The sequence below is a fragment of the Schistocerca serialis genome, chromosome 6 (genome assembly GCF_023864345.2).
Source record: "Schistocerca serialis cubense isolate TAMUIC-IGC-003099 chromosome 6, iqSchSeri2.2, whole genome shotgun sequence".
In the NCBI taxonomy this organism is placed as follows: domain Eukaryota; kingdom Metazoa; phylum Arthropoda; class Insecta; order Orthoptera; family Acrididae; genus Schistocerca; species Schistocerca serialis.
The window spans coordinates 62,418,263-62,562,441 of NC_064643.1; the positions used below are offsets into that span (position 1 = coordinate 62,418,263).

At 43.5% G+C, this 144,179-nt stretch overlaps 1 protein-coding gene across 1 annotated transcript; it reads left to right on the forward strand.

The window, feature by feature from the left end:
* The first annotated feature begins 59,778 nt into the window (after positions 1–59,778).
* LOC126484507 (uncharacterized) lies at positions 59,779–113,927 on the forward strand. The gene is made up of 4 exons (XM_050108043.1): positions 59,779–59,871; positions 83,107–83,253; positions 92,687–92,836; positions 113,740–113,927. Exons 1-4 carry the CDS (start codon positions 59,788–59,790, stop codon positions 113,902–113,904), a joined length of 546 nt encoding a protein of 181 aa, XP_049964000.1. The 5' UTR covers positions 59,779–59,787; the 3' UTR covers positions 113,905–113,927.
* Positions 113,928–144,179: the final 30,252 nt, after the last annotated feature.

The following is a 144,179-nucleotide window of genomic DNA, read 5'->3' on the forward strand; positions in this document are numbered from 1 at the left end:
TTCATACAGTGATATTCTCTTTTGATTCTGGCAGAAACACGACGAATGTCGTGTTCTGCAAAACTGTTTCTCAGATACGTCTTGTTAAATGTGTGTGTCCTCCATCGTAATTCAGAGTTATTAGTAAATCAAATCATAGGCATATGTAGCTGAAATTTGAAAACGTGTAACCGTGGAATATCGCCTGAGTGACGATTAGTCTCATTTCGCGCATTCTCGACATTGCGCTAGAGACTCCAAGGTGAATAGGGAAGAATAGTTTAAGAGCTCGAAGACATAGTTTTGGCGTCATTTAGGATCCACAGCGACCGTAAATTGCAGTGCCAACCAAAAAGCAGTCCAGATCGCAATATAGTATTTGTTTCTGGTACTGGTAAGCGGTTTCAGCTCATATGACTATCCTCAGACGTGTGCGTGTATAGCAGCGTACCATGTAAGAAGGAACTTATTCATGTTAACTAATCAGTACTGCTAACCACATAGGAAAGGCTACGCGTTATACAGGAGATGCTGCGCCCACCGGTCACCATGTTAATCGTGATGAAAACATTTGAAATTGACGAATGGCGTGCGTAGATAGTATATGAAAACTCAACGTAAAATTGCCTAAAACACTGAAATGCATTTAGAAAAACATTTGAAAACGTTCAACATATTTCTGGAGGCCGATAGTAGCATCTCGGTATACTGGCTCATCTAGCAACTTGTCACTTTACTTTTTAACTGTCTTGCTCTTATGTCACTTATTAAGCTGAATAAGTCTTGTTATACATAACGCATTATGGTACATATTTCAGAGTCTGTTTGGTCTGACGATGCTGATGTAGGCTGAGGCCAATTACCAGGATTAAAAATAAAGAAAACTCTGTTAAGTGGTCAGCAATGGAGATTTCCCTCCATTTATAGATGAAGGTAATATAAAGTCGGCACACATAGAGTTTAGACCCTTACGCAACTGCGACCAGCCTTAATTATTCGCAAATGTGCACTACCAAAATTACAGCTCTGCATTGTAGTTTCTCCGCCATACGTATTTCATTTAGGTCTGCCAACTTGGGAAATGAAAATGCGCCGACCGAAAAGCGAGTCGTGTAACGACAAACACGGAACTGTTAGCCGAGAACACGGAACGCGTTTTAAACAATTTCAGGCGGGAGGGAGGGAAGGAAGCCACTGCTGCGCTGCCAGAGAGTTCTGCGTCGCCATGTTGCTGTCCGGCAGAGTCGCCATGACGCAAGAAGAAGCGCCGGCGGGTCTTCGGAGAGCAAACTTGTACGTCGGCTCACAGCGGTTTGCATACATTTTCCAACTCTGTTCTCGGCCTGTCAAACAAAATGCTAATTACTTCCCTATAGGACAGAAAACGAAGTAGCAACTTTTTGTTTTCATATAAGGAGACGAGGCCATTTTTCTTTTTCAAAGGAACCAATGTGGCATTTGGCTAAGTAGCTTCAGAAAAAGAACAGAACTCTTACATCTGAATTTTCGAAAGAAAATGAAACTCCTAACTTCGCAAATAGGAGCATTAAATCTTAACCACCACGTCGAAATGCTAACTGTACCGTCTAAGAAAATGATTTGTCCTTGTTAGGCTATACATTACCACTGCGTTGCGTCAGAAACTTTCAGACTGGGAGACAAAGAGAGATGGATAAATAGACTTTGCGCATTGTAGCGAACATCACTCGTAGAAGCCGATCTGGGGGAGATGAGTTTGGATGTAGGAACACGCGAGGCAATACTGACCCTACGCCCTCTCTTAGAAGGTAGGGTGAAGGAAATGCAAATCTATGTTTATATCATTTGTAGACAGAAACCAGGCCAGTGATTGAGAAGGGAATGAGACAGGGTTGTAGCTTATCTCCGATGTTGTTCAATCTCTACACTGAGCAAGCATTAATGGAAACCAGAGAAAAATATGGAGAAATAATTAAAGTTAAAGGAGAAGAAAAAATCTTTGAGGTTTGCAATGACACCGTAATTCTGTCAGAGACAGCAAACGACTTGCAAGAGCATTGCAACTGAATAGTCAGTGACTTGAAAGTTAGGTATAAAACGAACATCAGTAAGCAAAACAAGGATAATGGAATGAAGTCTAATTAGATCAGGTGATGCTAAGGAAATCAGATTAGGAAGCGAGACGCTTAAAGCAACAGATGAGTTTTGCTGTTTAGGCAGCAAAATAACTGATGATGGCCGACGTAAAGAGGATATAAAATGCAGTGGCAAGAAAAGTCGAAGAACAGAATTTTCTTAACTTAAAAACAGATTCTAGCGCGAGTAAGTCTTTTATGAATGTGTTTCTTTAGATTTTAGCCACATATGGAACTGAAACATTGATGATAAACAGTTTAGACTAGAACAGAATAGAGACTTTTGACATGTTGTGTTACGGACGAATGCTGAAGACTCGATGGGTAGATCGCGTAACTAATCCTCAGGTGCTAAGTAGAATTGGGGAAAAAAGGAATTTGTGACAAAAGATGAGGAAAACAATGGATTGGGTGGTAGGGACATACTGAGACATCAAGGGATCACGAATTTAGTAATGGAGGAATTTGTGAGGGTTAAAAACCGTAGAGGGAGACCAAGCCATGAATACAGTAAGCTGATTCAGATGGCTGCTGGTTGTAGTAGTTATTCGGTGATGAAAGCGCTTGCGTAAGATAGAATAGGATGGAGAGCTGCGTCAAACCAGTCTTCGGACTGAAGACGACCACAACAACGGACATCAATATGTAGAAACCTCTTCTCTCATGTATAAACTGCAATTATATTAACTGTTGTCCATAAATATGTATCTCGTCCATTGTTTTCAGACTGCAAAAACTGTTTCTAAATTCCTTTTATTCTTCCATCGGGGTTAATTCAGAAATGAACGAACAACAGAAAATTTAACGCCACACTTGCTAATTGGTGCTTTAATTCATTTTAATCGACAGAGATGATTAGGATATATCGCTCGAACCAATAAGAGGTTCTTCATTACTGCAGTAGACTCAATTTTAGTCATTATAGGACTGTCGGAAGGACAGGCTCAGCATATAGAAAGGCCAAAACATCATTCGGTAAAATTAAAAGCAGGGGTGGCAACATTATGAGAGGAATGGTAATTCCACTGCTGAAAGCAGAGGAAAGAGCAGATATGTGAAAAGAGTACGATGAAGGCCTCTTTTATGGGGAGAACTTGTTTGATGACTTGACACAGGAAGAAACTGGAGTCGATACGGAAGATATTGTGGATCCAGTAATAGAGTCGAAGTATGGAAGAAGGTGTGGACAACACTCCATTGAAATTTTTAAAATCATAGGGGGAACGCAAACGACTACTCGTGTTGGTGTGTAGTATCTATGAGACTGGCAACGTACCATGAATAATTCGAAAAAATGTCACCACACAAATCCGAAGACGAGAATAAGAATAATATACAGAAGAATGAGAAAAAAATGGAGAATCTGTTAGATGACGATCAGTTTGGCTATGGGAAAGACAGAAGAAACAGAGAGACAGTTGTGACTTTATGCCTGACAATGGATGCGAGACTGAAGATAAATCAAAATATGGTCGTAGGATTTGTCGAGCTGGAAAAAGCGTTCGGCAATTTGACATGGTGCTAGATATTCGAAATTATGGAAAAAAATATGAGTAATCAACAGGGTAAGACGGGTGCATACAATATGAAAATCAACCACGACCAAATAATAATACTGGAGCAACGAAGTGCTTAGATTAATAAGAGTGTACGACATGGATTTAGTTTTTCGCCTCTACTGTTCAATCTATACGTCGAAGAAGCAATGACGAAAAAAGAAGAAAGGTTCAACAGTAAGATTAAAATTCAAGGTGGAGGTCTATCAATGATAAGATTCGCTTATGACATTGCTCAGTGAAAGTGAAGAAGAATTGCAGGAGCTGGTGAATGGATTAAAGAGTCTAATGAGAATAGAATATAAATCGAGGGGAAACCGGAAAAAGACGAAAGTAATGAGAAGTAGCAGAAATGCAAATAGTCAGAAAGTTAACATCAGTACTGATGGTGACGAAGCAGAAACAGTTAAGGAATTCTGCTATCTTGGAAGCAAGATAACCCCTGATGGATGAAGTTAGGAGGACATAAAAAGCAGACTAGGACAGGTAAAGAGGGCATTCCTAGCCAAGGGAAGTGTACTGGTGTAAAACGTAGTCTTTAATATGAGGAAGAAATTATTGACAAGGTACGTCTGGTGCACAGCGTTCTATGGTAGTGGATCATGGACAGTGGGGAAACTGGAACAGAGGAGAATCTAAGCGTCTGAGATGTGGTGCTACAAAATAATAATGTTGAAAATAACGTGGCTGATAAGGACTGAGGAAGTTCTCCGCAGAATAGGCTATGAGAGGAACATATGGGAAAACTGACAAGAAGAAGGAACAGGATGATAGGACATGAGTCAAGGAATCAGGGAATGACCTCCACGGCCTGGAGGGAACTGTGTAGGGTAAAAGCTATAGGGGGAGACAGCAAGCGGATGATTGAGAACATAGGCTGCAAGTGCTGCTTTCAAATGAAGAGGCTGGTATAGGAGAGGAATTCGTGGCAGGCTGCATCAGGCCAATTAGAAGACTGGTGATAAAAAAAGAAATTAATAAGTAACTTAAATATACAGACTGTCATCAGTACTTTGACAGATGATGTACATAGACCTCATTGTGTTCTTATATTATAGTGAATATTCAAAGGACCATATTGTTTATGATTGTATTCTAAACTATGTCACTCTACATGCACTTGTACAAGGTATTGTACTTAGTATTAAAATTGGTCAAGAGATGATAGATGTTTGTTTAACCTTTTCTTTCAGTTCGTCAAGAATTACAAAAACTCTAGTGATCCTCCTCCGTGGCTAATGTCGCTAAGGCACGCTTGTGGAGTGGGGGTAAGTCGGTTCGAATCCTGGTAGTGGAAAAAATTCTCACCGGCAGTATTTGGTCGGCAACGGGAGGAGAGATTGTGGTTTATAGTTCCTGATCACCAAACGTTGTGCCAATGTCCCGGTTTTAATACAAAACCTCTCTACAGTGTGTCATGAAGTGAGGGCATGTGACACTGTTGGTGATCTGTCCATCATATAGGGACGTTAATCCTGACGGCTCTCTTCATGCTATTCGCCAGAATTAGGTTACGTGCTGGCATGGGTTTTACCCCTTCCCTCCACTCATCACCATCATTATACAACACAAATATTACATACCACGCCACATACACAGTACATACATGTAGTATTACAAAAATGTGTCATACAGCATGTTGCAAATAAAAATATATTGGGGAACCTTCATGACATGCTGACATATTTGGCTAAATGGAGTATCATTTGTCAGCTTGACAGCCACATTCATTACGGTAACACCGCTGACGAAGTGCTCATGCTCGGTTCTCCTGCAATAAGTTTGGGCAAAAGCCCACTTAAATACGGAGATGGGAGTTTCCTCTAGCGGGCCACGACCTGGTATGGAGGCTCGTCATAGTAATGCTGGTAGCGGCAAATGTTTCTCTGTAGAAACAACATCAATCAAATCTACATGTTGCAACAAGAGCAATGTGCTGTATTTTTAAGTGAAATTGCTATTAGTGACACAGTTTGTCCAGAGTCGCTTCTCTCCTTCTATCTGCAGGAATAATTACTTAAAAGTAACGTAACTAATGCAGGACTTGTGATCCATCCCTAATGACCTTGCTGTCTATAGAACAATTTATTTTCCTTTTCAATTACCCTCATCTTTTCATGGTTAATTTGTTCCGAAATTATGCCTGCAATTTCAATAATAATTAAAGAGCTGTAGTATGTGTCACAAATATTTAACTAGAAAGGAATAAGGCAATAATCATGAAGACCGATACAGGCAACATAGTTTTGATTATGACTGAGAATGAGTATGACAGGAAAATTAATGAGTTCTTTGAGAAGTCTGAACAAAGACATAAACGCCATACTGAAAGAGTATTGTACTAATCAAACAAAATGTATCATTTGCAGTATGCAAGAGGTAGTTAACAAAATTACAGGCATTCACATACCAATAAATGGTAAATTCATATCATATGGTATCTCCAATTTCTATATAAACATTTCAGTTAGAGAAATTATGGACACTGTAAAGAAGAATTTAATGAAAGATAGGAAATTAAGCAAGTGTAAAACATACTAGTAGATAGAAATGTTGGAACTTATCGTAAAATCAATCAGTATACATTATAAAATTAAGTGTACAACGTGTGTGCTGCTAAAACTCAAAAACGAGTTCCGGTACGATCAGGAGAGTTACATGATGTGGTAGCCTTCTCTCAGCCATCGATGAAGAAGGTTCTTGTTTTTACCTAAAGGGTATGAGGACTAGGAATTTTCGGCCTTAGAAATTTCTACAACATTCGAGAGCATTCCAGAATATTCGAGAATGTTTTAGGATTCTGGAATCTTCGGGAATAGTCTGGAACATTCGGGAAGATTTCTCTCGAAAATTCCGGAACATAGCAGATCATTGTGGAACATTCCATAACATTCTCGAATGTTTCGGAATGTTCTGGAACATTGTGGACCATTCGAAGCCTTTTTGGTATGTTCTGAAATTCGTCACGGGTTGAGGCAACCCATTGATAGGGGTATATAAGGCAAGACCCGTCGTGGGTTCAGACGTCTTCTTATCAGTGACGAAGGGAGGAACCGAAAAAATAGTGCAGTGAGTGAACAGTCAAAGTGATACAGTGACTAAATATTCAGGTATTAATCAACTGTACAGACCAGTTTAAAGTTTCATCACCTGTACTGTAGGAGGATGAACGTATCCCGCGAACTATCCTGTAAGTCGCAAGAGACGCTCCCTTTGACGCGGTCTCGTTGTTTGAAACATTGTTTTTTTTTTCTGCTCTAACACGCTTTGTACACTGCCAGAAATTTTGTTCTTCCACCACGACTTTGAGGTCTGTGTCAGGTTCTAAACTGACATTAACATGCTCTGATCCATGGCCTCTGGCAGAAAGCTAGACATCGCACGCTGTAAATCATGTTACTACTGCTGCTACCGTAGCACACCACACACAATGAATTATTGTAAATAAAAGTCAGCATTAGAGACTAAAAGACCCCCTCACACTGTCATTGACCAACCCGCCCTGTATAACCGTACCGATTTAATCTGCAACCGACCAGAAGTAGACCGCTACATTCCACGTCGCGTGAATTAATGAAGCTTGCCGAGTCCTCGCCCATCCAAGTGTACAAGATTTCTCGAGATGCGCCCATGTTGAGGAAGTTAGCACTCCTTATCGATGTATAGTAACAGATTTGAAAGTGTTGTGATGTGATAGCAGACGGTTAAGAAGAACAAGAAGCGGGTGCCTTTTTTGCGATGGGGCTCCAGACGGACAGACGGATGGAGTTTGAAACATTTTTAAGTAAATCAACCAAGCAATCAATTTTAAAGTATTATTCCAGAGTCTATGATCAGTACCTGGAAGGTATTGGTAAGAGAGAACATAAACACAGGCACTCCTAAGGCTACAACGTTCCGCACTTAAAACAGGTTATAATGTTAGATCGCTCGAATTTCAGACCTATAAGTCTAATGGTATGTAGCGCTGCTATATTCCAATGTAACAGACATATTTCAAGAATATGACATACATCCCTCTTCCCAGTTTCTCAAAGATAAACTATGTTATCGATCGTAAAACGAAAAAACTACTTCCCTAAAACATTGGCTCTGTGTGATACGAGCACAATAGAGCTTTCCAGAGATGAAAGCGTCCACTGTTCACTTCCGATCATGTTCAGAAATTATTCTATGCCTGCATGAGTCCTATATAAAATTGTCGTTAGTAATGGAGAATACCTCTTACAAGGAAACAGATAAACGCATAGCAGCAGTGCACGACAAGTGAAAATTATAAGTCAGTCCACCACTAACTATGTAAACAGCACATATGTCAGACAAATTTATACACGGGGATTGCAGTGCTTCACAAGCACCTATCTCTAACTTAATTATGAAGCTGACGTCTCGATTTTACACGCAAGATGCGTTTAGAGGAATGTGTCACGTTTTATCGCACATAAGATGGAAGTCCTCTGATGACTGATAGGTTTACCATTAACGATCGCAAGTAGACAGTGCTTTAAATCACATATACAACACGGGGCTGTATACAAGTCGAACACAGGCTATGTCAAGCGACTGATGCTCCTGATGGAACAGTGGAAAAATTGACTTGCAGCAACTTCTATCTCTCTAGAATATATCACCAGACTTCCATTAAATCGTACCTCTTTACAGCTCCATCTCAATCGATCACCGCGTCCACTCTCTGTTATCCTATAATGCAGATGCATGTAAGTTTAGATGTAAATGGTTCTCTATCTTCATGAAAATTGTCAAATACAGTAGTCAACTCGCATGTATCACTGCTACCTCAATAGACATACAGTATAACGCTGCCTTGACTGAAAAGTATTGAATGCTTCCCTGATTCCTTCGCTGCCATGCCGACGTTTTCTAGGATTCCTCTTGCTGCCACATACTTTCTGCCGTGTACAAATTGTTGTTCGTCAACCAGAGGATACGCGAGTACTTGATAAATTTCCCCAAATTTCGGGGTACATTCGGTCAATTTATACCTATTCCCCATCATTTTTCACAGTTCTATCGATTTTATTTCAGTTCTACCCATGAGATCATGACATATCCTCTCGTTCCGTGTTCTGAAATTACTTGTAAATGTATTACATCTGCCAACACCTAGCCCAAATTCACTGATTGGAAGGTGTAGTATAACACTGTATTCGATTATGTCCAGTCACCTCTACACTTGGAGAGCGTTTGTTTTATTTTCTGCATGTCTGTGTATATGCATGTGCTGTGGATGGCTCCCAGGATCCAGTCCCCCGCTGGTGGACCAAACTTGGACACAGAACACATGTCCGGACATAACACGTGATCAGTACACCTGTGAGCCCTATCCCAGATGTGGCATGTGGTGCATCCGCCTCCGAACATGGTCCGGATATATATAGTGCGCAGCACGTCCACACTCAGACGCTAACTCGGGTCTACTGTGGATCCTTGGAACCATCCGTGTCACATGCATCTACAAAGATATACAGAAAACAGAGCAAATGCTTTCCAAATGTGCAGGTGGCTGGATACAGTCGAGTACAGTGCGTACTGCGCCTGCCGATCAGTGCACTTGGGCTAGGTGTTGGCAGCTGTACTTCATTTAAAAGCAGTTTTAGAACACAGAACGAGAGGTTATGTCATCATCGCATGGATAGGACATAAAATCGATAGAATTGCGAAAAATAACGAGGAATAGGTATAAATTGACCGAATGTACACCGAAATCCGTGGAAATTCAGCAAGTAACTGCTTATCTTCTGGTTGGCGAAGAACAATTTGTACCTGGGAGCAAATATGCAGCAGCAGAGGAATCCAAGAAAACGTAGGCATGGAAGCGAAAGGAATCAGGAAAGCAGTCAATTTCTTTCTGTCGATGCAGTGATATACTGTATGTCCATTGAGGTAACAGTGCTACATGCGAGTTGGCTACTATATTTGACACTTCAGGAAGACAGAGAACCATCCACCTCTAAACTCACTTGCATCTGCATTAAAGGATAACAGAGAGTGGATGGGGCGATGGGTTGAGATGGAGCTGTAACGAGGTACGATTTAATGGTTGACTGATGTTGCTTTCTAGAGATGGAAAAGTTGCTGCAGGTCAGTTTTTCCACGGTTCTGTCACGTGACATAGCCAGCGTTCTACTTGTACACAGCCACGTGTTGTGTATGTGATTTAAAGCACTGTATACTTGCGATCGTTGACGGTAAACCTGTCGGCCATCAGACGACTGTCTTCTCATGTGTGATGAAATGTGACGCATTCCTCTAAAAGAACCCACTGTCGCATCTTGGGTGGAAAACCGAGACTTCACCTTTGTAACTTAGTTAGCGATAGGTGCATGTGAGGCACTAAAATCCCCATGCATACATTTGGAATCTGCTACATCGTCAACATCTGTATTCGCAAGTGGAAATACCAGTTTCCTCTATTTTCTTTTTTGAGTTTCCACGTAACTGTCTTTACAGGCATGACAGGATTATCAGTCGAACGTGAAAAAGCTGCACCGATTTTGCTCATAAAACTAAATCAAACTGGACTTTGTCTATTTTTGTGGAAAGAGGACATTTATTATGGTCGGGAATGTTTTTAATAGTTGCTTTATTATAGGAGTCATGTTAACGTTAAATAAATAATCGAGCGTAAAACGGTGGGTAAGTTGGTTACGATATTGTGGCTCTCGCTCAATCCCTGCTTGAGCATACTACGTGGCGTCAAACAAAGTGGTTTCCATCTCAGAACGAGAGGCGTTGAGACCTGTGAGAGCGGCGCCTCGTAGCCATTAGGGACAGCTGTGTCACTATACTTTTAGGTGAACAAGATGCACTTGGTGGAAAGCCATCCTGTTATCTCTATGCTTGCTATCGTATTGAGGAAGCGTATGATCGTATAGATGCAGGCGGCGGCCAGCCTGGACTTTCGCTTTGGTGGCAGCCAGCACTGCTGCAAGGCATTTTGGCTAGGTTTTCATTTGGGGCGCCAGCCAGCACGGGGCCCCAGGGCCGCGAGACTGTCAGAGTAGCAGCCCCATCCCGTAGTTTGTGATTCTGTATGGATGAGAACCCTGTCTTTTAGGACGACGGTTTCCCCCACTATTGTGATGCTTTTTTCCCATCAGCTGTGTATTGGCTTCTGTTAGAGCGACTATTAGTAGGCGTGTGTAGTGAACTCTGACGTCAAATAGGGATAGATTCCATATGCTTGTCGGTAATAAACTTTTTTAAAACTCATCTCTGTGCAACACCACGATCTAGTCATTTGAACGTTTTTCCCCCTAGGTGTAGAGTAAAGTTTGAGTGTTTCTGTCGCTGGTTACGAGTGGTATAACTTTTTCCCCAGCGGGATAAGACCAGTTGTCATTTTTTTCGGGGTATTGCCGCTCTTTGCAGTGCTATACATATAGTTGTGTAATTAGGGCGGACCTTTGTGATGAATTACGTAATTAGGATGAATATTTGCGTAAGTGTGGAGTGGTAATGCGAATATTTTTTTTCCCCAGCAGGATAACACGAGTTGTATGGTATAGCTAGTTTTTGCAATTTTAAGCCATCCTTGTGCAGCGCTATACATATAGTTGTTCAAAAAGTCCGATCTTTGTGATTAATTATGTATGGATGGATATTTGCGTCATTTTCGAGTGGTATTGGGAATTTTTTTTTACAAGCAGGATAAGACCGTTTTTATGATATAGTTAATGTTTGCGAGTTTAAGCCTTTCTTGTGCAGCGCTATGCATATAGTTGTGACAGTAGGACTGATATTTGTTCGTGTTTTGTATCAGCATAATAAATAAACTAGGTGGCATCAGTCCCTAAATAAATTGTTAAAGAAATAAATAAAGTACACTCATTCCTGTCTCCAGCAGCCCAGAACAGATTGATTCCTTTTCCTGGCAGTTTTCCCCCTCTTGACCGCTAGGGAGATAAGGAGGCTGGGGAAGACTTGCAGCTGAGAAAAACACGTGATGTCATCATGCTCCTATCGACTGAACTGCACTATCACGTGACCAATCAAGGCGTCCTGTAGCCGTGAACTCATGAACTAGGTCAGTTCTTTGGTCTGGTGGATTGGAGTTAGTTGTCTTTTGTGTGGTGGGAGCTTATACATAGATTTTACAAATGACAGACAATTCCAGCAGAGAAAGATATTTTCATGCATTGTGTAATGCATCGTTAATGCAAAGCATTTATTTGAAGGACCATATACTTCCTCTTGACATGTTCAAGCATTAATGCTCGTTTCACTTCTCCATGCAGTGAGCTGAGGATGCACTCCTTGGCTGAATAAGTCCGTGTAATACAGCCATTAACCCCCCCCCCCCACCCGTCTGGCACCAACATCTTGCTAATTGAACACCGACAGCTCAACAAGCACTGATATCTCAGCCTCTTGTGGTGGTAACACCGAGCTAATGCTGTAGGTAGACGATATAATTTAAACAAATTTATACAAATTTAAACAAATTCGCACAAATTTAAACAACTTATGTTCGAACTAAATCACGTCATGAGTAGCCTCTAGTGGGGCAGCACCATACTAACTCCACACAGCTGCAGGAGTAAGCTCTTAGAGCAAACTTCGAAATTCAAAGAGGATGACGCGCCAGAAGCCCATGGCTAACACACTTGATAATGGTACTGCCTATGATCATTTAAATAAAGACTTATGTCCAGCACATGCCGAGTCCTTTTCCCCCAGTTTCTTTCCCGCCATTTTCTTAGGTTAGTAGAGATAGCCCAATTGATCTATCTTTCTTCCAAAATTCAGACTTCCTGCCAAGGGGGCGTGGCAAGGGGGGCGTGGCACTTCCCCGCCAAAAGCCGCCATCATGGATGGCTATACTCGCTTCTTCTGCTGACGTCACAGCAGCCATCTTGAATGATGTCAATGGCGTCATCAGTTGACGTCACGTGACGACGCGAACTTGCGTCATCAGCCGACGTCACGTCCGCCATCTTGGGTAACGGTACTTTGGGGTGGCACCGTCCTAGTACTGTGCTGTAAATGGTTAAAATATATTTTCGATAATTTTTTTTTACTTCTTATACTTTAAAGTTTATCCTTTTATTCCAACGACCACACAATCTGTCAAGCAGAATACACCAGTTAGTTCAAATATAGAGACGAAATAGATTTCTAAAGAAAGAAGTTTGCTGTGGCGAACTGTATAGTGGGCACGCACCCAGTTGTATTGATAAACTACCTATAGAGTTGTAAGAAATATAAGCTGGCAGCTGGAACACAGAATGATGTTATCAACATACACTCCCAACTTAATACTTTACACAATTGTATGAAACTTACAATGGGAAGTGGGACACACAAAGGTATAAATTTCCTAGTTGTTAAGATCACAATTGTTAGGCATAAGAGCGTAAGTTTGAAATTGATCCTAAAAATAACACAACAGGTGCCATAATCCTTCAGAAGTTGTGCCATTCAATACAACAGGTATATTTTCACACGATGATGCATCAGGTGATTAGCATTTCATTGTAAAGACATGAGGCAGATAAGAATATGGGACGTTGCAACAGATTCCACACCGCAAATAATAGAGACAAAGTGCAAAAGGGCATTAAGAAAAGCAGAGCGGCCGCTAATACATAAATAGCCCTGGCGAGAGAATATAAAGTTGTGGGGAAACCAAATACACCACGGCATCATACATTGCTAGAATCTCGGACCGAATAGTTGAGTTCAAAAAGAAAAGGAAATATCAGGTTCTGTACAGAGTATGTATCCGATAGGTTAATGTGTCACACAAACAACAAGGTAAAGCCTTTTTCAAGGTCTGGGTTCAACAAAATTAACAGTGCCAGATTCCAGAAATCTATAGATCAAATAAATGGGAGATAATTTCGAGAACAGATTTTAAAAGGACACACAGTTGACTGTGGACAATGAGTCCACAATGGCAACGCATTTGGAAGAGCCACCCACACTATTTCAGACGCCTTCAAAGCTCTGCAGATAGCACATTAGAGTAACAAGGGAATAGTTATGGATGTGCACGAGGAAATGGAAATACGCACACATGCTGAAAAGGGGTGGGACAATATATTAAACGAACACAAAGATAATGTTTTTACATATTTGTAATTGAGTATTTACCGAAATGGAATGATGCAAATATTTCAGGGAAACACCTGGATAGTCTACAATTACATAAGTGTTATATGTCTACTTACAGTCTCATCAGGCATGTTACAGTGTAAATATGAATTTTACAGAATGTTTGGTTTTAATATTTTTATTCATTTTATAGAATATTTGACATGATGTTAGTATGAAAACATATGTGTATTTGGGAGGTGGAATACTTACATGATAATTATTTTAATTATGTCGATAAAATATATATAATAGTGAGGCACCATGAGAGGTATGGCAACATGTGATATCAAATTAATTATGCAAATTAATTAAATTGATGAATTAATTACTCTATCTACTGATGACATCATGGTTTCTCCCAGCTGACATGTATCCTCTCCACCTCCCTCCCCTTTCCCATCCACACCCCTGAAACGGTGGGAAATGGAAATTATTGCAGGAAACTGGTTGGAAATTCAAATTTATTGGGGGGATATCAAATTGTGCATGTAATACAGCCATAAACCCCCCCCCCCCCTGTCTGGCACCAACATCTTGCTAATTGAACACTGACAGCTCAACAAGCACTGATATCTCAGCCTCTTGTGGTGGTAACACCGAGCTAATGCTGTAGGTAGACAATATAATTTAAACAAATTTATACAAATTTAAACAAATTCGCACAAATTTCAACAACTTGAGGTTCAGAGATCAACTGACATAGTTCACAGCACTACCATCAGAAATACATTATTGGCCCTCCCCTTCTCCCTCACTCCCCTCATCTCCCATCCCCACCACTCCACTCCCCTTCCCTAGTTTTCCTCACCATCCCTCCCCAACCATCCTCTCCCCATCCCCCTACCTTTCCTTCCGCTCCTCCTCCCCTCCCCGTCACCTCCCTCCTCCATACCCCCCCTTCTCCTCCACTCCCCTCCCCTCCGCTCCCCCCCCCCCAGAAAATGGTGGGAAAAGGACTCCACCTCATCTGTGCTTCTGAGTAGGATGGACTTTATTATTTTGTACACAGTTCAATATATTACTTATTTAAACAATCTGAGTGGCTCCATCCATTTCGTCAATAGTTATTGGATGTGTAGGTGACATTTTTGTTTTTAGTGTAACACTGAAGAATTGATCCAGCCAGTCTATCCAGTAGCCCTAAAAAGGGTGTTGGTAATGGTTGTAGTAGTAGCAGTAGCAATAATAATAATAATAGGACAGCAAACTATCACAGAAGTACAGGGGAGTAGCCTCCTGATGATCTACAAGTGAATAACTGCTGGATGTGCGGAGGATATTTTCGCTGTTAGTCTAACACTAGACAGTTGGTGCAGCCAGTCTAGCTAGTAGCCCTATATGGAAAGGATGGGTAATAATGACAGGACAGAAATCTGTCACTGAAGTTCAGGAGACGAGCAGTCTGTTGATCTACAAGTCAATAGCTCCTGCGAGGAGGATCATACGGATGTTTAATAATAACAACATTAGAACAATGACCCACTGTCTCACTACACTTGTTATTTTTCTTTATTGTTATTCATACCCCTACCCCATGTGGGCAGGGATGAGCTGGTAGTTGCACAATTCACCGCTCTTCAGACAAGAGACTGTATAAAATATCATAGGAGAAACGTTAAATACGTAAAATGTGGAGATAAAAGATGAAGTTGAGACAAGAGAATGGAATACAGTGGGAGTTTATAGATACAAAAAGGGAATATTTTGATGAAGCACAGTTACATAAAACCCACATATAAATAAAATGACACTCAGTGAGGATGTAGTACAAAAACACTGGCGGCACAGAGAGCACTATTAACACAGCTTTCACAGTATGAAAGCCACATGGGACAATGACACTTAAAACACATTGCAGTTATGTAACACACATGGTGAGCACCAAAACATGATGGATAGTAACTGGATTAAAGCTCAAAGGACATGACAACGGAGGGGAGGCAAGGAGGAAGGGAAGAGGAGGGAAAGGAGAGGGATCGATGGAGGATGGGAGCTGGAAAAAAGGAGGAGATGGTTGCACATCAAAAGACAGGAGATGTGGTTGGTGAGGATGAGAGCAACCCAGGAAGGAGTGCAAGGTCTGGGAAAGGAGAAGCGAGAAGGATAGGGAGGAGAATAGGGGAACGTCAAGGGGGGAGAGAAAGGATAGAGAGCACCAGGGAGAAGCGAAGAGGAAGAGGAGGGTTCAGAGTTGGAAGGAAGGATAAATATTAGCCCAAATCACATTATCTTGGATGAAGAGACGCTGAAAGTTTCTTTGGGACAGATGATGGAGGGAGTGGAGATGCGGAGAGAATGGGACACATTGACAGAGGCGTGGCAGCAGACGGGAAATGAAGAGGAAAGGAGAACACCAGGGGGTGAGGGTCATCAAGGTTGCGGTTGGTTAGAGGATGTGTTCAAGCAAATGGAGGAGATGTGGGAAAGGGGTGAGGTCACAGAGGATCCTCATGAGCGTGGGAAATGGATAATGAAAGCGAGGCAGAACACATTGTATTCAAGGATTTGGAGGGCTTTTAGAATTTAGGAGGGACTGACATCCAGTTGACACTGGTGTAAGAAAGGATGAGATAGACCAAGGATTTGTATGTATGAAGGATGGTGGAAGGATGCAATCACCATGTCCAGCTAGACAGGCATTTCAGGAAGTGGAGTCTACTGGGGGCTTTGCTTTAGATGGTATGGAGGTGGGAAGTCCAAGTGAGGTGATGGTCAAAAATGACACCAAGGTATTTGAAAGTGGGAGTAAGCTGGATAGGATGGTCGTAGATGGTGAGATAGAAATCATGGATCCTGAAGAAAGAGGTGGTACAACCTATAATGACAGCATGGATCTCTGAAGGATCGATTCAAATTAGCCATTGGTTGCACCAAGCAGTAAACTGGTCTACATGGGTTTCGAGGGAGCACTGGGATTGTTTAATGGTAGGTTAGAGGGCAAGGAAGGTTGTGTATCAGTATACTGAAGGAGATGGACAGGTGATTTGGGCGTATCAGCAGTGTACAGGAGATAAATGAGAGGAGAAAGCCTTGAGGCAGGGTGTGATGGCTATCAGTAAGGCAGTGGAAGGCTGACCAGTATTTGGAGGAGTTGATGGGGAGATTGTCATTGAATCGTGTGCATGTATCGCGTCAGACCTGTCGTTTCTTTGCTGTCAGATTTCTAATGCGTCACTGTAATTTCCAGAGGCAGAGGAGAGTGTCCCAGTCACGATTGCGAAGGAAGAAATGATGGAGCTGGCGGGATTCACGGAGAGTGAGTACAGCCTGTGAAGGAAAGGTACTATCGTGAGAGTGGTTAGTTTTTTTGGAGGGGGGGGGGGGACATGGGGCGTCACTCAGCATCAGAGATGGTCTTCTGGAGGAAGGACGAGGCATGAGTGATGTCATCAGCGTGGTGAAGGGGAGGAGGTGGCTTCCAACCTGGTTTCAATGGATTAAAAAAATGTGAAATTAAATTATGGGACTTAACTGCTAAGGTCATCAGTCCCTAAGCTTACACACTACTTAACCTAAATTCTACTAAGGACAAACACACACACCCATGCCCGAGGGAGGACTTGACCCTCTGCCAGGACCAGCCACACAGTCCATGACCGCAGCACCTTAGACCACTCGGCTAATCCCGCGCGGCTTCAACGGATTCCTAGCAGGCATACAAGTCAGCACAGCAGTACTCATGAACGACCATGAGAGTTGCAACAGAGCAGGGAAACGGGAGGAGAGTCAAAAGAGATGTTGGGAAGGACTAGGAGGTGTCCCTACTAATGGGATCTAAGAAATTCAAGGTTATACACCCAAGGAGGTTGGGGAAAGTCAGGGAAAAGGCCAAGGTCACCTTGGAAGGTGGAAAGGAACTGATGCACCACCAAAGGATGGTAGTGTCATGGCTACGGATGTTAAGGTCTGTGGAAATCACGTAGTTGGAGAAGGTGCCGTCAATATGGGAAAGAAAGTCATAGGGGATGCGAGCAGCATGATGTGGATATTTGGTGGCACAGGTGAAGATGAGGGTTCGTAAAAAGACGCTGAGGGTAAGGTGTTCGGTACAGCTATTGAACAGGGGTTCTGGCTGGACAGGGATATGCTTAATGTAGCCAATAGCGACTCCACCTTGTGCTAAGAGGGGGGGGGAGATTATCATTACAGTGAAGTACATAGGGAGAGCTATGTACAGCTCAGTGAAGTTGGAAGAAGGTCGCATTGGGGATAAAGGTGTGAACGTGGTGGTGGGACAGGGTATGCATGAATAGAGGCTTATTGGAAGGGAAGGGATGAATGTTTTGATAAAGGACGTCATACTGTAGTCACGACAGGACAGAGAGTGAGGAAGGGCAAAGAGTGAGGAGAGAGAGGCTTAAACTATGGTGTAAAGGTGCATAAAGACGAAGTGGGCTTGGTTGTGGGAGTACGTGGCATAGGTGTTCAGGTGAAGACTGGAACAGGTGGTGAGAGAGATCTGTTGAAAGGTGTGTGGGCGTTGGAAGGGGTGGATGTTCTGAAGGAAGATTGTAAGGAGCTGTATGATGTCTTCAGCAGTGGCAGTAGGCAGAGGGAACTGTTGGATTTGAGGGGTTGATCAGAGGCACAAACAGGGATGGTGAGCTACGGTATGATGGGAGGGCATTTTGTCTTAGGGAGGAATAATAGGTGTGGTGCGTTTCATTACATGTATTACATGAATGAGGGGAGGTGAGGTTGGGCCACTACATGAGGAAATGAGAAGCTTTGCAGTGGGAGATGTATGGTGATCTTAGCAGACCAGCACCTTTGGCACCATTGGGACCGCAGGGGGAGGAGGGAGGGGAGCAAGAATGGTCAACAGGGTGGTGACGGTTATAGATAAGTGCTTCCTGGGTGAATAGGTGGTATATGGAGGAAAAGAACTCTGTTCCTGCAATGCCTCCACCTCTGTGATCACAGGGCTGAGCTTTGTGATTATGGTGTTGAGAGTTGGTGTTTCGGCAGGCATGGAGAGAAGAGGATAAGCAATGGTGTGAGGGTGGCATAGGGCCTAGGGACGTGTGAGATTCGGTAAGGACAAAGTTCTTGCAGGGAATGATTTGGGAAATAGGGGAATTGGGAATGTATTTCTGGCACAGACATCAAGGAAGTTTGGGTCAGGGCAACAGAGGAGGAAGGCATGCATGGTGGGATGTGGGAATGCAGATGGTATCCATAGGCTTGGGCATTTGGTTTTTTGTGGAGGGGTAGAATGGGGGGTCAACACTAGGACATTTAGGGAGTTTTGGTGAGGACGCTCTGTGAGGAAGGGGGGAGGAGGATAGAGAACGAACTTCTTGAAGTGATGGTAGAGGCAGGGCAAGTGACATGTAAATAATGGTGGTGATTGGCATGTCGATGTTTAAATGGAGATGAGCCTACCAGCGACAGATGTCGCCAAGGTAGGAAACAAAAATAATGAGTGAGAAGACAACACAGCAGATGAAAATGAAGAAATAGCACTGCAACGGCGACGGAAACAGCGATGGTGACACGACAGCCCAAGTGGCGGGGAGCAGTGGTGAGCAGTCAGCAGCAGACCCAAAGTATAAAGCAGCTGGTGGCAGGTGGCAGGTGGTTGGTGGGGAGTGATGGGTGGCGGGTGGCAGGTGGTGACAGTGGTGGTGGGCCATGGGCAGCAGACCCTAAAGCAGTGCGTGGAAGGTGGTGGATGGTGGATGGCGGTGGGTGGCAGTTGGTGGTGTCTGCGGACAGCAGGCAGTGGACCTAACAACATCGAGCAGTGGGAAGTGGGTGGCGAGATGGGTCAGATATGGGACACTGGGATTGTCCAACCGGCGAATATGTGCTAGGACTAGCCCACTCGACAAATTCTTCCATGTGGAAGCTGGGATTCCATCCCTCCTCAAGCCCACTGAACCTGTATCTTTTTTTTTTCTTTATTGTATTTCAATTCCCTATCCAGAGCAGGCTGGCAGAAGCATAGGCGCTGCCCCTCAGCTGATAGACATTAAGTATGTAACAGGAAGACATTTAAAACAGCATATAGGAGAAAACATGGTGGAACATAGATATGAAAATGGGGAACATACTGGAAGAAAGCATACAAAAGGGGGTGACTGTAAAAATGGAGATAAAAATCTAAAAAAGTATTTTACAGAAGAAACCACACACTGTAGAAATTAAAAGAACACTAGACGAAGTACAGGCAGAGCATAAAAGCTGCAGAATGATTAAAACAGCCATGTGATGGGTGGCATAGCACAGGACAATAATGGACAGCAAAACTACATACATGCCAAGCACATGATTAAAGCCACAGCACTTGACATCACTAGAACTTCACCAAACACGACACTGGCGCAGCGCATTGATGATGAAGAACAAACTGGGAAGTTCTGGCAGAGGTACAGACATGAGGGAAAAAGGAAGAAAGGGGGGGGGGTGATTCTAGAGGGAGAGTGAAAAGGGGGATGGGGTGGGGGCACCTGAAGGGGACTGGGGAGGGGAGGACAGGAGAGGAGGGGGGAAGGAAGTAGGGGGAAGGAGGTAGGGGCAAGATGGAAAATCTGCTCTGGGGAGGGGAGGAGAGGAAAGGGGTCCTGGGGAGGTGGGGGACCAAGGCTGGGCTACAGTTGGCAGGATGGGCAGACATCATGGCAAACTTCATCATCTGGGAGGGGGAGGTGCTGGAAATTGCCCTGATGAAGGATATTGAGGGTGTGGAGGTAGAGAGAGGGGGGATACAGCCATAGAGGCGGTGTGTGGAGAGGAAGGAGGACACCAGGGGGTAGGGGATCAAGTCTGCAGACAGTGTAAGGAATGCAGATATGTTGGAGGAAAAAGAGGAGGTGGGGGAGGCGGATACAGAAGGTAAGATGGAGCCTTTATAAAAGCGAGGTGGAGAGGGCGGATATCCAGGCAGCGCTGGCATAACAGAGGACAGGATGGATGAGGGATATGTAGGTGTTGAGGACGGTGGAAGGATGCAATCCCCATGTCCACCTGAACAGGAGTTTCAGGAGGCAGAGGCAGGTTTGGGCTTTCTGCTGGATGCTCAGGAGATCAGGGGTCCAGGTGAGGTTACAGTCGAGGTGAGGTCAAGGTATCTCAGGGTGGGGGTGAGCTGGATGGGACAACCATAAATGGTGAGGTAGAAATCATGGAGACTGAAGGTGTGGGTGGTGTAGCCTGTGATGATTGCCTGGGTCTTGGAGGGGTTGATATGAAGGAATCACTGGTGGCACCAAGTGGTGAACTGGTCAAAGTGGGTTTGGAGGGTGAGTTGGGACCATTGAAGGGTAGCATAGAGATCTAGGAAGGCGTGTCATCAGCGTATTGAAGGAGGTGTGAAAGTGGGAGTGGCTTGGGCATATCGGCAGTGTGCAGAAGGTAGAGGAGAGGGTACAGAGGCTGGAGCCTTGGGGGACGCCTGATTACTGCCACAGTCCCGGAATCATATCTGCAGTACTCTCACCCTCGGTTCCACCTACCCAGTGGCACATCAGTGATATCTAATTGATAGGCTAATTAATTAAACTGGTCATCACCTTTTATGGTCAAATGTATGGGTCCTGCACCTAACCTTTATCTATAGGAATACCTTTATCAAACTCGGGTTTCCATTCCAATATTACACTTTGAAATGTGTGTGTGATACTGAACATCAAGACATCTCAATATGTAAGTCGGCGTCAACGAAATATTTTCGTTAAATGTAAAGCCAAGCGACCCGACAACGTGAACGGAGAAGACGAGAACCGACTCCCAGCGTCTTGGCTGCCAGCATTGACAGCATTGTGGAAGGACAGCAACAGGCGTCAGCGGCGGAGGGGACACTAGGGGGTGGGGGATCAAGCCTGCAGGCAGTGTAAAGAATGTTGATGTGTTGGAGGAAAAAGAGGAGGTGGGGGAAGGCGGATACGGAAGGCGAGGCAGAGCGTGTGGTGTTCAACGAGTTGGATGCCCTTATAAAAGCGAGGGGGCGGGGGAAGGGGTGCGGAGATCCAGTCAACGCTGGCATAACAGAGTGCCCTAGCCGATACTAGGCAGTTAGTAAACAGCGGTACACTGCAGTCGCTGCTCAGTTTCCGATTCGCCGATTTCCACCAGTGGCAAGAAATAAAGGAAACTCCACTGGGAAACGTCTATTTCCACAAATGACAAGACGCAATACAAAGACCAATAAAAGAACACCTAGTATCCTTGCTCGTGACACCTATATCGAATGACAGCACTCCTTCTTAGCATATAAATAATTACAATAGCGCCCATTCAGCAGTTAGCAATACACCCTGAGGAATGCGTCTTGCGATAGTCGCCAAAACGTCGGAATTTTATAGCTGAAATGCGGTCACAAACCCAGAGTATGGGCCCAATAGAACCACGCGAGGCACAAACAATCTTTGCCACTTTTGATGGTTGCCCTTCCTTTGTGCCCAAATGTTTCATCTCTTCAGAATTAAATCTATTTGTTTCATCAGACAACGGTGTTCCAGTTCGTTTTATAACTTCCCTCTGACCAACTTTCCAATCAAATATCTTTTGTCTGAAAGCTTTTCCATCTGTAAAGTCTGCCTGAGTTATACCGGTTCTCCTTAATTGCAGCGATCCATTTAATTGACTCAGCTTTAGCCTTACTTCTGTTTCCATAGAATTCTACTATCTGTTTTTTTTTCAGCCTAGTGGGTGGCATTCTTTTAATGAGCCCATAAAATTTCAGTCTTCGTTTTCTCATTTCACCATGCATGTCTGTGCATTCTTCTATTTCCTTATAGCTTCTGAGCCTATAAGTTTCTCCATCACTAACTTTGGTATTTTCCTAATACTTTTTCTTTATTTCTTTTGAATTTCTTCAATATCCCTCGTTAGATTTAAAATTAAAGTTTCTGCTCCATAAAAACATTCAAGTTTGATTACAGTGCAGTAATGCCTAAGTTTACCGAATTTAGAAAGTGAGTTTTTATTACAAATATTTTGTGTTAATCCGAATGCATTTGCCATTTTTTGACAGCGAACTCCGTTTGCAGCTTTTTCCAGACCGTTTCCTTCTATTATTGCCCCCAAGTATTTGACTGAAATACCATTTTTATGTTTCCGTATTTCATGTTAAAAAAACTTTTTTTCGAATGGTATTTCAGTGCTCCTTTTTGAAGAATTTATATTTGTTTTTGAGCTGTGATAATATCCATAGTCAAAATTGCCAGATCATCTACAAGGGCGGGGCAGTCGACTCTAATATTACTTTTACCTAACCTGATTGCTTGATCTTTATTTTGAATCGACTTTTGCTCTCGCCATTCAGTAATTACCTTTTCCAAAACACAGTTAAACAGCAATGGGGAGGGTTCATATCAGTCTTCATACCATTCAGTAATTTCCCCCATGAATTTAACTTCAGAGCTGGTGTCGGTAAACGTTTCGTTAATCAGCGTTAGACTTTGCTCCTTTAAAATTTGGAAAAGAGATTCAGGATCAACTGAGTCGTAGGCCATTTTACAAAACACAAATGTGCATACGACATTGTTACTAGAAATCTTTTGGTGCCTAAGGATTAGTTTTAAATTAAGAATTTGTTCTGGACAGGTATTCACCAATTTCAGATTCTAACTGTTGTTGCGATCGATCAAGTAGACATTGCGAGAGAATTTTGTATGTGACCGGGAGAAGGGAAACTCCTCGATAACTATTAACATCGGTTCTATCCCCTTTTTTATGCAGTGGATGAGTTAGAGCAGTTTTCAGTCCTCAGGTATTTTCTTAGTTTGCCAGATATGTCGTATTAGTTGAATGATCTCTTTTATAGCGTTAGGGTCGGCTGATCTTCTCCGGATGCTTTATTGTCTTTAAGTTTCTTAATTTGTTTAGTTATTTCGATTAGGTCAGGTTCGTTAGAGTTAGGGTTGGTGTTATTAGTTTGCTATGGTTGGAATTTATTCAGTATTTCTGGACAATTTAATAGTTTTTCAAAATAATTAGCAATTACCTTCCAATTTTCCTCGTTGTTAAGAGCCAAACTGTCATTTTTCATTTTTGAAGCAAAGACTTTGAGGTTGGTAACCGGTTAGATTTGTTTCGAATAACTTACAAAAGTTTCTTGTATCGCTCTTGTGGAAGTCTTTTTCCATTTCTAAAACTTCGGTTTCTCGTAGTTTCTTTTAGTCTGTCGGGTCAATTTAGATGTTTTTTTTTTTTTTTTTCTTAGCCCCTTCCCTGACTTGGATATTTCAAATTTCTTTGTGGTTGGGGTATGAAATTCCTACATGAGCGATTTGAAATTGCCAATAAATGAATTATGTACCTGCCAAGTTTTTCTTTAGAAGGGTTATTTTTAAAATGTGTTGAAATGATTTTAAGGTTAAAATTTTTGCGCGTTTCAAGAAGTCTTTGGCTATTTTGGTTTGCCCATCAGTGCACAGGAAAACCATCCACCGTTTACTTATATTTTTTTTGCCTAACTGAGCATTAAAATTACCCATCAAAATTTTAACACGTTTGAGGGAATTACCGAGATGATGATTGCTAAAATTTCCCAAGTTTGATTATATTCTTCAGTTTTTTACGGTAATCCACATTGATTGTCATATGGTCACTAAAGTGTACGCTTTATTTGCACATTTAAGAGAAATTGTCGTTGTTTTATTATTAATGGGTTTTACCTCCTTTATTATTATTATTCACGTTTGGGCCCTACTGGACCACGCGAAGTACAAATACTCCTTTATTGATATTTAAAGTATTTTTAGAGACTGCAACAGCAACTCTCAGAAGTAGTTTATTATTAAGCATTCTTTTATCAGCTTTACTTTTAAAAAGACGACAATTGCCGAAATCCAGGATGTTATTGTCCATCATTCGTGTTTCTTGAAGGGTCAAAATTTGATTCTTCTGTTCATTTAATGTATATCCAAATTTATGAAGTTTACTTGGTTCGAAAAGGTTTTGTATGTTAGGTGTTGCAAAAAACATATTTGTTTTGGTTTTAAGTTGACCAGAGGACTCCGACTTCCCCTGTTTAATCACACTGCATTTTAACCTGGCCACCCCAAAAAGCGGAAGACCACTCGCAGCTGCAATAGTGGCACTGAACTGACCATCTGCGGTAATACTATTATCATCAAAATGCTCCATGATTATTGTACCTGGAATTATGTGAGATTGAGTAGACTTATTGAGTGAACTTAGACTGTTAAGACTGGAAGGGTTGGTTCCAAAATGTAAATTTCAGCCACACCACTGGTGAACAGACGCTGACCACAGTGCCGGTTGCTACAAGACAGACACAAAGTGGATTTGGTTTTGTACTGCGTTGGTTCGGGACCACTTATTCTGAATTCGCAGCTGTCCACCATACCTCATCGAACATTAACTATCCACCAACTCTGACCTGTCTGATACCCAAGGCAAGGTCGGCTACTTAGACTTTTAGTTACAAACTCTTGAAACCTCGAGAAACAGTTAATATTATTAAGGCAGAATATATAAATTCACGGGGTTTTAAAGACAGGTGTTGGAGAGACTCAATTGCTCATTTTTAGTAACTCACTATGGGTTTGAAAGCGTTAAGTATTAAAAAGAATGTGTGAGGTCGGGAATGATATATTCTGTTTCTTTTAAAGGAAGAAAGACACTCTGTGGAAGACCGTTTCAACAATGTAGATTTTCCATTGAAAATTCCTAACCTCACTGAGATTTTTTAGAAACTAAATATTCTTAAGACTTCAAAATAATCAGGCAACTATACTAACTTGGAATAAAAATGTGAAGTCGTTCATAAAGAAATCAGAGCTGTGGCAAAACCGAATGGAGTGTGACGTGCCAGAAACGTTCCCTGCACAAGAGTCACTGTAAGAGGACACAGGTAGTCCGACAGATCCAATGGAAATAAAAGCCTGCCGTTTTCATCATTTAGCAACACTTTGAAAAATATCAGCGAAGATTTGGAAGTATTTAATTAGAATAAAAATCCAGTCAAAATTGTCGAAATGTGATAGAGTAAGAACAACTTGTTAATCTCACTCGTCATAATTCACCGGAGAGTAAATTTAACGAAGCGTTTTTGTTGGAGTTTCGGATACGTATTGGCAGTTAATTCCTAACAGTTAGCCTAAATGCAGTAAGGATCCTGATTGATTTTGCAAAAACATACTTTTGTGAGACTTTTTCTTCAGATTTTGCAGCTATGAAGTCGGACTACCGTTCAAAACTAGACGTAGTCAAAGACCTCCGATGGCTGTTTCTAGTATTACACAACGTCTTGAGAATCTTTCTTCTCGAAAGCAAGCTCATCCAACATACCGCACATTGTAATTTATATTTTCAATGGTCTTGTGATCCTTGTTTGCTGAATTGTAAATATTTTTTATTTCGTAGTGTCTAAATAAATGAAAACACGGCAAAGATGAACTGTTATTCCATAGTTTAGTTACAATAGTTCATGTTGTTTTGATATCTGTTGCGTAGACTCATTCTAAACTGAATTTCGAAAACAGAGAATAGGCAAAGACAGTATTTTAAACGTGACTGTTTTTGCTAATGAAACAAGCTTGTGGGGAGGGCGGGTGGTACCATGAGCTCAGAGGAAAAGGATGTTTGTTATTCGCTGTCGGGAGATAATGTGAACAGCTCTATTACGTTTTCTGCAGATGTTTCTGTTATTTCCGACTCTTAAAGTCATCTAAATATCAAAACCAATTGCACAGTCACTTAGGTAAGATATCTATAGGGTGCGAAAATAGGCAATTGACCCTGTACAATGAAACGTTTGCGATCATCCAAATGAGTATGAAAAGGTGTTCGTTAAGATTCTGTTACACGATAAATGGACAGATCTAAAGGCTGTCAATTCATCTGAATATCTAGATACTACAATTAACAACTTAAACTGGAACGATCTCAAAGAAAATGTTGCCTGCAGTACACTTGTTCGTTTTGTGCTAGAGTATTGCTGCGCGTTGTTGGATCCTCACAGGATCTTTTCACAAAATTTCAATCACCAACTTTCTCTTCCAAATGCGAGAATATTCTGTTGATGCCCACCACGATTGAGTAAAGATCATCGTAATACAATAACAGAATCAGAACTCGTAAGTAAAGATTTAAATTTTCTATTCGTCAGGATAGATGTCAGGAGCGGAAAATTGTGGGCGTTGCAATAATTAAAAGTAATTAAGCTCTAATGGACCCTATTTACTCATGTAAAGATGGTACACGGGTGCCTACGTAGGGCTGAGCAGCCCCAAGAGGAGTTGTCGTCTGTTCGTCAGGAGGTTTGAGGAGAGAGGCAGAGGCTAGAGGAGCGACTACTCGGGGCCGACGTCTGAAGTTAAGACGGCGGAGCTGTTTCCGAGCCGCCCTCATCGCTCCCGGCCGCGTCCCCACGTGATACGCAACTAGTCTCTGATTGGAGGGTCGATTCCGCCAACGCGCCTCGCTCGTAGCGTACCCTCGTCTGGGCAACCGACCCGTGGGACTCGAGCCTGACCGAGGAGCACGTGGCACGAATGTGCCGACCACGGTCTTCTGGCCAGCACCTTCCACCACAGTATGCCCAAGCCGGCTACGGCCGTACATTAAGAATGGAAATAATTATTTAATAAAATTTTATCGGCAATGATCCCTCTTGGGGGGTCTCCTCCATGCACATTTCATTCTCGCCTCACTATGTTCGAGTGTCGAATAATGTGAACCGTCTGCCAGGCACTGGTCATCTTGATGCTGATGTAGAAAACACAAATAGAGAACAGAATTGAGGAAAAAGAAATTACATTTATGAGAACAGTAATAGATTAATTTATGAACGAACTGAATATTTACATATTGGGAAATAAAATCGATGGTCGGCGACCATACCGGTAATGGAATTAGCATACTAACAAGGTGAGCAGCCAAAGATTACTCTCAGAATAACGAGACAGAAACCTAAAAGACGAAAACGTAAAGGAATCAGCGGAAATTAGGGCTGGCGCAACAGGTGACTGACTCATGCTTCAAGCGTAGAGGAAGAACACCAAAAGCGTCGCTCTGACATAACGACTTTGACCTTCGCCTCTCCTTAACTAGCCACAGACTGCGAACACCGAGCATGGTGGTGCAGTGGTTAGCACACTGGACTCGCATTCGGGAGGACGAAGGTTCAATCCCGAGTCCGGCCATCTTGATTTAAGTTTGCCGTGATTTCCCTAAAATCCCTCCAGGCAAATGCCGGGATGTTTCCTTTGAAAGGGTAAGGCCGACTTCCTTCCCCGTCCTTCCCTAATCCGATGAGACCGATAGCCTTGCAATTCGGCCTCTTCCCCCAAACGACGCAACGCAACTGCGAACACCCTGAGCGCGGCGGACAAGGTGGCGCGCCAGCGGCCAGAACAGCACCGCTACATGGGTCGGTGCCGCCCGCTGGCGTGCGCCTAATCCTCGGCTCATCAACTAATGGCGGCTGCTCGTTAGACGCCGGTAGCGACGCTGTCCGGGAAATTACGCGAGCACCATCAGCCGTCCAGGCGCCAAGTAGCGAAGCCGCGTCACCTGGCCTGTGATACAGTTGAGGCGTGAGCTCAAAACGAAGTCCGTGCAACCACTAGAAAGGCTACGCCCAGCATAAAGCAAACGGACAGAGGGTTGCCTCAGTGGCCGCGGTCGCTGGCGCCAGCGAGGCCGGTCCTGAAGTGTCCAGGTTGGATCCCGGCAGCCGACGTACGTTTCGTCAGCGTCAAGTGAATCTAAACTCAATTCTCACAACACTGTCTCTGTCTGCTGTTGTCGTTCGACAGTAAGGGAATTATTTTGATCCGGTAAGAGGTCAAAGTTGTACTAAATGCCTGATAGGAAGAGCGCCAACTGTTCCCTAATGGCCGGTGGTAGTAGCCGAGCGGTTCTAGGCGCTACAGTCTGGAACCGCGCGACCACTACGGTCGCAGGTTCGAATCCTGCCTCGGGCATGGATATGTGTGATGTCCTTAGGTTAGCTTGGTTTAAGTAGTTCTAAGTTCTAGGGGACTGATACCCTCAGAAGTCACATAGTGCTCAGAGCCATTTGAACCATTTGTTCCCTAATGTAGAGAAATGTAAATTGTACACCGAGAAATCACACTACCACTTGAATACAAGATCACTGACTTGAAACTGGCATCAGTTAGAAATACAAGTACTTGGAGGAAGCCATTTATCGACACATAAAATAGAATAGAAATAAGTGGTTGAATTCGATTTATTTATAAGTAGTGCATTAGTTGAGAGAGAATGGGTGGAGCCTCCTTCCCAGAAAGGCACAGACGCGTAAAAATCGCAACACCAAAAAGTTATTAATGTAGATTATTGGAATTTCTGGAATACACTTCTATAGATAAAATATGTCAGTAACATTGCAAGATCACAGGTGAATGTAAGCGCGAGATAAGCCACTGCAAATGTGAAATTCTGGGACACTAATAAGCGGTGTAACCTCCAAAATGTTGATGCAAGCATGTAAACGTGTATGTATTGTGTTGATCAGGTGCCGGATGCAGCCCCGGATCTACGATATTACTGAACTGGGGCAAAAGCTTGATATTGGTCCTCCCCCCCCCCCCCCCCCTTCCCGAGCGTTTGAGATAGTACGTAAAAAATTTAAAAAAATATCGTTTCTTCCAATAATATATTCATTTCGTAGCACACGTGTTTCTGAAGAGTTTGGTGTACAAAACATAGATGTTCGAGAAAATGTTATGTGCACTTAAATGTGTATAAGTGCAGTGCCACGGCTCTTCACATAGCATTCTTCTATCGCACGTCACTGTACTTTGCTCTGTGGAATTCAAACCTTTATATTTTGTAACGAAAGCCATCAGACCTATATTCAGGGCAGTGGAAATTTAAATACCGTGTGGTGCCTCTCCTGTTCCCAGTCGGCCGCTCTCACATCCCACCTGCTTAAAAAAAATCTCACAAGTGGTACCCGTTGGGGTTATTTGCGACCGGGAGATCAAGAACTCTTCAGAAAATTTGCGCTCTTTATTGCTTATTAGCTAATAACTTTCTCTTTAGGGTGACATAAAATTCAATATAGGAAACATAAAACCAGTAAACACAAGAGACAAGCAAGACGGTACACATTTCTTCAATCCTTAGGTCTCAGCATTTTTTCTCCCTAATCTTGCAACACCTTTACAAGGCGCGCTTTCCTTTCTGCGAAAGAATCTGTTACCCCATCAAAGTTCGTCAAACGTTTTGTTACATGAAAAATCCAAATGTCTTTTTCTAATACTGAAAAAGCTGTTAATACGAATACTTGAAACTATCTCTTTAATTACTTTTTTAAACGCTTACCTACAGAATTTCCCTGACAAAGGAAACTCAAACTTAAGCTATCCATTTATTACCAACAATATACAAGCCCAACGCAATCTGGCTGCTACACATTGACAACATGACTTCCAATAATTAACATAAAAGAATTCCCCTGAATTGCAAGAAATCCTAATAACGAAACATATCCAAAAAATATGAAATTAAAGAAATGTGAAACTGCCTCCAATCTGGTAATTGCCTTAACTCATTTCAATCACGAATCCCAACAGTGCAAGCCCCATTCTTTTTCATAAGTCACTTTGACAGAAAATCTTCATAATACGAACTACAGCAATTACAGCAAGTAGCAACTACAGCCAGCTAAATAAAAAGATTCTACTATAGATTCAAACTACTAGGAGGCATATGGTTAGCAAAAGAGAGATTTTGTTGAAGAGCAAACAATGTATTTAGAAAATTTTACCTTATTCATGTGACATCCAGCTCCAAAAATTATCAGCCACACACTATCAACCGAACATCCATCATAATACATTTCCTTGCGTATTTTCTAATAAACACATCACTTCATCTCATTTTAGAGACATGTCCTACCACCACAGAGCCTCCACTAAGAATATCATGCCCACGCACTTCCCTATACACTTGCTAACTGCCACTCCGTCCAACCACAGACTCTCTTGCCGAGGGCGCAGAGCGCTGTCAGCGATATTAACACAGTCTATAGCGCTGCCAACATACAAACAGGCTACTTATGTAGTAGCCTACCCAAGACTGGCGTGGTTTCTCCATTTGATTACGTCTATTTTGTTACTGTATGCCAGATAACGGTTGGTAGGACATGTTCTGAGGCATCAAGGGATCACCAATTTAGTATTGGAGGGCAGCGTGGAGGGTAAAAATCGTAGAGGGAGACCAAGAGATGAATACACTAAGCAGATTCAGAAGGATGTAGGTTGCAGTAGGTACTGGGAGATGAAAAAGCTTGCACAGGATAGAGTAGCATGGAGAGCTGCATCAAACCAGTCTCACGACTGAAGACCACAACAACAACATGCCAGATAAAACGAAATGGGCCTTTCTAATACTGCAGCAATTGTAACACACGCCAAATAAGCGAAACTGTTTTGGCACAAATGGTCATTATCATCTACCTCATTTACATAAGTAACATGACAAAAATAATTCAGGAGGTACCAATATCAAATGTCTACTAGGACTACAACGGGCAAAAAGTTTTATTTTAGGAAGTAGTTTCAAATTTTATTCATATGCTACAGTTTCTCAAGCATAACCTTGTGAAACTGGAGCATATGAATGAAAGGAAGAGCTACGACATTTTTATATATCAGGAATCGACATATTCTTCTACATAATTTGCGTAATGTCCCCGTTTCTTCTCCTTCCTCGTTCTTACAAACAATCTTGTCATCACTAATTTTGTAACGGTTCCTGCCACTGTCAAAAGTTATTCTTCACTTAAGTTCACTAACCCCGCCAGAATCACAGGTTTAGTTATCCCGCGTTTACTTTTCGATTAGGCGCTATTAAGTGTTCGTACAACGCGTTTTCCGCTCTGTTCCGAGAGCAGAACTTAAAAGGCCTCTGGCTGCGTCCGCACAGCTGGCCCTTAGGCTGCGGTCGCAGTGGATCCCGCCGACATCCGGCATCCGCCGGAGACGGCCGCTCTTTACGAATCAGTGCGGCACTACGTGCTCGTTCACACTGTGGCCCATCTCATCTCCCGAGTGTACAGACTCCGAATGACAATCGGGGAAATCCAGATCAGTTTGTTTCCTTCAGTCAAGCCGACCGACATTCTCGCACACGAGCGTGAGAATCTGGTAAGTTTAGTACCAGAAAGAGTGAGTTTGTGTCATCCTGAGGATGAAAATATTGTAACTGGATTATAGTTCAGAATCTATGGACTGAAATGAGAGGTTTACTTGAAACCTCAAATACGCAAAATGTTATTGGAAATTTTAGGCATAGATTATAACCTTAAATAATAATTTCATCAACTGAAAAGAGTGGGGTATCTTATGTCCTGTCTGGATCTGTACTGGCTCTTTTTAGTAGTAGGTTGTTATTAGTTGTCTACAAATTATTATTAGTGCTTACTGGCGTTATAAGTCAGCGGGGCAGTGATCCTGTTAGTATGATGTGGTTTACAAATGTGGTGTACGGTATGTACTCCCACTTTCAAGTGCTTTAGGTTTTCAGAGTACCTTGCGCTACACTTTATGCTTGTCTTTCTGTCATTCAAGTGCACTCGGCGCCTCTCGTCTCCCTGCCGGCAGAAGCCGCCGCTATGCGGCACTCGTATCCAAGCACAGACGCACAGCCTTTCTGGTGTAGCGATGGGGCAAAAATTTTATGTCAATTTCATCTTCTTGGCTGTACCGACACGAAACTAAAACTAACTTAACGCTAATGACAACACACACACACACACACACCCACGTCCAAGGGAGTACTAGAAACTCGGACGGGGTGAGACATGCGAACCATGACAAGACGCCCCAGACCGCACGGTTACCCCGCGCGGCCCACTCACCTCTCAGATGTAAACAAGAAGCGCACCCGTTTCCTCCTACACCACCAGCACCGACGTTCAGAGGTCGGTGAAAGCTACAACCATGGCCGCAGCCGCAGTTGTGGACGCATGTATGCCGGAGGGCATACGGGGATGACTGGAGTGGTAGGAATTCCGATGTCATACACTACTGGCCATTAAAATTGCTACACCAAGAAGAAATGCAGATGATAAACGGGTATTCATTGGACAAATATATTATACTAGAAATGACATGTGATTACATTTTCACGCAATTTGGGTGCATAGATCCTGAGAAATCAGTACCCAGAACAACCGCCTCTGGCCGTAATAACAGCCTTGATGCGACCGGGCATTGAGTCCAACAGAGCTTGGATGGCGTGTACAGGTTCAGCGGCCCATGCAACTTCAACACGATACCACAGTTCATCAAGGGTAGTGACTGGCGTATTGTGACGAGCCAGTTGCTCGTCCACCATTGACCAGACGTTTTCAGTTGGTGAGAGATCTGGAGAATGTGCTGGCCAGGGCAGCAGTCGAACATTTTTTGTATCCGAAAAGGCCCGTACAGGACCTGCAACATGCGGTCGTGCATTATCCTGCTGAAATGTAGGCTTTCGCAGGGATCGAATGAAGTTTAGAGCCACGGATCGTAACACATCTGAAATGTAACGTCCACTGTTCAAACAGCCATCAATGCGAACAAGAGGTGACCTAGGCGTGTAACCAATGGCACCCCATACCATCACGCCGGGTGATACGCCAGTATGGCGATGACGAATACGCGCTTCCAATGTGCGTTCACCGCGATGTCACCAAACACGGATGCGACCATCATGATGCTATAAACAGAATCTGGATTCATCTGAAAAAATGACGTTTTGCCATTCGTGCACCCAGGTTCGTCGTTGAGTACACCATCGCAGGCGCTCCTGTCTGTGATGCAGCGTCAAGGGTAACTGGAGCCATGGTCACCGAGCTGATAGTCCATGCTGTTGCAAACGTCGTCGAACTGTTCGTGCAGCTGGGTGTTGTCTTGCGAACGTCCGCATCTGTTGACTCAGGGATCGAGACGTGGCTGCACGATCCGTTACAGCCATGTGGGTAAGATGCCTGTCAGCTCGACTGCTAGTGATACGAGGCCGTTGGGATCCAGCGTGGCGTTCTGTATTAGCCTCCTGAACTCACCGATTCCATATTCTGATAACAGTCATTGGATCACGACCAACACGAGTAGCAATGTCGCGATACGATAAACCGCAATAGCGATAGGCTACAATCCGACCTTTGTCAAAGTCGGAAACGTGATGGTACGCATTTCTCCTCCTTACACGACGCATCATATCAACGTTTCACCAGGCAACGCCGGTCGACTGCTGTTTATGTATGAGAAATCGGTTGGAAACTTTCCTCGTGTCAGCACGTTGTAGGTGTCGCCACCGGCACCAACCTTGTGTGAATGCTCTGAAAAGCTAATCATTTGCATATCACAGCATCTGCTTACTGTTGGTTAAATTTCATGTCTGTAGCACGTCATCTTCGTGGTGTAGCAATTTTAATGGCCAGTAGTGCAAATATGCCCAGCGCAAACACTCATCATTTCAATCTTCTCTCCCACAACACACACACTCGTCCGCTCCGGTCGCACTCACACAGCACACTGGTCACTTGGCCAGCCCTCGTTGTTGTGGTTAAGATCACACAGGTCAGCACATACTTTGCACCCATTACAGGCTGAGCTAATCCTTTACTTCGGGTTGCCGAATCCTAGTGACTGCCAGCCGCGGTGCATTGTAAAACAAGCAGCTGCAGCTTGAACGTGTACAGCAGTTCAGTAGTTCCACCACAACATAGACCCACAAGTTTAAAAATTCGATTTTATACAATTCGACGCAGTGATGTTGAAAATACAACCCGATTTCTCGCGTGAAATGTAGATTTCCTCCCTTTCACACAAGTCATTTTCGAAGACAGAAGCAATGGAGACATACACGCTTCTTCACATGCCACAAGTATCGTTACTTGTGAAAATCCTGTTGCAGTATGGCATAGGCTACATTTCTTCAAGTACTTTCTCATCAGGTAGGAAAAATCTTTACCTATCTATTACGTCATGCATCACAGGACTAGAATATTTAACTCATTTTTGGCCCATGACAGAGTGCTAAGACCTGCCACTGCTAAGGACACCTCCTCAGTTTCGAACTATGTCTTAAGGTAACCAAATGTCTCGTAACGTATTTTATAAAGTTTTAGTCTTCAGTTACTTATTTTAAAGTATATTTGTGTTAATATTTGCAGTAAAAGTAACTTATTAGTGGATTTTCATTAATCTCAGGCCGGCCGAAGTGGCCGTGCGGTTAAAGGCGCTGCAGTCTGGAACCGCAAGACCGCTACGGTCGCAGGTTCGAATCCTGCCTCGGGCATGGATGTTTGTGATGTCCTTAGGTTAGTTAGGTTTAACTAGTTCTAAGTTCTAGGGGACTAATGACCTCAGCAGTTGAGTCCCATAGTGCTCAGAGCCATTTGAACCATTTGAACCATTAATCTCAGTCTTTCTTCCTGTGTTATTGACTCGAATGGTCTGTTATTCGTGACTGTGCTTACGTCGTTCGTCTAAGCCTCACGCCTCAGTAGCGTGTTTACATTTTGCGGCGTGCAATGCAACTGTAGCGATTATAAAGCTAAGTACTGACAAACTTATTTGTGCACTGTTATACAGTTATTACATTATTAGTTTTCAGCGGTGTTTCGTGCCGTTTGTGGCGAAATAACGATTTAATAAAATTTTTGGAAACGTTCTATCGCTGTCGTTTTTAGAGTTTTCTGTGCGTTGAAGTCGTTTAGTAAATTTCGTACTTTAGTTTTCAGCTGACGTCTCATGGTGTGTCTATTGAAATATTTCAGTAAAACTTTCATACGGTGTTTTTACTTCCTTGAGTGTTCCAGAGGCTGTTAGAATTTTTTGTTTTAGCTAATAACTTTGTGAAGATTTGTTAGTATTGGTTTTAGCTGTGGTGAAGTAGTATTAGTACAAATAGTTGCCTTCTTAGAGAATTTCGAGACCGCTCTTATTAGTTCGATAAATAGTTCTACTGGTGTAACTGAACTTAAGTAAAGTATATGTATAGTTTTCTTTCAGTAACTGTAAAATTTTACAATTAGTGAGAAGTCTGGGCTCTGTCGTAGGTTTGTGAGTGGTGGGTTACGGTGTGGGATTTGTTCAAAGTATTTTCATTGGGGGGGGGGAATGTAGTGGGGAAGCCAGTGGGCATTCTAGTGAGACACTCTCCTGGGAATGCAGAATCTGTAGTAGAAATAAGTCGATAGAGGAGCAGGAGCTTAAGGACTGTGCCCTTCAGGTGCAGTTACAATGCGCAAAGGAGGAACTAGATAGGTTGAGGAGGGTGAAGGGTGGTGGGGAATGTAGTGGGTTGGCAGGAGAGCCAACACCCTATTAATAGAGGAAGCCGAAAGGCACGCGTTTTAGCTCACACAGGCTGGCGTGAGGTCTGGAACAGGACATGGAAATTAGAATTTAGAAAAGCGGACGTAGCTGGTGGAATACTTAACTTTAATCCATTAATGGTGAACGTCGGTCTGACGGTACATGAATCACAAGATCAATAGTAACTGATACTGGCGCCTTGCTAGGTCGTAGCAAATGACGTAGCTGAAGGCTATGCTAACTATCGTCTCGGCAAATGAGAGCGTATTTTGTCAGTGAACCATCGCTAGCAAAGTCGGTTGTACAACTGGGGCGAGTGCTAGGGAGTCTCTCTATACTAGACCTGCCGTGTGGCGGCGCTCGGTCTGCAATCACTGATAGTGGCGACACGCGGGTCCGACGTATACTAACGGACCGCGGCCGATTTAAAGGCTACCACCTAGCAAGTGTGGTGTCTAGTGGTGACACCACAGGGAATGTGAGCAGGCAGTTGGCAAGAAGGCAGCTAGCAAGAGGAGGTGTTCAGACGCTTATACTTTGCGGATGTGCAATAGTTTTGACCAACTGTCAGAGTTGAATGGAGAGAATTCTCGTGTAGCTGTAGATGTAGGTAACATGCAGCAGTCCTTAGAAGTTAGGATGCCTAGGTCAGTCGCAAAGCCTCATAGAAAGAAAAAGGTTCTGCTGCTAGGTAGTTCTGAAGGTAGAGGTGTGGGCCAGCAGTTGCAGGAAGTGTTGGGGAGTGAGTACCAGGTCACCAGCATTGTGAAGCCTAGTGCAGGGTTGGCTCAGGTGACCGACAGCATAGGTAGTTACGTAGGAATTTTATGAAGGAGGCTCAGGTAGTGATAGTGGATGCACCAGGGAACAGTCTTGATAGGGGCGGGGAATATGATGCAGGTCGTGACCTGGTAGAGATAGCTAATCAAACTGGTGGCACTAATGTGCATTTCGTGCAACTGCTTCAGTGTCATGATCGGCGTCATCTTAATGCGGCTGTTAGGCGCGTTAACATGGGGCTAGGGATGGCGCTGATGACAGAGGGCATGGTTCACATCTCAGTGGTACCAGTTCGGTTTATCAGTAGATCGGGTTTCACTAGGCATGGCCTGCACCTCAATAGGTATGGGAAGGAGAGGCTGGCAAAGCTTATAGGTGACAGTGTAGTGGGTGGTGGTGGTGGGATCACTCATGGAAAAATTACTGTTGTAGTTGGTGTAAGAGCTGCACCTTTTTTAGATTGAAGTCAGCTGATAGATACACCTGCTTAAAGGAAGTCCCTCTAACTATGAGCTCACCTTCCGAGGATGCAATATTTCCAAGTAGAAAAGGAATTAGCATATTTCATCAAGATATAAGAGGTATTAGAGGTAAAGTTAGTGAACTGCTTTTAGATGCTGACTCTGAAATTATTGGTATATCAGAGCACCACTTAAATAATTTGACAATGCAGAGGATTCCTTTACCGGGATACAGATTACCCGGCTGTTTTCCAAGGAGTTCCCTGTGATGTAGGGTAGTGACCATGTACATAAAAAACAGTATTCCGCTTGAGTCCATAGACATATCACAGCACTGCGTTGAACAGATATTTGAATGTTGTGCAGGGACATTTGAATTTAGTGAAACTAAACTTCTAATTGTCGTTTTTTATAGGACCCCTAACTCTGACTTCACAGCATTTCTGTTCAAGCTAGAGAGGGTTCTTAATTCTCTTTGTAGGAAGTACCAGAAATTAGTTACATGTGATGACTTCAATATAAATTTTGTATATGATGGTGCAAGAAAAAGGATGTTGGTAGATTTCCTAAATTCATATGACCTGATGCAGACAGTGCTTTTTCCATCTAGGGTGCAGGGTAACAGTAGCACAGCCATATATTATATTTTTATTCATTCTTCATTACTAGATGAGCATTCTGTTAGTAAAAGGGTGAATGGTCTTTTAGACCATGATGCACAAATTTTATCACTAAAAGGCTTTAGTACTCAAACAAATCTCACATTTAATTACAAACTATGTAGGAAAGTTAATCCAACAGCAATAGGGAGTTTTCTAAACCATCTCAAGGAACAAGAGCGCAGGATGTTTATAGTGCTGATAATATGGATGACAAATATAATGCTTTCCTTAAGACATTTCTCATGCTCCTTGAGAGTTTCTTTCCATTAGAACGTTCTAAACAAGGTACTAGCAGTAATAAGCAGCCTGGGTGGCTGACTAGAGGGATAGGGATATCATGTAGAACAAAGCTAGAATTATATCAAAATGTTAGAAGTAGTCACAATCAAGCTACAGTAGCCCATTACAAACAGTATTGTAAGATGCTTAAAAATGTTATTAGGAAGGCAAAGAATATGTTGTTGTTGTTGTTGTGGTCTTCAGTCTAGTTTGATACAGCTCTCCATGCTACTCTATCCTGTGCAAGCATCTTCATCTCCCAGTACTTGCTGCATCCCACATCCTTCTGAATCTGCTTAGTGTGTTCATCTCTTGGTCTCCCCCTACGATTTTTACCCTCCACGCTGCCCTCCAATGCAAAATTTGTGATCCCTTGATGCCTCAGAACATGTCCTACCAACCGATCCCTTCTTCTAGTCAAGTTGTGCCACAAACTCGTATTCTCCCCAATTCTATTCAATACCTCCTCATTAGTTATGTGATCTACCCATCTAATCTTCAGCATTCTTCTGTAGCACCACATTTCGAAAGCTTCTATCCTCTTCTTGTGCAAACTGTTTATCGTCCATGTTTCACTTCCATACATGGCTACACTCCATGCAAATACTTTCAGAAACGACTTCCTGACACTTAAATCTATACTCGATGTTAACAAATTTCTCTTCTTCAGAAACGCTTTCCTTTCCATTGCCAGTCTACATTTTATATCCTCACTACTTCGAACATCCTCAGTTATTTTGCTCCCCAAATAGCAAAACTCCTTTACTACTCTAAGTGACTCATTTCCTAATCTAATTCCCTCAGCATCATGCGACTTAATTCAACTACATTCCATTATCATCGATTTGCTTTTGTTGATGTTAATCTTATACCCTCCTTTCAAGACACTGTCCATTCCGTTCAACTGCTCTTTCAAGTCCGTTGCTGTCTCTGACAGAATTACAATGTCATCGGCGAACCTCAAAGCTTTTATTTCTTCTCCATGGATTTTAATACCTACTCCGAATTTTTCTTTTGTTTTCCATTACTGCTTGCTCAGTATACAGATTGAATAACATCGGGGAGAGGCTACAAACCTGTCTCACTCCATTCCCAACCACTGCTTCCCTTTCATGCCCCTCGACTCTTATAACTGCCATCTGGTTTCTGTACAAATTGTAAATAGCCTTTCGCTCCCTGTATTTCACCGCTGCCACCTTTAGAATTTCATAGAGAGTATTCCAGTCAACATCGTCAAAAGCTTTCTCTAAGTTTACAAATGCTAGAAACGTAGGTTTGCCTTTCCTTAATCTTTCTTCTAAGATAAGTCGTAGAGTCAGTATTGCCTCACGTGTTCCAACATTTCAACGGAATCCAAACTGATCTTCCCCGAAGTCGGCTTCTACTAGTTTTTCCATGCGTCTGTAAAGAATTGGCGTTAGTATTTTGCAGCTGTGACTTATTAAATGGATTGTTTGGCAATTCTCACACCTGTCAACAATTGCTTTCTTTGGGATTGGAATTATTATATTCTTCTTGAAGTCTGATGGTATTTCGCCTGTCTCATACATCTTGCTCACCAGATGGTAAAGTTTTGTCAGGACTGGCTCTCCCAAGGCCGTCAGTAGTTCTAATGGAATGTTGTCTACTCCCGGGCCTTCTTTCGACTCAGGTCTTTCAGTGCTTTGTCAAACTCTTCACGCAGTATCATATCTCCCATTTCACCTTCATCTACCCGCTCTTCCATTTCCATAATATTGTCCTCAAGTACATAACCCTTGTATAGACCCTCTATATACTCCATCCACGTTTCTGCTTTCCCTTGTTTGCTTAGAACTGGGTTTCCATCTGAGCTCTTGATGTTCATACAAGTGGCTCTCTTTTCTCCAAAGGTCTCTTTAATTTTTCTGTAGGCAGTATCTGTCTTACCCCTAGTGAGATAAGCCTCTACAGCCTTATATTTGTGCTCTAGCCATCCCTGCTTAGCCATTTTGCACTTCCTGTCGATCTCATTTATGATACGTTTGTATTCCTTTTTGCCTGCTTCATTTACTGCACTTTTATATTTTCTCCTTTCGTCAATTAAATTCAATATTTTCTCTATTACCCAATGATTTCTACTAGCCCTCGTCTTTTTACCTACTTGATCCTCTGGGCCTTCACTACTTCATCCCTCAAAACTACCCATTCTTCTTCTACTGTATCTCTTTCCCCCATTCGTGACAATTGTTACCTTATGCTCTCCCTGAAACTCTGTACAACCTCTGGTTTAGTCAGTTTATCCAGGTCCCATTTCCTTAAATTCCCACCTTTTTGCAGTTTCTTCAGTTTTAATTTCCAGTTCATAACCAATAGATTGTGATCAGAGTACACATCTGCCCCTGGAAATGTCTTACAATTTAAAACCTGATTCCTAAATCCCTGTCTTACCATTATATAATCTAATTGATACCTTCCTAGCATCTCCAGGATTCTTCCATGAATACAACCTTCTGTTATGATTCTTGAACGAAGTGTTAGCTATGATTAAGTTATGCTCTGTGCAAAATTCTACCAGAAGGCTTCCTCTTTCATTTCTTACCCCCAATCCATATTCACCTACTATGTTTCCTTCTCTTCCTTTTCCTACTCTCGAATTCCAGTCACCCATGACTATTAAATTTTCGTCTCCCTTCACTACCTGAATAATTTCTTTTATCTCATCATACATTTCATCAATTTCTTCATCATCTGCAGAGCTAGTTGGCATATAATCTTGTACTACTGTTTTAGGCGTGGGCTTCGTGTCTATCTTGGCCACAATAATGCGTTCACTAAGCTGTTTGTAGTAGCTTACCCGCAGTCCTATTTTTTTTATTCATTATTAAACCTACTCCTGCATGACCCCTATTTGATTTTATACTTATAACCCTGTATTCACCTGATCAAAAGTCTTGTTCCTCCTGCCACCGAACTTCGCTAATTCCCACTACATCTAACTTTAACCTATCAATTTCCCTTTTAAAATTTTCTAACCTACCTGCCCGATTAAGGGATCTGACATTCCACGCTCCGATCCGTAGAACGCCAGTTTTCTTTTTCCTGATAACGACGTCCTCTTGAGTAGTCCCCGCCCGGATATCCGAATGGGGGACTATTTTACCTCTGGAATATTTTACCCAAGAGGACACCATCATCATTTAACCATACAGTAAAGCTGCATGCTCTAACAAACCTACCACAAGAAAGGCCAAAAATTAATTATGATTGTAGTGTTGCTCACGCTACTAAATATTGCATTTTCGGGCAACGACAACGTTATATTATGTGGCAGGCGTCATTGGGGCACAGTTAATAAAGTCATTTCATGAAATAATGGATAAACTAGGCACTTATCTTTTCGTGTTTTCCACGCTGGTCTCGTTGTGAACTCATGGCTCAATCGTCGAAAATCTAGGTAGTGATGATTCCAAGCTCGGATGCAAAGAGGCCTAGGTGTTGTTATGCGATATTCAAAAGTTTTATAGATGTGTTTCATAAACCATTCTTGAAGATTAAACTTTTGCAAGTTAACACAATGGTGATGTAAAAGAAGTAATCAGCACTCGGAATTTAAGTTACAGTTATTTTTATTACTTTGGTTGCAATATCACGTAACTCAGAAAACATCACTTCACAATATAAAACATACTTGAAAATATCTTCGTCACTGTTAAAGTTCACCTTTTATAAACTGACTACAATTTGCGTCTTTTCAACATGACGACCAAGACTTGACTCTCTAATAACCGCTTACGTGCCCAAAAATCGGAGTTACAAGTACGACAAAAATCATAGTGACAAAAGAAAGAATACACATAAGAATAATATCGTTGCAATATAAATATATAGATGTATCAAAAGTACCTCTACATTAATGAAATCAAATCTGAATATTGTCACAGAAATATGTTAACTATTCTACAGAAACACAGTAGAATATTGCTGGTATCGAGAGGTTGAGGTAAGGTGCCGTAATGGTTACGTAATTCACGTACCATTACAATGCCCTCTGGAAAAATTACGGCTGTAGTTTCCCCTAACGTTCAGCCGTTCGCAGTACCAGCACAGTGAGGACGTTTTGGTTAGTGTTACAAGGACAGATCACTCAATCATCCAGACTGTTGCCCCTGCAACTACTGAAAAGGCTGCTGCCCCTCTTCAGGAACCACACGTTTGTCTGGCCTCTCAACAGATACCCCTCCGTTGTGGTTGCACCTACGGTACGGCTATCTGTATCGCTGAGGCACGCAAGCCTCGTCACCAACAGCAAGGTCCATGGTTCACAGAGGGTGGGGGTGGGGGGAATATGTGGTATGCAAAAAGAATAGATAATCTACAGGATAAAATTAAAACCATATGCTATGTTGTGAAGGAAGAGTCTCATAAGCAGCACAAGGACGACGATATAAAGTTAGTTCTCAGTAAAAATATTTCTGTTACTGATAAATCAGATATATATACGAGCATTGCTGGTGAATTAAATAAAAATCATATAACTTTCTTGCCAAATGGCTTTCCGAGATTGATGTCTGAAATACTCCTCTGTGATACAGACAAGAAGGAGATTGAGGCAATAATTAAATCACTGAAGACTAAGGACTCTCATGGTTATGATGGATTGCCTAGCAGAATATTAAAGTACTGTGCTGTACATGTTAGCCCTGTATTCAGCCATATTTGTAATTTTTCCTTTAGGAATGGTTAGTTTCCTGAGCGATTAAGGTATTCAACAGTAAAGGCGTTTTATAAAAAGGGATAATGTAGATAATTTTAGACCCATTTTTAAACCATCAGTGTTAGCAAAACTTTTTGAAAAGGCTGTGTATGTAAGGGAAATTGATAATTTTGTATCACACGATTTGCTATGAAATGCGCAATTTGGCTTTAGAAGTCGTTTAGCAACTGAAAATACTATATTCTCTTTTTTGTGAGGTTTAAACAAAATGTTTCAAACGCTAGGTATATGTTTTGATTTAACAAAGGCATATGATTGTGTTGACCACAAAATATTGCTCCAGAAGTTGGACCATTGTGGAATATGGGGAGTAGCTCACAATTGGTTCACCTCTTACTTTAGCTACAGGCTACAAAAAGTCATTATTCACAATGTAGATAACGGCTGTGATGTGGGATCTGAGTGGGGTATTGTCAAGTGGGGGTGCCCCAGCGATCAGTGTTGGGGCCACTTCTGTTCCTTACTTATGTAAATGACATGCCCTCTAATATTAAGGGTAACTCTAAAATATTTCTGTTTGCTGATGACACTAGCTTGGTAGTAAAGGATGTTGTGTGCAACGTTGGCTCGGTTTCAAATAGTGCAGTTCAAGACTTAAGTCCATGGCTTGTAGAAAATAAACTAGCATTAAACCACAATAAGACTCAGTTTTTACAGTTTCTAACACACAATTCAACAATACCTGATGTTTTAATTTCACAGAATTGGCATACGATTAGTGAAACTGAACAGTTAAAATTTCTAGGTTCTCAGACAGATAGTAAGCTGTCATGGAAAGCCCACATTCAGGATCTTGTTCAAAGACTTAAAACTGCCATTTTTACCCTTCGAACGAAATCTGAAGTTAGTGATCGTTCGACACGAAAATTGGTCTACTTTGCTTATTTTCATTCGCTTAAGTCGTGCGGTATTATATTTTGGGGTAACTCTTCCTATTCTAGAAGGATATTTTTGGCTCAGAAGCGGGCGGATTGGGCAATAAGTGGTGTAAGTTCACAAACATCTTGTCGACCCCTGTTCACGAATCTGGGTATTTTGACGTTGGCCTCTCAATATATATATTCTCTACTTAGCAATAATCCACGCGCTTTCAAATCGAAACTGAAGAGTTTCCTCGTGGGTCACTCCTTCTATTTTGTTGAGAGGTTCCTTGAAATATTAAGCTGATTCTTCTTGTATTGTTGATTGTGTTTACTTAAAACTTATGGACTGACTTTTTTCGGGTCATAAACATTTATTTTTATCTGTTTGTTATTTTTATGATGTAATTTCATGTACTGACACGTTCCATGACCTTGGAGATTTGGTCCTATGGAACTTGACGTGTAAATAAATAAATAAATAAACATACGAAATCTCTGAGAGTAACAGCACAGGGTAGTTCTAAATATCAGGTTTATACTATGCATCACTTTATAAATTCGGTAATGCATCTGATTTTATTAGGATTATTGTGTCTCCCTGTGTAGGTGGGAGGTTGAAAAATCATTGGAAGATATCGCCACAACGATAAAAACGAACAATTACCGCACCCGTTCTTCTGAATCGTTTCCATCATGCCTTAGCTATCGTTTCCACCCACCAGCTGATACATCACTGATATCAAATTGAAAGGCTAATTAATTAAATACACCATGAGAGTCACTTTTCATGGCGAGTAATTTTTATTTTCCAGCTAATGGGTTACACTCACCAAGTAGCTCAGACGGAGATCCCTTCAGAGAAGACAATGTTCTCTTCAAAGAACACTATTGAAAATTGACATTTGAAGTTGACCTCAGAAGGATTCTAGTGCTGGCAACATACATTTTGCGTAAGGACTGCGCTGTTAAAAACATGATCACGATGACTTTGTTACCATCACCCAGCATAAAAAGCTTTCTTGATTCTACAGGCACACACAAGAGACGCTAATAGCGTTATGCCTTCTAGAAGAAATGCTGTCTGTGATTTGGAATCAAGTCTATCCATTCAACCACATACTTGCGTCGGATCCTCTGGAGATGTCTTTTAATGATTGTAGCCACTGGTAGACAATATTCGTACCACTTTCATATTTCGAGATGGTCACCCTTCTGGAACCTATCTACTACAGCAAAAACTCTAGTACGGATCTTTACACACTCCCTCTGGATCTTGTAACTCTTCCTCATTCTCTACCCCGCCCTCCCTGCAGCTTTGTCCATGTGACCGTCCCTTTTGAAGTCGTAACTGAACAAATGTCGGAGAGTGCTATATCTGCCACCTTCACATGGAGAAACAGGGTGAGCTGAGTTGCTCCGAAAGGATCGTCTTTACTGACCACTCGGTGGAAATGGGAACATGTTGTCATAGCTCTACCAACCTTGTATGATCTGTAAGGCGAATACGAAACGAAACTTTCTTCTGCAACACGAGGTAGTAGTAAAAAGACAGTACAAGCAGTTACAGCGGTATTTCTTATCAGGAAACTTAGGAAGACTGCACATCATACAGGAACTGGAAAAAGGAGGACGGTTTCGCCACTGAGGTGCAGTTCACTTCCAAACTACATACAGGTACTACAATCTGAATGAGTTCTGCGTAACTCAGGGTGAATTCCCATCTGTCACCCAAAATTCTCTCTAACATCGTTATTTTATACGATCCAATAGAGGAAAACTACTTACTATAAGAACTCAGCTAATGTCACGCTGTAGAGAGCTCAATAAGTAATTACCATGTAACACAGAGGCTGTGTTTCTTTTGACAAAAAAATGTGCAACACATTGTGACATATGGAAACTGGGAGAGTTTTGTGGAATTGTGGAACGTTTCCAAATAGCTGTTCGAAGATGACTGCTGACCTCTACATTTAAAGTCATCTTTAAAAGTGATGTGCAGATTCCTAGGTGTTCCATTTCAATTGATTCTTCATATTGCAATATTGCAGTCATGTACGCAGCCACTGTTTCAGTGCTTGCCATCCCCAGTGGGTGTTACCCCCCCCCCCCCGCCACGACTGTCTCCCCATCTCAAAAATGTTATGTCAGTCAATCGTGATGTGGTAATCAACAGCGTACCAGCGGATCAATGGGATGGAAAAAATACTGTTGACATACTGTAATAATCACCACAGTTGATACTGCGATCAATTTTAGCAATTTTACCAGTTTTCAATGCCCACCGATGACATGATAGCACACTTCCAAATTTCTGTATCATTGCTAAACCACCCCTTCACTACTTTGCGCGTACCATATACTAGATTGCGAATGTAGACAGATGACTGTGCAGTATAAGGACATCACACACACACCCATGCCCGAGGCAGGATTCGAACCTGCGACCGTAGCGGTCCCGCGGTTCCGGACTGCAGCGCCAGAACCGCACGGCTGCAGAATATCAATACATTATTAATTCTCGGACACATATGTATATACCAAAATACTCCAGACAGCAGTCTACATATTTCTAGCACTTCTATCATGGTGCGTAATTTATTATTACGACTGCCCATCTTCCCCTATGTGAATGGGAGTCACAGAGCATTCTCAGCATAAAGCTAGAGACTGAAAGATCTCCTCGCATTGTCTTTGACCAACTCTCCCTGAAACGCTGTCACCGATTTAACTTGCAGCTGACCAGAAATGGGAGGCTACATTCCACATCTCAAGCAGGAACAGAGTAAGCCAAGTCCACAACTGCTGTTCCACAGCAGTTTTACACACGGCACCCACCCAGGTTCGTGAAATCTCTCCAGATGCGCGCATGTCGAGGAGGCTGGCACCCCTTATCGGTATATAGTACATATGGGACTATTGTGATGATGTAACTGGCGGTTACGAAGAAGAAATGGTGTGGTTTTATGCATGACGAAGTCCCAGATGGACAGAGTTTGAAACACTTTACGTAAATCAACTGTGCCACCATTTCAGTGGAACTGTTCTAGTTGCTGAGGTCATTACCAAGAAGGAAGAAATTAAATTGAATTTACAGTGAAATCCTGACCCTTAGCTGCTCACAGGGGTTGATAAATATCAACTGGGGCAGTTCATATAGATAACGCTTACCGGCCAATGATCTTCTTCAGTGTAGATGCACTCACATTGCTCAAACGTTTGCGGGAATCGGTAGATTGTCTGCTGCTAGTAATGAGTATAGTGGGCTCGGGCACTACAACTGTAGTGCGTGGACAGCAAGTCGGAAATGTGTGTCTCACGGGGAGCATGCTAGAGATAGTTCCCTGCAGTCCCACTATCCTCTGTGTCCCCGATGGCTCATTCAGAAGAGCGTCTGTCATGTAAGCAGGAGATCCCGGGTTCGCCTCCCAGTCGGAGCACACATCTTCAACTGTCCTCGTTGATATTTATCAATGCCTGTAAGCAACTAATGGTCTGGATTTCATTGCAGTTTCATTCTTCGAGAGCTGCAAGATCAGCAATGGTATCCATTCTTTCTGACATGTCCGGAAGAACAGACACCATCTTCATACATTACCAAGAAGGTATTGGTAAGAGAGAAATGATCATGGAACATAAACAGATGCATTCCTAAGGGAAAGGCACTTAAAACAAGCTATAAGATTAGTGCAGTGCGACTTCCGACCTTTAGTCATGACGAATGGAATGCTGTTAATATTCCAATGTAAGAAATATACTCCCAGAGCATGACATACATTCTCCCTGGAAGTTTCTCCACGATAAACTATGGTGATAAACTGTAAAGTAATAAAACTACTACCTTGCACACCGAAGAAAACATAAACACTACATGGGTTTCCAGAGGTGTATGACGCCTGCTGTTTACGAAGTTAAGGCCTGATTACTGTTTGGAAATTGTGGTATGTTGATAACAGCCCTATAATGATAGTCGACAGCCGAAAATGCATACAAAGGAACAGTGGCATCTTACGATGAAATAAACACCACAGTCAGTAGCATGAGATGTACAGTCTTATCACAGTTTACCACTGCCTCCCTTAACCTCCCTCTTACACACAGTAGTCATGGCCCAATGGCTAAATTGGTGATGTGTGGCATAATATTTCCGTTTCGCATTGACGTCACGTGTCTATAATGCCTCCTCTCTCACTATTAATATGTGTATACGTAGCATCAGTCTACTCTCCTCCTCCAGAACACACAAAGTTATTGATTTTGCTCAATACTCTTTTTACAGTATTTGTCTGTAATTTTATGTATTCTCAGTCAATTTCCGCAATTTTACTAGGCTTTCCTCGAATTTTATCGATTTTATGTCATTTTCCATATTTTTTCACAGTTTTTCATATGTATATGGTCAAATTGCTGACATACCCATTTTCTGCGTGATTTTATACGAGAATATTTGCCCTCTCCTAATGGTCCACTTGCATGCATTTTGAATAGGACGAACGTGAAAAGTATACTAACAGTCATTTCATGTCTATATGGAACAGAAGACTCGATTTACATCCAAGATGTGGCAGACAAAAGGACCACTCCACATACATCTTTATTCGTCTAGAGGAGGGTACTGAAACTCGTTTTTCATCGATGGACGTGTTTCATCACACGAAAGGTAGAAGTCCTCTTCTGACCGTCGTTAGGAGGCGATTGCTGTTAGCGGTGGGAACTGGATACTGCTCTGAGTCCCACACAGAACACACGGTAATACACGATTCGATCACAGGCCTTACCATACAACATATATATCCCAAGAGAACAAGGGGAAAGAATGGTTAAATGCGTGAGAAATGGCCTGCAAAAACATCTCTCTCTCTTCCTCTCAACCGATCACCCCATCTACTTTCTACAGTTCTTTAACGCAGATCCATGTCAGTTTGGAGGCAGATAGCTGTCTTTTCCAGGAAAGCATCAAAGACAGCAGTCAGCTTGCATGTATCATTATTACTTCAACAGGCATACAGTAGACTGTTGTTATGAAAACCATACAGCAACTGTTTGTTTAGCCGACACCGCAAGGTTGTGATTGAGGGTGAGTACAGAGAAGCACTGTGTAAATACTGTTTGTTAGGGTTTAAAGCACAAAAACATCCGTTCACAAGGTCAAACACGCGATCCATTCTGTAGTTGTATATTGCAGTCATCCCAGCTGGTAATTCAACGGTCTTTAGCTAAGGACACTTTATAAAAATCTATAACGTGGTTGCCGATAGCTTTGGGGTCACACCTGGGCTTGTGATCCACACATATTATTCTACGTTCGATGGTCAACCACGTTAAACATACTATTACAATCGTCCCATTGCTGTCGCCGAAAAAAATAACCGTTTCCCTGGTTCTCGGTGCTTCCATGCGAACTACAATCAGGCAGCAGTAGCTGACCAAGACACAAGTAGCAACAGGGAAGTAACCGATATTGTGACTTTTACGAGTTCCCAATCAGGAGCGAATTTTATAATATCATCTGTGTGCTTTAATAGTTTAGTTTTTTCAGTTTCTGCATGTTAATTTAATATCTAATAGCCATAGTTCCCACGTTTTCGTTTACGTCGGAAAGTAAACCGATTTTGCGACATATTACAAGTTTCCAAACAGGGGCGAATTATTTAGTTTCACCTGAGTGCTTCTGTAGTTTGGTTTTTGAATCTCTGCGTATTAATCTAGTTTATTAGACACAGTTCCTGCGTTTTCGTCAGAGTCTGCAGTAGATTTCCGTAGCACGAGTCTATAGTCAGTTTATCAGCATAGTTTAGTTTTCCACGGTCTGTAGTATGGACAAGGACTGCGATTGTTGTGTACCGATGCGAGCCGAGTTGGTGACGCTTCACACTAATCTTCAGGCTGTGATGGCTTCGGTTACACAGCTTGAGGCTGCAGTGGATGGGCACCACTGTTGTGGGCCGGCCATGGGGATCAAACGGACGTCCAGCACGTCAGAGTCCTCCGATCGGTCCTCACCGGTGGCCAACCCAGTTACTGCTCGCACTGAGGCTGACCCTCACCTGTGGTCGAGTGGGAGATCGCCCTGGTGCGTAGCCGACGGCGAAAGACTTCCCACGCGGCCGCACGTAATGCCTCCCCGGTTTCTTTGACAAACAGGTTCCTGGTGCTGTATGTGGCTGACACTGTCGCTGAGCCAGATACTGTTCATGTCCTGTCTCAGAGGAAACCTCTCAGCCTGCAAGATCTGGGCAATCACAGAGGGTGGGATTATTGGTAGTTGGGAGCTCCAACGTCAGGCGCGCTATGGGGCCCCTTAGGGACATGGCTGCCAAGAAGGGAAATAAACCAATGTGCACTCTGAGTGCATACCGGGTGGAGTCATTCCAGATGTGGAACGGGTCCTCTCAGATGCCATGAGGAGCACAGGGTGCAGCCAACTGCAGGTGGTTGCTCACGTGGGGACCACTGATGTGTGTCACTTTGGGTTCTCTCTGATTTCGAGCGGCTAATAGAAGTGGTAAAGGCTGCCAGTCTTGCTTGCAAGTTGAAAGAATAGCAGGTCATATGCAGCATAGTCTACAGGACAGATTTCGGACCTCTGGTACATAGTAGAGTGGAGGATCTGTATCAAGGGCTCAGACGGTTCTGCGACCGTGTAGGCTGCAGATTCCGTGACTTGAGCCAAAGGGTGGTTGGGTTTCGGGTTCCGTTGAATAGATCAGATGTCCACTATATGTAGCAGGCGGCTACACGGGTAGCAGGTGCTGTGTGGCTTAGACAGGGCGGTTTTTTAGTTAGAGAGTCTCGGGAAAACGCAAAAAGGGCTTCAGTTACAAAGGGTGCAGGCCAAACACAGGAAGAACGTAGATACAAGAAGCATCGGTGTAACAGTTGTAAATTGTCGTAGCTGTGTTGGGAAAGTACCAGAGCTCCAAGCGCTAATAGAAAGTACTGATGCTCAAATCGTTATAGGCTCCGAAAGATGTCTAAAGCCGGAGATAAAGCTCAGCCGAAATTTTTGCTAAAAACCTAACGGTGTTGGGAAGGGATAGGATAAACACGGTTGGCGGTGGCGTGTTTGTTGCTGTTAGAAGTAGTTTATCTTGTCGCGAAATTGAAGTAGGTTGTTCCTGTGTGTTAGTATGGGGAGAGATCATTGTTGGCAACCGGAATAAAATTATAATTGGATCCTTTTACCGACCTCCATATACAGTTGCTGAACGGTTCAAACAAAACTTGAGTTTGATTTCAAACACGTACGCGACTCATACTATTATAGTTGGTGGTAATTTTAATTTACCCTCGATATGTTGGCGAAAATACGTGTTTAATTCCGGAGGTACGCATAAAACATCATCCGAAATTGTGCTAAACGCATTCTCTGAAAATTATTTCGAGCAATTAGTTCATGAGCCCACGCGAATAGTAAACGTTTGTGAAACACACTTGACCTCCTAGCAACAAATAATCGCGAGTTAATAACGAGCATCAAAACCGATATAGAGATTAGTGAACACAGAGTTGTCTTAGCGAGACTGTATATTGTAATCCCCAAATCCTCGAAAACTAAGCGAAAAATATACCTATCCAAAACAAAAGAAAAGAATTCACTTTACGCTTTCCTGAGACACAACCTCAATTCCTTTCAAATTAATAATATAAGTGTAGACCAGATGTGGCTTGAATTCAAAAAAATAGTATCGGCAGCAATTGAGGGATTTATACCGATTAAATTAACAAACGACGGAGCTGATCTTCCTTGGTACAATTAACAGAACACTGTTGCATGAAATAAACATTCCAAATTCAAACAGCCGCAAAATCCCCAAGTTTGGCGATCTTATACAGAAGCTCGAAAATTAGCGCGGACTTCAATGCAAGATGCTTATAACAGTTTCCACAACGAAGCTTTGTCTCGAAACCTGGCAGGAAATCCAGAGAGATTCTGGTCGTATGTGAAGTATGTTAGCGAGAATAAACAATCAATGCCTTCTCTGCGCGACAGCAATGGAGATACTATCGAAGACAGTGCTGCCAAAGCAGAGTTACTAAACACAGCCTTCCGAAATGCCTTCACAAAAGAAGACGTAGTAAATACTACAGAATTAGAATTAAGAACAGCTGCCAACATGACTAAAGTAGAAGTAAATATCCTCGGAGTAGTGAAGCAACTTAAGTCACTTAACAAAAGGAAGTTTTCTGGTCCAGGCTGTATATCAATTAGCGTCCTTTCAGAGAATGCTGATGCATTAGCTCCATACTTGACAATCATATACAACCGTTCGCTCGACGAAAGATCCGTGCCCAAAGACTGCAAGGTTGCACAGGTCACACCAATATTCAAGAAAGGTGGTAGGAGTGATACATTTAGTTACCAGCCCACATAATTAACGTCGATATGAAGCAGAATTTTGGAACATATATTGTGTTCGAACATTATGAATTACCTCGAAGGAAACTGTCTGCCGGCCGCGGTAGCCAAGCGGTTCTAGGCTCTTCAATCCGGAACCGCACGTCTGCTACGGTCGCAGGTTCGAATCCTGCCTCGGGCATGGATGTGTGTGATGTCCTTAGGTTAGTTAGGTTTAAGTAGCTCTGAGTTCTAGGGGACTGATGACCTCAGATGTTAAGTCCCACAGTGCTCAGAGCCATTTTGAAACCGTCTATTATCACACAGTCAACATGGATTTAGAAAACATCGTTCTTGTGAAACACATTTAGCTCTTTATTCACATGAAGTGTTGAGTGGTATTGACAAGGGATTTCAGATCGATTCCGTATTTCTGGATTTCCGGAATGATTTCGACACTGTACCACACAAGTGGCTTGTAGTAAAATTACGTGCTTATGGAATATCGTCTGAGTTATGTGACTGGATTTGTGATTTTCTGTCAGAGGTCACAGTTCGTCGTAATTGACGAAAAGTCATCGAGTAAAACAGAAGCGATTTCTGGCATTCCCCAAGGTAATGCAACGTTAATAATGTTCCTTATCTACATAAACGATTTGGGAGACAATCTGAGCAGCCGTCTTCGGTTGTTTGCAGATGACGCTGTCGTTTATCGACTAATAAAGTCATCAGAAGATCAAAACAAATTTCAAAATGATTAAGAAAAGGTATCTGTATGGTGTAAGAATTGGCAGCTGACCCTAAATAACGAATAGTGTGAGGTCATCCACATGAGTGCTAAAAGGAATTCGTTAAAGTTCGGTTACACGACAAATCAGTCTAATCTCAAAGCCGTAAATTCAACTAAATATCTAGGTATTACAATTATGAACAACTTAAATTGGAAGGAACACTTAGAAAACGTTGAGGGGAAGGCTTACCAAAACTGCGTTTTATTGGCAGAACACTCAGAAAATGTAACAGATCTAATAAGGAGACTGCCTACACTACGCTTTTCCGTCCTCTTTTAGAATACTGATAAGCGGTGTGGGATCCTTACCAGATAGGACTGACGGAGTACATCGAAAAAGTACAAATAAGGGAAGCACGTTATATAATATCACGAAATATGGGAGAGAGTGTCACTGAAATGATACAGTATTTGGGCTGGACATCATTAAAACAAAGGTGTTTTTCGTTGCGACGGACTCTTCTCACGAAATTCCAATCACCAACTTTCTCCCCGAAAGCGAATTATTTTGTTGACACCGACCTACATAGGGAGAAACGATCACCACGGTAAAATAAGGGAAATCAGAGCTTGTACGTAAAGATACAGGTGTTCGTTCTATACGAGATTCGAAAAATAGAGAATTTTGAAGGTGGTTCGAAGAACCAGGCACTTAAATGTAATTTGCTGAGTATCCATATAGATGTAGATGCGCATTTCCCATACGCCTCTTGCTGTCACATACTCGTTCCCATGTACAAGAATTGTCCTGCACCGAGCAGAAGACTCCCAAGTACTCCCTCAATTTCCATGCATTTGGGCATATTTTCCCTCAATTTGTACGTATTTCCTGTCATTTTTCAGAATTTTATAGATTTATTGATACTTTTTCTGCCCATGCGATAATGACATCACTTCTCGCTCCATATCCTAAAATTGCGTGTAAATTTAGTACAGTTGCCAGCACCTAGCGCAAATGCACTATTTGTCAGGTTGATCGATCTTCAAGCCCTATTCCGGATGCGAGATATTGTGGAACTGCCTCTGATCATCGCTCAGGATATGCATCCCAACATCACACTGGTTATAACACGTGGCGGATCCACCTTCAAACCCTATCCTGGACGTGGCATGCTATGGATAGCCATCCCAACATCGCCCTGGATACAACTCATGGCGAATCCACACTGGAACAGTAACAGAAGAGTCATCTGCGATACATGCGCAGACATAAACATCTGTTTGTGTTAGAAATTTGATTACTTGATTCATATAATGTTTGCGTGTGATGCTCAAACGTTGAAAATATGTTGCATTATGAAGAAGGATGATCGTATGGCGGAGCTGAGGGTTTTAAGTGATCTATTTGGCTCCTTTAAATTGTTAAGCAATTAATTTGATAGGTTAGTACAAATGGCTTATTTCGCTCTATTTTTGATATCGAAATTGCATCTACTCTCCCTTTGTCTCCAGAATTAGCCCATTGGAACACTGTGTTCTGAGGAGAGATGAAACCCTCCATCTGCATGTTTGCGGAAGTTGATTCACAGAGACAAATAGGGAGCAGCCTAGTCTGAAATTTCCTAATCAACAAAATTCCGGCACTTGGTGCTTTGTTTGGGAGCCGTGAGATCAAAGGAGGCTGATATGCATTCCGTAGACAGTGGTATTTAATAATATGAGTCTATGTGATTGCCGTAAGCTTAGTGACAACAGTGCATCCCAATTTAAGTTATACAATATAGCACTGAAGATGGTCACTCAGTGACAGAAAATCGATTTTGCAATAGTAAAAAATATACGACCAATGCTGTCTCTTTTTTCAAGTATACCTGTTACCTGGTCGTAGTGCACAAGACAACATGGAGTCGCCAATCAATTAATAAGATGAGTTGTAATTAGGACATTGGGCGGTTTTAACCTTCGTGGCGGTGCCCTGACGATAGACACGTAAGTGGTACGCCCCAAATGGTGGCTGCAATACCTTACTTCTTTCCATCCCTTGGTGATTACAGTTATTCCGTCGTAGGGGGTGACGGTGTGGGATGCAGCTATGAACTCTACCCAAGCTGGAGATTCCTGTCTCTAGTAAACTGATTAAATAAAGATGTTTCAAATTATTATTGACTTTGATTTGAATTTCGTCTTTTGAGATCCTTCCTGTCCAGAACAGAGTGACTCTTTTTCCCACCAATTTTTTCTGAGAAGGTGAGGGAGGGGGCGAGGGTTAGGGGGGTGGGACATCATCTGGTGATGGCACTGTGTACTAGGTCAATCGATCTCTGGATGTCAGCATGAGTGCACACACGAAAATTTTCCAATAAAGCGACACTTACAATCTGCAGCAGTGTAAACGTGTAATAAGCACATGTAGCTACTGGATGTGAGCTTTTCCCACAAATGAAAGACAGATCTAAGTCCTACAAACTGAATCTTATAAATGAACAGTATATCCTTTGCTATGTAATTGAACTTCCTGTCATGAGTTCCTTCCTCTCCAGCACAGAGCTGCCACTTTCTAGGTGGAGAAGGGTAGGGGGAGGGCTGGGTGGCTTTCCAGAGGTGGTGGTGGGGGTAATTAATTCATCGATTTAAGTAATTAGTCAAGCAAATTGATATCAGAAAAGTGCATGTATTGGTGAGGGGATTTCCCAAAGTGATGGGGGAACAGTAGGTTGATGGCCTGTCTTTCAAAAGGAAGGATTACTCCCAGGGGGTCATAATCCTCTTAGCAGAATCATAGGTTAATTACTTGTCAATCAAAAGGGAAGTATAGGTTTGCCCCTGAATGTGTACTAGCTCCTGATCTTGGCAATCCGAACTAACAAAACGCCCTGAAATGAACTTTGTCCCACTACTCACCTGATTTTACTGGCACTGGACTTTCTTCTCTCGACTACCGTCGAAAATGAGGTCGATGCACAACTTGGTCCAAGGAGAATTTAAAACATGACATTCTAGGAGTACGTGCGATGATATCTGTGGAATCTGTTCAGTCTGTGGAGGAGTCCCTGCAGCAGCGAGTGCTGAGTGTATTGCAGGAGACAGAAGATACTTCAAACACTTGATGACTTGAATAGAGTGTAAACGAAGTGTTTGTAATAACGTTCTTTTGTTTTTTGTTTTGTCTTGTTGTTGCTGACGTAATTTTTCAATGCAAGTGTGTATTTTGACATTAGACTTGTGTTGTGAAATTATGGTGTGATAATATATACAGTTGCACTTCCTCTCACACATATCCATTCAATTTCGACGTGCTCTTTCCTTCTGCAGAAATAAGAGCATAACTGTCACGTAATTAACTGGTGAGTCATCCTTATATGCGATGTCAGTTGCCTACCAGTTCGTGTGTCAAATAGCTCTGAGCACTATGGGACTCAACATCTGAAGTCATCGGCCCCCTAGAACTTAGAACTACTTAAAACTAACCAATCTAAGGACATCACACATATCCATGCCCGAGGCCAGATTCGAACCTGCGACCGTAGCGGTCGCGTGGTTCCGGACTGAAGCGCCTAGAACCGCTCGGCCACTCCAGCCGGCAGTTGGTGTGTCAGTCCAACCACTTTTAGCCAAGTGTGATTACTATTATATTAAACTTTTCTCAAGTGTTCCATTTGTAAGTAGACTACACTGAGCTGAGAAAAGTCATGGAACACCTTCTGATATCGAGTCGATCCTCGTTTCGCAAGGCATAGTACAGGAACTCGACGTGGCATGGACACGGTGGAAGTCCCCTGCAGAACTACTGAGCCATGCTGCCCCATTAGCCGTCCCTAATTGCGAAAGTGTTGACGGTGCCGGATTTTGCACACGAATTGACCAATTATGTCCCATAGATGTTCAATGGGATTCACGCAGGGCGATGTGTGTGGCCAAGTCATTCGCTCGAATTCTCCACAACGTTCTTCCAACCAACAGCAAACGACTGTGGCCCAGTGACACAGTGCAATTTTTTTTGGGAATGTGATGGCTGTAAAGGGTCTCCAAGTAACTGAACATAATCATTTCCAGTCAACTCCGTTATGTTGCCATCACCAGCTTGTACAGCGTCTTGTTGACAACTTCGATCCTTGCCTTCGTGAGGTCTGTACCACACTCGAACGCTCCATCGGCTCTTACCAACTGAAACTGGGACTCATCTGACCAGGCTGCGGTTTGTCAGTCGCCTAGAGTCCAACTGCCCAGGGGAGGCGCTGCAAGTGGTGTCGTGCTGCAAGCAAAGGCAATCGCGTCGGCCGTTTGCTGCCACAGACCGTAACGCCAAATTTCGCCGCACTGCCCTAACGGATACATTGGTGTACGTCCGACATTGGTTTCTGCAACTATTTCACGAAGTGTTGCTTGTCTGTTAGCATTGACAGCTCTACGCAAACGCATCTGCTGTCGGTCGTTAAGTGAAGGCCGCTGGCCAATGCGTTGTTCGTGGTGAGAGGTATTCGGTATTCTCGTCACACTCTTGACACTGTGGATCTCGGAATACTGAATTCCCTAACGATTTCCGAAATGGAATATCCCATGCGTCTAAGCTCCTACTACCATTCCACGTTTGAAGTCTGTTAATTTCCACTGTGCGGCCATAATCACGACGGGAACCTTTTCACCTCAATCATATCAGTACAAATGACAGCTTCGGCAGTGCAGTATCCTGTGTACACGACACAACAGCCACATGTGTATGTGAATATCGCTATCTCATGACTCCTGTCACCTCACTGTATCTAAATGTGTCGGGCTGGAATGCACCATCAGCCTGACGACATTTGTGGACAACACGGACTTGTATGTGCATATCACAGCAAAGGCATCGAATGTGCCATTTTTTAGAAATACATCGCAATTAACACTGACACTAGAAGAGACTACATGAATCAAAAATGTATGACCAGCTACTTAAAAGCGTGCTGGCCTACCTTTGGAACGCAATTCAACAACGATTCTGCGTGCCATGGATTCAACAAGTACTTGATAGGCTTCCAGAGGTTTGTGGAACCAGATGCCCACACAAGGGTCACACACTTGTCGTAATTTGCGGGCAGTTGGTTTGTCGGCGCGGAGCTGGCGTCCAATAGCGTCCCCGTTAGTTGGGTTTTATCGGATTCGGTCAAACCGTATATAATGGCCAAGACATCAACGTGAGTTCGTTATCATGCTCCTAAAACCATTGCAGCAATATTCTGGCATTGTGACACAGACAATTACCCTCCTGGAAGATGCGATCGCTGTTGGGGAAGACATCAAGCCTAAGGGATTGGAAATGGTCCTTAGTAATGTTCACGAAGTCCATAGCTATCATGGTGCCTACGATTATTACCGCGGGTGTCCGCCCCAATAGCTGAATGGTCAGCGCGTTGGAATACCACGCACAGGGGCCCGGGTTCGATTCCCAGCTGGAGTGGGGGATTTTCTCCCCTCAGGGACTGGGTGTTGTGCTGCCCTCATCATCATTTCATCCCCATTGTGGACGCGCATATCGCCCAATATGGCGGCCGAATTTTCCGCCTGTGAACTGCCGGCCACTGACTCCATACGCTCATTTCCATTACCGCGGGTCCCATGGAAGCCCAGGTGAATATCACCCATAACATAATACCGCGCACATCCGACTGCATCCATGGCGCACTGGATGTTTTGTGCAATAGTCCGCCTGGATGACGGCGTACCTGGACACGACCATCGACCTAGTTTAACAATGAAACAGATTCATCCGACCAGGTGGCAGAGCTCTATTGATCTCGTGCCCACTGTAATCGTAATTGACGGTGTCATTGGGTCGACATGTGAACAAGTAGGTGTCCTCTGCTGCAGAATACAGTGTTCGACACTGTGCGCTGAACGGTGAGCTCCTAAACACTTGTGCCTGCGCCAGCACTGTACTGTGCCGTCAGAGCAGCCACAGATCGCCGCCTACCCTGATTTAGAGAAGAGGCAGATCTCCGATCATACCGATGAGGTATGGACGGCCAAGTCCTTGCCACCTAGCCGGCCGCGGTGACCTAGCGGTTCTAGTCGCTTCAGTGCGGAACCGCGCGACTGCTACGGTCGCAGGTTGGAGACCTGCCTCGAGCATCGATGGGTGCCATGTCCTTAGGTTAGTTAGCTTCTAAGTTCTAAGTTCTAGGGGGCTGATGACCTCAGATGTTAAGTTACATAGTGCTCAGAGCCATTTGAACCATTTTTGAACCTTGTCACCTACTCGTGGTTTCAGCATTCTTCAACGACTTTCCATAGGTGCTCACGACAGGCCACCAGCTTCGCCGTTTCCGGGATACTCGCCCCGAGACACTGGACCATAACTATGCGGCTTCTGCAAAGTCTCTTAAGTCGCCGGATTTCCGCAAATGCCCCACTTACGCTAGAATGATTCCCAGTTCGTCTCTGCTTCGCTCGTATAGTTCTCTTACCGCGTCACGTGCCCTCAGAGCCACCAGGCAGCATACAGCCTCGCGGTGGCAGTGATACTAATGTTTCGAACCGTCAGTGTATACGTCGTTTACAGAGAACGTCTCCACAGTTCATTCGGGTGGAAGCAGTATTACAGTATATTAAACGTTTCAGGAAATACCTTACGCGAACAGCGCAGCTGAATCGCTTTGTGACAATGTAGAGAGCAGTCAGAGAGACTATGCAGCACGTGGGGGCGCACAGACAATTATATTTTTTCCCGTGCGAACAGAATAGCTGTGATACGCTACGACGAGTATTAATACCCCGTGCTATCCATTACACATTGTCCGCCGCAGCGTGAGATGCGGCAGCAGATAGCGGCCGCCAGCCGTCAGCCGGAAGCCGCGCCGCTATCTGGGCGGCCATCTGCCGCCCCCCAGCCGTTATAAGCGCGACGCAGCCCCCGACGCCACACAGCCGCCCGCCGCGACCGCCATGGCCGCCCCCAGACACCTGCCGCTGCCTCTGCTGCTGCCGCTGCTCGCCGCCATCTGCACAGCGGCGCCCAACGCCCAGTCCGTGAGTCACCGCACCACGTGTCGTGGTCTCCCTCATGCCTGATGGCCTCACGCCCCCGACTGTGCAACTGTTAGGGTTAGGGCTGTAAAATTAACTACTACAGCGAGGTGACACAAGTCTTGGCATAGCGATATGCACACATACAGACTGCGATATTAGCGAGTACACAAACTATGAATGGGCCGCAGGTGTCGTTTGTACTCGTGTGATTCACGTGAAAAGTTTTCCGTCGTGATATTGGTCGCACGACGGGAATTAAGAGGATTTGAGAGCGTAATTGTAGTTGGGGCTAGGAGCAGGGGAGATTCACTACGAAACAACGCAATGGCCGACGGCCTTCACTTAACGACCGAGGGAAGCGACGTTTCGTGGAGAAGTCAGTACTAACAGACAAGCAACACTGCGTAAAATAACCGCTGCAATCAATGTGCCACGTACGACGGACGTGCCCGTTGGGGCAGTTCGGCAAAGTTTGGTTCAAAATGGTTCAAATGGCTCTGAGCACTATGGGACTTAACTTCTGAGGTCATCAGTCCCCTAGAACTTAGAACTACTTAAACCTAACTAACCTAAGGACATCACATACATCCATGCCCGAGGCAGGATTCGAACCTGCGACCGTAGTGGTCACGCGGTTTCAGACTGTAGCGCCTAGAACCGCACGGCCACTCCGGCCGGCCAAAATTTGGCGTTAATGGGCTACAGTAACGGATGCCCAAGACGAGTGCCTGCTAACAGCACGACGTTATCTGCAGAGCCTCTTCTGGGTTCCTGAACATACCGGTTGGACCCTACACAGCGGGAAAACTGGCCTGAACTCCGAATTTCAGTTCAAATGGTTCAAATAGCTCTGAGCACTATGGGACTTAACATCTGATGTCAGCAGTCTCCTAGAACTTAGAACTACTTAAACCTAACTAACCTAAGGACATCACACACATCCATGTCCGACTCAGGATTCGAACCTGCGACTTTAGCGGTCTAGCGGTTCCAGATTGTAGCGCCTAGAACCGCTCGGCCACCACGGGCGGCTGAATTTCAGTTCGTAGGAGCTGATGGTACGGTTCGAGTGTGGCGCAGACCGCGCGAAACCACGAACACAAGCTGTCACCAACGCACCGTGCAAGCTGGTGGTGGCTCTGTAATAGTGTGAGGTGTGTCTACATGGAATGGACTCTGTCCTCCGGTCCAACTGAACCCACCATCGACAACTGAACCCACCATTGAGTGAAAATGGTTAGGTTCGGCTACTTGGTGACCATTTGCACTAATCATCATATTCCCAAACAACGGTAGAACTTTTATGAATGACAGTGTTCCGCGTAACTGTCCCACAATTTTTCGCGACTGGTTTGAAGAACATTTTGAACAGTTCGAGCTAATGATTTGGTCACTCATATCGCCTGACATGAATCCCATCGAACACTTACAGGGCATAATCGAGAGGTCACTTCCTGAACAAAATCCTGCACCGGCAACACTTTCACAATTATGAACAGCTATAGACGCAACATGGCTCACTGTTTCTGCACGGGACCCAACGAATTGTTGAGTCCATGCCACGTCCACCAGATGCACTACGGCGAGCGAAAGGACGTCTACCACAATACTTGAAAGTATCCCACGATTTTTCACAACTCCGTGTAAAGTTTGCACCGTACAAGTTCGGTCGTTATTCTCGTGACACATAATCGTGAAGTACTCGTTACTTTTGTTACTGCACGTCGTAATGTACAGAGAGACTGAAACATGGCGTTACCGCTGAACAATGAGCGCACTGCTGTTTGTCGACAAATGAATTGGGCGCAAGGTGACGTGGAGGGAGCCGCAGATACACGGGTGCCGGTTGCCTATTTAGCGGTATCACACATCGCGGTTAAAGATAATTTTCCATATCAGGCTTGAGTTCATAGTTGTTAAGCTAAAGAATGCTATCGGGCGGTAGCCTAACTCTGGTGCGATAAAAAATGCTGATTCTAGTCGCCGTCACATTGAATGTTTATCCAAAAAGCGGTGTTTTTGTACGACTGGTTAAAACCAAGTAAACTACTATTCAACACATACTGCGATCGAATCGTGTTAATGGATTCCATTACGAGCTCGACAAAAACTGGAGTTTTACACAATAGGAAAAGGCTGGAGATCTCTGAGCATCAGTTTTACTACGAGACAATTTTTTTCGTGCCATATTCACACGTAATTTTACAAAGCCTGAGAGGGCCCTTGGCATTCACTTTTTCTTAGGAGGGCTTCCGGGACTGCACAACACACCACCTGGCACCACATTCCCGATCACTTTATGCTGCTGACTGCAAGGAGACAGGAATGGTAATGTAGATGTTGTAGCTCTGATACAAGTAAACTATCATAATTAGGTCGACGTTTCGTTAGCTTTTTTTTTTCAAAATTTCTCTCGGACCCTCCTCTTAGTGAATGTAGTTGTCGTCAGATATAACACTTTTATTTGTTTCCTGCCACTTCTTTGAGAAGAGCCTACAGTTTCCTTCTGTTCTGTTCCATGAGCATCGCACACACAATGAAGGAAAGCGTTAAATCACCATTATTGTGAAATCGTAATAGTACAACGAGTTCATAAAATAGGCTAATCTCTTTACTCACGGCATATCTCAGTTTAATTTCGATAGCAAACTGAAGAGTTTGTAAAAACTGTACATAGGTCGAATAAGTGATGTTGGCGACTTACGCGCAGCCCGCCACGGACGCAGACTGGTGTAGCAGTACTGTGCTATGGGGGACATTCTCCTGCGCTTCATGGGATATGTGGCAGTACTCAAAGACACGCTGACAGCTGCGAGCCATTCCCATCCCATCACGCTTAATGTCTTCCCCGACGACTATATCATCTTTCAGCAGTATAAATGTCCGTGTTTCGGGGCCAGAAAGGTTCTAGAGTGGTTTGAGGTGCATTATAGGGAACTCACATTGATGTGTCGGCAACCAAATTCACCTGACGTTAATTCTATGGAACACGTCTCGGTCGCTATCCAGCGTCATCACAGCATAAGCTAGTCAGCAGGCCATTATTTACGCTAAGTGCATGACCTGTGCGTAGACATCTAATGCCACACACCTCCACAAACCAACCAACAAGCTGTCGGATCCCCGATACACAGATTCGGTGATGCACTTCGTTCTAAAGACGGACAAACAAGCTACGAAGCATGTGGTCATAATGTTTCGCCTCACCAGTGTATTTACGTAATTTTCCTTTTCAGGTGCGACTAAGTATTTTATTTTCACTCGTGTGAATGCTTTTTACCTTTCAGTCAGTCTTCTTTCGAGCAGGACACACATATTGTTCACAACACTGATCTCCTCTCTTTTATGTAAATTTGTGCCGCTGGGGTAAGAAGCTTTGTTTATCTGCAGCGCAGTTGTATGTTCATCTGAAACGTTTGATGGAGTTTGAATCTTTGTCTCATCTCACTTTTTTGCACATCGATAATGGATACAACTTCTGTATTGTCTCATGAATCAGTCACAATGAATGGCGTAAGAGCAGGAGAGCTTCTGTAAGGTTTGGAAGGTAGGAGACGAGATACTGACAGAAGTAAAGCTGTGAGTACCGGGCGTGAGTCGTGCTTCGGTAGCTCAGGTGGTAGAGCACTTGCCCGCGAAAGGCAAAGGTCCCGAGTTCGAGTCTCGGTCGGGCACACAGTTTTAATCTGCCAGGAAGTTTCATATCAGCGCACACTCGGCTGCAGAGTGAAAATCTCATTCTGGAAACATCCCCCAGGCTGTGGCTAAGCCATGTCTCCGCTATATCCTTTCTTTCAGGAGTGCTAGTTCTGCAAGGTTCGCAGGAGAGCTTCTGTATAGTTTGGAAGGTAGGAGACGAGATACTGGCAGAAGTAAAGCTGTGAGTACCGGGCGTGAGTCGTGCTTCGGTAGCTCAGATGGTAGAGCACTTGCCCGCGAAAGGCAAAGGTCCCGAGTTCGAGTCTCGGTCGGGCACACAGTTTTAATCTGCCAGGAAGTTTCATCAGGTCATACACTTTGTGATATATTGCGGGATGACTGTTCGATGCAGGGAAGAATCCAGCCAACACAGTATAAAAATATCTGCACTTACACTACGTTCATAGTTCATATTTCTCTGCTTTTCCGTTCTGTAAAAAGAATTAAAAAGTCCCTTTTTTCGACTAAAGTGTTTTCTTTCTCTATAACTGTTAATTTTACAGCTGTGAAATGTCTAATGATGCTTCATTACACCGTAGCAATCACAAAAATGATAGCACAACGTGGTACATGAACTCCTGCTCATTTGACAACCTCTCAAACAAATATTTTCTCCCGGTAAATTCGGTGGCAAAATTGGCCGTTTCCTTCCTCGATAACTACCGATTGGCAACACTTTGACGAATTCTGATTGAGGAGTTGTTTTCTCCATGTCTTGTTTGTGACGCACTCGCAGTCGAAATAGGTCTAAATGTTGCCACTCGGGAGTTATCGCGGAAAGAATCTCACCAATTTTGTCACCGACTTTAGTGGGGAGAAAAAAGTTTGTTTGAGAGGCAAACAAATGTGTAGAAACATTTTGCCCACATTCGTCTAGTATTCGTATGATTTATATACCGTAATAAACCAGCAGTAAAAATTGAATAGCTGTAGAACTAGCAGTTTTCAAGAAAGAAAACTTTTTACTCAGGAAAAGAGGATTTTAGAGATATCTAGAAAACGGAAAAACATTTCATTTCCAAAAACATTAAAGCTAGAAGAGTGAAATTTTAACTTAATACATGTAACAATGCTGCCTAGCAACAATGTGTAAGTCAGTAATTGATATGCTGCTACTTTAGCGATACATAAGAATTCAACGAAATTTTCACCTGTCCTCATATTTACTGCAAGCGCTGAAGTAAACCAAATTTGTTATTGCCAAAGGTACAGTAGTGGAAAATATTGACAGATGAAAGTAGAATACATAAAATCAACAACTTTACTTACTGCCTTCTGTGTTGAAATGTATCCATGAAAACCGATTATAAAGAACTCTCTGGTTTCTCTCTTCTATTTCTCCATCATGAGTCTTTAATGCTTCTCCGTATGTTTTTCAAAATATCAATTAAAATACTATGAAATGTAGGTTTATTAAAAAGAAAAGCATACTAGTTTCATTATGGTTTTTTCAGGTTTTTGGCAACAGGAGAATCTACAGTAATTTCCTTCCGAATCTCTACAGAATACATCAGCACAATTGTGGAAGATGTACTGTCCGCATTTGTCTACAGATTGTCCTCTATTTATTTCACAGTTCCTCGGACGGAAAAAGTTTTGGAATAACCGAAGGAATTTTCGACCAAATAAGTCTTCCAACTGCGATGGTGGTGAAATAAAACGACCTTGTGCATCTGATGCTTTGAATCACAGAGACATCGATGTTGAGAAATTCACACAGTATCTGTGGGTGTGTCATTGCAGTTTCCTTCGGCTAGAGATCACGCCACAAAACCACACAGAACGCCACTGGGGCATGGCTTCCGTGGCAGTGTTGCTCATCAACCACGAGTCGCACCCCAAACTCGAACTGCGAGTACGCGAGCAGGCAGCGCCCTGTAGCCGCGGCGGTCTTGTTGCCGCACAGCATCGAGTATAAATGTACACTGAATATCATGACCCCTTACCTAACAGCCGGCATGTCCACGTTTGGCAAGACTAACAGTGGCGACGCGTCGTTCCATGTACGCAGTGAGGCCTTGGTAGGTCACGGGCGCAAGTTGGCAGCACACATGCACACGCAAATCACCTAATTCCCTAATTCTGGGGAGGGGCACAAGGGGCTCTGAGGCCACGTTCAATCACATCCCAGATGTGTGTGATCGGGTTCAGATCTGGCAGGCTGGGAGGCCAGTACCTCAATTGTAACTCGGCGCCGTGTTCCTCGAACCACTCCATTACACTCCAAGGCTTGTAATACAGACCATTATCTTGATGAAAACCGCCACTGCCGGCTGGAAACATGATCGTCTGCAACCAGTGAACAATACACCATGGCCGTCATGGTGCCTTGCACAAGCTTAACTGGGTCACGCCCACACGGAAGTTGCACAGGGGATAATGGAGCCCTGCCAGTTTGTCTCCCTCCTGCATTACAGGTGTCAAGGAGCTGTTCCCCTGAAAGATGGAGGTTTCGCGCCCTACCGTCGGCTTGATGAGGAAAGTATCGGGATTCATGGGACCATGCAACGCTCTGCCACTGTGCCACTGCCCAGTGGCAATGGTGACGTGCCCATTTCAGTCGTAGTTGCCGATGGTGTGATGTTAACATTGGCACATGTATGGGTTATCGGCTGCGGAGGCCCATCGTTGGGAGTATTCGGTGCACTGTGTGTTCGGACACACTTGTACTCTGCGCAGCATTAAACTCCGGTGTTAGTTCCGCCACAGTTCCCCGCCTGTCCTGTTTTACAAGTCTGCCCAGGTTACAACGTCCGACATGTGTAATGAGGGGTGACCGCTGAACTCCACGTTCGTCTGGACGTGGTTTCGCCACATGTTGAAGAGACTCACCACACAACTCCTCAACACACGACAAGTCCTGCAGTTTCCGAAATACTCGTTCCGAGCTACCGGACCATTACAATCCGCCCTCGATCAAACTCAAATAGATCGCACGCCATCCCCGTTCTGAGCACGGACACCACACTCACTGCTACAACATGCATATGCCTGACTAGCAGACATTCCTCGCCAGGTGAGGCTGCGGTCGGCTGGACGGGTTTGTATCTTAGTAGGCGGGTGGTCTTATTGTTCTGGCTGATCATTGTATGTGGAGTGAGTATTTGAAAGCGCAGAACGAGAATTCCGTCTGCAACATGTCCTGCAGCTCAAGGACGGCGCGTCTTAGCCCATATACTGCTTACCGTATTTTGAGTATTATTACTTCGATGCTACAGATAGATCACTTTCAGAACTACTATAAAACTTTGTATACGTGCTTTAGAGACATCCTAGCATTTATACTTATACGGATATGTCCGAAAGAACAGATACCATATCCATATAAGAATATAGTTCTGGCAACACTAGCCATAACCTTCTTCTTCTGTGCGGATGCACACATATTCCCCGAACTCTTACGGGACTTGGAAAGAATGTCTTCCACGAGTAATGAGTGTGTCGGGGTGTGACACTACGATTGTAGTGTGTGGACATACAAGGTGAGAATGTGGGTCTCGCTGGAGGCGTGCGCGAGATATTCCCTGCAGTCGCGCTATCCCCTGTGACCTCGGTGGCTCAGATGGAGCCGGCACGGTAACTCAGCGTGTTCGGTCAGAGGGTTAGTTGCCCTCTGTAATAAAAAAAACTGAATTAATGGATCAATGACGAACCGAAACGGGTGTCTTGAGACGTCCGCCCCGAGAAGATACAACGATCAAAAACGAACAGAATGAGGTTAAAAAAAAAAAAAAAAAGATGGATAGAGCGTCTGCCATGTAAGCAGGAGATCCCACGTTATAGTCCCGGTCGGGGCACACGTTTTCAGCTGTCCCCTTTGATAGATATCAGATGTCCCAGATAGGGTAAGTCACGAGCAAAAAACACACATTTGTCCTTCCGCAAGGGAAGACCATTTTGTCGCAAGACCTGAAATAATGTTCTGAGATTGGCTAAATGTTCTTCTTCTGTCTTTCCGGAGATCACAATATCGTCCAGATAGTTTGCTGCAGTAAGGACCGACGCACAAACAGTTTGTAGATATTGCTGCAACAATGCAGGGGCGGAAGCACACCCGAATGGCAGTCTTTTGAATCGATACAAACCAAGATGCGTGTTAACCACTAAACCGCGCTGGGAGTCTTCGTCCACCGGTACTTGCAAGTACGCATCTGCTAGGTCCAACTTCGAAAAATATTTACCCGGGCACAGTTTGTCAAAAAGATCTTCTGGGTGGGGTAAAGGAAAAGTTGCAGTCACTAGTTGTGGATTCACTGTTGCCTTGAAGTCCACGCAAAGTCTCAATTTTCCGGAAGGCTTTTGCAAAATTGCTAAGGGTGACGCCCAGAGAGAAGCCTGCACACGTTCAATCACACCTTGTGATTCCAAATCTTGTAATGTTCTTGCGACCTCATCACGCAATGCGTGTGGAACATAGCGCGCCCTGAAAAATTTCGGTTGCGCGTTTACTTTCAGTTCCAAATGTGCTTTATAGTTCTTAGCGCAACCCAGGCCCAGTGCAAAAATGTCTGCAAACTCGTCACATAGACGAGAAACACTGGCTGAAGGCACAGTCTTGTTCACTGATAGGACCTGATTGACTATAGACAAGTTAAACAACTGAAACGAATCGAAACCAAACAAATTCACTGCAGAAGAAGAAAGAAGGACGTAAAATGACACAAGTTTTGTTTGTCCCTTGTATGTTGCAAAAAGGCTGCACTGTCCTAACACAGGGATTGCTTGTCCTGAATAACTACTTAACTTAACATTGGCGGCACGCAACGGAGGGGTGCCCAGCTGTTTGTACGTGTCTTGATTGATCAAGGAAACTGCAGCTCCGGTATCGAGCTGGAATGGTATCACGTTGCCATGAATGTCCAAGTCTACAAAAAGTTTATTGTCCTGTTGACGATAAGAGCGACTGTCTCGTGCAATGTGAACAGACACTGGTGCAGAATCACTTGCGACTTGACGGGATTTCCGTCGATGTCGACGCACACTAGTTGCAGGACGAACACAGTCACCGTTAGATAGTGTGGCACTGGGCGGAGTGGAATGAACTACATGAATGACCCTGGGCGAATATTCACGAGCCTGAGTATTCTGGGTTCGATTCCGATTCCGGCGCGAAGCAAAGGGCCTGGAATGGTTTTGAGCGTCCGATCGGAGCTTTTTCTGGCAAACACATTGAACATGTCCTTTTTTATTACAGAAAAAGCAAATAGCTTGGCGTGACGGGCAATTCTCACACGAATGTCTAGTAGCACACTGCGGGCATGATTTTAGCACTGCATTTGCTTGCTGGCGTGGCACACGTGGCGGAGAGCTTGGCGGCAGCTGCGCTGACGGGCGCGAGGGCTGTTTACAGTTCCGGCGGGCCGGTTAATGTGACACAAGGCCGGTGAAGTTTCAAATGATTCCTGAGCAAAGTCAAGTGTGTCCTGCCGATCCAATATGTCTATCACTTGTTGAAGGGAGGGATTGACTAGTTTCAAAATCTGTTCTCGTATACAAACATCAGAAACGTTCTGTGCAATTGCATCACGTACCATAGTATCTGAATAAGGGAGTCCACATTGACACTCAAAAGCACAATCCCTAGTAAGGCCTTGCAAAATTGCAACAAACTCCCGATTAGTTTGACCGGCCGTACGTTTTGTACGAAAGAAGGTATACCGTTTGGCAACTATATTGACTGAGTCTTTGAAATATGCATCTAATGCAAACAAATTTTTGTCGTAGGACAGAGTTGCTACGTCGCGCCGGGGAAATAATTTCACTATCACACGGTACGTCTGGACGCCTACGGCGGAAAGGAGAAAAGGCTGCCACTCATTACCTTGAATTCTGTAGGCGGCGAGATGGAATCCAAATTGGCGTGACCACTCCGTCCAGCTTTCCAGTGCCGCATCAAAAGGACGAAAAGGTGGTGCAACTGCGTGTTGTGGCTGTGGTAGGGGTGAAGCGGCGGCTGCCGCGTCGTTTTGCATTGCACGTTGACCCTGGATGAGCTGTCCAAGTGCATCCAATAAGGATTGCGTCTGCTGATTCTGCAAGCAATAAAATTCGGACAGTACATCTGGAGATTGTGGCAAAGCCATTACACAAGTAAACCAGTCTAGCAATACGAACGCAAAGTCCTCGTCGTCAGGTTGTTGTGACTTGGCAGGACAGCCAAGCCACTAGGAAAGGAAGCCGAAAGGCACGCATTTAAGCTCACGCAGGCTGGCGTGAGGTCTGGAACAGGTAAGGGAATTTATAATAGCAAAGAACGTAAGTAACTACTGCAATACTTAACTTTAATTCATAATTGGTGAACATCGGTCTGACGGTACATGTATCACAAGATAAATACCAAATGATAATGGCGCCTTGCTAGGTCGTAGCAAATGACGTAGCTGAAGGCTATGCTAACTATCGTCTCAGCAAATGAGAGCGTAATTTGTCAGTGAACCATCGCTAGGAAAGTACAACTATATCTTGTGTTAAATTAATGTTATAATGAATCCTGTACTATATTTTGTACACTTGACCATACAACTGGGGCGAGTGCTAGGAAGTCTCTCTAGACCTGCCGTGTGGCGGCGCTCGGTCTGCAATCACTGATAGTGGCGACACGCGGGTCCGACGTATACTAACGGACCGCGGCCGATTTAAAGGCTACCACCTAGCAAGTGTGGTGTCTGGCGGTGACACCACGGACTGGATGTGAGACAACTTTGCTTCGCAAATGGCGTATTTTATTTTGACCCAAGGTTATAGTTATTCTTCCTTCTGGAGGACAAAGAATAATATCTTGTGTTAAATTAATGTTATAATGAATCCTGTACTATATTTTGTACACTTGACCATACTTTTCCTTCTAGAATCATGCAACTAAAATTACTCTGCGTCAACCCTATGAATGAACTTACATTTAATAGAAGAATAGAATAAATAAATAAAGTGACAATACTGGTTAATTAATTATATTAATAGCACCTGCAGCTGTAGTGTTAGAGGTGAAGAATCAAACTTTATATACGAAGGACCCTTTACATGGAACAATTACGGAAAGAGTTAACACCATTGACATTGGAAGAAATACGTTTCGACTTCGTAACTGTGCAACTTCTAGACCAAAGTGATGCAAACTTAAGTAACTTATCGGTTACTGTACTTTCTTTTTGTATCACGACCAGTTAATAAAACGAGCTGTGTAATAAGATCTGTGTAACGCATTTGAGACTCATGATCCTTCCATGCAGAGTTTATTCTTTCTCCTCGAGGAAGCTACTAATGTGGCTCACATCCAATATTTCCATAAATAATGATCTGTGAGAATTAAAAAATAAGTGTTGTCCTTTTACTTTCGATCTTCAGTAAATATAAAAACCAAAAGCGTCAACTACAGCTGTTAAAATATGAAAACTCAGAGCGTTTAGCAATATTTATTCGCCTTAGAATGTGTGAATGTATGATGACATCTAATTCCTTATCCTTACCTCAATATTTCGTTTTAAAGTAAAAAAAAAAAAATCGCAGCACCAAAGATTGATTAATGTAGAGTAATGAAATTTCGGGAATATATTTTCCTAGGTAATATATTTAAGTGATTAAACATTGAAAGATCACAGGTTAATGTAATAGCGAGATAAGCCATTGCAATTTTGAAATGCTAGTACATTAATATTCGGTGTAGCCACCAGATTCTTGAACTCAAGTATGCATACGTGCGTGCACTGTGTTGTCCAGGTGCTGGATGTCAGTTTGTGGGTTAGAGTTCCATGCCCATTGCACTTGGTCTGTCAATACAGGGACGGTTAACGTTGTTTGTGAGTGACGCTGGAGTTGCTGGCTGATGACGTCCCACACGACTGGAGACAGGTCTGGTGATTTGGAAGGCCGAGGCAACGCGCCGGCACTCGTTAGGGCACGTTGCGTTACAACAGTTACATGTGGGCGAGCGTTATTATGTTGGAAATCACCCCCTTCAATTCTGTTCACGAATGCATGCACAAAGAGTCAAATCATCAGATAAACGTGCAGATTTTCAGTGAGGCTGCATGGGATATCCGAGATAGTGCTCCTGCTGTCATACGAAATCGCCACCCATATGTAGGTCCAGTGTGCCTAGAGCGCAGACGAATTGTTTGCAGACCCTCAACTGGCACCGATGCAGGACCAGTTGTCATCAGAAAACAAGACACGCATCCACCCTCCCCTCCATTGAGCCATTGAGCTCTCGTTTGACACCACTGACATTGCAGATGGCGTTGGTTTGGGATCAGCGGAGTGCAACTTCAGGGTCGTGGCTCGGAGCTATTCTTGAAATAACTGATTTGTAACAGTTCGTTGTGGACATAGTGGAGGAGACCCTTACTACCAAAGAATCAATATGGGATGAAATCCTGGAGATTTGGGTTAAAATAGGAGCAGTAATCGTGTGGCAAACGGAAGTAACGGATAGAATCGAGATAGTTTGCAAAAATCAGGACGAAATGCTTGGGCAATTCTATGCCAGATTTAATGCGCTACAGAGCAATCGTAATCAGCACTCTGAGTCACAGCTGATAGTGCCATAATCGAAGATATAGCAGCGGAGGTTTCCAAATAGTAAAGAAAAGTTTTGGAGAACGTTAGTGAGGAAGCAGCACTACGAAAGTGGGAGGACGATCTCCATCGGGTTTCCAACCTACCTGAGGTGCTTATGACCGCAGTCGAACGAGTATCTCTGCAGCGTGATCGGAATTTCAATCGTACGGACACACAGGTAAGCAGTAACGAAAAGTTGCGGGGGTGGATTGATACGGTCGTACACGGCACATACTTTGCATTCAATACCGGCGGGTTTGATGAGATGGAAGGGTACGCTAGTCTACCCCATTTCGTTTCCGTCCACTAGTATTCTGTTTACCCACATCTAACAAGGGAGCAACACCACGCACTCGGCCCACTCTCATAGGGACAGTGGCTTAAAATACAGTTTGTCTGTAGCCATTTACGAGAAGAGAGAAGCTCGTGTGCATTTGACTTACGCGGAATTGAATTTCATACGAATAGTTTCGCGGCTCATTCCTTGCTTAGTGAGCCGTGCGTGGCTCGTATTCCCGCCATCATGTGTTTTACACCCTGTTTTTAACGTACTTCCACCTCACTACGTTAATTTGAATTACTGCTGTCACTCAGTTGCTGCTTTGCCTGACTGTGACCGGCGCTAGCACCGCGTATCGATATATCCCCTCTCGTAGTTTCTTTGCTCGACTGCTATTTGTTCCCGGTCGTTGTCTGTCGTAAAGGAGTTCGGGTCCCGAGTTCGGGCTGCCACTCAGTTGGAACGTGCCACGAGGGCAGTTCGGACCTGCTAGTCGTGGATTTGGAACGCGGCACTAGTTCAGTCAGGTTGGAGCAGCAGTGAGCCCCGCATGTCCATGGCTCGCCCGACAGCTGCCGCCTCTCATCACTTGAGCCGGGGACGGTCTTCGTGGATCGTCGGTCGGTCGTTATACTGGACGGCGCGAATTGGCTCGCCGATCGCTTATGGGATGGCTCTGTGTGTGTATCGGCTCCCAATCTGTCTTCGTTACTGCACAGCCACTGCTGAGTGTCGTTCAAGTCTTCACCCAAGTGTTTGTCAAACCGTGTGTGCAGTTGCTGTCATTTCCACTGACAACGTGTGGTAAATGTTGTCGGCGTACTGGCAGTGAGTAGGTCGGTTGCTGCGGACGAGGGAAGCTATCTCTGCGCGGTGCAGTCGTTCCGCTGGCGGTCCCTGCTCAGTGTCGGAGCGTGTGTGGAGCTGTCCGATCGCTACGAGCTTCGCGGTTCACCGACCCAGGACGTCAAACTTGAGTAGGGCTTTCAAGTATCCATGCTACGTCCATTCATGTTGTGTGGTTCGTTTCGGTGGTTCGCTGTTGGGGAGATTTTCCTGTGAGCAACACCGAGTCTTACTATTGCTGAAATTTAGCCGCCGTGCGGTGCAATTACCTATATTGGTTGACTACAATTCGAGTGCACCAACGGAATTTTCTGCCTTGTGGCCGTTAGTGTTCTACTTACCTGCCCTGGCCACTGACAGTGTTCCTTCTGGGTGAAGTTAACTAAATTACCGTGTTTCAAATTCAAGTGTACCAGCGGAATTTTCTGCCTTGTGGCCGTTAGTGTTCCAGGTACATGCCCACGCCACTAACGTAATTTCCGGCAGCGTCCTTTCCTCACCTGTTGTTGCTGTCCAACATGGTGTGTAGTTTTGACAGCTAATACATATTTCATTGTGGATAATCACGTTCGTAACCCTTTGCGTTTGAGTTCTCATGTACTGATTGTTGGCAAGCAAATCGTTGTGTTAGTCGGTGGCTGTCCCCTGGTTGGGTTCCGACGGATCAAGTGTAGTTGGGCTCTCCACCTGTCTCACCTAAGTGAACGAGGTCAGACCAAACTCCCTGGAGGCGTCTCAGTGCCGTTTTCTTTATTGTCCTTCTCACCGGTGTTTAATTATCTGTTTATAATCTATCATAGCCAATGATTTAAAAATTCCAGTTTTTACTGAATTTTATGTATTTTTGAATTTTGGAAAATTAATTGTGGGCCTTAATCCGCTTAAAACCTTATTCTTGAAATTACCCTTTAAGCAAAAACATTGCGGCCCTGTGCCTTAAAGGTTATAGTAATATATATTAAAATTTTCAAATTTAACTGTGGCCCTCAGCCGCTTGTATTGCACCTTGCATATGTTTGTTCTCTCTCCTTTTGCCTTGAGGCTTTCAGGCCTAGCTGTGACACCATATGTATTTTAATTATTTTATTTGCTGATTAACTGCATTTTTTATTTTGTTGACTTGTTTGGAGGCCTTCAGCCGTGAAGTAATTGCCTTTTTGGAACTCTTAGTTCTAAAAGTTCGGCTATGCGCAGTTTTGGTTTAAAGGTGTTATTAAATCAAAATAAATTACAATTTTCAGTAAACCTGACCGACACCTTGTTTGCCCCTTACCACAATCCTAATCACCTGTTCTGTACTGCGGGTTTAGCGGGCGTCTCACTTAGTTCTGGCCAAAGAATGTTCAAGATCAAGTGAAGCTTGACATACTCATGTTGCCAAATTTCAGTGTCAGACTTCTGGAATGTAATACTGTTTTTCAAAAACATGGTCAAACCGAACCAGTATTTAAATATGCCGTACGCCTCACTCGAGGTGATACGCATATGGCTCACGAAACTTCCACAGAGGTTTCGTCGCCAGACTGTTATTGCTGGGTGAAATATGGAAGACTGCGAGTTGTTCTTCGCACTGCTGCAGTGACTTGGCTGCGATCGTAATGCCCAGGAGCGTGGACAAGGAGCAGCGCTGAGTGCTGCCCTGCCGGCGCACAGATTAGGAGTGATGATGGCAGAAGCAACGGGTGAGGTAACAGGCGAAATCACCCCCACGCACCCATCACAATCGTGGGTGGATGCATGATCGCCGGAATGATGATAGATGGTATTCGAGTCGAATTTTGGTGACCGGAGCAGGTTTAGAGGTGACGCGCGAGCTCCGAACGAGGGAACGCCGCCGCGACTAGTTTAGTGGCCCGGATCCGTGTGGTAACGAAAGTAACGAAGAAGGAACTGTCAACAGGTCATTACTAACGGGGGGAGTAGTAAATAATCCAGATGTGCTTTCTTCAGATGTGACTGGAACGGAGGGTGCGAGTATGGGTTTCGAGGTTACGTTAGAACAGGTAAATGAGGCTGGAGAAGTGTGTCAACCAACAGTGCGTAAAAGCCGGACCTTGGCTGTGTCCTATCAACCATCATCAGACAACGATAGGGTGAATTATAATCACTGCGAGGAAGTATCAACCGAAGGGTAGGAATTAGGAGATGCCGTGGCGGCAATTTTCCGATGTGATGATGAGTCGATTGCAAAGGTATCATCGGATTTGTATGTACAGTTCGAAATTGTTAGATACTTTTAGAAGAGGATGAGGAGACTGTATCCGCCGTAAGTTACCTCATTTTAAACATAGGAACAGATGGAGGTACGGTTCAATGTGTGCTGGACACAGGGTATTAAGCATCAGTTATCAGAGAGGGCGTTCTCCAGAAATGTACTGAGAGGCAACACGCCTACTTTGCCAATGCTAAGACGAGAATAGTCGTGGCTCTACCTAGGAGAATCCTATAGGTAACGGAGCCGATGCGGAAGGACTTTACATGCTCTATGCAATGATTTTTTTTTTGTGTGTGCCTATCTGTGCTCACGATGGAAACAATAGTTGAAATTGAATTGTTGGATAAATATAACCCTAGAGTTACTATTTCATACCGACATGCTCCCTGTAAGTGAAATGTGTATAAATCGTTATGCATCGAATCTGCCTCTAGTTAGGGAGTATCAACGAGAAGAGTTTACAAGAGATGATGACCGAGAAAATGTGCCATATATCTGACTCTGGTGAGAGACAATGACTTAATACTAAAAACATATAGGTACGTTTTCTGCGAAGCACCAGTAACTACAAAGGATTCTGTGTTTGAGTTGAAAATTAAAGAACAAAATGAGTTTTTCTTGAGGCCGTACCAATACCGTGGTTGTATTGAGAGCAAGCACAAAGAAAAATACGGAAAATGTTAGAACACAGAATAATTGAATCAGTTGTCAGTCCCTATAGCAATCAACTCTTGCGCGTCGTCGAGCGAAACAAATCCGTTCGTCTGGTACTAGATTCTAGACGGATAACCATTGTCACTGAGTTAGAGACTGATGGCCCAGAATTATTGAATGAATCACTTGAAAGATGTCACGGAGTAAGAATCATTACATCTGTTGACCTAAGAGACAGTTTCTGGAAGGTTAAACTCCTACCATTGTGCCACAATTACACGGCCTTATCTAGTGTGACAAGCGTTATGAATTTAGAAAACTCCCTTTCCATCTAAATGTTTTGTCGTCGGCGTTCATTCACGGCTAGTACACAGTAATTCCGGACAAATTGAAGGTTTATGGCACCCTACATGATTTGTGGAGCTGTCGTGGGGAATGCTCTACGGAACGTTAAATGCCGAAAAAGCCTAACTGAGAAGAAAAGAGATGAGTTTCCTTAGTTATTTGATATCTGCTGATGGGATTCGGCCACATACAGAGAAACTGGCACCCATTTTGCATTTTCCGGTTCTATTCACAAAAAGGCAGGTATTTGGGTTTGGGGGTCATAAGTGGTTCATTAGTATGAAGTGCATTGCCACGCCGTCTTTCTGTAGCGTGGCGGGGGAGTGTACACGTGGAACTGGGACAAGCAGGCAGAGAGTGAGTTTGCGGCCATAAAAGAAGCACTATTGACGGTTCCAGTACGAGTGCACCCTGATGTAAAACAAGAATTATCTCTGTCACCGGACAGCTCGCGTACTGGCCTCGGCGTCGCTCTATTTCAAGAGTAAAAGGAAAGAGGAGTGAAAGTTCCACGGGTGGTAGTATTTGCGAGTCGAGTGTTAAATAAGTCACAAGAAGAATGTTTCGTCATGGAACCTAAGGGACTGGTCGTTACCTGGGTGATCGCAGAGTTTATATGTCTTATGTTTGGTGTACATGTGGCACGAGGCCCTCCAGCTGCTGACCTGCTGACGAGCGCCAGTCGGAACTGTGGGCTCCCCGGTCGCCGCGCCGTTTACTTTCAGCAGCGCACATTTAAAATTAATTATGTGTCGGGATCAGAATATATAGTGGAGGATTCGCTGTCCCTACCCCCGATTGGGCTAAAAGGAGGTAACAGCACGGATTTAGGGGGAAATAACCTCAGCCTCATGTCTCTGTGACGAGTTCTTTTCGAGAATTTTACGGCCGCGACAGGTAGCGGACATCGGTGAATAGGGGAAGTGTCAGGCGTGGAAGATGGTGCAGGACAAACGTGACAATAGTGATGAGGTTGCGACTCATCAACATTACACGAAAAAGAATAATGTCCTGTTGCGAAGGAGGAATCTGAAAAAGCTCGCTGGGTTCTATGCACTCGTCTTTCAGAAGAGTTAATAACGAAACTTGTCTGGCTGTGCACTACAGCTATGCACATTACAGCCCTAGAAGGTGCTTAACCTAGCTTCGGGAAAGAGTTTACATCAGTAATATGGAGAGGCGAATTAGGAAGGTTTGGGAGATGTGTAAAATACAGGGTGATTCACGAAGATATGCAAATATTTTAATATGTTATTCTACAAGTAAAACTAAAGAAAATAGTTCATATAAACATAGGTCCGCAAGTCTTTAGTGAAGGAGTTACGGTTAATTAAAGATTTAGCGTGAAATTTAGCAACTGCCCTAATATGAAGGCATCGCAAAACCGTACGAGGCTAAAGTAAAACACAATTTCCACTTATTTTGTTGTTATTGATCTGGTGAAACTATTAAAACTTGTCCAGACGTTTATCTGAAGTAGTTTTCCAAAACATCCATAGAAGCAAAGATTATTACACAAGTAAATTTGCTTACTTTCCATTAATAATGTAGAAACGTTTATGTCATTGTTGGCAAGTGTTAGTGAGTTTCTTCAGTCGTTTCCTAACCTTGAAACGAGTTAGTTTTCTGTATTGGTCAGTGAAATAATGTGATAACAACAGTGTATTTAAGTGAAACCCCATAGTAACTGTTGTAGTTTGTAGATTATTTATGAAATCGAGATGCCTTCCAAATTTTATTAATAAAAGCAGATTATTTGACACGTTCATACAGTTTCAATTAACGTTATTACCATCATTTTTCCAAAACTAAATTCTCTAACTCTTTTGTTGAAAACTTTGTGCAATTGTCTGGAATTTAAAAAACAAATTGGGCCAAGTAGTTAATAAATTAAAAATTTTACGAAATTACTTCTTTGGCCAGCTAACCTGAAACCGGTCATTGAAAATAAAAAATACCGATCAAAGACTGAACTGCCATATTTTTATTTAAAGAAATAAGACAATCACATTATTGATTTATTAGATTCATCAGACCAATAACAACTAAATAAATTCAAGTCGTGCTTCACTTGGACCTCGTACAGTTTTGCGGTGGCTTCACATTTGCGAAGTTGCCAAATTTCTGGCAAAATCTTTTATTGGCCGTAACCTCCGTAACCAAACAATTGCGGACCTATGTTTATCTGAACATTTTTCTTTAGTTTTACTTGTAGAACAACATATTAAAATATTTGCCCAGTTATTCCAGATTTTATCAGTTCTTAAGAAGGAATTTGGTCGTATGGTCCTTTACTTATCCTTCCCCCTTCCAAAAAGGATTCTGAGTTTGTTTTAAAAGCAGCTGAACCAGTGTAAGAATTCGTCATTCTTAAACCGCGGTGAAGGACGACCAGGCGCGCCGTCTTGAACACGCTCTCTAGAAATTTTGTGCTGAATGCTGGCCAAGTGGAAATTAGTTTCATTCTGGGATACGGCAAGCGGAACTTGGAAAATTTAACCAGTGTATATCTCATGTTACCACGCTGTATCAAACCAGTCACCCCCTGCGCATCTGGAACTGGATAATCTCCATTGTATTTACTTTTGGAAGCAGCGTAGAACATGGGATGTCTCCCTCAAAGATTTTGGAAGCATCCTGAGAAAGTTACCTAACAGGTCCACTGAACTGGCCCCACTCTTACAACTGAAAAACACGAACCTTCCCAACAGAATCGGTGAATTGGTTAGATATCCATCCACTAAATAAAGGAGGCACAAGGACGTTGTCGAGCTTGTTATCGCAAACATCTGTAAGGAAGCTGAGAAAAGAAAATGCCGGTAAAAGAGGACCATTGTGGAGAAGGAAGGATCCGGCAATCGGTCAGTAGGTGTTGGCGAAGGCTCGCAGGTTGTCAAAGAACCAAATGCGGCAGAACGAGAAACCCTACGATCAAAGCGATCAAAAGGAGCATAGCACAGCACATATCGCACATAAAGTTGTACATAAAGAGGCGACAGGCGTAGGTGGCGAGACATTTGATTTTGTGGGACTTGTAAATTTATTTTCGGAATCATCATTGGTATTTCATTTAGTGTTGATTTGTGCGATACTGTTTTTTAGGGTTGTTCTTGTCGCTGCTATTTTTTTTTACTTGTATCATGCGGATGTTGCTGTTGATTAGAATGCCTTCACAATCCACTGATGTGTCATCGTCATTACTATGAGGATAAGTGTAGCGGGTTGATTAGAGAGCTTTTTCCGAACGACATTGGAAAACGAAAGCCTTTTGTGTAGCGTGATGCCTTGCAGCGTGTTTCAGAATATTAAGGATCTGAAAATGTCAGCAGACGATGATTTTAGGAGTTTTGTTTATTGCCAGCTGGTGGTACAGGTGCTGTTGCTGAGGTTTCTTATTTGTGTTGCTGGGTAAAGTGTCCTGTCGGTCGTATTACTATAAGTCCAAGAGCAATGTAACGTGAAGGTGAGATGATGCTGCGAATGATTGGACGTGGAAGTTCATAAAGAGAGAACACTCGAAGTTAAATTCTGTAATTGTTTATGAAATAATGATACTTTTTGCAAAAAATCCACGAGTCATAGAATGAACGCTAGCTGTTCCACCAGAAACAGAAAATGTACGTAATATCGATGAGTTTTTCGACGCAGATGGCCATAGGATGTGCTCACACTGAAGTGGCCAAACTCGTATAAGTGAAAGTAAAACGACCCGTCATAACTATTATAACGTAATTAACACTGTAGAGGAATAGATGAGGGTAATGTATGAAAACAGATACGCGTTTTGTCAGTGGCGGAACTAGAGTAAACAATGTATATAAAGTGTCTCGCCAGGTCCATGTCTTGTATATGTTTTATGTATTAATATCCATGTTGTATGTTGTGCAGGCCTCTGGTAAGTGCTCTGTTAATTTTCTGTACAAAGGTCCGAGGCTGTTATGTAGCCTTACTCAATTTCGGTCTCCAAACTGTAGACTTCAGTTAACCTGTGTTAGATTTTCAACTGTGTAGGTTGTAAAACGTTTCGTGTGGACATGTGTGTAAAATCTCGTAATTTTAACTAGTTTTGTTTGTAATCTCCCTCCCTCTCTGGTGTAGTGGCCTTCAGTCGACCACATGATCTTTGCTCTACGTTCTATGAGTGTAGAAGGCTTACAAAATTCTTGCGTGTGTTATGTTAAGCATGATGACATGTTATTTCCGTATGAATTTTCGTAATTTTATATAGTATTCTTTATTATCCCCATCATTGCTATTGTGGCGTTCAGGCAACCTCGTGGTCCTTAGTCTGTCCGTTGCCACTATAGAACAATTAGAAAATGATTGGATGTGTTGCAATAAGCATGATCACATACAATTTACGTGTGAAACTCAATTGATTCCGTATGTTATAATGATATGCAACTGCCAAGTGGAGTCTCATATTTTTGAACCATTTCCTTGTGACTGATGATGTAACTGTGGCCCATGATTGAACCAATGGTAGTCAGTTCATAACTAGATGGTTGTAGCTTTAGTGGAGAATTGCTGAGAATTTGTTTCAGCCGTACGTCAGCTGTTCAGATCTTTCAGTTTGAACCACTTTATCCATGTTTTCTTTTTCTACGCTAGGTATCGACATTAAGTTTGCAGATGCTGCATGCTGAGTACATACGATTTCAGAACCCATCATCAGCTGTCGTGTCCCGGTATCTGGTGTATGTGAAAGCTGAGTGGTAATCTACCACTGGATGTTTGAGAAAATCAGTGTTTTCTGGTTTTTGAATCCACGCATACTTATCACTTCATGACCACTGACCAGTATCGTGCAAGGTTAAATGAATGAAAGTCTGTCTGTTTGAATTCAGCGTAAGACATCATTTTTATCATAAACGTTACAGCATTTGAAGTTTGATTTTTCTGTGGTACAGCCGACCGCTGTGACAGAGCGGTTCTAGACGCTTCAGTCCGGAACCGCGCTGCTGCTACAGTCGCAGTTTCGAATCCTGCCTCGGGCATGGACGTGTGTAATGTTTTAGGTTAGTTAGGTTCAGTTAGTGCTAAGTCTCGGGGACTGATGACCTCAGATATTAAATCCCATAGTGCTTAGAGCCATTTGAACCATCTTAGGTACAATTAAACAGTTCATGTAAATGAAGCCACTTTACATGCTACTTGGCCCAAATTACTTCTTTTCTCATCATGTCTGTGGTGTCACCGCCAGACACCACACTTGCTAGGTGGTAGCTTTAAATCGGCCGCGGTCCATTAGTACATGTCGGACCCGCGTGTCGCCACTTTCAGTGATAGCAGACCGAGCGCCGCCACACGGCAGGTCTCGAGAGACGGGATAGCACTCGCCCCAGTTGTACGGACGACGTAGCTAGCGATGCACACTGTCGAAGCCTCGCTCATTTGCAGAGCAGATAGTTAGAATAGCCCTCAGATAAGTCAGTGGCTACGACCTAGCAAGGCGCCAGTAGCCTTACATAGCTTGTATCTAAAGAGTCTCACTTGTCTCATCAAGAGCGATGTACCACAAGGCTGGATTAAAGTTAAGTATTCCAGAAGCTACGTACTTTTCTTTATAGCATTCATTACTTATCCTGTTTCAGACCTCACGCCCATCTGCGTGAGCGTAGCGCGTGCCTTTCGGCTTCCTCTCATTGTGTCTAGGCTGTCTTGTCTAGACACAACAATGTCCTCCCTGTAAGCAACTTAAAAGCAGTATTTGTGATGATATTATGTGTAGTACAAATGACAGGACACTATTAGCTGTATTAAGAGAATGATAGAAAGTCTCCCACGTTTATGACACCACTTTCACCAATCCTTAAATTCCTCTAATTATTCATGTAGATAAACATCCACATTATCTGTTGAGTCATTAAATAATTCATTAATGTTCATTACACCATTATTTTTTTTATGTAGCGAGACATTTGGTTCAAAATGGCTCTGAGCACTATGGGAGTTAACTTCTGAGGTCATCAGTCCCCTAGAACTTAGAACTACTTAAACCTAACTAACCTAAGGACGTCACACACATCCATGCCCGAGGCAGGATTCGAACCTGCGACGTAGCGGTCGCGCGGTGGGAGACTGAAACGCCTAGAACCGCTCGGCCACACTTGCCGGCGAGACATTTGGTTTTTGAGCTAAAAGCTCAGCAACTTATGTATCGAAAGTGGATCTGGCGTATATAAATGCAAAGAGGGCGATCTTAAGAGTATTTTGCTCGGAAATGTAACGAAATAAAAGTGAGTGTTCATATTCCTCATTTAGGCATTTAGGCGTGTACACTGGTGTCAAGGAAGGTACAGCGACCTTTCACTGCCAACCGATCCATTCTTCTACAGAAGTTCTGTCACAAATTACTTTTCCCCCAGGTCATTTCCAAACTTTTCCCTCAGTTACTCGATCAACTATTTCAATCTACAACATTGTGGTGTAGTAGGATATTTCTAAAACTTCATTTCTCATTTTGTCTGAAACGTTTTGTATCTCGAGTCCTTAATTTTTACACGTGAAGAAAAGCCGCCACAGCACCTCCTAGAGAGCATACTGCCCGCTTCTGCTGACGGTAGGGCGAAGCGCATTGCTTTGAAACCCGCGGGCTGTACGGCAGCGGCTGGTTAGCAGTGCGGGCACCTGTTGGCAGGGTGCGTACGTGGTGCAGCTGCGGTACGTCGACTCCTGCGGGGACGCCGGCTCGCTGGTCGACTTCGACCTCGGCGTGGAGGAGAGCGACGGCCGGTCCATCCTCGCGGGAACCTTCACCGTGAGCGAGCGCCTCGAGGACATCACCGTACGTATCTCGGCCAGCGGCCTGCGCCACGCCTCCCGCTAATTTTCCTGTTACAATTTACCGACACTATATAATGTTTCTGGACATGCAAATACCAGCGATAAACTCCCTATAAGAAACCTTATTACACGGATAAGACTCACGCCAATACGCAAACATCGTGGACTGAGATGATCTGGACTCTGGAGGAGACAAGTGATCTGAGCACCCAAATAGACCGTAGAGTCTACGGACCTGATCACATTTTAAGATTTTCTGGTCACATTAAAAACTTTGACGTAGTGGTTTCCTTTTGCATCAGCTTTCTTATGCCTGGTTCGACTACTTTCTCTCCTGTGCGCTCCTCTTCATTTGACAGTATTACGGGAAAGTTGGGAAAAGTGGCCACTCCAAGGAAGATGTGTTTCCCTGATTTCATGCCATACAGAAGCAAATGAAATCCGATGGGTGTCCAATATGTAAGTTCCCTTATTTTACAAAAAACCAGTGCACACTATTTATCATTTTCAAATAATTTTATTCATTTTGTACAATGCTTCTGTTACTTTTCTAAACAGTCGCTATCTTTTTGCAAGCATTTTTGGCAACGTGACACAATCTTTTCCAAATCATTGTTTTACCATGTTGGGTCCTGTGCTTATAACCAGCTGTTGATGTGACTTTATCATCAGTGTTGAAGTGCTTGCCTCCAAGATGACCCTTGACTTGGGGGAACATGTGAAAAACTTGGGGAAAGATATGGTGAGTATAGGGGATTCGTTGATACTTCCCAGGATGAACCTTCAGAGCTCCGCCTCGGTCGTTCCACCTGTATAATGCCGAGCTTTCTCATGAAGAAAGAGAACTCTGCGTCACGAAAGTTCAGGGCATTTTCTTTTGATGACAGCTTAGAGATTTCTACAGACATTACAGTGCCTCGCTACATTCACTTTGGTGTTTCGAGGCAAGTAGTGAAGGATCAAAACCCGCTGACAGTCCCAAAAGATGGTTGCTATAACTTTCTCTACCGACTGTATGACCCTTGCCTTTTCTGGGGCACTCTCGACAGGTTTCTTCCACACCGTGTCCCGACGTTTCGTCCCAGCAGTAGAATGATGCAGCCAGATCTCATCCCCTTTGAACAGCAGATCTCCCTTTCCCTGATGGATTTCAGATACATTCTGCCCGAATCCACCCGTTTCCGTTTGTGGACATCACTCAGCAAACGTATCATCCATCTTTCACAAACTTTATGGTACTGAAGATGGCCTGCACTGTGGCACGCCTACCCATAGTAAACCAGCGTGAATGTTGTCAACATTTACCAGTCTAACTCGTCAGCCCTCACATGTCACGAGCACACTTTACTTTGTAGAGAAATAAAATAGGGAAACCTACTTACTCGACAATCTTCGTATAGCTCTGTAAATAGTACACATTCCGTAACCATAAAGCAATTGTATTATTATTCAACTCCTTCTTTTGTACTAGAAAGGCGGGCTTAACTGAAAGTAGATCAAAACTGAAGAAATTTCAAAGCGGTAGGAAATTAAGGAGATGGGACATGGATAAGTCAAAAGAACCAGACGCTGATGACAGTGTCAGAGGGAGCATTGGGTACCATTTCACTAGCACAGGGGAAAGGAATACCGCAGAAGACGAATGGTTGCCTTTGAGAGACAAAATAATGAAGGCAGCAGAGGATCAAGTAGGTAAAGAGATAACGCCTAGTGGAAATCGTTGGTATGACGGAAGATGGTGAATTTAATTGATGAAAGGAGAAAAAATAAAAATGCAGCAAATGAATCAGGAGAAAGGGAACACAAACACATAAAAAATGAGATTGACAGGATGTGCAGAATGGCTAAGAAGAAATAGCTAGAGGGCTAATGTATCGACTTAGAAGCGTATTTCACGTGAGGAAGGATCATTACCGCCTACAGGAAAATTAAGGAGGCCTTTGAAGAAGAAAGAAGTAACTATACGAATATCAAGAGCTCTTATGGAAAATCAGTACAAAGCAAAGAAGGGAAAGCTGAAAGGTAGAAAAGATATACAGAAGATCTATAAAAAGGAGATGAACTTGAAAGCAGTATTATAGAAATGGGGGAGCACATACAATGTAAATACTTTAGAATTAAAGTAGACCACTCAACGAAAAGCAGCAGCGTTCAGCTGTCGACAGGTGCACAAAAGAACGGCTTAGAGTAAAATACGCATACACATACATACGTGAGAATGCCTCTGTGTATAAGTCTGTATGTCTGTGTAATATGCTCGAGCTCAGTCAAAAGATAACAGCGAAAGTTAATAAGTCGTCTTCCTTTGGTGTGTGTCTATCAAAAACTCAACGTTTCTGCTTTTCGGTGAGTGGTCTCTTTTTATCCTAAAGTATTTACATTCTGTAACAACGCGGAGAAGACATAAATGAATATGAGATGGGAGATTTGACAAAACGAGAAGAATTTAACAGAGCACAGAAAGACCTATCCCAAACAAGGTCCCAGACGACATTCCGTCGAAGCTACAGATTGCGCCGAAAGTACCAGCCGTGAAAAAACTATTCCATCTGGTCTGCAAGATGTATGGGACAGGCGAACTATTTGTTTAACAAATCATGTCAGCAAAATACCTACACGAATTCCTTACAGAAGAATGGAGAAACAGCTAGAAGCAGACCTCGGGGAAGATCAGTCTGGATTCCGGAGAAATGAAGGAACACGCGCAACAATACTGACCATACTAATTATCTTCGAAGATAGATAAAGAAAAGGCAAACATTTTTATACTTAGAGAAAGTTTTGACAATGTTGACCGGAATACACTGAAATCCTGAAGGTAGCTGGGGCAAAATACAGGAAGTGTAAGGCTATTTACAACTTGTAGAGAAAACAGGCGGCGGTTATAAGAGTCGAGGGGCATGCAAGGAAAGCAATAGTTGGGAAGGGATTGAGACAATGTTGTAGCCTATCCCCAGTGTTATTCAATCTGTGCATTAAGCAAGCAGTAAAGAAGACCAAAGAAAAATTTGGAGTAGGAAATACGAAGGAGGGAGAAGCTATAAAATACTTGGTCGTTTGCCAATGAGATAGTCATTCCATCAGAGACAGCAAAGGCGTTGGAAGATCAGATGAACGGAATGGACAGCGTCTATAAAGGAGCATATAAGACACACATTAAAAATGCAAAACGAGGATATGGATAGTAGTCAAGTTAAATCAAATGATGCTGAGGGAATTGATTAGGAAACGAGACACTAGAAATACTAGATGAGTTTTGCCATTTGGGCAGCAAAATAACTGATGATGGCTTAAATATGGGGGATACAGAATGCAGACTGGTAATGAAAAGATAAATTAGTTAACATGAAATATAGGGGATCTTTTCTGGAGATATTTGTTTGGAGCTTAACCATGTATGGAAGTGAAACGTGGCCTACATAACACGTTAGACAAGTAGACGATAGGGGCTTTAGGAATGTGATGCTACAGGAAATAGCTGAAGATGAGATGGGTAGATGACATTACTAATGAAGAGGTACTGAACAGAAGGGGGAGCCAAAAAATTAGTGGTACAATTTGACTAAAAGAAGGGTTTAGTTGACACGACATATTCTGAGACAACATGGGATCACATATTTAGTAGCGGAGGGAGCTGTGGGAAGTGAAAAGAGGGGGGGGGGGGGGGATGAAAATCGTAGGTGAACACCGTGAGCAGATTGTGAAGGATGTAGGGCGCAGTAGTTACTCAGAGATGAGGCTTGCACAAGACTGAGTATCATGTAGATCTGCATCAAACCAGTCATGGAACTAAAAATCATAATAACAGAAAACCTGCAAAACAACCAAATAGCCCAGTAGGCAAGCTGAAGTTGCCAGAGACAGAAAAAAGGAAAAGACTCAAATGAAGTACGCTTTGGCTTACGTTTGCACGTCTCTTCCAAAACTGTGTTTCCCATTCACTGCCTGCTATCTTTTCTCTTTGTTGATTGGATGTGGTGGATTATCCCACTCAGCAAGCTGAAATGCTATTGGTGTATTTCAGCTGCTAATATCTTCATACATTTGAAGAACATGGCTAAAGAGTATTCGTCTTTCTGTTATTTGAATACAAGTCTGAAGAAGCAAAGATTCTTCTTGTCTTCAATTATGTCAATGCCTTTTATTTTTAAGAACTCTTCTTTTAATCGTGTATCTTGATACACTAAGAGATCAGCTGTTGTAGCAAACTGCATTTCTCGTTTACTTTACAGCATCCATCGACTCTTGCATAGCTTTGGAATCCCATGATTTCTGTACTGAGTTTCTTAAGTGATATGATGACATGTGATATGATGACATCTTAACATATATGTGTGGTAAGAGAACATTAGTTTTCACCAAGATGTTAATGATTTAGTATAATTATTTTACGAAATACTTTCGTATTATTGTCAAGTCAGTTATCTCGAAACAAGATAAATACTTTACAACAGGTTGGCCACTACGACCGACTGGACACAATTGCGCCAAGGGTTGTGTGAATACGAAATTACGTTCCCTACGCAATTTCATCCGTGGTCTATGGGACGCCGGCAAGGTGGCTCAGCGCGTAAAAAAAAAAAAAATAAAAAAATTAAAAAAAAAAACTGAGTGAATGGATGAACGATGTATTGAACAAGCGTCATGGGACGACCACTAACGAACAAAATGAGATTGGAATAAAAAGATATGGATGGCGTCTTTGATTAATAACCCAGACGTTGTCGTGTTCGGGTTCGAAACTCGCCACCAATTATATTTTGATTAATAATCAGAATTGGCAGCCGAAGACTTCCAGCATAAGAAGTCACCCTCATTCTAGAAGTCACCCTCATTCTGCCAACGGCCTTGTCGAAGAGGGCGGAAGAGTGGACAGAGGTTCAGGGCACTCCTTTGTCCTAGGGATGAGAAATTGCCCCTGAAAGCAGAAGAACAAGCAGCTGTCAACGGCATGAGGATGCAGAAGACAATGGAAACAACCGCAATAAAGACAAATCTCGTACATCTACAGGACATGGAGCCTGTCACTGAAAAACTGCCATGATGATCTCTCCATTGGCAAAAGGTTCCGGGGCAGTCTCCCATTCGGATATCCAGGAAGGGACTGCCAAATACTGAGGTGGCCATGAGAAAAAGATTGAATAACCAACGGAATAACAACGTTCTACGAGCTGAGGCTTGGAATGTCGGAAGTTTGAATGTGATAGGGACGCTAAAAAATCTGAAAAGGGAAATGCAATGGCTCAATCTAGATATAGTCGGGTTCAGTGAAGTAAAATGGAAAGAAGACAAGGATTTCTGGACAGATGAGTATACGGTAGTATAAACAGCAGCAGGAAATGCTATAACGGGCGTAGAATTCGTTGTGAATAGGATGGTATGGCGGAGAGTTTGTTACTGTGGACAGATTAGTGACAGAGTTGCTTTATCAGAATCGACAACAAATCAACACCGATAGCGATAGTTCAGATATACATGCCGACGTCGCAAGCTGAAGATGAAGAGATAGAGAAAGTACATAAGGATATTGAAGGGGTAATACAGCACTTGAAGGGAGATGAATGAAAATCCAATAGTAATGAAGGACTGGGAAGGAGCAAAAGAAAAGGTTACAGAAGAATATGGGCTTGGGACAAGGATTAAGAGAGGAGAAAGACTAATTGAGTTCTGTACTAAATTTCAGTTAATAATAGCTATTACTCTGTTCAAGAATCACAAGAAGAGGAGGTATACTTGGAAAAGCCCGGGTGGAACAGGAAGATTTCTGTTAGATTACGTTATGGTCAGGCAGAGATTCCGAAATCAGATACTGGATTGCAAGGCGCACCCAGCGGTAGACATAGACACAGATCACAATGTAGGAGCGATGAAGAGTAGGCTGAAGTTTAAGAGGTTAGGCAGGAAGAATCAATACGCGAAGAAGTGGGATGCGGAAGTAGTAAGGAATACATGTTGCCGAGGAATGAAATAAGTACGAAGTGTAGGAAAACTAAGACGAAATGGCTGCATGAAAAATGTGAAGAAGTTGAGAAAGATATGATGGTCGCAAGGACTGACTCAGCATATAGGAAACGCAAAACAACCGCCGGTGAAATTGAAAACATAGGTGGTAGCATTAAGAGTTCAACGGGAACTCCACTGTTAAATGCAGCGGAGAGATGCGAATAGGTGGAAAGAGTACATTGAAGGCCTCTATGATGGGAAGATTTGTCTGATGTGATAGAAGAAGAAACAGGAGTCGATTTAGAAGAGATACGGGATCCTGTATTAGAATCAGAATTTAAGAGAGCTTTGAAGGACTTACGATGAAATAAGACAGAATGGATAGATAACACTCCATCAGAATTCCTAAAATCCTTAAGGGAAGTGGCAACAAAACGACTACTCACGTTGGCGTGCGAAATGTAAGAGTCCGGCAATATATCATCTGACTCTCGTAAAAATATCTCCATAGAATTCCGAAGACAGCAACAGATCACAAGGGCAAGAACTATCGTACAGTCAGCTTAACAGCTCATGCATCCAAGTTGCGTAGAAGAATAACGTAAAGAAGAATTGAAACAGAAAATTGAGAGTGTGTTAGATGACGATCGGTTGTGCTTTAGGAAAGGTAAAGGCACCAGAGAAGCAGTTCTGAGTTGCGGTTAATAATGGAAGCAAGACTAAAGAAAAATCAGAACACTTTCATAGGATTTGTTGACCTCTAAAAGCGTTCGACAATGTAACATGGTGCAAGATGTTCGAAATTCTGAGAAAAATAGGGCTAAGCTGTAGGGAGAGACGGGTAATATACAATATGTACAAGTGCCAAGAGGAAATAATAAGAGTGGACGATCAAGAACGAAATGTTCGGATTAAAAAGGGTGTAAGACAGGGATGTAGTCTTTCGCCTCTACTGTTCAATCTGTACATCGTAGAAGCAATGACGGAAATAAAAGAAAAGTTCAGTTGTGGCTAGCGCAGCTACGTAGGGTGTTGGCGACTGAGGGCAGTTATGTAATTTGTCATATGTCATTATAGCTATTAGGATTAGTATGTTTTTCGGTTGGTTAGTACCCGCAAGTAAATGTGGCAAGAGCAAGCCACTAATGCCTATTTTTCCCTGGGGAAGAGGTCAGGTGTTGCAGCGTGGATGTGTGGCCGCAAAACTCCGAGTCGATACTGACACGAGTAGGCCACTTAGTGGCGCAGTTACGACAGATCAGGAAACATTAGGTAGTGAATAACGCGACGTCAAGATTGTTAGACAAAAGGAGGAGCAACTAACACGCTGAAGTGGGTGTATATAAAAGTGCCGATGATCACAGTATCTGGACTTATACTTCTAACATCCTGTACTGTGTGGGAAGACAAATGCCCTCTTCGACTCTGCTACACTGTTCCATATATCATAATAGCTACGTGGTTAATGAGCAATTTTACTTTCAAGGAAGCAAAATTTCTTCATTTCGTGTAAAAAGTAGACCTCGAATTGCCTTTTTGTAGACTTCATTACATACTAAAAAAATGAATTTCTTTGCACCTACACGTACTCTTGTGCCGTTGCCCTTTCTAAGGTCTGATGATTGTTATAGCGTCTAAATAAGCGGAAATGTGACAAAGAAGGCGAATTCTAAAATTTACGTAGAAGACAAATGACTAGGATAACACAACTTCACACAATATCAGGCTGACATGTCTACAACAGCCCGTTAGAAGAATTACAAACTCATATGATATCTGACTTTCAGAAAGCAGTATGGTCTGACGTTCCCTGAGTTGTAAAAAAATTATGTAGCTCTTGTAGCATGATGATACAGGAGTCCTGGAAATCGTCACTGTTTGGTTTTCGGAGTCTAAATATCAGATGTGTTTGCAAGCAAGATTATGGAATTTCAGGTTCGCCTATTGTGTAAACAAACTCGCCCCAGCACATTTGTGTCATCATCAGTGGGTGTTGTTATTCAGGTCTGTATTATATAAACCACGTTGTAAGTAGTACTAATTGCAGCGAAAATTAGGCGAGAAAATATTTTTTTGCCTATTACAATTACTGCCTTATTCTGTAAAATGTTAGGTTATGTAGGACATCCTTGACAATATTGTATAGTTCGACGTCTGCAACGAAAAGATATTTTAGTGAGGTTGGTTGACCACTTAGCAAATCTCTTTATCTTTAAACACAATTTTGCTAGGTGAAAGTATTTCGCAGTTATTTACTGTCTATCTCTTGGTTTCCGTCGTCATCTACATGGCCATCTGGTCCAGAAATACGCACGGAAAAACGCACATTTTTTAAATGAATAACTTGCAAGTTCCAATAAATACTATCTGAAACGTAGGTTACATTTTACAGACTTGAATAATATCGCCCGCTGACGATAGGACAAATGTGCCGAAAGATATTTCAGCACAAGCAGTAGTAGTCGTTTGTGTAATAGGTGGATGTGAATATCCGTAATTAAATCCTGGACATGTTCCTGGGTACTGTCAACAGTGTCAGTTACTGTAATGTATTCATGATACAATAAGTCTGCCCTTGCTCAGATACGTCCCACACAACCATCACCTTCACCAACAACACCCCCACCTCCACTAACCATCATCATAATCATTATCACCCATTTGGCATTAAATACTGGATAAAAGTATCATTTACAATTCTCGTGCATTAAGATCTTCGATGGTGTAATTTGTCCTGCATGTTTTGCAGTGCCGACTATTGACTACATTTAAATCTCCTTCCCTGTCCTTTCACACGACTTGGACTACAGCAAAGTGCTTCGTCGATGTACCTGTCCTCGGCTTTCCCGGGCACACGCTCTCTTTCTAAGACCTGAAGGGAAACACCAAAGACACGACACATTACCATCTTTAATACGATGCGGGAAGCCACTGGCGTTCAAAACAGCTTCCAGACGTATCGGAATAGATAAATACAGGGCCTATGTGGTTTTTAAATGAAAGTTATACCTTTCATCCTGCAATATTTTGGGAAGTCCAGGTAGTGATGATGGGGGTGGATATCGGTCACGCGCCATTCTCTCCAAGCTAGACCACCGAGCCTCAGTAATATTTAGATCTGGGGACTCTGGTGGCACAATTCATCCTCGTGCTCTCAAAACTAGTGCTGTGTGAACAGGAGCCTCGTGATCTTGGACCACAAATACTGCATCAAGGGCTGTACTTGCAATATAAAGCTTCGATACAGTGAGTCTTGGAACAGCAAACACTCGTGCTATCTCGGTTACGGAAGGACCCACCATACGAGCAGCAGAAATTTGCCATTCGGATGCACTTAACTCCAACGCAGTGGACTCACAGCTGCATAGAACACTACTGACACTCACAGCGTGCTGCAGGGCGGTGTGCAGGTGCCGTCGCGCGGTCACACGCAGCGGCGCAGCTCGCACGCTCGGCCAGCTTCTGCAGCCTCCGGCGCCGCGCTGTTGCAGGGCACCATCAACTGCAGCATCCGCGGCGACGCGGGCTGGCGGGAGAACGCGGTGAACTACCGGATCCGCGACTGGTGCCACGAGGGCGTCATCCGGCGCATCCTGGCCGCCACCAACCTCACGCTGGAGGAGGAGTGCGCCGTGCCGGCCGTAAGTCCGCTCGCTGCAGGGGACCGTAGCGGTCTGGCAGCCCAACGACCCGCGTGCGTCGGAGGAACGCTTTGTGGATGGATGGATGGATGCGAATTTTCCTCTCACGTTTTGTACCTGTGTTTCTGTATAGGGCCAAGCGAGACGGTCATTATAATGTTACTTTGCTGCGGCTGAGAGTAATTTAGATAATAGAGGTACACTGGACAGGAGAATCGCTATCACTGGATCACATTTGTTACTGAGAGCTTATTCGAAGCGAAATGCGCTATAGATGACTCTGCACTTACCTGACGTGCTAACCTACGAAATTCAAATCTGCTGCAGAAACAGACGATCTATCACAGTTTCGCGCACTCGGAGTAAAATCCAAAGTATATCTGCCGAACAGAAACCCTAGCAAAAACGGCCAAGGCGCTAAGATATGCTGCGTCAGTGGGCTCCGAGAACCACTGTCTGAAAACTGAAAACAACTGTTATTTCGTTCCAGTTGGACAGTGGTTTCGAAACTGGCTCTTTATGGTACAACACATTCACTTTAAAACAATTACCTATGTCAGTCACATTTACTTTTGTCCTCAAGGAATTCCGATGCCTCACTTCGTCGCTTTGAAGTGTGCAATGATCTAAATGAACAACTCACTGTATACGCAAATCTATCTTTCGCTAAATTTGTGAGGATAAGTTTCAAGAAATATTTATAAATCACAAAAGGAAAGTATTCTGCATCTATAATGACTCCTTTTAATGTGACTGAAGAAAAACTCCAACTAGCATGAACAATAACTTTCTCTCAACATTGTCGTACCATCATAAAAATTACTTTTTTCGCATTCCTTTCACTTTTAAGTGAAATACTTTCTATTAACAGTGGTTGGAGGAAACTAAATATTACACTAAACTGATGTCTGATAATTCACCCTGGACACCGACAGTTGGACATTGTTACACAATGAAATCTTTACACTACAATAATGGCTCATCTAGACTTTGCAGAAAAATTAACTCAAGAATAGTTACCTTTTCCCAAATCTGTTGTCTCTTAAAGATCATTTCGAATCATCATTTATCCTTAATCCTCAGTTACAGAGCATGGAGCATCTTTTGATGCCCATATCTTTTTATTTGCTATTAAACTTGACCGTGTAGCACCAGACTATGGTAGAAGCATATGAGAATAATGATTGCACAGTATTATTACCAACACTCAGCTATCACACGGTAACTTATAAATGGTAATCATGTAATGGACTATAATGCGGATTGATGGTGAACTAAAACTTGAATAGTCACCTTGAGATGACTGAAAAAAAGGGAGAAATCTCAAGAGCTTTCAGACACAAATAAATTTTGCAAGTCAACACTCATGATAACGCCTAAATACAAAACTTCTAATACACAGAATAATGTAGAATATTATTGCAGGAAATACTGTGAAACGTTGTAATGTCAATAAAGTTTACAGTAGTATTTGGTTTGTAATGTGATGAAGGCACGAGAACAGTCTGTAATTTTACTGGAAGTATTTTTCATGAAACTATTACTGCATGAGTTTAAGTGAGCTCATTGCTCTGATTGTAATAGTCAAACTAAGTGATTAATTACTCTTCATTGTGTTGAAGACACTGTGATGGCTGTAAACTGTACGAACTGAACATAACAATCCATTTTACAATCTGTTTCCAATTATAAAAATGCAGCCTAGAAATATTATGCTTACTGTCATTGCACTGATGTCACACCCTTTTTAACAGTTGGCTGAATTATCCGGAAAGGCACCATGCAAACTCTGAATAGTATAAATATTGGCACAATAGCTGTAGTCTTCGGTATGCAGCGATTCTGTCTGTCTGTCTCGTTGACAGAGTCTGTGTCAAATGATAAGATGACGTTAATTCATCTTTCAGAACCAAATTATTATTCAGTAACATAAACTGGAGAAAACTTGGCTGCACAATTTAAAATAAATTCTGTCCAAAGTCATCTCGTATGTAATGGCGTCTCTGTTACATCTGATACCAGAACAGGTGTCATATGACATCTGCCCCTAAGAACAGAGGCTCCTGGCACTCTCTTTCCCCTGGGGTGTGAAACTGCCCCTAAAGGCGGAAGAATCAGCAATTATCAATGACATGAGGATGCAGAAGGCAATGGAAACCACTGCATTATAGACACATAATGTGTATCCACCACACATGTGGCCTGTAATTGAAAATGTCTCATTATGATCTCCCCATTGGTAAAAGATTCCTGAATAGGCGCCCATTCGCACTTCCGGGAGGGGACAGTCGAGGGGGAGGTGACCATGAGAAAAAGATTGAATAACCGTAGACATGAAAACGTTCTACAAGTCGTCACATGGAATGTCAGACGTTTTAATGTGGCAGAAAAGCTAGAAAATCGGAAAAGGGAAATGCTAAGGCTCAATCTAGATATAGTGGGGGACTGTGAAGCGAACTGGAATGAGACGAAGATTTCTGGTCACATGAGTATAGGGTAGATATCAACAGCAGCGGAAAATGGTATAACGGGAGTAGGATTCGTTATGAATAGGAAGGTAGGGTAGAGAGTGAGTTACTGTCAACAGTTCAGTGACATGGTTGTTCTCATCAGAACTGACAGCAAACAAATCCTACAACAATAGTTCAGGTACACATGCCGATGTCGCAAGCAGAACATGAAGCGCTAGAGAAATTATATGACGATACTGAAATGGTAATTTAGCAGGTAAAGGGAGGTGAAACTGCAATACTCAGGGGGACTGTAATACATTTGTAGGGGAAGGAGTACGAGAAAGGGTTATGGGAGAATACGGGCTTGGTGCTAGATATGATAGAGAAGAATGACTAATCCAGTTCTTCAATTAATTCCAGTTAGTAACAGCGAATACTATGTTCAAGAATCACAAGATGAGGAGATATACTTGGATAAACTCGGAAGATACTGGAAGACTTCAGTTATATTACATCATTCTCAGACAAAAATTTCGAAATCAAATACTGGACAGTAAGGCGTGCCCAGGAGCTTTTATATACTCAGATCACAGTTTATTAGTGATGAAGAGTAAACTGAAGTTTAAGAGAATAGTCATGAAGAATCAGTACCCAAGGAACTGGGATAAAGAGGTACTGAGGAATGAAGTGATACACTTGAAGTCCTCTAAGGCTATAGAGAGCGCCTTAAAGAATAGCTCAGTAGGCAGTTCAATAGCAGAGGAATAGACATATCTGAAAACACCAGTCACAGAATCTAGAAAGGAAAACGTAATACAAAGAACGAATCTGCGAAGAAATCATGGGAAACAAAAGAAATACTTCAGCTGAACAATTAAAGAAGGAAGTACAAAAATTTTAAGGGAAATTCAGGAATGCAGAAATAAAAGTCGCTGAGGAATGAAATCAATATGAACTGCAAGAAGCTAACAAGAAATGGCTCCATGAAAAATGTGAAGAAATCGAGAAAGAAATTACTGTCAGAAGGGTTGACTCAACACGTAGAAAAGTCAAAACAACCATCCACGAAATTAAGAACAAGGGTGGTAACATAAGAGGGGAATGAGAGTTCCACTGTTAAATACAGAGGAGAGAGCAGATAGTTGGAAATAGTATATTGAGAACCTTTATGAGTGGGAAGATTTGTCTGATGTGACAGAAGAAGAAGAAGAAGAAGAAGCAGAAGTCGGTTTATAAGAGCTAGGGCATACTGTATTACAATCAGAATTTGAAAGAGCATTGGATAACTTTAGATCAAATAAAGTAGAAGGGACTGATAACATCTCATCAGAATTTCTAAAATCATTGGGGGAAATTGCAACAAAACACGATGATGTGTAGAATGCATGAAACTGGCGATATACCAACTGACTTTCGAAAAAATATTGACCACAAAACACCGAAAACAGCAAGAGCTGAATCAGTTTAACAGTTCATGTATCCAAGATGCCGACAAGACTAATGCACAGAAGATTGGAAAAGACAATGAGGATTTCTTAGATTACTATCAGTTTGACTTTAGGAATGGTAAACAAGGAGGACTTCAAAAGCTAAGTAGCACTACAAAAACGGCACTCCTGGATAAGCAGAATCTACTAGTATCAAACATAGGTCTCTATCTGAACAAGAAATTTCTGAGAATGTTCGTTTGGAGCACAGCATTGTATCGTAGTCAAACATGGACTGTGTGACACTCAAAACAGAAGAGAATCGAAGCGTTTGAGGTATGGTGCTACAGCCGAATGCTGAAAATTACGTGGAGTGATAAGGTAAGGAATGAGGATGCTCTCCTCAGAATCGGCAGGAAAGGAACATGTGGGAAACAATGACAAGAAGGAGGGGCAGGATGGTAGGACATCTGTTAAAACGTCAGGGAATAACTTCCATGTTACTAGAGGGAGCTGTATAGGGTAAAAACTGTAGAGGAAAACAGAGCCTGGAATACATCCAGCAAGTAACTGAGGGCGAGTGAATATTTGGTTGCAACTGCCACTCTGAGATGAAGAGGTTGACACATATCCCTAGATACTATAGTCTTCCTCAACAAGAACATCTCACTTATTAATTCTAAGGTAGAAATTTTTTTCTTACATTTATGTACAATTACACTTTGAGTCATTCAGTGAACGGTTTTATGTTAGACACATTATGGAGACCTCGTAAGTTGTGAGTCCTTAAAGTTTCCACATCTACAGCGTTCACATGCGCAATCCGTTGAATTCCTGCTCTATTAGTGAAATTATCGCAGTATGAATGTAGAATTTTAAAATGGTTTTGTTTGTCTGTCTCAGGAGAACCGTCAAATTTGCCTAATATAATTTCTTGTGTCTTAGCATACTCTTCACTTTCATAATGAGATGCCTTTACATTACTCATCTTAATACAGAAGGACTTATACGAAGTTTGTGAGTTGAGTGGAGAAAGAAACTTTAAACAATTCTCGTCCTCCTCTTCCTTTGAAATTCAATCCTCAAACTTCAAACACACTAAGATACCATTAATTGGCAGTTTTCTCTTCTTACTACTGAAGTTTGAAATCGCTTTATGTTTACTCAAGAAATCAACACCCAAAGTTGTTTCTATAGTAAGTAGTGGGAATATTATAGAATTTCCCGAAAACTCATGTCCTTGACACGCAAAATAGCCGAGTTCGGTTCCTCACATCAGCCCTCTTTCCTGTAATTACCTTTTTACGTTGCAGTGGTAATTTCAGACAGACAGCTACTTTCTAACATTTACTGAATACACATCACTAATACCATAAATGGGACTCGCTGAATTTAGAACGCAGGTAACAATATCTTTCAAACATGGACGGTGATGATAGGGTGAGCTGAAGTGTTCTGCTTATTGTCATTCTCCTCTAAATGGACTATATTTACTCTGATGGATGAACTGTTTGCTATGTAGGCGAACATGTTGGTTGCCGGCTGCATCGCACCTCACTGTTATGACGCATCGTCTCGATCCTATTATTAAGTAGGTCTGTTGATCTCAGTAACACTCGCATTCCGATCTGCACTAAACATCTTTGATCTCTCCAGTTTCGATTAGATCTTTAGTCATAATTATTACGGATGAAATGATTTTCGTATTCGTATCTTCTTCGATTCCACAAGCCGCGTTCAATATTTCTGCCTCAGTAACCGCAATTGTGAAAGCTACCCCTGGAAGTCCAATCGTTTTCTCGGAATAAATGGTGTCCCACTGAATGACTCCTATCTTCCTAATTACTGTTAAACTGCCCTCTCGAATTCCAGTGGTGAGGCTGATCACTCTATGGGCAGTAATTTTGTCTGAGGTTAACATAGTTGTTGATGAACGAGGTGGCTGTTCATCGTTATCGAATTCTAGCTTTCACAACAAACCTTTAAATGCTTCCGCGTCGTTCTTGCAATGGCCCGCCAAAACTATGTATCTGAGTCTAACTGGTAATTGCGTCAGAAAAATTCGTATTAGTTTGGAGGGGCTGTAGCTATTTGTGAAAAACTCGTTCTTACGCATCATGTGCTCGAAAAAGCACGCAGAACTTGAGAAGTCAAACTTTATAAAGTTCTTAATTCTTGACTCATTAAGTAACTTTTCTGTAACGTATACCTACGTTTAAACCGAGATTTAAAGCGCAAAGCATTTGAAATTGTAAATTTTATTGGAGAAGTGCAAATGTCACCATCACAACTGTCACGAAGTTCTTTCTTTGTGTGATCCTCTGCTAGTCGAACTGTGATCCCTGGTTTCTGAAAAACTGTGTCCTTTTTGTCTGATACCTTCCTCCATCCAACGACAAACAATTCCGCTACACTTAGGATCGTTGACATTGACGCATTCCTGCGAACACATTTTGTACCATACTGAAGAAAACGGGTATTTAGTTCACTAGGCACAGTCTAGAAGCCTCCAACATGTCTCAGTAAGACGTGTCAACAACAAAAAAAAGAAGGCGATAATGCAACCAACAAAAAAACATTGGAGGGTTGGCGATTTAAGGAAGGTGGGGAGGATATAGAGGCATTCTGCGGGAAATGACCTTAGAGAACGAGTTCGAAAATTTTCTCGCGGCCTGAGAGACCACACCTCGTGAGTTAAGGGTTGAGCACAATAACGCTGTAGTTACGCGGTGATGTGTTGTCTCTGACCAGTAAGCTGACAAGGATGCGTAACAAAAACGTTCTCCAGCTTACGCATGTATTCTTGCGGCTGGTTCTGCCTTGAGATAATTGCACATAAATTCTAAGTTCTGACCAACAGGTCATATAGGTGGAAGGGAATAATCAAATTGTAGGAACCACTCCATTGAGTGAATCTCGTTCCCAACATTTCAGAAAATTTTAAATTTCCTAAGACTGAGAAAATGTTTGTTATCAAAACCATAATTATTGTGTGAGCATGTATTTTTCCTCGCACTACAAGTTGCTTCCCAGCTCTCTTGTGTGTGAAAACAGTCACGATGACGGATGAACTCTTCCCACCTGCTACGTCTTTGCTTGCTCATCAGTATTTCTAAAATGAAAATTGTCTCGCCTATTGACATGACCCGCTTCATTGATTTTCTTTCCGACATGACAAAGCTATTAATGAGTATTCTTAACTTCTTGTTTATGATGCTGGTTAATGGGCATTTGACCTTGTTCGGAACAGAGCAACGATTGAAATTCTTCCGAATCGAGAAAAGGGACTGTTTGACTTTCATCAGTTTTTTATTGGAATTGCGACCTCTTAACATATATTCAAGCCTGGGCTCTATTTACGTCAGACTTCAAATCATCACACATCTCTTTCCTAATCTGAATGGATAATTCGCTAAAATTAACCAAAAGTTCATCTCTGAAATTTTTATTACTCACTTCAAGCCTCCTCGAAATGTTTTCGTCCTGTATTTTATTAGTTTCTTTACTCTTTACAACTTCTTTATTACTTCCTTCCTTCCTTTTAACAATATGCTCTTCCAGTTTTTTGTTGTATTCCTTAACAACTTTCACATGTTTAATGAACTATGACGCACAGCATCAGAATTTAAAAGAAAAGAGTTTACATGAGTCGCTGTAAGATTGGGAATGATCCTCCCTGTCAATTTTAACATTACTTTACATTGGTGTTTTAACAAATAAAAATAAAATAATATATAATAATAATTAATTTGTAATAATAATAATTATTGTTTGTTTTGGTTGGATAAGTAATTGAGAGATTAAAATTTACGCCGTGAATTTATCGAGCTTCGCACGTCCGAAGATGTACGGAACGTAGCAAGGGCTCATTATGTATTTTTTGTAGACAAAGTATGATATCTGACTTCAGCTTCAATCATGAAAATGGAGTTACTAAAACTACTAAAATACAGAAAAGCATACGATTAAATAAAACATATATTCATTTTAACATACACATTACGATACAAATGACACTTACGTAAAATTCGAAGTAAATAATTGCAGATAATTCACAAATGAGAGCGACTTATTAATTCCGCGCCTCTTTTCTGCACATAAATATCAATATGGCTAACTGTAGAGCCGCACAAAATATTACGTCCTTCTAGGACAACGAATGACATAAGAGAGTGAAGATGCCTACTGGCTGCGACAAGAGAGCGGTGTTAATTCCTTTATTTTGCATTCTCTTGTCTTAAAAAATCGATACATATAATCTAAGTTAAATAAATTAAATATTGTCTGTGCTCGAGTGCAAATGGTTCCTTAAAGTGTGGTACAAACGTGAACTAAATGTTCATTAGCTAGACTACTGTAGCAAGTCACATTCTAGAGATTTATTTTCTAGTATAACTGATGCTGATTTCATCTCAGGTTTGTTTAGGCCCTACAATTGTTTTTTATCTCGCAGCGCGTATCTCGTCTCTGCTCTGCGTGTACACTGCAAAAATGTGACGTTCTGGACTGCATGTTCGCAAAATAAATCATCTGCTGGGAAAAGTGCCTTGTCTTTTTTTACTACGTTGCTTTCCTGAATTAAACTGTTGTTTTTCTTCTGAAAATACAGTTCACTGTGGATGCAGTAGTCCAAGGCGTGAGACTGCAGCTTCTGTCAAATCTACTTTCATAGCATGTGTGAGGGTAAGCTTCAAGAAATATTTATAAATGACAAAAGGGAAGTATTCCGGAATTATGCTGAATCCTTGTAATGAAATTCCATCTAGGATGAAGCGTAACTTTTTCTCAGATACCATCTTCATATCGTTAAGGCTGACCGGCCATTGACCTCCTTCTTTTGTACTGTATGCACACGCATTGGCCGAGCGGTTCTAGGCGCTTCAGTCTGGAACCGCGCGACCGCTACGGTCGCAGGTTCGAATCCTGCCTCGGGCGTGGATGTGTGTGATGTCCTTAGGTTAGTTAGGTTTAAGTAGTTATACGTTCTAGGGGACTGATGACCTCAGATATTAAGTCCCATAGTGCTCAGAGCCATTTGAACCATTTTTGAACCACACGGATTGCCCGAACTCTTACGGTACTCGGTAAGATTGTCTGCCGCGAGTAATGAGTGTAATGGGCAGGGGCACTACGAATGTAGTGCGTGGACATTAAGCTGGGAATGTGGGTCTCACGGGGAGCGTGGAAGGGATAAGTCCCTGCAGTCGCGCTATCCTCTGTGCCCTCGGTGGCTCAGATGGATGCCGGCACGGTAGCTCAGCGTGTTCGGTCAGAGGGTTTAGCTACCCTCTATAATAAAAAAAAACTGAGTGAACGGATCAACGAACAACCTGAACGGTTGTCATCGGACGTCCGACACGAACAAATTCAATGAACAATATAGAACAAAATGAGATCAACAAAAAAGAAAAAAGATGGATAGAGTGTCTGCCATGTAAGCAGGAGATCCCGGGGTCGAGTCTTGGTCGGGGCACACATTTTCAACTGTCCCTGTTGATGTATATCAACGCCTGTCGACAGCGTAGGTTCTTGATTTAATTATCATTTCATTTTTTCTCAGCGGTCATATCATCATAAAATTACTTTCACACATAATATTTAAATTCTTAAAATTACTCTTCGCCCTTTTAAATGATACCCTTTTACCGAACAATGGTGAGAGGAAACTAAATCATACATAACAGATGACTGATAATTCACCCTGGATACCAACATGTAGGTATGGTTAGACACAATGAATTTTTAAACTGTAATAATTACTTGCCTAGAGCCTGCAGCAAAATAAATTCAATAGCAATGATCTTTTCCAAAGTATTGTCTCTATAAAATGATCGCAGATCATCTCTTATCCTTAATCCTCAATTACAGATCATGCAGCATCTCAAAAAAAAAAAAAAATCATTCTCTGTGTTGCACGTCCGTCATCCAGGCCCGTCTCTGTGCCGTAACTGCATCCGACTACCTCGATCGAGCTAGTTCAACTAAATAACGCTACAGCCTCTACTAGCCAGAGAATACGTATCACTGATGTGGCGTGACTTGCGAAGATACACATAGTGGTAAACATTCCAAATAAACTGTCAAAAAGACGAAACCGCGTGTCATTTCTCGTGGCATGTACACGCTTTATGAGCATTTCTCCTAATGATACACTGATGAGCCAGAACGTTACGACCGCCTCCTTAATACCTCGTCATCCATATTTGGAACGAAATACATCAGTAATTGTTCGTATGAGAGACGTGACAGTTTATTAATAGGTTTGTAGAGGTATGCGGCATTAGATATCGCCGCACAGGTCATGTATTTCGCGTAAATAACGGGCCGCTGATTTGCATGCGCGCTGAAGGCACCCGATAGCGACCCAGACGGGTTCCGTGGGCTTTACACCAGGCTAATTTTGACGCCGCGACATCAGCGTGACTTCGCTATAATGCTCCTCAAACCCCTGAGCATGGGTCTGGCTCCGAGTCACGGACGACTGTGTTCTGCTGAAAGGTGACATCGCCGTCGGGGAAGACATCCAACACGAAGGGATGCAGGTGGTTCGCAGCTGTCAGCTGGTCTTCGATTACTGTCATAAGTCCCATGCAAGCACAGGAGAACGTCTCCCGTAGCATAATACTACTCCCGCCAGCCTGCGTCCGTGGCGCGCTGCACTTTACGAGCCGCCGTTCAATCGATGATGGCGCTTGTGGTGACGACCGTCGACCTAGTGTAGCAATAACGTTATTCATTGGAAGAACCATTGATCGACGGTCGAATGCCGACGGTTCCAGTCCCACTGTAACTGTATTGACGATGTCGTTGAGTCATAATGTCTACACATAGGGATGGTCGGCTGCGGAGCTTCATTATCAACAATGTACGATGAACATTGTGCTCTGAGACACTTGTGCGTGCACCAGCATAGTGTTCTTTCAGCAGAGATGCCACAGGTCATAATCTATCCAACTTTACAGAGTAGACAAGCCTCCGAACCCCACATTCTGTGAAGAGCCGTGGACGTCCGACAATTTAGCGCCTGGTGGTAGTTTCGCTGTCCTTGTACCTTTTCCAGTAGATGCTCACAGCATGTGAAGATCCGACCAGCTTCGCCGTTTTCGAGATACTCGTTCACAGGCTCTGCATAATAATAATTTGCCCTTTGTCAGAGCCGCTTGTCTCAATGGATTTCCCGTATGTTTGCTAGGGTGATCCGCCGTCCGTAGCTGCTCCGCTTACACACTTTTGTTACGGCGTCGCGTGACCGCAACGCCACAAGGCGGCATCGAGCGCCGCGGTGGGGTGCGGCCATAATGTTTTGGCTCATCAGCGTGACGTAAGCGGTGGTCGTCTGCTGTGCACGCCGCTCCCTCGCCGCACTGAGTACACGGTACTGTGTACTCGGGACGCCGAGGTGGCTGCACAACCACGTGCGCTTCTCAGCTCTAGTGACCCTCCCTTGGCCACTAGAAAAATTATTAGGTATTCCTGAAAAGAGCAAAAAGACAAACACACAGGCAGCCTCTAAACTTTCAGCTGCAAAATTGATTGTAACTTTGGCGTTACTTTTGAATATCAAAATTGAAATTGACTTTTTCATCAAAAATAAAATATTTAGTCCTATGGATCCTAATTACTGTCTTCTTGGCTGAGAAAGAGTAAATTATTAATTTTGCAGCAAGGCGCGGCGTCTCCGGAGTGTAATCGAGCGCACGCAAGGTTAAAGTTCTTCCTAGCAGCCGGCGTACAGCTTTTTAAGATCTGCGTCGTAATGTAGCTCTTAAAAATTCTTGACGTTGTTATTGAAGAGCAACTCAGGCGGATACGATTCTGAACTACGGTGACAGTCTGTGACGGTAGGGCAAGTTCGACAAATATTCGCTTTTCACAAAAGAGAATGTGTTCATTTCAAAAGACAGTGTTATTAAACAGGGATCGCACAGTACTACCTAGCATTCAAAATACAAAGTCTTCTGCTTGCTTGCACTTTGCATCGTAATTACTAGGAGAGGAAAGATGAGTATAATATCCACTTCAGAAATGAGAAAAATTTTACCTTTAGAGATAACAATACCTATTTCACAAAAAAGTTCTTCTCGGTGCTCAACTATTACAGTATATATTCAGCTTCTTACAAGGGGGGGGGGGGGGGGGGTATACTGACAAAAATTAAAAATTAATATTTGCTGATATCTCGCAGCAATGGCGGCTGTCGTTTCTTTTTTAACAATAGGGGTACACCTCCTTTGAAAATACGCCCTTCGGTGTTCCAGTGCAGTATCAGGGGAAAAAAATCATTGTAAAGTCACGGAATACAGAAGTTTCTTAAAAATCATGGAACACTAATAAGCCAACGATGTTATTTACAATGCTGCGCTCTCGCAGGCGTAAGCGATAGTTCAGGTTATTTATATATGACAGTGCTCTATTATCGTTCTTTGGCACAATTCATTTTCTTATTTATTGGTATGTTTCGCTCTTATTCTCCATAATTGAGTTAGAAGAGAAAGTGACATTGCTGTTCAAGATACTCTCACCGTAGCAGCCACTGCCCAGTGGCGGGTGTGCTATGAGTCGGCCTCTGAGAAACGGCGAACGACCGCAAGGCCGACGGCGAAATCAGTGAGTGAGAAAGCCAAAAAGTCGTGGCATACTGTCCACAAGTTTACCAGGGCACTTTTGCTCCATATTGTCCCATTCCTCAGCGGCGATTCGGCGCAGATCCCTCAGAGTGGCTGGTGGGTCACGTCGACCATAGATAGCCGTTATCAATCTATCCCAGGCATGTTCAATAGGCTTCATGTATGGTGGACATGCTGGCTACTTTAGTCGAGTGATGTCGTTATCCTGAAGGAAGTCATTCATAAGATGTCCACGATGGGTACGCGAATTGTCATCCATGAAGACGACTGCCTCGCCAATAGCCTGCCGATAAGGTTGCACTATCGGTCGGAGGATGACATTCACGTATCATACAGCCTTTACGGCGCCTTCCATGACCACCAGCGGCGTACGTCGGCACACATAATGCAACCCCAAAACAGCAAGGAGCCTCCACCTTGCTGCACTCGCTGTTCGGCGTGTCTAAGACGCTCAGCCTAGCCGGGTTGCCTCCAAACACGTCTCCGACGATTGTCAGGTTGAAGGCACATGCGACCCTCATCGGTGGTTGCAGGAAAAGCATTATTCGACACGGTGGCGTTGCTGTCAGGATTCCTACGAGCCATGATCCATAGGTAGCGGTCATCCACTGCAGTAGTAGCCTTTGGGAAGCCTGAGAAAGGCATGTCATTGACAGTTACTGTCTCTCTGTATCTCCTCCTTATCCGAAGAACGTCGCTTTGGTTCACTCCGAGACGCCTAGGAACTTACCTTGTTGAGAGCTCTTTTTGGCACAAAGTAACAATGCGGACGCGATCGAACGGCAGTATTGACCGCCTACGCATGGTTGAACTACAGGCAACACGAGCCGTGTACCTCCTTCCTGGTGGAATGACTGGAACTGATCGGCTGTCGGACCCCCTCCGTCTAATAGGCGCTGCTCATACATGGTTCTTTACATCTCTGGGCGGATTTAGTGACATCTCTGGAAAAGGGACTGTGTCTGTGATACAATATCCACAGTCAACGTCTGTCTTCAGGATTTCTGGGAACTGGGGTGATGCGAAATTTTTTTGATGTGTGTTTAATAACGCGTTAACTCAAACCAATGCAAATTTTACGAATAAAAACATTCCTTTTTTAAAAACGAAAAATTTTAGCTCTGCTGTTATGGCTAACTGATATTTCTGTATTTACTTGGTTATCGCAAAAAAATAAGAAAGACTTATAACCGAGACCAAACAAACACCGGAAAATACCGGTTATTCAGAACTGAAGTACAGGTGTCGGTTACAACCGGTCGGTTTTTCCTGTCCCTACCAACTATCAGCTCACGCGACCGCCACGTCGCCCGCGGCACCGACGCGAACCCGGGCAGCTCTGTTGCCCCCATGCCGGGACTCCTGTCTCCGTCTCGAGGTCCGAGATCTGCGAGTATACTCGACTTGTAGTGATCTTTATCCGGCAATCATTCTGAAAGTAATGAAAGTCTTTCTTGACATATATATTTATTCAACTCAGCTATTTTTCTGCCGATCTACCGTCCAAATTGAAGCATCTGTGGGAGCAGCCCTCATACTTTCCCATGCATTCCGCGTCCTGAGTGGCTGCCAGGCTGTTGAACCATTCACTAACTTCCTCTTACAAATCGCCGTCATTTCCGCAGTGGTTTCCGTCTAAAGAGCGCTTCAGTTTCTGAACTATGACGGTAATCATTCTGAACGAATATAGGAATAAGGCGGACTTTGCAAAGCTTCCCATTTTAACTGCAGAGAAAATGCCCCGTCAGTGCAACGGAACGGAACGTGGGCGAGCTTAACAGTGAAACAGCACAGTACCACTGGAGACTGGACAACAGTCCACGCCTTTTGTCGTGGAGGACTCAGCGCTCTCGCGGCCTCTCCTGTTGTACAGCCGCTGGGTGCGGCGATCTGTCCAGCTCACTGCGGCCGTGGCCTTTTGGCGCTCGGAATTTAACCTTATTTGCTTTACTGGCGATCGTGAAAGATGTCATTCTATTGACTGGTGCTCTGTTTCTGGACTTTCATGTGCAAACCGAGTGTAAACAGCATGTGGCTAAAAGAACTCACCCCAACATTTCGTATCGAGTAAGGAAAATAGTGGAGCTCCCGTTCATTGTACTTTGTGTTCGTCCTTCCAACTTACAGAAATACACCTCGCACACACTTTTCTATAACACAATTCACTACTAACAATTACTTAAAGAACTGATCTTGAAATAGTAATATCACAAATAGAGTCCACCTTGATGCAAAACACCGTGTTATTTGTTTATTTCTTTATTATCACAAACTAGGTTCGGCGGCAAATATCACCATCATTAGTGGAGTTTTTTTAATCTAAAACATGCAGAAAATTGTATGGTTGTACAAACACAGTACAACATTATTACATTTTTACAAATCGTCTTTGAAATATAGTTTTATATTGATACTTTTGTGGTACCTTATTTATTGTATGCTACAGCATGTTTTAAGCTATTATTGGCGCTGTTTGTGACATACCTTCTGTGCTCTTTTTTCTGTTGCCGTCTTTTTACTTAGCGAACATCATGTCATCTGCAACCATATGAGCTGCTGTTAGTAAAAAAATACTCAAAGGTGTACTTCGTATGTCAGCAGTATATAGTTGGGGTTGTGGTAGTGTTGTGGAAACCAGTTATTTAGGTGAGTATTTAGCTGTTGCTAAGCTATTCGTGTACTCACATTCGTTGGATGGTGTGTGGCTGCTTTTTACACATAAAACAAAACTTTAGCACTGGATCAGAAACAAAGTGCTAAATATAAATATAAATATAAAACTATATTTCAAAAGACGATTTGTGAAAAATGTAATAATGTTTTACTGTGTTTGTACAACCATACAATTTTCTGCACGTTTTAGATTAAAAAAACTCCACTAATGATGGTGATATTTGTCGCCGAAACTAGTTTGGGATAATAAAGAAATAAACAAATAACACGGTGTTTTGCATCAAGGCTGACTCAATTTGGAATATTACTGTATTTCTATGCAAACACGGACCAAGATAATATTATTGATCCTGACATTTCGTCCATCGATAATGAAGCGGAGACTATCCCGCCGAATTTTCCGTCAGAACTTGATCTGAGTCCGTCAGTCGCAACTGGAGGTAGGGTATATCGTTATTCCTGATAAATATTCGTTTGTCCGCCGTAACACGTAATGCACCATTTCAGTATTGAAGCTTGTGCATTATATTTTCACAATTTAAAAACAATACAAATAAACAGTTAACGACCGTAAGCTCCCTCAGACGTTTTTGGTATGGGAGAATTATGAGGACCGTCAGACCAAAACCTTCTTAAATTTTAGAATTATTCTTGTATTTAAAATTTTCAACTTATAGGTTTACGTTAGATTAAAAATGTTTCCTTTCGATTATTTACTATAAAATATCGTGTCGCACATTGTGGGCGTTGCTAAAGAGATGATGATGGCGATGCGACGATGACGACGACGACGACGACGATGGTGAAATGTCTGACAGCGTAGAGACCAGCTCCCAGCAGATGCTGCGTCGGCAGGATGGAAGGGTCGCTGAAGCAAGGGAGGAAACACAGTAGGCTGCGTCTGGAATGATGTTGGGAAGCCAGAGCACAAAGATGGATGTGGGAGGTGAGATGGAGGCTTGTACAAGCGTACACTGCGGTAACAAAAGTCGTGGCCTACCTCACAACATAACGCCAGACCTCCCTCTCCACGGTGTAGCGCAGCAACTCGACGTGGCGCGGACTCAACCAGTCGCTGGAAGTTCCCTGCAGAAACACCGAGGCACGCTGCCTCCACAGCCGTCCACAATACCACACTACTGGCCATTAAAATTGCTACACCAAGAGGAAATGTAGATGATAAACGGGTATTCATTGGACAAATATATTATACCAGAACTGACAAGTGATTACATTTTCACGCAATTTGGGTGCATAGATCCTGAGAAATCAGTACCCAGAACAACCACCTCTGGCCGTAACAACGCCCTTGATACGCCTGGGCATGGAGTCAAACAGAGCTTGGATAGCGTGTACAGACACAGCTGCCCATGCCGGTTCAACACGATACCACAGTTCATCACGAGTAGTGACTGGCGTATTGTGACGAGCCAGTTGCTCGGCCAGCATTGACCACACGTTTTCAGTTGGTGAGGGATCTGGAGAACGTGCTGGCCACGGCAGCAGTCGAAGATTTTCTGAATCCAGAAAGGCCCGTAAAAGACCTGCAACATGGGGTCGTGCGTTATCCTGCTGAAATGTAGGCTTTGGCAGGGATCGAATGAAGGGTAGAGCCACGCGTCGTAACACATCTGAAATGTAACGTCCACTGTTCCAAGTGCCGTCAATGCGAACAAGAGGTGATCGGGACGTGTAACCAATGGCACCCCATACCATCACGCCGGGTGATACGCCAGTATGGCGATGACGAATACACGCTTCCATTTTCCGTTTTCAAATGGCTCTGAGCACTATGGGACTTAACTGCTGAGGTCATCAGTCCCCTGGAACTTAGAACTACTTAAACCTAACTAACCTAAGGACATCACACACATCCATGCCCGAGGCAGGATTCTAACCTGCGACCGTAGCAGCAGCGCTGTTCCGGACTGTAGCGCCTAGAACTGCTCGGCCACTCGGGCCGGCTACCGCGATGTCGCCAAACACGGATGCGGCCATCATGATGTTGTAAACAGAACCTTGATTCATCCGAAAAAATGACGTTTTGCCTTTCGTGCACCCAGGTTCGTCGTTGAGTACACCATCGCAGCCGCTCCTGTCTGTGGTGCAGCGTCAAGAGTAACCGCAGCCATAGCCTCCGAGCTGATAGTGCATGCAGCTGCAAATGTCGTCGAACTGTTCGTGGAGATGGTTGTTGTCTTGCAAACGTCCCCATCTGTTGACTCAGGGATCGAGACGTGGCTGTATGATCCGTTACAGCCATGCAGGTAAGGTGCCTGTCAGCTCGACGGCTAGTGGTACGAGGCAGGCGGGATCCTACACGGTGTTTCGTATTACCCTCCTGAACCTACCGATTCCATATTCTGCTAACACTCATTGGATCTCGACCAACACGAGCAGCAATGTCGCGATACGATAAACCGCAATCGCGATAGGCTACAATCCGACCTCTATCAAAGTCGGAAACGTGATGGTACGCATTTCTCCTCCTTACACGGGGCATCACAACAATGTTTCACGAGGCAACTCCGGTCAACTGCTGTTTGTGTTTGAGAAATCGGTTGGAAACTTTCGTCATGTCAGCACGTTGTAGGTGTCGCCACCGGCGCCAGCCTTGTATGAATGGTCTGAAAAGCTCATCATTTGCATATCACAGCATCTTGTTCCTGTCGGTTAAATTTCGCATCTGTAGCACGTCATCTTCGTGGTGTAGCAATTTTAATGGCCAGTAGTATAGAAGTGTTGCAAGTGCACGATGTTAGGCACGAACAGACCTCTTCACTGTGTCAGACAAATGTTAGATGGGATTTATGTAGGGAGATGGGGATGGCCAAATCATTCGCTAGAAATGTCCAGAAGGCTCTTCAAACCAGCTGCGAACAATTGTGACCCATTCACATAGTGCACTGTCATCCACAAAAATTCCATCGTCATTTGGAAACTTAAAGTCCTTGTATGGCTGCGAATAGTCTCCAACCTCCAGTCCATTCCACATAAAGACAGCCCACGCCATTATGGAGTCGCCACCAGGTTGTGTAGTTCCTGATTGATATCTTGCGACCATAGCTTCGTAGGATCTACACCACACTCGAACCCTACCGTGAGCTTTTACCAACTGAAATAGGGACTCATCTGACCAGGCGGCCGTTTTCCAGTCGTCTACGGTCCAATCAGTGTGGTCACTAGACCAGGAGAGGGGCTGCAGGCGGCGTCCTGCTGTTAGCAAAAGCACTCCCGTCTGCTGCCATTGCCCATTAACACCAAATTTCGCCATACTGTCGTAACGGTTGAGTTTGTTTCTGCAGTTCTTTCGTGCAGTGTTGATGGTCTGTTAACAATGATTGCAACTCTACGCTAACGCCGCTACTTTCGGTTGTTAAGGTCGTCAGCCACAGCATTATCCGTGGTGAGAAGCATTACCCTAAATGTGGTATTCTCGGCACATTTTTGACAGTGTGCAATGTCCCGTGCGTCCTGCTCAGACTACCATTCCGCGTTCTAAGTCTTTTAACTCTCGTCATGTGGCCATAATTACGTCGGAAACCTATTCACATGACGCCTGAGTACAAATAAAGCTCCGCCAATGCACTGCCCTTTTATACCTCGTGTACGACATACTCCAGCCATCTGTATGAGCGGATTTCGCTACCCCACTAGTTTTGTCATCCCAGTGTAAGTGGTAGGATGGCTAATATTTTCCGGGTCAGGAATAGGGAATTCGTAGAAGTTCCCTTGAGATGGGATATGGAGGGTGTTCAGGTGGAGCGGCAGTACGACGAGTTGGAGCAGGGGCAACACAGAGGAGGCCTCACGTACACGTCTGGGTTACGGTAGGCGAGGCTGCGGGATGCGACTGCACTCTTTCTCGGCGTATTCCACTGATGAATTCTTCTCGGGTTATCAGCCGAGTGGTGGCGTCGTCTTGTCGCAGCGTTTCGATGGGTTTCGTACCCATCATCTTCTGGCGAAGTGTCGGGATGCTGTGTTCTGCATATCTATACAGGTGTTTGGACAGACACCGGGTCTCGTCGCCGGCCACCACCACCGACGGGGTATCCCCTTCCGGAGGAACGTGATTGGTCGGCCTACAGAAGCGGACGGCGGCCAAACATCTGTATAAATGTGCAGAACACAGCATCCCGACACTTCGCCACAAGATGATGGGTACGAAACTCATCCAAACGTTGCCACAAGACGACACCACCAGTCGGCCGATAACCCGAGAAGAATCCATCAGGACGGATCATCCTCAAATTTACAGACCAATATCCTTAATATCGGTTTGTTGCAGGATTAACGAACATACGCACAGTTCGAATATAATGAATTTCCTTGAGACAGAGAAGTTGCTGTCCATGCATCAGCACGGCTTTAGAAAGCATCGCTCCTGCGAAACTCATTTCGCCCTTTTTTTCACATGATATCTTGCGAACCATGGATGAAGGGTATCAGACGGATGGCATATTCCTTGATTTCCGGAAAGCGTTTCACTCGGTGCCGCACTGCAGACTCCTAACTAAGGTACGAGCATATGCGATTGGTTCCCAAATATGTGAGTGGCCCGAAGACTTCTTAAGTAATAGAATCCAGTACGCTGTACTCGATGGTGAGTGGTCATCGGAGGTGAGGGTATCATCTGGAGTGCCCCAGGGGAGTGCGGTAGGTCCGCTGTTGTTTTCTATCTACATAAATGATCTTTTGTATAGGGTGGATAGCAATGTGTGGCTGTTTGCTGATGATGCTGTGGTGTACGGGAAAATGTCATCGTTGAGTGACTGTAGGAGGATACAAGATGACTTAACAGGATTTGTGATTGGTGTAAGGAATGGCAGCTAACTCTAAATATAGATAAATGTAAATTAATGCACATGAATAGGAAAAAGAGTCGTGTATGTTTGAATACTCCATTAGTAGTGTAGCGCTTGACACAGTCACGTCGATTAAATATTTGAGCGTAATATTGGAGAGCGATATGAAGTGGGACAAGCATTTAATGGCAGTTGTGGGGAAGGCGGACAGTTGTCTTCGGTTCATTGGTAGAATTTTGGGAAGATGTGGTTCATCTGGAAAGGAGACCGATTATAAAACAGTAATACGACCTATTCTCGAGTATTGTTCGAGCGTTTGGGATCCCTATCAGGTCGGATTGAGGGAGGACATAGAAGCAATTCAGAGGCGGGCTGCTAGATTTGTTACTGGTAGGTTTGATCATCACGCGAGTGTTACGAAAATGCTTCAGGAAGTCGGGTGGGAGCCTCTCGAGGAAAGGAGGCGTTCTTTTCCTGAATCGCTACTGGGGAAAATTAGAGAACCAGCATTTGAGGCTGACTGCAGTACAAATTTACTGCCGCCAACTTATATTTCGCACAAAGGTAAGAGAGATTAGGGCTCGTACAGAGGCATATAGGCAGTGATTTTTCCCTCGTTCTGTTTGGGAATGGAACAGGAAGAGAAGATGCTAGTTGTGGTACGAGGTACCCTGCGCCACGCACCGTATGGTGGATTGCGGAGTATGTATGTAGATGTAGATGTAGACTGCGGGCAATTTTCGAAGACGTCGGATGAATGTGCTCATATGTGGCAATCTCATCAACTGGTTGAGGATACCTGTAGTAGGCACGAGACGCATATGGGACACTAGGCAGGTTGGACGGTTTCGCACAGTAAGCTGGCGCTTCGTTTACTGGCCCAGCTAACCCGCCGCGGCGGCGCTGTTGTTGCAGGGCACGTACGCGGTGCTGGGGCTGGACCTGGACGAGCCGGTGCACGCGGCGGCCGGCGACTCTGCGCCGCTGGGCCAGTACCGCGCGCGCCTCGCCCTGGAGGCCGGCCAGGGGGCGGCGCTGTGCTCCGCCGCCGAGCTCGAGTTCGCCTCGCCGGACGACTAGGCGGCGCGACCGCCCCCAAGCTGAACACCAATAAAGCACCCTGAACGCGCAGACGAGTCTCTCTCTCTTTTTAATCACTCACCTGCTCCTTCCATCCCATACATTTGCACTGATCAGCCAGAACTGATATGTCTGCGTAAGCAGAAGAAACTACGATCAAAGTCCGAAACAATTTATTGGACTGTTCAATTAACCAAAACAAATTCTCCATGTATAACACCAACACAAAGCAGTCATCCGTCTTCGAATTACAACTACATACAAGAATAAGATAGAAAACAACTGAAATAATTTCCTACTAGTCTCCGCCAGAGACTTCTCCGATATACCGATCCTAATCCAGAGATCAGCGAGAAGACCCAAGTCAGGCTGCCGCCCCGGCAGCTATCCGAGTCTGCTGGCGGTCGATGAACTGCCGATGCGTGGCGGAGCGCCGGCCTTTATAGCGCTTCGGCGGATGAGTACCTCGGAACTATTTTCCATCACGTGGTTTGACGTGTGAAAATAGTTCCGGAATCTGCAGCGACCTCTTACTTACGTTTATGTAGGCCGGTAGTGGCCCCTGGTGGCCGCTGGTGTCTTTGCTGTGGTGGTGTTGTCGTGATTGTTGCTGTGGCCGTTCATTAATATTGCCTGTCGGTTGTGTAGTGCTTCGGTGTGCCTGCGAGGCGGGCAACCCGCGGCTGCAGGCTGTCAGTTTGGTTGCTGATACTCTAGGCGCCCTGATGTCTGGTGGAGAACGCCACAGCAAGAAAATTACGACCACCTACCTAATAGACGGTACCTCCACCTTTGGCACAGATAACAACGGCGACTCGTCGCGGCACGGAAGTAATGGGGCTTTGCTAGATCACTGGAGGGAGTTTGCACCACATCTACAAACAAAAGTCACCTAATTCCTCTAAATTGCAGGAATGGTGTCCACGAGGTCTAAGGCTACGTTCACTCAAGGCCCAGATGCGTCCAATCGGTTTCAGATCTGGCGCATTGGGAGACCAGCACACGAATTGGAACTCGCCACTGTGTGCCTCGAACCACTCCACCATACTACTGGCCCTGTGGCATGGCACATTATCTTACTGAAAAATGCCTCTGCCGTCCGGAAACATAATCATAAAGGGATTACGTGGTCTGCAAACAGTTTACGAAACTTCTTGGCTGTCACGGTGTCTTTCACGATCCCCACTGGACCCCAGGATGCCAATGTGGATGTTCCCACGGCATAATGGAGCCGTCGCCAGCTTGTCTCCGCCATGCAGTACACGTGTACCCTGGAAGACTATGGTTCGCGCCCGCCCATCAGCATGATCAGCAATGCATCGTGACTCATGAGGCCGTGCAACGCTCTGCGACTGGGCCAGCGTCCAGCGTCGACGGTCACCTGCTGATTCCAGTCGTAGCTGCCGATGTTGTGGCGTTAACTCTGCCCGCAATTCTGATTTTAGTTCCGCCACAGTCCGCCGCCTGTCCTGTTTTACCAGTCTGCCCAGTTCACAACGCCGGACATCTGTAACGAGGGGTGGCCGCCGAAACCTACGTTTGTCTGGACGTGGTTTGACCTCGGTTTGGCCACGTGTTGAACACACTCACCACAGCATTCCTCCAATACCCGACAAGTTGTGCAGTTCCGCAAATGCTCGGGCCGAAGCTCCAGGCCGTCACAATTTGCTCTCGGTCAAACACGGTCAAGACCATTCTAAACACGGACAGCACGCTCACTGATATTATAGGCACCGTGTGTGTGACGCTGCTATCGCCCGGTTAGATTTATATCGATAGTAGGTCGATGATGATAATGTTCTAGCTGATCGGGATACACAGCATTTATAGGTATATACAGCACTGACTGCACTACATGCTTTAAAATTCTGAACCTGGCAGAGGTAATGTATCTGAATGGAAAGCTTATTTACAACTCGTACACAAACAGAACTGGAGTTACAGTAGTCAAAGGACATCAAACAGAATGAGTAGGCGAGAGGACAGCGAGACGGGGTTGTGCCTAGCTCCAACGTTATTCGATCTATATAGTGAGCTAGCAGTAAAGATAACGAAGAAGGAATTTGGAGAGAGAATTCAAGTTCAGAGAAAATAAATAAAAACAGTTAAATTTGACAACTGTCGGAGGCGGCAAAGAGCTCCTGGTGGGAAGTTGATCGCGGTGGATAATGCCTCGAAAAGAGATTATAAGAAGGACATCGACAAAAGTAATAAGATGATCATGCAAAGTAGTTCAGTTAAATGAGGCAATGTTGAGGGAATTAGATACCGAAAGTAGACTCCTAAAAGTAGTTTTCTAACAAGCAAAATACGAAGCCTATTCGGAAAGGAAAGAACAATCGGTCACGAAATGGGAACCACAGTGAGAATCAAAACTGTTTAACTTGCAGCAGTTCGCTACACAGTCGCCGCTCCGCCTTTTTCCAGCACCCTCTTCGTAACGGCAGCCTCCTGCGCTTCTCACATCCACGCTGGATTGCAGCTCCTCGTCTGTGGCAAAATGCCGTACTCATAGCCAGCAGTTCATTTATGCAAAGATGCGAGCAACGTCCGCACTGTATGGTGGGTGATCAAACTCTTCACATCCCAAACGCTGCTGATGCGTCCTGGTTGTCACTGAAGTGCGCGGCATGACTGTTACGTTATGTGAGATTCCGTGAAATCGGGTGAAATCTCTCGGCAGACACCCTTACTTGGCCGGAGACACTGCTTTCTAGGCATCTTTGCGGGCTCTGTGTTCATCCAGAGGTGAGAAGAGTGACGTCACACTGTCTACAGACATCCTACAGGCTGTGCCCAGTACATCACTGTGATTTCCATTTCTCGACAGACCGTTCGAGCGACCGAGGTAGCGCAGTGGCTAGCACACTGAACTCGCATTTGGGAGGACGACAGTTCAAACCCGTGCCCGGCCATCCTGATTTGGGTGTCCCGTGATTTCCCTAAATCGCTTCGCGGCCGCTTTCCTTCTTCATCCTTTCCTAATCCGAGTTTGTGCTCCTTCTCTAATAACCTCGTTGTTTCCGGAACGTTAAACACAAATATCATCCTCCTACACCGATCGTTCCCTACTTTCCGAATAGCCATCGTAACTGATGATCCAAAATATATAATATCTAAAGTATAAACAATTTACACTGATAATAACACTAGAAGAAAACGGGACTTCTCAACACCTAATGTAAAATTTAAGTGTTACGCAGTGCTTCCTGAAGGTATTTGGAGTGTAACATGCTAAGGGAGTGAAACGTGGACGGTAAACATTTCAGGTAAGAAGAGAATGTAACATTTTTAAATTTGACGCTAGGGAAGAATGCTGAAGATTAAATGTGTAGCTGGAATATCAGATAAGCAGGTACTGAATCTAACAGGGGGAAGATATTACGGGAAAACATTAGTAAGAGAATACATCCGTTTGTAGAACACAAGAAATTATCAATTGCTTAACGGAAGGAAATCAAAGGGATAGAACTTCAGACCGAGACCGAAGCAAGTTCAGATAAATGTAGGTATGTAGACTAGTTCTTCAAACCAACCTTCGGGCCGAACGGGAGAACTTTACAACACACTTGCTTTAAAGACATATTTGTCCAGTACCGTACTGCAAACATACTGTGTGGAAATGGGTAGGCGAGCCGCAATAGGAGAACTGACAATGTGCAGAAAAGTAGGTCGAATTCTGGCAAAGGTAATACGTCAACTGCAGAAGGGCCCGTCGTGTTTGTGCATTTTCAAAAATGTTCAAATGTATGTGAAATCTTATGGGACTTAACTGCTAAGGTCATCAGTCCCTAAGATTACATACTACTTAACGTAAATTATCCTAAGAACAAACACACACACACATGTCCGAGGGAGGACTCGAACCTCCGCCGGGACCAGCCGCACAATAATCCAGGACTGCAGCGCCCGGGACCGCTCTGCTATTCCCGCGCGGCTTTGTGCATTTTCGCCACTGTATCACGGAGAGGCAGTGTACGCAGCGGCACGTTGGCGCCAGCCGGGGTGCGGTTCGCTATCGGAGCAGACACGGGCCGCAGCCTGCGAGCGGGCGTCGCCTCGCCAGCATGAAGGCGCCGACACGGATGGGGGTGCAGCGGGGACGTGTGGTGGCAGCAGGCTGCACAGACCGCGCCTGTGGCAGGGACCGCCTGAGAGGACTACCTGCTGCCACTGCAGTCTCCAGTGCAGCCGCTGAACGCACCGCTGTCAGCGCACCTGGCTCTGCCGAAGCGTCCAGCAAACAGCAGGGACGGTCGCCCGCTGACAGTCCGTGATGTTCCAGGCAACTGTGGTAGGAAATGACAGCTGAAGTTTGTCCAGCATATAAACTGTCCCCGGAGTCGGAGGTGGGAACAGCCTCCAGCACAGAGTCGGCGCAGGGTACGCTGGCCGGTGGGCAGTGACCCGATTTCGTCCAAAGCTCTGGGCCAGGTCATTCATTAATTGTTTGGGAGGGGAGGCCGACATTCTTTTCCGATTTCAGCCAGGTGCGAAGACAGAATCGAGGCGCACGCCTAATAATCTTTGTCAAACGATTTTACGGCAATTTTTCGATAAAAAAGAACATTTTTGCATTAGTTATAGCTTTGTATACCAACTGCATAGTAAACTGCCCATCATTTGTGGTATTTGCATTTAAGTAAGCCACTGCGTGAGAAAGAGGAGTCGCTAGGATTTTGCGTTTGACTCATATTGCACAATGTATTCCGCCTTATGGAATTTAGTTAACATATTTAATTTTTCTTTAGACTTGGGTGGAGGTCTCTGTCACCACTCTCGAGAAAATTGATCTTACGTAGCTAGCACATTTGCGATCGCGATGAAGCCAGAACCAATATCCACAACATTTCTCATATCTCATAAACGGTTTGAGATATCGAAACGAGATTTTGGCAAATGATGATATGCAAAGAAGAGAGTATTTTGTTATATAATTATTACGATAAACTTTATTATCTACAGTGTTATTTCTCTAACTTCAGTGGTCACCGATAGCGGGTCAAACGAGAAGTACTGTAGGTTTTAAAACAAACCTCCTGGCTACCCAAGCACGATTCACCTGCCTTCCTCACAGTTGTATTTCGTCTCCTACCTTACAAACTCCACATAAGCTCTCCTGGAAACAACCCCCAGGCTGTGGCTAAGCCACGTCTCCGCAATATCCTCTCTTCCAGAGTGCTAGTGTTGCAAGGATCACAGGAGAGCTTCTGTGAAGTTTTGGAGGTACTGGCGGAAATAAAACTGTGAGGGCGGGGGGGGGGGGGGGGGTGTCTTAACTTGTGGTTGGCTAGCTCAGTTGGCAGTCTCGCAGCGCCAGCCGTTCTGTGCGGACGTCTACTGGGTTTCGTGCGCCGCGGCCTGCTGTGCTTCGTGGTAAGTCTCTGTGCTTCTTGCAGCGTTGCAGAAATTCTACGGATATTGAAATTTGAAATATGATACCGTGACGGCCCACTTGAACAGAAAAAATACTTCGAAATTATCGTTTGATCGTAATTACGCCCGACCCAAGCTACACGAAATCGAAGATTGGTTAGAACACGAAGTGAAACTTGATGCAGAGGATGTCCTTGGAATCCATCTTTCGATAGTGAGCGGCGTAGTTTTGTCAAGTTGAAGAATGCTAATTTAGCGTCAACGTAGTTGAGTGTTGAGCAGGAACTATGAAGTTACAACATTGTGACGGCAACGTAGGAGAAGTCATCATAACACACGGACGATTTGGAATTACGGACGATCAGGATATTCAAGCTACCATTCGAAGTACCAGTGGACAGATAAATGCAGTGATGGCGCCGTACGGTAAAGTTCTCAGCAATGTTGCCGAACGGCGGTCGAAAGCACCAAATTCCAAGTGCTCGACGGAGTGCGACAATGTTAGGTCGACTTGCACAAGCATGTACCATCGTGTATCAGCGACTGTGGTTACCGAGGCATCGTTATATACGTCGGCCAGCCGAAGAGGTGCGCGGCGTGCAACTCTCCCGGCCACGTCCGCGCGAGTGGCGCAGCTTGCGGCTGGCGAGTAGCCGAGACCGCCGGCTATGACTGCGCTGCCCGCGGCCAACTCCAGACCCAAAGTCCTAATGTGAACACAGAGAACCATCCAACCCGAGCAGAAGCCCACACACTGACACAACAGAAGCGAGACGACCCGAGCCTAAGGACATCGTGACAGCTGTAACGGTTTCAACACAGCAGACCGCGAAAGATACTGGGAACCATCACAAATTCTGCGATTCCTCAGCTGTTGAGAATGACATTATGCAAGAACCAACCATGAACGAGCAACCCCACAGTGAACCGATCTCTCTATTGAAACCATCATCCACAAAGAGCACGGGTGAAGATTTGAAGAATACTGAGAAAGACAACATCAGACAGCAGCCGGTGAAACGTAAATGGCAAACACGTAAACAGAGCCCTGATAACGTTCAGGAACTGGAGCAAAAACTCTCACGTGCCAAAAAAATTCTCAAAACAGATCGAAGCGGAAAGCGTGACGTGGTAGACGTCGGAAAAACAGACATACTAAACACGAATGAGGGCGTAAGCATGAACCGGGCCCCTGCAAATGAAGAACCAATGGAAACGGTTGACCACCGTGGACCTAATAACGGGACTGCGTGGTCTCATGACACTGAATGCGATTAGCAGTGCTACCGAATGACGCGAGAGTATAAAATTGCCACGCTCAATGTCAACAGAATAGTTTCTAACGTAAAGTTAAGTCTATGAAGGACTACTTATACACTGCCGACATTGGCATAGCAATGTCGCAAGAGGTAGTTACGACGAAAATAGAGGAGGTGCACGGATATGAGGCACTCCTGAACATAGGCAATGAATGCGAAACGGGAATATCGTTCAAACACGGCATACCATGTATAGCACAGGCTGTACTTGAATCTGGACGAGGCATAACTGCAAAAATATATAATCTACTTCTTGTTAATGTATATTCTCCCTCCGAATTCAGCGGCAAACGAGTAAGCAGCAACCTGTTCCGCGACGAAATTGTCCCTTTAATAACGAATTCTCGATTTCATATAATTTTGGGTGGCGATTTTAACTGCGTATTGCGACCAGAATATCAAGTCCCAAACTTCAACTTTTGCGAGCAGCTGTTGTTGTTAACTAACGGATTAGGTATGAAAGATACTTTGTGCCATCTTCGTCCGCACACCCGAGGATATACGTACGTCAAACCTGGTGGTAGTCAGGGGAAGGCAGGATTCGGTTACGATTGTGGACGGAGCCGTTTTGAGTTACTATTGGTTGCCTTTTACAGTCACATACATATATTTTTAAACCAGTAATTCCAGACTTGACAGTAAATAAAATATACCACACGTTGTTAATGAAGGAATAAACAACTGTGTAAATAATAGTGCTTTCAGTGCGTTACAGTGTAGCAAATCACCATAAAATACAAATACAGATAATGTTTAAAAAAACAAGCCACTGTGATAACGTCTGAAGGCCTTACAGGACAAAAATGGCAATAAATTAAAAATGTTTCAGAACTCGCTGCAATTACAAGCACCAATGCGAGCCGCAGTACGGCTCAGTACGTATCCAGTAATTCGGCAAATAGACTAGACAGACTGTATGTAACGAAAGGCTTTATCCATAATGTAATTGACTGCAAAATGTGGCCTCCCCACATAGCTCTCAACTGTGTGGCACGTCCCACCGCCCACTACAACTATACTTGTCCCCCCTACTTCCCACATTCTTAGAAGGCAAAATGTTCTCCTTCTGAGCTGCTAGCTTTCCTCTCCGAGTCCCTCTCCTTGCGTTCTGCCTCCACTCCCTCTACCTACATCACCCAACAATATCACTACCACAACCATCCCACGTGCTACAAAACAGGCATTCTAGCAAGCACCATGTACATTTATAGGTGTGTAGGTGTGTGTATCGATGTGTATGAGAGTATTTCTGTGTGTGTGTGTGTGTGTGTGTGTGTGTGTGTGTGTGTGTGTGTGTGTGTGTGTGTGTCTACTCTAGCTTGTGAAAAAATATCTCCAAAAGCTAGCAAGTTGTTCTTTTGTATTTCCCCATCGACAAGTCAGCACTTCTGCTTTTCAGGATGTTAATACTAACGTACAGGGTATCCCAAGTAAAACTAGTATATCTTATGCCCGAGATTAAAGTAACAATGAACTAACTAAAAGAGAATAGATAATAGTAATGTTAAAAATATATAGCTACCGCTTTATAAGAGATGTTGGAAGTGGTGACAATCGCTGACTTCCTGTGATGATGTTATCAACACCACCCTGTACTTCTACAGACATGATGTTGTTAATTTCTCTAGTAATATTCTGTTTAAGACCGTCTATTATGTGGGGATTGTCAGTATACACTTTGCTTTCTAGTGTGCCCTACATATAAAAATAACACGGTGTTAAGTCAGGGGACCCTGGTCGTTAGAGCGTTCTACTGACAAGTTTATCTTCAAGGAACACTTTGGTAATGTGGGCCACATTTTGGTTGGATCTGTGAGCACTTACTCCATCTCGTTGGAATGCTGCACATAACTTGTCTGCATATGTTCATTGTGCATAGAAAGAATCAAAGATCTCTAGATATCTGGCACTGTTTAAGGTGTAACTAGAAAATAAGACACCAATAATATGCATGATGGACAATGCACACCAAACGCCTATCTTCTACGAATGAAGAGGTTCTGCATGCAGAACGTGTGGTTGGTTCTGCTACCAGTACCCGCATTTCTGGGAGTCTACATATGAAACCATGCCTCATCTAATGTGAAGTAAAGCAAGAGGGCCAAGAAACTTTTAGCAGTTTATGTTAACAGCTGGTTACAATAAATAACTGTTTTTTCTTTATCCTCAACTCTTGCACCACACTCACATGACAGGCTTTTAATTTCATATCTTTTAGTATACAACGTTACAAAGTGCGAGATGCACCAACTTGCTGTGATAACTTCCTTGTCATCTAGTGCGGACATCTCATAATGTCCATGCAAATTCTGTCTGTAGTTTGAGGGGTCCTTACTGTCCGTCGCCTGTTCTTCTGCACATTCTGAACAGATCCTACAGCCCTACATTTCTGTACAGATCTTGAATAGTGCAGGTCGTGGGGAGTTCCTTACCAGGATACTTCCCTTGAAACATTTCTTTACATCCCTTGATGAAGCTTGTAACACTCCACAGAGTCGATTCGCTATTCTAATGCAAACAGCTCCATTTCTGTGACAACTCAACAACATGAGTTTCTCAGAACAACTGACACACGAACACACCTACTCTCAACTTTCCGAGAAAATGCAGTGTAGTCACGTTTGGAGACAGTGTTACCACTTCACAAGCAATTCGACAAGAAATGAGTAACGGTTACATGAGGCTTAACGGTTTTATGTAGAACACCCTGTATATGCACTAAATGAGAACTTTCCTACAGCATTTATGGTCTGCATAATGTTAGCCGAGTGGCACAAAAAGTATGCAAACTACAGATGACATCACACTGGCGTTACGCCAGTGTCTCACATTGACATTGCTTCAGTGCTGCACTGGCGTTTAATTTCGATCCTGCATATATTATGGAAGCAAATTAGGTGTTGCTATTTTTTTCTGAGCACAATGTGAAGTGGAATAAGCAAGGCTGCCATAAGGCGCCGCGCGGGATTAGCCGTGCAGTCTAAGGTGCTGCAGTCATGGACTGTGTGGCTGGTCCCGGCGGAGGTTAGAGTCCTCCATCAGGCATGGGTGTGTGTGTGTTTGTCCTCAGGATAATTTAAGTTGAGTAGTGTGTAAGCTTAGGGCTGATGACCTTAGCAGTTAATTTCCATAAGATTTCACACACATCTGAACATTTTTTTGGCATAAGGCACTGAAGCAAGTGCTCGTATGACACCCCCTTAGGCCAAGGTGTGCTGGTGGCATTCAGAGAAGTACTGTGCAGTGACTGTGGGAAAACTGTAACATGTGTACACCAAGGCCAGAGCAGTGCTGCAGTCGTTATCACGTGCAAAGCTGGTGAAACACATCAAATCTAGGCATTTCTTTAAATCTGTTCCTCGTGTAGCAAAGGCCTTTAAAGGAGAGCAAGAGCACATGATGTTATTAATAAGAGACTGTTGTCTCTGTCCCTCTAGTCCCAGTATTCTCATAATCGTATTATATTATAATGCTTATATTGAGATGTCTAACACAGAGACGAAGTTTAATACGACTTATGCCATGTGCAAATATGTTTCCTAAAATGCAGGATCACTATGAAACACTATCAGCAGGGATCACTCAAAAAGCAGAAAGAGACTGAAAGAATCACTCAAATAGCAGAAAGAGAGTGAGAGTAACTACTTGTATATCGGCCTATTCTATACCATAGCACAACAATATACATCAACTACTGCCACTACTTCCATCAATCACGAGATTCCTCACCTGTTAAGGTGATGTTATTCTGTATTAAATACAATCGAAATTCATGCATTTATCCTGAGATCGAGGGCTGAACATAGCGGTGAGGATTGAAAATGTAATGCTTTCACACAACGAATGGAGTATATTATGCAGAGTGCTCAACTGTCAAACACCATCTGTGCTACCAGACTACCCAGAAGCAATTAAGATACACAGCAACCGAAATAGTGAAGAGTGCACTCCCATTGAGGAATAAAACATCGGAGTTTTGTGCTGAGCAATGGAAAGACCAGCCTCCCATCCCTCGATCATTTTTTTTTAAATAATTCCATTGCATGTCATCATTCGTTCGCTGCTTGTACATATGTGCAGGTCTCGTGTGCTCAACTGACTTTTGTGTAGTAGAGATTACTTTACTTTGTATTGTTCAGTAGCAACTGGTATGAAGATGCACTACCTGATAAGGCTTCCTGAGACAATTACCTGCATTTGCTGGAAGAGCACACCCTTCTTGAAATCTCCACTCAGTCTTTTTTCTTCAACCATATAAGAAGTGGCAGTGAGTACATGGAAGATGGAAAGACATGGTGATGACTCTTTATTCAGATTGGCTGACAATCAAATTATGTATATGTGTGGGGCTGCATGGGCCCTTTATTTTGACATGAGTGAGTTGTGCAACCCAACACCAGCCCATACTCACATCTGAAAAGTAAGTAGCTGTCTCTATATCAATTATTATTATTATTGTTATTACTGTTGTTATTAAAATATTTGCATTTCCCAACAGCGTAATTACAGAAACAGGACGCGCAGCAGCACAACAACTGTTCCCACCACTAGTGGAAAAATATATTGAGAGGATGGATCTGTTAAAGATGATGAATGACTGCATGACTGCACCTATACCGACGTATCAAATAGAACTCAATAATAATAATAAATCATATTTTCATCTGAAATTGTTTTGTTTCACTCAAACCCATGCTGTTGACAGTACCTCTGTGAGAGAGGTACAACAGAACAACTAATCGTTTATTAATGATGACTTATATTGCAGCACACCTGAGCCCACAGAGAGAGAGAGGGTTAGGACAATCATTAGGGGCTACAAAAATGTGTGTCAGTCCTCAACACAATGAGTTGCAGTATCTACTGGTACTCTCTAATTATTTGCATTTATCCTGTACACTGCAAGACACAAGATTTCGTTTGGACTTCCAAGGAATACAGTGCAGCAGAATAAATAACCTTCTAAGGTAAAATGGATAGAAAATCACTGCTTCATTGATATTATTGCAATCGATCTACTTATGCTAATTAAATTAAGACATGGTAAGCAGCTTCCTTGAAAAGTATCAGAACCTTCTATCTGTCAATTACTTTACAGCTGTACTGTCTTAATACAGAATCCTAGAAGAAAAATACGCAATTAGTTTACAATGTGGGTTGAAACTGATGATAATACAACAGTTATTAACTGTAACCAAACAAGAATCAGTGTACCAACTCTCTAGCAACATCATGCGGACGTGCTGGCTACTGATTGACATTTGAGATACACGCTGCAGCTATGGTAGTCTTGGCACATGTCATGGCCTCCTTTCATATATCTGATACGTGTGTCAGCAAGAGTCTCTTTCATCTACCAACCTCAGTACTGTCCACCATGTGATAGAAAAAATCATTCAGTGTAAACTTTCAAAGTATCTGAAGTATTTGTTTTAAATAATGCACTATAGTGGAATACCACCGTAATTTTTTGTAAACAATAATATGCAGTCGTAATTGTTCATCGTCACCATATTCACATCGGTGCCACACTGTTCTTGCATCCACAGTGATGTTTCAACGTTTCCTCTTTTACCTAACAACAGAAGCCATTTTGCAACAGGAACTCCATCTGAATAGGCCTTGGAAGGCCCAACGTTACCGACAACCCACTTTCTCGTCCTCAGTCAAACAGCATCACTGGATGCAGATACGGAGTGCAGGTGGTCGGCACACTGCTCTCCCAGCTGTTGTCAGTTTTTGTAAACAGAGCCATTGTTTCTTCATCAGTAGCTATTCAAGTCACTTACAAGAGCTGATCGCACCTCATGTGCCAACAGTGATTGGCTGGCCCAGTCACCCATCAAAGTGCTAACTTAGCATGACAGTGCTTCACCTTGGTGATCTGATGGGAACTGTTGTTACCACTGCTGCAACGCCATTGGCATTTACAACAGAAATCATTGCTGTTTAATCCATTGTTGGAGAGCCACAAACACATTGGCATAGATAATGATTTTGTTCTTAATCGTCTGTGATGCTACACAATTAGTGTAATCCAACTACGAAGTTTATTGATTTAATTTCCATTATACTGACACTACTACATATATTATGATAACCAAACTAAAACAGATACCCAAAAAGCCACAGCACAGCCAATGTAGGCAACTGAGAACATATGTGGGGGCAGGGGACAGATACGGTGCATATGCTGTAATAATGTGGAGTTATGTCTCACTTTCGTCTTTTTTATTTAGTTTCATACATATAAGAAAATGATAGAGAATAGTCCTACATGCATACATATAAGCCTGGCTGTTCATTACTGCAATTCTCCTCTTGAGCATGTAGCATTTGACTGACCATACTTCACAGCATCTGTGTTTAATGACAACATTTCACCTAGCACTGAGGTTGAAGTGATGATATGTTGTACAAAGGTTCCAGACCCTATCAACATCATCTTCAGCACTTTAAAACTATTAGATTATTTGATGATTATTGTTTATTTGTTCAATGACACTGTGTGATGTATTACACAACATATCTACCAAAACTACGCACCATATTCTTATATTCACGTGATGTTGTATAATGTATCACACAGTGTCATGGAACACATACTTTGTTGTTGTTTTACAAATAAAAAACAATCATCAAATAATCTAATCGTTTTAAAGTGCTAAAGATGTGTCAGTAGGGTCTGGAACCTTTGTAAAACATACCATCACTTCAACCTCAATGCTAGATGAAATGCTGACATTATTTTTTTTAATTATGAATTTGGCCAGCTATGGACCGCGTGCAACTTAAGACTTATGGTGTTTCTTTTTCTTCCGTTCTTCCCAGTACTTCTTCATTTTCTCGCCAACTGCTCGTCTCTGCTCATCTGTCCACACTCTCTTGGGTCGAGGTTTTGGCGCATCTTCTTCATAGTTTGTGTTTTCTATAAGTAGCCTAAAGTTATTCCTGTCACGTATTATTTTTTCTGTAGCACCTATTTTGTTGGCGTCTTTCTTTACTGCTTCTATCCATCCTACGGTGTTTTTCAGCTTACTAACGTAATTAAAAATTTTCTTTGTAATTAGTGTTTCTTCCATTCTTTTTAAATGTCCGTAAAATTTTAGCCGTCTCTTCCTCATTGTATCTGTGATCTTTTCTGTATTTTTGTATAGGTCTTCATTTCTCCTTTTAATCCACCTGTTTTCCTTGTTTTTCGCAGGACCTAGAATTTTTCTTAATATTTTTCTCTCTCTTTTTTCTAGTTCTCTTAATTCGCCATTCTTATTCAATGTTAGGCACTCTGATCCATATGTTGCTTGTGTCCTAATAATTGAATTATAATGTTTAATCTTTGCTTGCTGACATTATATATATATATATATATATATATATATATATATATATATATATATATATATAGATTACTTTTGACTGGAGATAGGTGCATTTTTTGCAATACATGTAATAAAATAGTGGTAATTCCTGCTAAAATGCTCTTACTGTAACAGAAACAGTTCGGTGACACACGTCCCTTGGAAAAAGCAGATAGGCACATTTAACACAAACAACGATGTGCCTACTTGAAATGAATATTACTCCCATTTCTTGTTTGAAACAAATTCTGCATAGGTGAACAGTGCTGGAAGCTCCCACAGTCATGTAACATTCTGATGAAGGTTTAATATTAGCCACACATCTCTGTTCTGATAAATACTGTTCACAAAAATTTACCCTTTGCCGCAGTTACAAACAAGCCCTTAGGTCAACCACATATATTTCATTGATTTATTGTGCACTCATGCTCATAAATTAAGGATAATACTGATACATGGTGAAACAACCCTCTGGTGGGTGATTTTCAGGTTTAAATCACCTCGGGGTATGACCATGTGGTGCATTTAGCCTGCGGTCATCGCACGGTGGTGCTGGCAGCAGTCCACATACGCAGAGGTTTGTTGGTGCCTGTCCGAGTACGGTGCAGCGAGTAAGTGTGCAGACGTTTTCAGGTGTGCTAATGGTGGCGGTGTGTTGGAAATGGCTCAAAGAACACATGTTGATGACGCTATGAGGGGTAGAATACTAGGTCGACTGGAGGCTAGTCAAACACTGCAGGTCGTAGCATGGACACTCCGTGTGCCACAAAGTCACGATTACGGCAACGATTCTAGCAGACAGGAAACATGTTCAGGCTCTACAGTACGGGACGTCCACAGCGAACCATCAGTGCCCGCAGACGGCCACAGAGTACTGCAGGTACCCTTCAAAAATGTGTGTGAAATCTTATGGGACTTAACTGCTAAGGTCATCAGTCCCTAAGCTTACACACTACTTAACCTAAATTATCCTAAGGACAAACACACACACCTATGCCCAAGGGAGGACTCGAACCTCCGCCGGGAGCAGGTAGCCTTGCTTGGAACCTCACCGCAGCCACTGGAACAGTTGTCTCGAGACGCACAGTATTCAGAAGACTGAACAGACATGGGTTATTCACCCGGAGACCTGCAACGTGCATTCCACTGACCCCTGGTCACAGGAGAGCCTGTAAAGCCTGGTGTCAGAACACAGTACATTGTCACTGGAACAGTGGTCACAGGTTATGTTCACGGACGCGTCCATGTATAGGCTGAACAGAGATTCTCGTCAGGTTTTCATCTGGTGTGGACCAGGAACCAGATACCAACCACTTAATGTCCTTGAAAGGAACCCGTGTGGAGGTCGTGGTTGGATGGTGTGGGGTGGGATTATGGTTGGTGAACGTACACCCCCGCATGTCTTTGACAGATTAACTGTAACAGGTCAGGTGTATATTGGGACATCATTTTGCACCTGTATGTCCACGTTTTCAGGGGTGAAGTGTGTCCCACCTTTCTCCTGATGGATGATAACGCACGGCCCCACCGAGCTATGATCATGGAGAAGTACCATGAAACAGAGGATATCAGGCAAATGGAGTGGCCTGCCTGTTCTCCAGACCTAAACGCCATTGAGCACGGCTGGGATGCTCTCAGTTGACGTATCGCTGCACTTCTTCAAACCCCTACGACACTTCAGGAGCTCCGACAGGCACTGGTGCAAGAATGGGAGGCTATACCCCAGCAGCTGGTCGACCACGTGATCCAGAGTATACCAACCCATTGAGTGGCCTGTGTACATGTGCATGGTAATTATATCCTATATTGATTTCAGGGTACATACGCAGGAAACAGTGGCCTTTTGTAGCACATGTGTTTCAGGATGGTTTTTTCAACTTATCACCAATACTGTGGACTTACAGATCAGTGTCGTGTGTGTACCCTATGAGCCTATGCTATTAGCGCCAGTTTTATGTAGTGCCACGTTGTGTGGCACCAAATTCTGCAATTATCCTTAATACATAAGCATGAGTGTATATTTCATCCTGATACCCCAACAAGCCACCACAGTGGAATCATGCAGTTTGATATTTTTCACCAGTTTGTCGAGATGTTCCTTAATAGCTAGTGGGCAGTCATCAAAGGATGCCAAACTCGCATAATGTATTCCTTATTTAAGGTGGGCTACCTGAATATCTCACATATCATCTGTTGAACTACAAAGTAGTTCTCATTCAGAATAAATGTGGATTTATCTCCAGTTTAGATAAACTTTCAATAGAGACTTGCTTCATTATAATGTGTGAGTAACAATATACAGGGTGAGTCACCTAACGTTACCGCTGGATATATTTCGTAAACCACATCAAATACTGACGAATCGATTCCACTGACCGAACGTGAGGAGAGGGGCTACTGTAATTGGTTAATACAAACCATAAAAAAATGCACGGAAGTATGTTTTTTAACACAAACCTAGGTTTTTTTAAATGGAACCCCGTTAGTTTTGTTAGCACATCTGAACATATAAACAAATACGTAATCATTGCCGTTTGTTGCATTGTAAAATGTTAATTACATCCAGAGATATTGTAATCTAAAGTTGACGCTTGAGTACCACTCCTCCGCTGTTCGATCGTCTGTATCGGAGAGCACCGAATTACGCAGGGATCCAAAGGGAACGGTGATGGACCTTAGGTACAGAAAAGACTGGAACAGCACATTACGTCCACATGCTAACACCTTTTTATTGGTCTTTTTCACTGACGCACATGTCCATTACCATGAGGGGTGAGGTACACGTACACACGTGGTTTCCGTTTTCAATTACGGAGTGGAACAGAGTGTGTCCCTGCATGCCAGGCCAATAGATGTTCAATGTGGTGGCCATCATTTGCTGCACACAATTGCAATCTCTGGCGTAATGAATGTCGTACGCGCCGCAGTACATCTGGTGTAATGTCGCCGCAGGCTGCCACAATACGTTGTTTCATATCCTCTGGGGTTGTAGGCACATCACGGTACACATTCTCCTTTAACGTACCCCACAGAAAGAAGTCCAGAGGTGTAAGATCAGGAGAACGGGCTGGCCAATTTATGCGTCCTCCACGTCCTATGAAACGCCCGTCGAACGTGTACCTCACCCCTCATGGTAATGTACATGTGCGTCAGTGAAAAATACGAATGAAAAGGTGTTAGCATGTGGACGTAATGTGCTGTTCCAGTTTCTTCTGTACCTAAGGTCCATCACCGTTCCCTTTGGATCCCTACGTAATTCGGTGCTCTCCGATACACACGATCGAACAGCGGAGGAGTGGTACTCAAGCGTCAACTTTAGGTTACAATATCTCCGGATGTAATTAACATTTTACAATGCAACAAACGGCAATGATTACGTATTTGTTTATATGTTGAGATGTGCTAACAAAACTAACGGGGTTCCATTTAAAAAAACCTAGGTTTGTGTTAAAAAACATACTTCCGTGCATTTTTTTGTGGTTTATATTAACCAATTACACTAGCCCCTCTCCTCACGTTCGGTCAGTGGAATCGATTCGTCAGTATTTGATGTGGTTTGCGAAATATATCCAGCGGTAATGTTGGATGACTCACCCTGTATATGGAGGTAAGTTGTGTAAATAGAACTGTCATCAACTTCTTTATGATGTTATATCACTCCCTAAGTTCATGCGTGACATCACAATGTGACTTTTTCCTCATATATATTTGCAGTTAAAGTAAGCAATAAATTGTCAGTTTATATTATATATATCTGTATATAACTTTTTTAAAGTAATAAATGTATTCCTTCAACTTTTACGTAATATAACAAATTTCTGAAGCCTTACACACATATTGCTTTCATATATGGCATGAATTATTTATGTGTTTCTAAATGAACATATGACTTTCCTAACTCAATAGACATAGCCAAAAAGTTTAGTAAACTTACGTAGTTATAACGTCACAGGCTAATTCCATATTAGTGATTCTGTTTTTCTGTATGCTCTTTGCACCTATCAGTTTACATGTGATGTATTCCAACAGAGAAAGGAGCTTGTGACTACTGGGGATATTCAAGCAGAGAAGCAGACTGACAGTCTGAATGTATTTATTGAGACCTAATAGAGGTTGTGTGCAATAACAGCTCTGCACAAAGTTTGCAACCAGAGCAATGGTCTGCCGGCCGAAGTGGCCGTGCGGTTAAAGGCGCTGCAGTCTGGAACCGCAGGACCGCTACGGTCGCAGGTTCGAATCCTGCCTCGGGCATGGATGTTTGTGATGTCCTTAGGTTAGTTAGGTTTAACTAGTTCTAAGTTCTAGGGGACTAATGACCTCAGCAGTTGAGTCCCATAGTGCTCAGAGCCATTTGAACCAGAGCAATGGTCTCAAACGGTGTAGAAGATTTATGGACTGTAATTAACTATTAAATAACACACACCTTATTAGCAAGGAAGAAAGTTTTCTCTTTTGTATTACAATATCTCAGTTAAACTGCAGAACATGCTTTTACTTAAATGCAGTAATGAGAGACCAATGATGTTAACGGAAAGAGATGTATGCCAGTTACATACGATGCATACAGTGGTAGCAGTGCTCGTTTGGCAGCTTCAGTGTTGTATACTGGTATAACAGAAATAGTCCTTCAACATACGCTGTCGAAATACCTGAATTATATGTTTTGCACAATGCACTGTAGGTGAAATGGTATACCGAATTACTAATATACTGCCATATTTGCAAGCATGTTGGCTTCTGTGCTGCAGCGCACACACACAGACACACACACACGCACACACACACACACACACACACACACACACACACACACATATGCCAGCCTTATGTGCATGTGGTTGGAACAGGTGCTCTATGTTATCTGACAGTCATGCTGGGAGAAATAGACAACGAATCACAGCACATCTCTTGGAGCCTGCAGCGAACACTCTATAAACAGAAAAATTATTTGGTGTGTTGCATAAACTATATTTTATCAATAAGTATCCGGACATTAATTTTTCTCAGATGCTCCCTCAACAAAAAAAATGAACACACACACACACAGCTCATATTGTCTGCAATGTGGCAGAAAGCACTAATTTCTTTCCTCTTGCTGGCACAGATGTAAGTGAACCATGCAAGAATACCTAAATAAAAAAGTTAAATCTGTACAACGAGAAACCAACCACAGTCGCAAATTTTACTTTTTTTATTTACTCGATGACTATTTTTGAGCTGGGAGCCATTTTCAGATCATCGTAACAGATAGTCAAAATGGTACTCGAGCGAGTCAAACAAACCTGTGACCATCCGTGCTATCCTTTTCTGTACACGCTCATCACCCCCTGTCAGTCTTCTCCGGCATGGATCTTGCACACTCCATGCAATATTCTAGGATGTGACGCACGACTGATTTATAATCAATATCCTTTCTAGAGTGATTGAATTTCTTTACTATTCTACCAAGAAACCGGTGTTTGCTACCCTTTTAGAATTAGCACTGCCTGGTTGGCGTGAATCACTTCGATGGGTGATTATCAGTTACATTGCCTTTTGTGGTTCCTTAGCACATCCATTAACATTAAAATGATGTTCTAATGACATCAGTTTTATACTGAGAGTGAGTTCCATGCGTTTTGTACTTATATGAAGATTAATTTGGTTGTTATTCATGAATGCAAATAAACACAGACAAGGGCATAATCGTGTTTAGCTTTCAGTACAGCACCCAATCTCAACGCAGGTAATTTCGTCTGGCGTAATTTCCCATTAGTGCAGCATCAAGGTAGCGGCGTTCGTCTCGCTTGGCTGTTTCCACTCTATAACTTTGTACATCTGCTAATGCAGTCACCGGAAATTCAGGTGTAATAAGTGGGAATAATGCAGTGAGTCGAAGATTTTTAAGTACTAAAGGCGACACGAAAGTTGCGAGTGCGAAGGTTCGTGTGACACTGCCTCGAAACAATGCGTAAATATCACGTTTTGTTACAAAATGCGAAACAGGCGGGAAGAGTCCCCTGTGAACGTCATTCGCTGAGGTTTTAAATTTTGTCTTTCATCTGTTAAACTTAGTATCACGTCTGATATATGAGTGTTTCTTGTGGAACTTGTCTTTTCCCCTAGTTTTTAATATACCCCCTTCATCATTTCACATACCTTCACCATTTCACATACATTAATTCATCTATATTTATTCCATTCCCCTTTTTCAGTCAATCTTCTGCTAAAGTTATCTTTGACACTTTAAACACACTGTGGTTGTTTCAAGTTTTCTACGTTCGATTTTCTCCTGTTCTTTACATTGTTTAATATCTTCAGCTTTACTTCGATTTACATGACTAATGAATCACAGACAGAGTCGCCAATCTGCTATTGTAACTGCCTTGACTGACTGGTTTTAAATCGCTGTGTTACAATTATGTAGTCCGATACCTTCTGGTCACTAAAGCTTTCTTTCACTTGTACAAATTTCCTTCGTGATTGTCAAACGAACTGTTAGCAATGATTGAATTTTGCTCTACACAAAAATCGATCGAGCGGCTTCCACTTTGACTCATGTCTCTCGGTCAACTTTCTCCCACTATTTTCCATAGATTATTCGTACTGAACTCAAGACGTGCAACACTTGTTCGTGACTGTGTGCTGTTTAAGTTAATGTTACACTAAGTAATTAAAGAATTAGTGGCCTAATGACGATAGTTCGGAGCCGTATCAAATTGCAACATATACCACGCAGCCGTTTCTTCGTTATGGAACGGAGAAGAAGGTACTGCCTTTAGAAACAGAAATGACTTAGTCTTGACGGGAACAAAAAATCCTCGATTACATGCTCGCCAAGCAATGTGTCACCTGTATCCGATTATGATGACAAAAGATAACGGAAATAGCGACTGTGAATGACGCACTTCATTACTTCATTTTTAGCACAACACCTTCGCTGGTAAAGTGATCACAATCCGTACTACTACTATTACAAATGCGTAAGTTGCGTGTTCATGACTAAATCACTGCAATGATCTTCATCAAATGTGGTTTGAAGGTAGCTGGAACCCCGAGGAAGGGCATAGGCTATCTTAGATAGTAATAATAATAATAATTCGTCAATTCGTCCCATAAGATGGTGTAGTAGGTTCAAAATGGCTCTGACCACTATGCGACTCAACTTCTGAGGTCATCAGTCGCCTAGAACCTAGAACTAATTAAACCTAACTAACCTAAGAACATCACACACGTCCATGCCCGAGGCAGGATTCGAACCTGCGACCGTAGCGGTCGCTCAGTTCCAGACTGTAGCGCCTAGAACCGCACGGCCACTCCGGCCGGCTCAACGTGAGGGATGTCAGTGATAACATTCGTTGATGGCATTGCTGTCCTCAGTGAAAGTGAATAAGAATTACAGGATCTGCTGAATCGAATGAACAGTCTTATGAGTACAGAATACGGGCTGAGAATAAATCGAAGAAAGACGAAAGTAATGAGAAACAGCGGAAATGAGAACAGCAAGAAACTTAACATCAGAATTGGAGATCACCAATAGGTGAAGTTAAGGAATTCTGCCATCTAGGAAGCAAAATAACCCTTGACTGCCGGTGGAAGGAGAACATCGAAAGGAGACTAAAACTCGCAAAGAGGACATTCCTGGGCATCAGAAATCTACTAATATCAAACATAGGCCTTAATTCGCGGAAAAAATTTCTGAGAATGTACGTTGATGGTGAAACATGCGGTGTGAGAAAACCAGGAAAGAAAATCGAAGCATTTGAGATTTGGTGTTACTCAAGAATGTTAAACATTAGGTGGACTGGTAAGGTAAGGAATGAGGAGGTCCTACAGAGAATCTACGAGGAAAGTAACATATGGAAAACACTGACAAGAAAAGGCACATGATGGTAGGATGACTATTAAGGCATCATGGAGTAATTTCCATGGTACTAGCAGTGGAGGATAAAGGCTGCACAGGGAAACAGAGATTGCAAAACACCCAGTAAACATAGGTTGCAACTGCTACTCTGAGATGATTATGCTGCGAGAGGAGAGGGATTCGCGGCAGGCCGCGTTGACCATTCAAAAGGATGATGACTCAAACCAAAGTGTAGGAACAAGACATGGCATGGACTCAACAAGTCGTTGGAAATCTCCAGCAGAAGTACTGTGTCTTGCTGCGTCTACAGCTGTCCGTAACTCCGGAAGTGTTTCCGCAGAAGGATTTTGTGCACGAACTGACCTCTCGATTGCGTGTCCGCCCCTGTTAGCTGAGTAGTCAGAGCGGCGGAACGCCACGCCAAGGGGCCCGGTTTCGATTCCCGGCTGGGGAAGGAGATTTTCTCGGCTCAGAGACTGGGTGTTGTGTTGTCCTCATCACCATTTCATCCCCATCTCCGTCGCGCAACTCGCCCAATGTGGCCTCGAATGCAAAAAAGTACTTGCCCTCGGCGGCCGAACTCCCGAATGGGGGACTCCCGGCCCACATAGCCGTACGCACATTTGCATTTCTCGATTACGTCCCACAAATTTTCGATGGGATTCGTGTTGTACAATCTCGGCGGCCGGATTATTATATCGATTTGTCCAGAATGTTCTTCAAACCAGTTGTGAGCAACTGTGACTCCTTGAGATGACGTATTGCCATCCATAAAAATTTCATCGTTGTTTGAGAACGTGAAGCCCATGAATGTTTGCAGTTGGTGTCCATGTAGCCGAACGTTACCATTTGCAGTCATTTACCGGGTCAGTTTGACCAGAGGACCCAGTCCATTCCATATGAACTGCCCACACCTTTATGGAGCCACCACCCCCTTGCACAGTGTATTGCTGACAACCTGGGTACACGTTTCATGGGATCTGGGCCATACTCCAGCTGAAATTTACACACATTTGAACATTTGATGTTGTGCTGTTAGCAAGGCACTCGCGTCGTTCGTTTGCTGCAATAGCCCACCAACGCCACATCTCGTCGCACTGTCATAACGGATACGTCAAGTCTCAGACTGATTTCTGCGGTCACTTCGCAGACAGTGTTGCTTGTCTGTTGGTGCTGACAACTCCACGCAAACGCCGCTGTTCTCGAGTCGTTAATTGAAGTCTGTCGGTCTCTGCGTTGTCCGTGTTGGGAGGTAATGCCCGAAATTTGGTGTTCTTGGCACGCTCGTGATACCGCGAATTGCGGAATCTTGGTCTAACGGTTTGTGAAATGGAACGTCCCCTGCGTCTAAGCTTCCGCATTCAAATTCTGTTAATTCCCGCAGTGCGCGCAGGGCAATGTCACAACCTTCCACGATGGGAGAGAACTGCCGGCTAGGCCGTGAAGCTCCCCGCTGTGCGTTGCCGTTGTAGGATTCCTTGCCAAAGTAAGAAGCCAGCCACAATAAAGGATTCACCCGATATTGCTGATGCTCAGCGACGGGTTATTAAACCCTTTACCTTAATTAAATCTCTCCCTCCCCTTCTCTCAATTCGCCATCACATTGGTCAATGCACGTCAGAAGCGAGGGAAGCGCGGGTGCGCTGGCTATACTAATCTAAGTTTAATAACTTTTATGGAGCTCTGAAAGCAATCTAATCCCGGTGGCGGCCCCCCCCCATGTGAACTCCTCCGGCCGCTTCGTCCCGTCCCTTCCTTCATCTCGCATGCAGCAGGGTACAGGCCTCCGTCACCCGAGTGAGCAAAGCCTCAGCACATCTGCTGGGCCGGCCGCTGTGTGCCAGCGGTTCTAGGCGCTTCAGTCCAGAACCGCTCTGCTGCTACGGTCGCAGTTTCGAATCATGCCTCGGGAATGGATGCGTGTGATGTCCTTAGGTTAGTTAGGTTTAAGTAGTTCTAAGTCTAGTGGACTGATGACCTCAAAGTCCCATAGTGCTCAGAGCCGTTTGAACCATTGAACGTCTGCTTGTATCTGGATTGGCACCTGTACGCAGTGCTCGACACCCATCGAGAGGAAGTTGGCTGAAAAAAAAATGTATAAAACAAATGAACGAAAACACGTACTGCGACCGGGTCGTCAGGAGTACGAGCTCTCCGATAAAACGTGTGGTTACACGCATGAAGGCTTGTTACAGTCACATTACTGACGCTTTTAGAAAAGCGTTAGCGTAATGAATGTCAGAACGTTTCGTACACAACCCGGTACTAATAGATCTCCATACACAAGAATCTAACAACTGTAACAGAAATATAAGTCTCTTTCTTTTTACAGACAGAGACGAACTTGAAGACCTCCGCCATCCACTAAGAAGGCATAAAAATTCAAACCCACACTAATGGCCATTAAAACTGGTACAGCAGGAAGAAATGCAGATGATAAACGGGTATTCATTGGACAAATACATTATACTAGAACTGACATGTGATTACATTTTCACGCAATTTGGGTCCATAGATCCTGAGAAAACAGTAACCAGAACAATCACCTCTGGCCGTAATAACGGCCTTGATACGCCTGGGCATTGAGTCAAGCAGAACTTGGAATGCGTGTACAGGTACAGCTGCCCATGCAGCTTCAACATGATACCACAGTTCAACAAGAGTAGTGACTGTCGTATTGTGACAGGCCAGTTGCTCGGCCGCAATTGACCAGACGTTTTCAATTGGTGACAGATCTGGAGAATGTGCTGGCCAGGGCAGCAGTCGAACATTTCCTGTATTGAAAAAGGCCCGTTCATGACCTGCAACATGCGGTCGTGCATTATCCTGCTGAAATGTAGGGTTCAGCAGGGATCGAATGAAGGGTAGAGCCACGGGTCGTAACACATCTGAAATGTAACGTCCACTGTTCAAAGTGCCGCCAATGCGAACAAGAGGTGACCGAGACGTGTAACCAATGCCACCCCATACCATCACGCCGGGTGATACGCCAGTATGGCGATGACGAATAGACGCTGCCAATGTGCGTTAACCGCGATGTCGCCAAACATGGATGCGACCGTCATGATACTGTAAACAGAACCTGGATTCATCCAAAGAAATGACGTTTTGCCATTCGTGCACCCAGGTTCGTCGTTGAGTACACCATCGCAGGCGCTCCTGTCTGTGATGGAGCGTCAAGGGTAACCGCAGCCATGGTCTCCGAGCTGATGGTCCCTGCTGCTGCAAACGCCGCAAACTGCTCGTGCACATGGTTGTTGTCTTGCAAACGTCCCCATCTGTTGACTCAGGGATCGAGACGTGGCTGCACGATCCGTTACAGCCATGCGGATAAGATGCCTGTCATCTCGACTGCTAGTGATTAACAGTCATTGGATCTCGACCAACGCGAGCAGCAATGTCGCGTTACGATAAACCGCAATTGCGATAGGCTACAATCCGAACTTTATCAAAGTCGGTAACGTGATGGTACGCATTTCTCCTCATTACACGAGGCATCACAACAACGTTTCACCAGGCAACGCTGGTCAGCTGCTGTTTGTGTATGAGAAATCGGTTGGAAACTTTCCTCATGTCAGCACGTTGTAGGTGTCGCCACCGGCGCCAACCTTGTGTGAATGCTGTGGAAAGCTAATCATTTGCATATCACAGTATCTTCTTCCTGTTGGTTAAATTTCACGTCTGTAGCACGTTATTTTCGTGGTGTAGAAATTTTAATGGCCAGTAGTGTACATGAGAAATCACCCAGTCTCTACTAGAAGTGAACTTTAGGACGTTTCCTGACGAAATGGGAGCAATCCTGGACAGGTGGGTCGTTCCGCTAAAGTGCGCCGTTGTTAACAAACGACAACCCGTCACGGGGAAGCTAGCCCACGAACTGGCCCTGTTTCTACAGCCAATTTTCAATGTGTGCTTATACACCGCTACGCAAAACGTAACGAAGAAAGTAACTTCGCACATTCTGTCACTGCCAAAACAGACAGCTGTATTAAACTTGGACCATGTACGGTTAGAACTGCTACAGTCCAGAAGGAAAATGAAAGACATACGCACGAGAAAAACTGAAATGAGTCTTTTATTCAAAGACAAGACTTAGGCTCAATTTGTGACGGTTCTCTGGATTTGTGACGGTCCCCTGTATATTACAAAAGGCGCGACACGGTTCTCACCGCGGTGTGTGTCGGCCACGGGTGGCCGTGCGTTCTTTGCACCGGGCCCACACGTGGACCACAGAGTAGGCAGGCAGTACCTGTGGTGGGACTTTCCGTTCCACCATCGGCGCTGCCGGCAGCTGCTGGAAGGCCGCTGGTGGTGCGTGTGGACCTGCTGGAGTACGCCTCTCCAGAGCGTCCGACACGTGCTCGGTGGGGTTTTAAGTCGCGGAAGGCGGCAGGCCCCTCCTTTCGCCAAATACCCTCTCGCTGCACGAGCTGCTCCATCACGACTGTTCAACGTGAGCGTGCATTGTCATCCATAAAAGCGAAGTCACGGCCGAATACAGCCGGAAAAAAACGTACGTGGGGAAGCGGTACAATGCCACAATAACACTGACCACTTAGTGTACCGTATTCAAATATTTGGAGGTCATTTTGCCACTGCAGCATTGTATCTCCACACACCATAAGACGAGCACCCCCAAAACTGTCATGTTCACCACTGTTGGACGTATCTGAGCCGTGGCGCGACTGGCGCCAGTAGTATCTCTGACATGAGTGCGATCGGTTGCCTAGTGCAGAGGTTTGTCCTTGGGCTTGGGCCGGCTCGATATATAAGGGAATGCCGACCGCGAGTACATGGAGAGGACACAACGCTTTGAGAAGGGAACGCGGCGGTGCGCGCCCAGAAGCGAAGACGGCGTGCCTGAGGCCGGGCGCGGCTGTCACGTGGTTGTGCTGGAGTCGGCGGGAGTTGGCCGGCGCTGTGCATTCTCCGGCAACCTCGTGAGCTGTCGATGTGCCCGCTTTCTTGGAGGGACACGCTGTTATGGTCTCCCGAAGTGATGGTCCGACATCTTCGCAAAATCGCCCCAGCATCAAGTACGCTAATTACTAAGAGCGTTTAGTTAACTATGATTCTGATCGCTCTTTGTACAGTAACACGTTGCAAGACGTGTGATGTTAAGTTTCTTCGATTTCATTTGAGGCCTCTTACTTACGGGCGGTGGACTTCGCCTGAGCTCGTGGGTTCCTCTCCGGTAGCGTTTGCTTGGCTCACATTTTGGTGGCCTACTCGACGTGGGGTAGCAAACGGAGCCACGTCTTGGTTCGAAGTTAAGTATTACTTCTCTTAGTCGGTTCCACCGTTCGTGGTTAAACTTCGGCCTTACAAGCTTGGACTTTGCTTCTGTTGTTACACATTTATCATTGAACAAAGTTGTAACTTTCTATGCCCTAAACGTCCTTCTTACAAGTCAATGGGAATTTGAGTAATCTGGGGTTCGCCCTGCAAAACTGCCCAGTTTAGGTTTAATAAATATGTTCTAAGTATTCGTGTTAAAGTTGAGACTGTGTCTTCACTGTTATTTTATACGTAATATTAAAGTTGAAATTGAAAGCGTCTTAAATAACGTGTCTTTAGTAGTCTGTTAAGTTATGATTAAATTCTGTCAATTTTGGTAGGAGATAGTGGGAGATGATTTATTAACTTGTTTATGATTTTATGTAATGAGAGTTTCTTAAATATTTTGCCTGACGCGGTTCTCAATGTTTATGGGGGATGATTTATTAACGTGCATATGATTTTATGTAATGTACTTCTCTTAAATAATCTTGCCCTAGTGGCACCTGTCAGATTTTATGTGACTGTTTTTGGTAGCTAATAAACCCATTGGAATTGAAATGTTCACTTTATTGGGTCACCTTTCCACCCCCTTTAGATTTAAAGGTTAAACAACCAGGTGTTAAGTAAAAACTTTCCAGTACCCTCATATGGCGTTAGGGGAGGGGGGCACTTAACACACTCAGGAACATTGTTGAACATGATAGATTTGGTGGTTCAGGTGTTACAGTGTGTAAAGGCATAATGTTACATGTACGTCCGACCTCAAAACCTTTGATCACGGTACACTCGTCGTTCAACGTAACTCTGACACTGTGCATGCGAGTACAAAAGTTACTTTCGTCTATAAGTTTTGTACACCTTGTGTTAAACTATGATTTTCTTGTCTCAGGCAGACTTGAGCCGCGTGGGGTAGCTGCGCGATCAGAGGCGCCTTGCCACGGTTCGATCGGCTCCCCCCGTCGGAGGTTCGAGTCCTCCCTCGAGCATGGGTGTGTGTGCGTATGTGTTGGCTTTAGCGTAAGTTAGTTTAACTTATCAAGTAATGTGTAAGTCTAGGGATGGAGTACCTCAGCAGTCTGGTCGCATAAGAACTTACCACAAATTTCCAAATTTTCAGCTAGACTTGTCTTTACCGTAAGCTATTATTTTCCTCTTTATTTGCTTTTAGGTACTCTAATTCCATCGGCTTTGTGATTTTCTGAGCCAGTGTATAACACGCAGCGCTCCTTAGCACCCCACTGTTGCCCCGTCCCACCACCTTCTTGGACCGTTGGGTGCCCTTGCTGACGCACGAGGCCAACTGCTCCGATGTTCTGGCCCGCCACCTTCTATGTGATCACTTCCGACAATCAGCGTTGTTTTTGATCGACAAGTGGGATTTATTTTAAGAGCTGAAGATTTCAAGCGGCACTGCTGGCGTGAAGCAACCACGAATCTGCAGCTCGCCGTACTACCTGTAAATTTAGCCATTTGCTGGTATTCGAGGTACGGTCAACATCAAACTGTTCTTTAACGTCTTCTACAGGTCGCATACAGGATAGCGAATGCTCATAGTGATCCACGTAGTACTATGATAACTTCAATAAATAAGAAACGAGTTTAGGAGCTCTCAGTAGCACTCATTTCTAACTATTCCTGTACTGTAGAGAGAAAGAAAGAGAAATACATCGTCAAAATATGTACAACGACCAACCAGGGCCAAATAAGATAATAACACCAATAGAGAAATGTACATGTTCAAAAAGGTGCAGTTCTTCTCCGCTGCTGTTCAGTTAGCAAATCAAAATTATAATGAAGTAAGTGAAAGAAGAGGGTATTAAAATTAAAAGTGAAACATCGGTGATACGATTTCTTGATGACTTTGCTGTTGTTTGTGAAAGTGAGGAAGTATTACAGGACCTGCTGGACTGAAAGAAGAGTTTACTGTGCACAGGATATTGACCGGGAGGAAACTAAACAAATGCGGAATTATTGAATGGTAACTGAAATGAGACTGGCGACAGACCTCACATCAAACTTGGCGACCTTGTATGAGATGAAGTGAAGGTGTTCTGCTACCTTGCAAGCCGTCGTTTGCTGTAAACGTAAATATGTGTTTGAGTGAGTGATGCTAAATGTTGTCATCTTTACATAATGAAAAGTATTATCTTCTCAATATTCTTAAAATCGTGAGCTACACCCTTAATATATATATATATGAAATTCGGGAATTGACTGATGGCATTTTTGTTATTTATGCCTGCAGTCACTTTCAGATCTCAAATTAATGATCAAATCAATTAATTTAATAAGATTGAACCTTAAATTGCTGCTGTATCCACATACCACCACAATAAACTAAAAACCGTGAATAGTTGAGGGAGTGCGAGTGAGGACGGTGGTGTGTTTAAGCTTACAAAATAACGACAAGTTTTGTTATTCCTTTCATAACTACAACGAGCTGATTAAATCTTACACAAAAAGTAACAAACATAAATCAGAAAAGGGGTGGTGTTTGACTGGCAAAGCATTCATTGGGGTGGAAGCTATAAAAATTCTCCCCGGAATTAGTCACTTTTACAACGCAATGTGTGTCTGTTTACATGAATTCACTGTGAGGCCCAATCCTATCGAAATGGAATCAACTACAACCAAGTGTACCAGAATATGTGGTTCACTGGAGAACAGGGAACCGTGTATATCATTTAACAACCCTGTACCGGTGCATCAGTATTTCGCCCTTTCACCAGCAGAAACGGCGCTCTGTGGGTGATGAGCGGCGCGCTGCGGCAGCTGTAACGTTCTGACGCGTCCACCAGAGTTTGCAAACTGCGTGGACTGACGTTCTGGTTATGTGGGAAACTTTCCTATCAGAACCCTGAAATCCTCGCAGATTTCAGTGTAAGCTGCACCCGTTCGCTGGTCTGGTCAAACCAATACGACTGACAGGTGTGACGGTCAGTGCCGGAATTGTCAAACGTCATGCAGCCGACTCAGGACGAATAAGTTCACTTTGCACCAAACCTTGGTACAGGAGGCGAATTAGCAGAAACGGACCTCCTCCCACATGGCGAAAACCAGGCTATCCTCTGCTCACTGAATCTCAAATCTCGACTGTTC

Excerpts from the sequence above, each read along its gene's own strand:
- LOC126484507 (XM_050108043.1), top strand. The coding sequence starts at position 59,788 with ATGGCCGCCCCCAGACACCTGCCGCTGCCTCTGCTGCTGCCGCTGCTC. Across the intron at positions 83,254-92,686 it reads AGCGCCTCGAGGACATCACC|GGCACCATCAACTGCAGCAT; the intron begins GTACGTATCTCG and ends GCGCTGTTGCAG. Across the intron at positions 92,837-113,739 it reads AGGAGTGCGCCGTGCCGGCC|GGCACGTACGCGGTGCTGGG; the intron begins GTAAGTCCGCTC and ends CTGTTGTTGCAG.